Raw genomic sequence first — 144,179 nt, forward strand, 5'->3', positions numbered from 1 at the left:
CATGATTTCTATGTGAAAATGCAGAATTTTAAAGAGTAAACATCTTATAAACATGATTTCTACCCCTTTGGCATGCATTCAGTCCCATCCCCTTTCACTATACCCCAGTAGTTATTACAAAGTTATTTACAAAGCTTATTACAGACCAAGCGAATCAGAAGGAATAATAAAATTACATCAGTGATTACATCTACATCTAATCAGCCTAATCCAGACTCAAAGTCTAATAATATGAGATAAGCCAACTTCCAGGATCGGATTTTCAAAGCCTTTCTCTTATTTGGGATGTGTCAAAGTTCCAAGGAACTTCAAGAATTCCAGGCAATGCTTACACCCCGAATATCATTGCAGAGTTAAGAACATAGTGCAGTGTGGAAGGGCCAGCCCTCAAATGTCCAAGTTCAAAGGGAACTCAAGGTCCCAAGGCAAGGCTCATAGGAGGGGGGCAGAACTTAGAGACTAGGAGTAAGTGTAAGTACAATGAAAGGGAATTAGGGGGAGCCAGGGCAGGCTGGTGGTCATGCCGAGCAACTGTAATGCTGGCACACCCCTGACCAGCCGCTCAGCTTAAAAATTAAAGAGTTAGGACCTTTTGAAGGTCAAGTTCAGCCCTGGACAGCAACTTGGATGCTGCCAGGCTATACCTTAACTCAATACACATAAGGGAATAGGGGTATGGGAAATTGAAGGAGGCTAGGATCCAAAGGACCTAGTTTTAATTCATGACAATAACTTTGTATATTGCTATGTCTTAAACTACAGCCCAAGCACATAAAAGGGGGATGGGGATAGGGATTCATTGCAGCAACAGATAGCAAGACATAAGTATTACTTTAAAGTTGAATCCTACAAAGCAGTAAAGTAGGCATGGGCATAAAAGCTTGTAAATAAACACATTGGAGTTGATGCTAGAATCAAAAGTAGGACATACCAGTTTCAGAAAATAAATGAAAAGCAGAAGCTTTGGTAAGCCAAATTGCAAGCAAGCAATGCAAAAGATCTCAGAAGAGAGTAAATAGTGCAAGAGAGTTTGTGATTCGAAAATCAGTGAATGAGGATTGTTGAAAGTATAGAAGGGAAGGCCCTTTTTATAGTGCAGCAAGTAAGTAAGAAAAGGTAAGGAAATAACCTTGAAAATCAATTTCCCTTCAATTAAGGGATTCTGATTTCCAACGGGTAAAGATAATTAAGGAAAGGGTCAATCAGAATATTTTCCCAAGCAGTACAATAAAGGGTAAATACATAAAAACTATTTAAGGTAAAAGTCTAGTGGTACTTGATTTGTGAAAAACAAGGAAAGGGAATCAGTAAAACAGCCAGTAAAAGAACCAAGTTGAAAGCCTTGTTCGATTGAACCGAGTCAGAAAAGTGGTAAAGGAAAGTTTAATTTAGGGGAAAATCAGTAACAATCAAGTAAGCAACATTAAAGGGATTCAGAATCAATTAACAGTTGGCAAAACCTTTGAAAGAGAAGCTCTCATATATAAAACACATAGACATGTCAAGCAAGAAAGATGTCATGCTAATTACGAAAGACTAGCAAGAAAGTTTCAAAATCACAAACGCAGAAAATGTTCAAATTCAGTTCATAAACTCGGAGTGAGTCTGAGAGTTCAAGGTTTCAAAGTAGAACCCCTGTCCAAACACAAAATCAAACTTGCCAAAGAAACCCCCAAATCTTAGGGTTTTTAAACTCGAATTCGACACAGAGATGAGAAGGCAAGCTATTGAAACAGACTCAGAGACCTCTTTCAGAGTCTCATGAGAAAACATACAAGCACAATAGCAGGTCCAAGGCAAATAGAACATAGAAACTAATTTGAAGTACAGGGAACAAGTTTCAAGAAAAGCTTGGAATTTAAACGAGTTCAGGAGATAAAGGGGTAGTGTAAACTTAAGGAAATAGTCGATGAAACACATCTAGAAAGAACAAAGTCTGGTAAAGGCACACAAAGGACTAAAACTCAGTAGGAAAACACAGTAAAGGAACACATAAGATAGGCATGTGAGAGCATGATATTGAAACCAGTAGGAGACAGAACGGAGAACAACAGAAAAACTTCATAATACAGCAAAAAGAAGAACACACGAAAAAGCATGCGTGTCAGAAAAGAGCAAATAAGAACATTGCAGGGATGGATTCACACCAAGAAAAGAAGAAGAAAAAGAGTCAGAAACATTTTCAAGAACCTTTTCCAGAAACCCTAATCGAAAAGAAGTAACTTTTTGAAAGAAAATCGGAGAAAACATTTAAGAAACTTAAGCAATATTGCAAACATATAACAGATCTAAAAATAATCGGAGAAAACCTCGATAGTTAGGGTTTCAGATGAACCCTAAAATGAGAAAGGCTTTGAAAATGTCCGATCTAAGTCGGATGAGGTCAGAATCAGGCTCAGAAGACCAAGAGCCACCGGAGCAAGGCCGGAGATGGCCGGAATCCTCGAATCGGTGAAGGTCTGAGTGAAGACCCTCGAGGTTTTGCCTCGAACCTTCGAGCAACAGGCATGTAGGAGCCGTAAGAGGTGAGTATAGGCTGTCCATGGCCTGAGAAGCCATGGACTCCGGTAAAAACACGGTGGAACAAGGTAGGGGGAGGCTAGGGTTCCGAAGAACCTTGAGAGAATTTGGGGATTCAAGGGCGGCTGAAGGGTGGAAAATGAATTAGGGTTGGGGGTAGTCGGTGAATTAAAAAAGAAAGGTTTAATTTGAGCCGTTGATCTTTTAGATCAACGACTGTGATTAAAGGGAGGATCTGGTCGGGTATTATGAATTGGGTCAGGGTTGGGTCAATTTTAGGATTTGGGCCGGTAAAATTGAGTTTAAATTGGGGGTTTAATATGGCTATAATCGAAACGCAATGGTCTATGTATTAAATAGCCAATTTCTCCCCTTTTAATTTGATTAAAATAGTTAAAACAATTTTTAAAAATAAATTAAAAGCACTGAATTAATTAATAATATATAAATGTTAATTTAAAAATACTGGGAGTAATTTTACAATTTTAAGATGCTATTAATTGCAATATAGGCTATAATTGCAAATTTATGCAATTTTAGCTTAAAATATCAAATAGATTTATAAAAAAAAAATATGCAAAAAATTACCTTAATTATATTGTGATCTAAATAGGAGGATGGAAATAAATTACTCACAAAAATGATAGTTTTGGGAATAATTATTGGGTTTTGTACTGTTAAAACAAAATAATAAAAATGATTTTTAAAAGCTTTAAAAATTAGAAAAATGTCAAAAATTCTTGGGCATACTTATATATGCATGTACATGCTATTTTGAGAATACTTTGAGTATATAAAAAAAATAGATAGGGGAAAAATTGGGTATCAACACGTACTCCTAATTATAAGAAATACCAATATGTTCATCGCGAAATATATATAGTAAGACAGACCAGATGGACCTCCTAATTCATTCACTGCTTCAACAAAGTGATCATGGAGCTCCACTGTCCACCTAAACCTTGGTTTTCTGTTCAGATCATGACTTGGGACGACAACTTTTTCCGATTTTTCTTCACCCTTTTGCTCCTTGCTGCTTTCCTCCATATTCTCTCGGTTGTGCGTAGATGCAATCGGAGGCAGATATATACCGATTCTACGAATTTGACTGTAACTATTGCTTATGACTCGATTGATCCTATATACATGTACAAAAAATGTTAATAAGTATTATAAGTATACAATAGATTAAAGAAAAATAAGAGATATTTGAGCAATACGAACTGCATGCTAACCCTAATGCAGCTCGTTATATGGAGTGCTACTCCATAAAAATTTCCTAGCTCACCAACCTCATCTCTTTGCTCTAGTTTTTCTATCCAAGCCCTCATTTTATAATGGCTATTCCGAAATCAGATGACTCCCCATATATGGTCCTGCCTCTTTGTATAAGTAGCTCTTCTACTGCTAATATTAATTGTGTTTAACTTCTATATAGTAAATGTTGCGAGTTAAGGTCACCTAATAGATAACTACACTTAAGTCCAAAAAAAAAGAGATTAGTATAAGCCTGAGAAATAAGGCAGTTATTACCAGCTACGACAAGTTGAAATACACTAGTAGTGTAAAGATTCTTTACACTATTGGTGTAGATAAGTCAAACTCATACTTTTTTAGTCGCCTAGTGTCCGAAAACTGCATTAGGGCGAGACTAATCTGGATATACGCCGCGTAAGACTTACTAAAGGGGAAAGCGTTTTCTACCGGAATTCTTTCATTCTCAGAACATGAACCCGAGACTTCTCTTAAAGGTGAAGGGATCCTATACGACTCACCACAACCATGGATTGTAAGTCAAATCATACTCCCTTTATTTCAATTAAGATAACACGTTTTTGCTTATTGAGAGTTAATTTGACTTAACTTTGAAGCTAAATTTTGTTAGTTCAATTTAGTATTTTAGAATTAAAACTTAAATATTTAGAAACTATATTATTTACCCTTAAAATTGGATAACAATTAAACTTATAAGTGGTTTTAAGGATATATAATTTCACCTAGCACCAATTGATAAATATGATGATTAATAGTAGAAATAAACAACAAAGTAAAGCAAACCAGTATTGAAATGCAGTTCAGCACTCGAGCTAGGTCGCCCTCGAACTAAACGAGTGAGAGTATAATTATAAAATAAACTGATGAACAAGAGAGTATGAGAGAAAAAGAGTATTGTATTGCTTTGATATGCGTGAATGTCAGATGATTACAAATGGTTAAGACCCTCTGTATATAGTAGAGGAATCCTATTTACGATATAATCCTAAATACAGAAGGAAATCCATGATTAGCTAAACAACCGCCCTTGATTTGATCTGTTCAGAGGTTTCCGCAATTATCGTCGACCAGTAACGGATATCTCGCCTTTTGGTTATTATGCTATATTCGTTCTTGCTCGATGCCTATCCTGTTTGGCCTCGATCATCATCGGTTTTGACCTCGACAGGTACTTAGAATCCTAAACTCGGTCTCTTATCCTCATACCTTGGTCTGATATACTACGGGGCCGATCCTCGATCAATCCTCCCATTCTCGATCAATTGGTGAAATCGAGTGGGCCCGATTTTAATCGTATACAAATAGTCCCCTCGTTGTTTGGAGTATAATGACAGGAACCGAATTGAGTCCTCGACCATTACCCCATTTTATCATGACGTCATCACCGTGACGTAAGTGACAGAGGTGACCGAAACGTCCAGTCGGTGCAGTTTCCCAGGTCATTAATGTGTGTTAGCTGGTGGTCGGCCACTAGTAACTTCGAACCGCCGCCGTGAAACCCATAAATAGGCCTTTTTCGACTTTTTCAAACTTTACTTTAAATCTTTCCTGTGCTAATCTTCAAAAAGCTTTGCATTCTTCAAGTTCATCTACAAATCTTCAAGTTTCATTGCTAACTACTTTTTTAAAACACCAAATACTATCACCGTCATCCTTCTTTAATCTCAATCAACTGGCGAAAACATCTAAACTGTTCCAAAGAAAGAAAAAGCTTCCTCGTCTAAGCCGGCCGGCGAACAACCAGCGGTGGAGCCACGCCCTGAAGAATTTTTTTCTCCGCCGTGCGTCCTTGACTCCGACTTCAAAGTTGAAAAGACCCCCTTGGTTCCGGGCGGATGTGAGCCAATGTCGAGGTACATTTGCACAATCACCAGTAGACTTTTAAAACAAGCTAAAAAGGATTGCATCTGGGTAGACAAGCACATGGTGGTGCCCTCTCCTGAAGAGTAAATCACCATGCATGTGGAGGGGTTTCTGAGTGTTTACACCTACCCTTTCACCTTGGGTCCTCTAGATCAAATTATCTTGGACTTCTGCAAGAAAAAAGAGGTCACCCTCGGCCAAATACACCCCTCCTTCTGGAGGATAGTGATACTGCTCCGCTTCTTTGTGGGCCAAGTCGACGGGCTTCCCTTTACCCTCAACCATCTTATACGCTTATATAGCCCCCGACTTTATCGAGGGGGGATAATAAAGCTTTAACTTCAGTCCTCCAAGTCGACTTTAGCGAGCATTGATGAGGTTAGGGAACGGGGTTGGATGGGCCAATTTGTACGAGTAATGACCTCGGATCTGATCCCGGCCGAAAGCATGCCATTTCTAGAGAAATGGAACATTAAACGTGAGTATAACTCTATTTTTAACTTCTGTTTTTTATCTTCTCTTTTTCATCCATCCTTACCAGTGTTTTATTTGGTGCAGCCATTGCCTGGATGCCGGGTGCAATTCCCCATCTTGAGAACTGGGTCAGGAGCCTAGTGTCGACATAGAAACACGCTGAGCACGCATGGCGCGAGTAGTCGAAGGGTCGATGGGAGGCTCAAAACCACGGTATGTTTTCGCATGTCTCAACGATTCTGATTGTTATCTGGATTTTCCCTCGACTTTACTTATCTCTCTTTTGCAAGTCTCGGGAAGGATGTGCCGATGAGGCCCCCATCAGGTGATGAAGAAAATCTTCCCCAACCGTTTGTTCCGAAACAGAAGAAAGAGTGGAAAAGGAAAGAGAATTCGAGCTCCAGGACGTTGGACGAGCAAAAGCCCAAAAAGAGGCGGACCCGTAAGGGAATGTCATCCCTTTAACTATGGACTCAGCCCTCGGGCTACGAGAATAGCTCGAAGAGGGTGAGCAAGAAGAAGAAAGTGAAGAGGATTCCGGGCTGATAGTTCGTGCACGAACTAGCACCTGGGCTCGGAAAGCTTTGGAACCAGTAAAGATCGACGCTGATCGGCCTGGGTCAAATGAGGCCGAGGAGGAGACTTCGGCCCAAGTCCCCGAGCCGAGAGAAATCGAAGATGTTTTGCCTCGGATCAAAGAGGCCATTGAATAGGCGATGGATCCCGGCGCAGAAAACGAGCTCAAGGCTCCCCAAGATGGAGGCAGTGCTTCAAAAAACCCTCGGGGGTTACTAGAGATTGGGTATTCTCCTATGTTTCCTTTGTCTCCGATTCTTTGATACGCGATGCTCAAGCCATGGAAACTTGTCATGGGGAAGGAGCCCACAGAGAGGAGGAACTCTTCCGAGGTTTATTTGCCTGGATGGAAGACGTCACTGGTTCGGGTGACCTGGAAGTTCCAAGAAAAAGCTCGGGTGAGGTTTCCTCGAGTTCCAAAATGACCGATCTATTCCCGGCCCCAGTGTCGATCCCGGGCGCAAGCGAACTATCATGGTCACGGTCCTGGAAGATGCTCGTGTTCTTGGTACCCCCGTAGGGATGGCCAACTACCTCCGGGGTTTGGTCACAGAGGCAGATCGAGCCCAGATGGACGTGGTGGGAGCGCCTTGTCTTTTCAACGAAGCCCAATAGGCTTTAAACCGGGTAACCCCTGATTCTTCTATCCATTTTTGTAGTTATGTTTTTCTCCCTTAGTATAATTTTTCTTTTCTATGTTTACAGGCTTCGGTGCTTCATCATGAAGCTTTCCTCCGATTCCAAGGGGAATTGAGCCGTTACAAGGCTGAAATTCAAGGGCTTACTGAGGAGAGAAACGCCCTCAGGCTTCTCGGTGAGCAAAAAGAAAAAGAAATCAAGGGCCTCCGAGTTGAGCTGGCCGCGGTTCGAAAGAACAGGGCGAACTGTCTGAGCAGGTAATAAAAGTCTTAGAAGCTTATGGCATCGATTCGGGAGTGGTGGCTAATGATTCGATCTCACAGGTTCAGCAGAAGCTCGAGATGATTGGGCAACTCCGTGGATAGGTAGATGCGGTGAGGGCGGAAAGTATAGCGTGGAAGCAAAATATGGACCGCCTTGCCTCTGAGAAAGAGGCCGCTCGAGCTCAGCTATCCTCGGCTGAAAACTAACTCCAAAGCATGAAAGAGAAGAACTTGGGACAAGCCAAGAAAATTGAGAAGCTCCAGGCTCGGTTGGTCAGGGAACTTGCAGCGGCAGAATCTAAGGCAGTGATGGCTAAGGCCGATGCTGAGGCAATCGTGGCTGTTTATCAATCTGACGCCAAAGCCGCTCAAGCTCGAGCGAAGGAAGTTGCTGATACTGATCAGACTCGAGCATACTAGGTGGTCGAGCTTGCCAAGTGCCAGTCTCGAAGAGAGACTCTCGAGGAGATCCACGCTCGTGGCTTCGATCTCGCTGCCGAGATCAAAGATGCAAAAGAGCTTTAAGACGAGGCCAAAGCATTGATCTCTTCTGATGATGGTATTTCCGGGAGCATGAGTGGTTCCGAGAGTGAAGAAGACCCCGTCCATGTTGCCTTTGTAAATTACTTTGACATATATAAAGATCTTTGTGAAATTCCATCACTTCTGCCTTATGAAATTTGCGCTTTACTTGTGCTCCATGAAATTATTATTCATGTCCTCAAGTTTTATTCGAATGAGGATGATCTTTCGAACTCGAGAGCAAAAAGTAACCCTTAGGCTTAAAAACAGTCCCCAAGTGAGAATTTGTTCGAACTTGAGTTGAAGTAGCCTTTGGGCTTAATGATCGACTGAGGACATGCTCGAGCTCAGAATTAGGTAGCACTTAGGCTTTCTAGCCAAGTGAGAAGGATTTCTTGAACTTGAAGTGAAAGTAGCCCTTAGGCTTTTTGTAAGTTTTGTATTCGGCCAATCTGGCCTTTGTAAAACGATTGTATATATAAGGATTTTTCTACCCTTTTTGTCTTTTAAAGTTTTCCCTTTGTTTATCATTTGCGTTCACGAAGTTTATAATGCCTTAGCATGAAATAATAAAGTCATGTTCGAGGGTTCGAAAAGTTTTGTACCCGTTGGGGTTTTCGAGGCTCCATACTATCTAAGCCCTTTGTAATTTTGCCGAGGGTAGCCCTTTTAACCGGTTTATGAGTATATTTGAAGGCCTATTTTATTACAGAATTTAGACGTCTCCGAAACGTGTTAATTTGGCCATAGCCTTGAGTTTGGCATTTGCCCCTTGGGTTGGTTTTTCCCATTGCGCTTCGAACTTGTTCGAAGTGTCAGTCCCCGAGTGAGGTGGCCGTGGCCTATAAATATCGAGGGTTGCCTTTATAAGATCTTATAATCTCGAGATTTTACTAATTCGATCTCGGCTATTTTTCGAATGGTAGTCCGCGAGTGGGGGTTAAATGTTTGAACTTTGGTTGCGATCGACGCTTAATCCTGTTTACATAATAGATCAAGTATGAAATTGTAAAGTAGAAAATTTTTCTAAGGCATGAAATATTGGTAAGAAAAAATACTTCTTTCAATAGATGATTATACATGCGTAAATGTTTGATCTTAGGGCTCGAGTAACCTATATGGGCACGGTTCATTCGACCATTCAGCCCTTACAAAATTTACCTATCGAGACCCCACTGTTACGAAGTAATTTCCTTGCAACAAAGTTGACATTCAAGGGTAATGCCCCCCAGAATTCGAGGTTGATTGTAAAGAAGCCTTGGATACTGTTGAATTGTTCTAAGTTACACGATCAATGGTTGCCTCGTTAAAAACCTCGCTGGAAACCCAATTGGGACAAAACTGGTCTAAGGGAAAAATAGTGCAACGCGTGCTTTCACACCTAAAGTTTTCGTGCGAAGGATCCATCACCGTTCCTAACTGACTACCTTCAATTGGTTATCTTAACATATAATCAAAATGGAGAAGGTCGTACCTTAGCAGTAGTATCGCTTTAGGAGTGATACATTCCAATTGTTTGGCAGTTGCTCGCCATTCATAATACCAAGCTTATAGGATCCCTTTCCGATACTATCGAGGACCTGATTTGGTCCCTCCCTGTTTGGACCCAGTTTTCCTTCATTCGGGTTTCGAGTGTTGAGGGTGACTTTTCTTAGCACCGAGTCCCTTATTTTTAAGTGTCGAAGATTGGTTCTTCGGTCGTAGTACCTTTTGATCCGCTATTTATATGCGGCAAATTGAACGAGGGCGGCCTCGCGCCTTTCATCCAACAATTCTAGGCTCCTGTTCATAGCCTCGTTATTTGATTCTTCTGTCACATATCAAAACCTGAGGCTAGGTTCCCCGACCTCGACTGGGATAAGAGCTTCAACACCATAAACCAAAGAAAACGGTGTTGCCCCCGTACTGGATTTCGACGTTGTGTGGTACGCCCAAAGAACCTCGGGAAATATTTCTCTCCATTTTCCCTTAGCGTCGGTCAATCTTTTCTTAAGATTTTTAATGATGTTTTTGTTAGTCGATTCGGTTTGTCTATTCCCATCGGGATGGTATGGCGTTAATAGAATCCTTTTAATCCTGTGATCCTTGAGAAATTTAGTCACTTTACTGCCGATGAATTGCTTTCCATTGTCACACACGATCTCGGCAGGCATCCCGAATCGACATATAATGTGGTCCCAAATGAAGACTATGACTTCTTTTTCTCTTACTTTCTCGAAAGCCTGTGCTTCAACCCGCTTAGAAATATAATCATTAATAAATAAAATAAACTGAGCTTTACCTGGGGCCGATGGTAGAGGGCCGACGATGTCCATTCCCCATTTCATGAATGGCCTTGGGGATAAGACCGAATGGAGCTGCTCCCCGGGCTGGTGAATCATCGGCGTATACCTTTGAAATTTATCGCATTTTCGAACGAACTCTTTCGTATCTTTTTCCATATCAGCCCAGTAGTACCCTGCTCTGACGACTTTGTGAACCAGTGATTCAGCACCGGAGTGGTTCCCACAAGTGCCTTCGTGAATTTCCCGTAGAACTTAGTCGGTTTCTCCTGGTCCCATACATTTCGCCAATGGCTCATCGAACGTCCTCCTGAATAAAGTTCCATCCTCGGCTAAAGTGAACCGTGCTGCCTTTCTACGCAGAGTCCTTGACTCCTTCGGATCTGACGGGAGTTTCCCGTTTTTTAGATATTCAATGTACATGTTTCTCCAATTCCAAGTCAAACTCGTAGAGTTTATTTTGGCATGGCCTTCTTCGATTACTGATCTCGAGAGTTGTATGACAGTCCCCGAGTTAAGCTCTCATCTTCCCTAAGTTTGTAAGGGCATTGGCCTCGCTGTTTTGTTCTCGAGATATGTGTTGTAAGGTCCACTCCTTAAATTGATGTAAAGTTACGTGTAGCTTGTCCAAGTATCTCTGCATTCGATCTTCTCAGACTTCAAAAGTTTTGTTAACTCGGTTTACCACAAGTAGGGAATCACATTTTGCCTCGATGACCTCCGCTCTCAAACTTTTATCCAGCTCGAGACCTGTAATCATGGCCTCATACTTGGCCTTATTGTTAGTTAACTTTGAAGTTTTGATAGACCGTCTAATTGTGTTACCCGTGGGCGGCTTCAAAATGATGCCCAGCCCGGACCCTTTCACGTTCGAAGCACCGTCTGTGAGAAGGGTCTACACCCCCGATGATGCACCCAATTTTAGTAACAGTTCCTTATTGACCTCGGGAACGAGGGCTGGCGTGAAGTCAGCCAAGATTTGAGACTTGATGGCTGTTCAGGGTTGATACTCAAGATCGTACCCGCTGAGTTTTACGGCCCATTTGGCACATCTCCCCGAAAGTTCGGGTTTATGTAAAACATTTCGAAGGGGAAAGGTAGTTACAACACATATTGGGTGACAATGGAAATACAGTTTCAATTTCATAGAGGCGCTTATTAAAGCAAGCGCTAATTTTTCTAAGTGAGGATACCTAGTTTCGACCTCACCTAAGGTCCGACTAACATAGTAAACAGGGAATTGCGTACCTTGTTCTTCTCGGACTAGGGCCCCAATAACTGCTATTTTTGAGACCGCCAAGTATAAATAGAGTTGCTCGTCCCCTTTCAGGGTGTGAAGTAGCGGAGGACTTGACAAGTATCGTTTTAGTTCTTCTAAGGCTTGTTGGCATTCCGGGGTCCATGTAAAATTTCTCTTCTTCTTATGGAGTGAGAAGAACCGGTGACTCCCATTTGAGGACCTCCAGATGAATCGTCCTAGGGTGGCTATGCGCCCGGTCAGCCTTTGCACGGCCTTCACATTATCTACGACTTTGATATCCTCGATAACTTTGATTTTATGAGGGTTGATCTCGATCCCGCGATTGGACACCATGAAGCCGAGAAACTTGCCCGAGCCGACCCCGAATGCACACTTTTCTGAGTTGAGTTTCATGTTGTACCTCCTTAGTATATCGAAAATCTCCTGCAATTGTTTTATATGGTCTTTTGCTCGCAGGGACTTAACTAGCATGTCATCAATATAAACTTCCATAGATTTCCCTATTTGTTCTCCGAACATTCGATTTACTAGGCGTATAAATTGCACAAGCATTTTTTAGTCCGAAGAGCATTACGTTATAACAATAGGTGCCGTATTTAGTGATAAACGAAGTGTTTTCCTGATCCTCCCGGTTCATCTGTATTTGATTGTACCGGAGTAGGCTTCGAGAAAACTGAAAATCTCGTGGCCGGCCGTGGCATCGATCATGCGATCGATGTTTGGCAAAGGAAGAGAATCCTTAGGGCAGGCCTTGTTCAAGTCTTTATAGTCTATGCATATTCTATGTTCATTTCCCCTCTTAGGGACCACCACTGCGTTTGCTAACCATTCGGGATATTTTACTTCCCGAATGGACCCTATTTTGAGAAGTTTGGTTACCTCTTCCTTGATGAATGCATGCTTAACCTCGGACTAGGGCCTTCTCTTTTGCTTTACTGGACGGAATTTTGGGTCCAAGCTTAACCAATGGGTGGTGATCTCTGGTGGGATTCCTGTCATATATATGGGACCAAGCAAAACAATCAAAGTTATCTAAAAGGAATTGAATAAGCTTTTTCCTAAGCTCGGGAGTTAACCCCGTGCCTAGGTATGCCTTTCGTTGAGGCAGATGCTCGATCAGTATGACTTGTTCCAGCTCTTCGACCGTCGACTTTGTTGCGTTAGAATCATCGGGGATTATCAAGGTTCGAGGTATCATGTAATCATCATCCTCAAAAGTTTCCTGCTTCTCCGATCAGGCCGAGGCCGGTGACTGTGGTTGCTATTCGACTTCCTGCTTTCCCTTCGAATCCTATCCCTTTGCTGATGAAAGTGCCGATAATGGTATTACTTTATCGATTGCAAACATTTCTTTGGCGGCAGGCTGTTCACCGTACACCATGTTGACTCCTTCGAATGTTGGGAACTTCAAGACTTGATGAAGCGTCGAGGGCACTACCCTCATGTTATAGATCCAAGGCCTTTCGAGCAGTGCATTGTACCTCATGTCACCCTCAATTACATGGAACTTTGTTTCTTGGATGGTCCCGGCCATATTTACTGGAAAAATAATTTCCCCTTTGGTGGTTTTACTTGCCATGTTGAAGCGATTAAGTACTCGAGATGCGGGCACAATTTGATCTTAGAGGCCGAGTTGCTCTACGCCCTAGATCGAATGATGTTTGCCGAGCTACCTTGATCAATTAACACAGGTTTAACTTGAATTTCATTCATAAGGATAGATATTACCAATGCGTCGTTGTAAGGTTGTTCGATCCCTTCTGCATCCTCGTCGTTGAAAGATAAGGTTTCTTCTGGTATGTGGTCCGAGTTCGTTTTTATCTTGTAATTGTCACCTTGGTGCGTTTGAATACAGGTCCTTGAGGAATATCAAACCCTCCAACAATCATGTGAATCACGTGCTGTAGCTCTTCTTCCTCGTTTTGTCTGTTGGAATCTCTGTTCTTGAAGTGGTTCTTTGCCCGATCACTTATGAATTCTTGAATGTTCCCCTCGTTGAACAATCGTGCTACTTCCTCCCTTAGTTGTCTGCAATCTTCTATTTTATTGCCATGGGTACAGTGATACTTGCATATTTGGTTTAGGTTTCTTTGGGCCGGATCGGTCTGTAGAGGGCGAGGCCACCTGGTATCTTCGATACGCCCAATGGTCGATACTATGGTAGAAGCATCTACGCTGAAGTTATATTCTGACAATCGAGGTGCTTCCTTGGACCCGGCATCTTTATCGAAACCAGTCTTGCTCATGAGCCCTCGGGAGCTCTGTCCCCGATCATTCCTTCTATCGTTCTGAACGGGGTTATGTCCAGACCCACTATTTCTCCGATCTCTCCTGTACGACTGATATCGGTCTCTGTTCGATCATGGTTCCCGATTGATATCCCTTTTAACTCTGTCCACGGGTCTATTGGGATAAATCGAACCAATTGGAGCCCCCAGTTGATCATCTTCGACCCTAATCTTTGACTGATATCGATTATGTACATCGGACCAAGTGACGGCTAGATATTCGATCAAATTCTACTTTAATTGTTGAGAAGCTATGGAACTCCGTTCGTTGAGACCTTGAGTGAAGGCTTGAACTACCCTATCGTCGGTGACCGGTGGCAAATCCATCCGTTCCATTTGAAATCGAGATATAAATTCCCTGAGCATCTCGTTGTATTTTTGCCTTACCTTGAATAGGTCCAACTTTCTAGTTGCAACCTTAATGGCTCCAGCGTGCGCCTTTACAAAGGAATCTGCAAGCATAGCAAATGAATCAATAGAGTTAGGTGGCAAATTATGATACCATATAATAGCACCCTTTGATAAAGTTTCTCCGAATCTCTTCAGCAGCACGGGTCTTCCAAGTCATTTCCCTTAATGGCGCATGTATAAGAGGTGACGTGTTCATTTGGATCTGTCGTTCCATTATACTTCGGGATCTCGGGCATACGGAACTTTTTCGGGATTGACTTTGGAGCCGCACTTGGGGGGAAAGGTTTTTGGACAAACTTTTTGGAATCAAGTCTTTTCAGTACCGGTGGTGCCCCCGGGATTCGGTCGAGTTATAAGTCTCCACCTTCTTATCATTTTGCTCGATCTTCTTTTCCCCTGTCTCGGTCCGCTTTGTCATTTCCTCGAGCATTTTTACGATAGCGGGATTAGTCTCCGATTCTCATCCATTCGATCTCTTTGGCACCGATTCGGCTCTGTGAACAACTTCTGGTGATGGCTCGAGTTCGATCCTGCTTGGTGCACGATTCTGATTTTGGAGTTGTGCTATTTCAGCTTGTTGAGTCTGCAACATCTCGAATATCATTCGAAGGCTAATTCCGCCTTCTTCACCTCTCTACACGTTCTGCTCGGCTGCTCGAGCGTCTTTGCGGATGTTATTTTCAAGGTCGATGCCTAAATTCTCATTAATGGCGATATGGGAGCTGATATCGACTTGGTATATGGTCGGCGGTCCATCGGGGTTGACCGGATGTACTCCATTTCCCGGGGTGGCTACATTTTCTTTCTCGCCATGAAGACCAAGGTCGTTGTCTTTGTGCGTGGGTGCTACTTGAGAGTTCGACATGTTGATCCTAAAATCAAAAGACACTCACGAGAACAAGCGTAAAACAATTTGTGTTATGAGAATTAATACCAGGCAATCACTAATATCCTTAGCCCCATGATGGGCGCCAAAATATTTACCCTTATAATCGGAGAACAATTAAACTTATAAGTGGTTTTAATGATATGTAATTTCACCTAGCACCAATTGATACATATGATGATTAATAGTAGAAATAAACAACAAAGTATTGAAATGCACTTCAGCCCTCGAGCTAGGTTGCCCTCGAACTAAGCGAGTGCGAGTATAATTATGAAATAAACTGATGAACAAGAGAGTATGAGAGAAATAGAGTATTGTATTGCTTTGATATGCATGAATGTCATATGATTACAAATGGTTAAGTCCCTCTTTATATAGTAGAGGAATCCTATTTACGGTACAATTCTAATTACAGAAGGAAATCCCATGATTAGCTAAACAACCGCCCTTGATTTGATCTATTTTGAGATTTCCGCCATTATCCTCTACCAGTAACGGATATCTCGTCTTTTGGTTATTATGGTATCTTCGGTCTTGCTCAATACTAATCCTGTTTGGCCTCGATCATCATCGGTTTCGACCTCGACAGGTACTTCGAATCCCGAATTCGGTGTCTTATCCTCATACCTTGGTCTAATATACTACGGGGTCGATCCTCGATCTATGCTCCTGGTCTTGGTCAATTGGTGAAATCGGGTGGGGCCGGTTTTAACCATATACATACACGAAAAGTACTATAAATTACAATTTTCTCATGTCAATTTGACAACAAAATATATTTTAAGATGTTGATCAAACTTCACACAGTTTAACTCTCGATAAGAGAATGTATCATCTAATTTGAAACGGATGGATGGAGTACTAATTAAGCTTTCCAATTGACAAAACTACTACAAGCAGTGTAGTGAAGTTACTATATTTGGAACGCTAAAGTTCTCAAAATTTCTATCTTATCTTTGTTATAAAAAGATACCGGGACTGCTAGTGCATGCAACCTACAATTGAAAGAGATGGATATTCCCCGTTATTTTTGCTAGGGAAACACAAAACTAAAGAATTACACTACTACAGTATCGATCGATCTAATCAATGTTATTACACCATCCGTTCTCTTTTACTTGACATGTATACTAAAAATAAATTTTCATTTTTACTTGTCACTTTATGCATACCAAGAGAAGATAAATTTTTTTTCCTGTTATACCCAGGGGTGGATCTACTTTGTGATAAGCAGTGTCATCCGACACCGCTTCGCCGCAAAATTTCATAACATATACATATAAATTACATGTAATTATATATAATTTGAATATCTAAAATAACCCCACTGAACAAACACCCTTGCTTAGTTCATTGGCCAAGAGGTTGACGGATCGATACTTAGTTCGGCATAGAATGCATGCTTTTAAGTTTTTAAAGCTCTCTTTCGTGAAAAATATTAATTTTTTAAAACTATTCATCCTCCTCTGTAAAAAATTTTAATATGATATTATAATGATCATTCATTTATTCATTTCTTTAAATATCGACACCGTTTACGAAAAGTTTTGCGTACGCCCCTGGTTATACCCACAATATTTATTACTCATTTTAAATTATTTTCTCAAATACAATAAATTATGCATCAATTAATATGTGTATCATGGTAAATTTTGCACTTCATTTATTATTTTTTAAGGGACGTAAAAAGTCAAAACGTGCCAAGTAAAAGTGAATGGATGGAGTATTTACCCCATCCCCTCCGTTCACTTTTACTTGGCCAGTATTCTAAAAATAGAGTTTAACTTTTACTTGTCACTTTTTGCATATCAAGAGAAGACAATTTTTTTTCCAGTTATTCCCATAATATTAATTACTCATTTCAAATCATTTCATTCTCTCAAAATTATTAAAAATATGCATCAATTACTATGAGTATTGTAACGACCCGGCCGGTCGTTTCGAGAGTTATAGCCCCATTTCCCCATTTTTGCTTCTTTTTGTGTTCTTCATCTATACTACGATATGTTGAATCAGTTGGTTCGGGTCTGGAGTGGATTCGGAGAGGATTTGAGACAATTAGTCTCTTTTAGGAAGGCTTAAGTTTGGAAAGTTGACCGGATGTTGACTTATGTGTAAACAATCTCGGATGCAAATTCTGATGGTTTTGTTAGCTCCGTTAGGTTATTTTGGAATTAGGAGCGCGTCCGGAATGTGATTTTGAGGTCCGTGGTAGAATTAGGCTTGAATTGGCGAAAGCCGGAAATTTTGATTTTGGTTAGCAGTGGAAAAATTGATATCAAGGTCGGAATGGAATTCTGGAAGTTGGAGTAGGTCTGTTGTGTCATTTGTGACGTTTGTGAAAAATTTTAGGTCATTCGGAGGTGATTTGATAGGTTTCGGCGTCGTTTGCGGAAATTGGAAGTTTAGAAGTTCTTAGGCTTGAATCCGAGGGTAATTTGGTATTTTGATATTGTTTTGACTGTTCCGGAGGTTCGACTAAGTTCGTATGTTGATATATGACTTGTTGGTATGTTTGATAGAGGTCTCGAGGGCCTCGAGTTGATTTCGGGTTGGAAATTGAGGAATGATGAAGATTGAACTCAGCTATCATAACCCCACATACGGAGTGGGGACCGCAGGTGCGAGCCCGCAGATGCGGCCAAGGCTGAGGAGGGCAGGAATCGCAGGTGAACTCAGCTGTCATAACCCTACCTGCAGAGTGGGGACCGCAGGTAAGAGCCCGCAGAAGCGGACAAAGGGCCGCAGATGCAGCCAAGGCTGAGGAGGGCAGGAATCGCAGGTGCGATTAGTGGAGCACACCTGCGAGACCTCATGTGCGAGGAGCGGGCTGCAGAAGCGGATTCTGAGACGTATGTGAAAAACGCACCTACGATGGATTTTTCACAGGTGCGGAATCGCAGAAGCAACATGAGGACCGCAGATGCGGAAGTTCTGGGCAGAATGTATAAAAGGTAGAATTTGCGAATTTTAGTTCATTTTCCACCATTTTTAGTCGCCTTTGGAGCTTTTGAGAGCGATTTTAAGGAGGAATTCAAGGGTTTATCAGGAAGGTAAGTGTCTTGAGCCCTAATACTCGTATATGTGATGATTTCCCGTTGATTAAGCATGTAATTAGTGAAGATTAGGGGAGAAAATGAGGGGTTAGGGCTTGGGAATTGGAGAGTTTGATTTGGGGATTTGAGGGACCATTTGATGTCGGATTTTGATGAGTTTGGTATGGATAGACTCGTGAGAGAAAGGGGCTTTCTAGTTTTATGATTTTTGTCGGATTCTGAGACGTGGCCCGGGGGCCGGGTTTGGGTGAATTTCCCAACTTTGGTCTAAATTGATAATTTGAAATTAGTTCCTTGGCCTATATTGATTGCATTGTATTGCTTTTGGTTAGATTCGGGACGTTTGGAGGCCGATTCCAGAGGCAAGGGCGTTGCGGAGTAGGTTTTGGCTTGATTTGAGGTAAGTAACGCTTCCAAACTTGGTTCTGAGGGTTCAAAACCCGAACTATGTGCTATATGATTAGTATTGAGGTGACGTGATCAGTTCTAACCCTATACTACTATAAAATGACAAGAGTGGTCGATGCGGCTTTTACCCGAAAGGTCGGGATCAATATCCACAAGGAGCTAAGATTGGTTGGGAATTGCGTTTCTATCTAATCTAGCTATGTGTGTTGTTCTTGATTGCACTTGTAATCATGCTTTGTTTTTGTTCTATTCTACTTTTAATACTAATGAACGCTTAAAATAATCTAAGTACAATATTTTTGAAAGGGTTTTCTCAATTAATAAAAGGCACTAGGAAAGTGAGTTACACCTAGGTGAGTATCTAACGGGGTCTAAAACTTAGGGCAAACTTGTTATAATTGGGATCATGATATAACCATTGCACATAATTACTCACTTTATACCTCTCGGTAGTTCAAGTGACTTTACCCGAATTGGCTTTCTCAAGCCCAATTGGGTGTCCAAACAATGCAGGCAAAATTGGCTCAAGGCGGGTGTTACTATCTCTAGGTTTAACCCTTTAATTGGGGATATCTATCTCTTGAATGCACCCCAATTCCTTGTTAGTCTGAATTTCCTAGATTTAGTCTCTCTTTCTCAAGAAGAGTCTAAGTCATATAGGCACAAATCAGTGTTTGCAACCACCAATTCGATAATTAAAGCATGAAACAAGCTAAATATCATTAACCCATAAACAATTAAGCCCTAAAATTGAAGACCCATTAAATACCCATACTAGGGTTGGATCACAACCCTAGCTAATGGGTTTAGCTACTCATAATCAAGGAAGAAATCAAAGGAGAAGATGGAATGTAAGCCATAAAAAAGTAATTACAAGAGTAAAATCTAAGATTAATAGTTAACAATGCTCTAAAAGGTAAAAAACGGCTGTTCACGTGTTCCTCAAAACAACAGATACCCTAAAAATCTGAAAAAGAACTATTTATACACAGTTGAAATTTCCGTACAAAAATGCCCCTACGGAGTTTCGCTGACAGCGTAATATTGAGCGCCTCAGCGCTTGGACTTCCGTGGCCGCGCAAAAGCAAGCGCGGACCGCATTTCTTCTCTCCTGAGCTTGGCCTGGACTTGATTCCGCTGGGAGCGAAAAAGCAACCGCCTCAGCGTAGTCTTCAACTGCGTCCGCGATATATGTTCGCGGACCGCGCTCTTCATTTGAGCTCAAATCTCCAGTCCTCTGATTCTAAATTTCGCCCTCAGCGTAATATGGACCGCGGCCGCGTCCGGTAATTTCGCTACCGCGCTATTTCACCATGGGCAGCAGTGTCTGTTGAGCCCAAAAGTGCCTTCTCTGAACCTCAATCTGCTGAGAGCGTGAATATGGTCGCCTCAGCGGTTTAACTTCCGCAACCGCACTATTTCTTTGCTGTCAGCGCTTTTAGCTCAGCTTTGAACTTGTGCAGGTTTCATTCCTTTGTGAGCTGGTTGTGACTTTCTTGCCTCATTTTGACCAAACACTGCAAACAAGCACATTAAGTTAGTTTTCGGGAATACTTCTACACATTTTTTATCCAAAACCTAAGCAAAAAGGAGCATAATATAGGCTAGAATCCTTAGTTATCAACTCCCCAAAACATATGCTTTTGCTTGTCCTCAAGCAAACAAAGTAATTCCCACCTCCTCAAGATAAAAGAAAGGAAAACTTCAGCTGTCCTAAGGTGACTTCATCAAGCATCAATTGGGACTATCAATTACCCTCAACTCAAATGCATTATTAACAACACACAACCTTTTTAGCACCATGGCTTTAGTGCGACACAAAAGCATCAAGAGTTGACTCAACTCATTAAGGAAACTCTTTTTACTACATTGGTCATTGTGGAACCCAAACTCGTACTCCTCGACTCTCCATATGCAAACCTCACTTTAGATTGTAACACTTAGAATAATGATTGAGGAAAATTACACTCATCTCTCTCAAAGGAAGGTCACAAGTCCGGCTCTAAGTACCATAAGCTTGCCCCTCATGTGAATCGCCACTAATGTAAGCTCACTCAACTTAAGATCATATAGGGCTTTTGCGGGAATGTAATGAAGGCTTTTGGTTCAATGTAGGATATATTGGTCTATGAAGGTTTCATCTTTCCTTAAGCACTTCATTTTCTTTATTTCGGCTCATATTTTATTGACTCTTTGAGTCTTTTACTTCTTCCCTAGGGGACTAGAGAGACACACTGTCACTCTTTCTTGTTCATGTCAATCCTTTTTCTCCTTTCTAATCATTCCAAGTCTTTCATCTTTGCTTTTATTGAATCCCTTCATTTTTTCTACATTGTTCAGTTTCATTTTGACTTTTTGACTTTTCTTTCTTTTTCTTTTGCCTTCCCTTTTCTTCATTTTGTACCTTTTATCACTTTTGCATTCCTTGTCTCTCTCCCCAAACTCATACTTTTGCCAATTGTTCTAAGGAAAGATCGGGTGCCAAAAGAGGGTCATTTTAGAACGGATAAAGGCTTGTATCATGGTTATTGAAAGAACAAGTCTATGATCAACGGGGTTGACTAGGGATAGAATATTTGGTGGGCTATGGATGCTTTCAAGTCTCAGTTTGGATCAAGGAGGGCCTATAATTATTTCTCAAGTCGAGCTACACTTAGGATTTCACCTAGACAAACATTCAGGGTAAGTTCTAGACTTATTGGCACGGGTCTTGGACTTGCAAATCAATACCTCATCTCACAAGCTTTTGAATTGCTAAAGAGACAGAGTTGAGAGCCCACAACAACCTTTGCTAAGATTTGAGCAACACAAATGGTCCCAAAAAACCACTCGATGATTGTTTAGTCAACACAAGAGTCTAAAGGTCACAACTATCACCATCCTTTACACATCAATTTGTTTCTAACCATAAGGTCAAAGGTAAATGTGTTAGGCCCAAGTGAACCTTTTCCCGAGACACTTTTTCTCACTTGCTACTATTTATACAAAAACAAAAAGAAAACAGACTCAAACCCTTAAGAAGGTTGTCATGCCATCCATCAGCGGGAAGAGCCACCCGGCTCACACAAACTCCACCTTTGGAAAGAACCGTGGCATTAAGAAAACTAAAGGCTTATTGATCATGAAAACTTGTAGAAGTAAGAAGCTACAAACTGAAAAAGAAGCTACCAAATGAAATAAGAAGTTATGCTATTAAGGAAAATTGAAAAAGAAGTTATAAAGTAAAATACGGAAAGTAAAATAAATATGTACAATAGGGGATTGAGATGAATATACATAAAAGGGAAACGAATATATACATGGAAAAGTAACTTTATATACATACCGAAATTGAAAAATAACGAAAAGTGAAAAATAAATGGTAAAGTTATATACATACCAAAGGTGAAAAATAACGATAAACAAAAATAAGTATCATAATTACATTCCAGTCATCAAATCATCAAAATAGAACCACCCCCCAAATAAGAACAAACATTATCCTCAGTGTTAAAGAAAAAATAAGATCAAAGAGGGGTTAGAGAGTAAGGAAAACTCCCTATGTGGTCTGCATCGGATCTTGCACATCAGTGGGGTCAGCTCCCTCAGGGTCCTGTGGCTGGCCTGAGGCACCTCCCTCAGGGTCCTCTAGCTCAATCTCCAAGTCATCAGGCTGAGGGATCATTCTTCTCCTCATGGGCTCTCTGTCAGCCTCCTGCTCTGGTGCCTGTGCTGCCTGAGCTGCTGGAACTGGCTCTTCCAAGAGTAGATCCAGTGGGATGTCTCCAGCTGATCTGATTGCCTCAACCTCCTTCCTTAGCAGCTTCACTGACTCCTTTGAGGCCCGAGTCTTCTTCATTTTCTTTGCTTGTTTGCCCAAGTCCTTGATTGCTTTTCCTTGAGCCTCAAAAGCATCCATGATAAGTTTCTGGTTGTCCAGGAGCTTCTTCTGGTTGTCCAAAAGCTCCCTAAGAGACTCCTCCACTGAAGCGGGCACTTAAGGCTGAGCTGGAATGGACTGAGCTGCCACTGTGCTAGATATGAGAGACAACTTAGATGAAGCTGCCTGCATCTAGTTGTTGATGCTGGAGAGAGTCTGGTTAACCCTATGTGCAGTCAAAGGGTATGCTGATGAAGAAGGCACTGAAGTAGATGGCCCTGTGGAAGTCTATGGCATGGCAGAGGAGGGCTCAGAAATAGTGGCCACCACTGCTGGCCATTTAGACTGGCCAGCGGAAGTAGTATCTTTGCCCTTGGACTTGGGGTTGTCGGAACCCTGAAGGCTGTAACAGGAGAATGGCCTCTTTGGTCTCACCTTCATATCAATGTCCCTTCTCTCGACTTCCTAATCCTCCAGGTACATGGTGAGGAAGTTCGGGAAAGGGTATGAGCTCTCATTCTTCTTGACCACCCTAGTGATCACCCTGTTCATAATATTTCCGACATTGATCGGGTACCTCGCCATGATGGCACCCACTATAATAGCCTGGGAGACCGGCATATCACTGTCATGGGTAGTGGGGTCTAACCGGTTGCACACAAATATCTCCCAACCCTTCGCCTCAAAGCTTAGAGTGTTCCTGTAGATTGGTACCCCAGGTGTCAGCCAAGCAGGAGTAGTCCCCGGAAGAGCAATCACTGATGCCAACCACGGCCGGACTGAATCATCCATCGCCACCTTCCCCAGATACAAGGACTCATCCTCGTCATTGAACCCAGCATACTCGTTCAGAGTCTTGCCATCAAATCTGATCTTCTTGTTCCGGACTTTGGTCAAAGATGTGCCCTTTTTGATGTGGGCGACATTGGCATAAAACTCCTTTACTAAATGCTCATTGGCCTCCGGCAGCTTGCTTGTGAAGTCAGAAGTGTTTCCACCCCGCTCTTTCATCAAATTACCACTTCACATTAGGGTTGTGGGGAGAAGATCCCTTTTTGTGGATTGCCTCTCAAGTATAAGTGACCTCTGAGGCCACCACTCCCGAAATTTGTGGTAGGCTTTTCCACTTACGAACCTTTGTTGCCATACCTCCGGGTTCCTTGTTCTCTCCAATCCCCCTGTCCGGGTGTCACCACCCCTCCCATTGTCAGGGATCTCAGCATCTACATCAATGGGTTCCTGTCTAGGTGGAGAGGCTGGAGGAGAAGCTGATGCTGAAGACTCACCACTTGCCTCTGAGCCATCAGACGACTTAGAAGAAGCAGGAGAAGCAGGGGGTGTAGGCTCATCTCTCAACTGGAATCTCCATGTGAAGTCCGGCACATGAGTAGGTATAGAATCGCCCTCTGAGGCTTCCCGGGAAGGAACATAATCACTACCCTCGGAGTGGGATGCGACTCTGTCCGCAGCTTTGATATCCTTCTGCATTTTCCCAATGGATTGTCGTACTGCAAGGAGTAACTTGATTTCCCCTCGTCCCCTACCCCGAGAGGACTCTGCTTTCCCTTTTTGTTTCTCGCTTCCACCTCTAGATTTTACCGTTGTCTGCATATACAATCAGTGAAAGATCATTAGTATTGGTGCTAAAAGAATTAGTAAAGAAAAATTGATTAAAAGTTGACAGTGTTTCACAAGCACAGATCCGCTGACAGCGGAAAAAGGAGGGCGGCTGCAGAATGGGTACCACTGACAGCGGAAAATGGACCGCGATTGCGGAGGACTGGGGATCAGACTACCCAGCCTCTGATGTTGATCAACCGCTGAGAGCAGAATTTTGGGCGCAGCTGCGGAAGTTGAACCGCTGTCCGCGGAAAAATAAACACGATCACGGACCCAATGTGACACTTCTCTGAACTTTAATTCCGCTGACCGCGAAAAATGAAGCGTGGCCACGTAAACAGGTCTGCTGACAGCGGACTTTCCACCACTGAGAGCGGAATTTAAACCATTTGTAACACCGGGTTTCACAAGAACGCTAACCGCGAAATTACATCTGCGACCGTGGAATTCAAAAATTAACTGGGCAATCCTAGGGTTTCACTTTTTCAGCCATTAACAAGTATTATGAACATTTCTAATCCCTACTAGGCATGCCCAACAAGTATCATCATGTATTTTAGCAACAACTAATTAGCTACTACTTAACCCTAGTTGAAACTAAAAGAAAAGAGGAAGAAGCTAAACTAAAAGAAAACAAAAACAAAATTATAGAAGCAATGTTATGATTTGCACATACCAGTGATTGAATTAGTGGTGGAAATTAACTTCTAATTAGAGTGATGCAAATGGGCTCAGATGTAGGGCAGATGAACAGTAGAAAAATTCCTTTGAGAGTTCAAATGGCGAAAGGGTAAAAGGCCCCATGACCTTCTATTTATATTAGACGGTACTGGGACCCACATATCTCACCTGGCGCCACTGGGGAATTCCACCGCGATCCGTGCTTTTACCTGTCCTGAATAGATGCCTGTTCAACATTTCTGCTAAGAGCGAAAAATGGGCGCGGGCGCAGAACTGCTCCGCTGACCGCGAAAAAGCCTCCGCGGATGCGGATAAAACTTCAGAAAGGTATCATTTTGGGACTTCTCAAGTCCGTGTCCGCTACCAAATTATGCCCCTGCGAAATGCCTCCGCTGATCGCGGAATTTTGAGCGCGGTCCGCGGTCCAGTTACAAACTTAGCCAAATTTTTCCAGTATTGCCCTGCACTGCATTAAACATTCCTACACACATCTTACAACCAGTAAGTCCAAAACAAATCCTACACTAAGAAGAAAATCAAAAAGAAGAATAACACATGGGTTGCCTCCCAAGAAGCGCCTGATTTAACGTCGCGGCATGACACAGGTTACCATAAATCATTTGAGATGGATCATTACCACCACGTGGCTGTCATCAAACTTTCCAAGATAGTGCTTCACTCTGTGCCCATTAACTCTGAAGATTTCACCATTTTTGTTTTTCAAATCAAGAGCACCAAACGGAGTTACATGCACCACCTCTAAAGGGCCACTCTATTTTGACTTGAGCTTTCCCGAAAACAGTTGTAACCGAGAATTGAATAGAAGAACCAAATCACCTTCCTTGAATTCCTTGCTACGGCCATACTTTTCATGTAAGTACTTCTTCTTGTCCTTATACAAGGACGAGCCGGAATAGGTATGGAACCTAAACTCATCAAGTTCATTGAGTTGCTCTACCCGAAGATTTGCTGCAACATCCCACTCAAGATTTAACTTCTTCAAAGCCCACATGGCCTTGTGCTCTAACTCAATCGGAAGATGGCACGCTTTCCCAAATAGCAACCGACACGGAGACATACCAATTGGAATCTTGTAAGCAGTCTTGTAAGCCCACAAAGCATCATCCAGCTTCTTTGACCAGTCAGTCCTATTTGCATTGACAGTTGTCGACAATATGCTCTTTATCTCCCTGTTGGAGACCTCAAGTTGCCCACTAGCCTGAGGATGGTAAGGGGTTGATACCTTGTGATTGACACCATACTTTGCAAGCAAAGTGTCAAATGCCTTATTGCAGAAATGAGAACCCCCATCACTGATGATTGCTCTAGGAGTGCCAAACCTTGTAAAAATATTTTTCTTCAAGAACGCCACTACACTCCGTGCCTCATTGTTAGGCAAAGACACGGCCTCAACCCACTTGGAAACATAATCAACGCCACCAGAATGTACGTGTTGCCACATGAACTCACAAAAGGCCCCATGAAGTCAATGCCCCACACATCAAATATGTCAACCTCAAGAATAGTGGTGAGAGGCATCTCATCCTTCTTTGAAATTCCACCAGCTCTCTGACACTCATCGCATCTCTTAACAAGCTCACCTGCATCCTTATACAATGTAGGCCAATAAAAACCACAGCTAAGCACCTTTGAAGCAGTCCTCGCCCCACCATGATGACCACCGTAGGGAGAGGAATGACAAGCATCAAGAATACTCATTTGCTCCTTTTCCGGAACACATCTCCGGATCACACCATCATTATAAATCATGAACAAATAAGGCTCGTCCCAGTAGTAGTCCAAGCTATCCCGTTTAAGCTTCTTCCTTTGGTTAGAAGATAGCTCACACGGAACAATGCCGGTCACAAGAAAGTTGGCAACATCAGCGAACCAAGGCATGTTATTCAAAGATACGGAGAGGAATTGCTCATCAGGGAACGAATAATTAATTTCGAGGCCATCACGGGGCCTCCCCTCCTCCTCCAAGCGGGACAAGTGGTCCGCCACTTGGTTTTCACACCCTTTTCGATCAACAATATCAAGGTCAAACTCTTGAAGCAATATAACCCATCTCATCAACCGAGCCTTAGAACCCATCCTTCTTTCACTCTTTGACCCAATATCGCTCCTACCGCAACATCACTTGCATCGCACATGAGCTCAAAAGGTAAGCTCCAATTGGGTGCGGTAATAATGGGAGTGGTTGTCTGTTTGTACTTGAGAAGTTCAAAAGCTTTCATGCATTCATCATTGAACACGAACTTTGCATCCTTTTCCAATAGTTTGTGTCACACCTCCTTTTTTACTACCTCCCGGAAGGGTATAAGGGAGTTTTTCCACTTTAAGTGATAATCGAAACGGGATTATTATTTAAGATTCAGAGTCGCCACTTGGGATAATTCATGGTGTCCCAAGTCACCGGCTTAAAATCCCGAATCGAGGAAGTTGACTCTTATTACGGTCTGCGAACACTGAAATCCGGGTAAAAAATTCTGTTAACTCGGGAGAAGATGTTAGGCATTCCCGAGTTCCGTGGTTCTAGCACGGTCGCTTTGATCATACTTGGCTTATTAAAATTGCTTAATTACTGATTTTAGAACCTATGTGTATTTGCCTCTTACCGCTTTTAATTAAGAAAATTATCTTGAAACGGGTCACGCGTACGTGTACCAATTTTGTTTGGCGCGTCAAAAATCATGTCATGCGAACGTGTCCACAATTAATAATGCGTTATTAAGAAAGAAATTTCGGTTGAAATTGCGCGAACGCATACTCCGATTTTGTTTGTTAGAATCGTAATTATGCCACGCAAACATGTACACAATCACGATAACAAATTAAGTCGCGCCTAAAGCGCTCTAATGATGTTCGGAGATTATTCAACTCCTAAATTCGAGATAGCTGTGAGGTCTATGAGTTAAGGAGCTTATTGGAAGAAATGAACTACAATAACATAAATAACGGGAACTGGAATATGAAACTTGCATAGTTGACATGACTACTCAATTTTTGTGCCAAATGGGGAAGTTCAACAGAATCTCCAACAAATGGACATAACTATTATCTAATCCAAATAAAGGTTTGAAATTGAGAATAAGTAGTACACATATAAAATGTGAACATGATTATCTAAAAAAATGATCGTTTTTTCCAGATCTGTGATTATGTGTGACAGCCCTGTAACACCCAACAATTAAACACTCAAACACTTTATCTTCCAATTAACAGAAGGCAAAAATGATAGCAATATCTAGCAACACAGTAAGAAAAGAGAAATCGGACATTTGTTCTAATCACTTCACAGGCATCTAATCCATCCAATAATGACACCACAAGGCAAAAGGCAAATCAGAGAAAGAAACAAAGCAACTAATTAATACTAACATCTTCTTAATCACAAACATATTCAAACTTGCTGAAACAAAGAGGTATATCCGTCGACTACATTGAACATTCACATGAACTAATTAAATCTAAAAGAGAGAAACCAACGGAACAAAGATGAACCTGAAGTTTATACGAACTGAATGAAGCAACAAGTACAGCCGGACATCGACACGGCTTCAAACAGAATCATCACAAATCGAACCGGAATTTCGGAATTAAACCATCAACGGCAACCTCTACACGGCCCAAACTCAGAAATGATTCCAAACTTCGATTAATTCCATCGCTCAGAAATCAGAAATCAGAAGAAGAAAGCTAAAACTTGAAACGAAACTCGAAAAGATTTGAATCCGGAATCAGAATAGAAAAATCCCGTTCGTTCCCTTCCTCCGCTTCTCTGTTCCTCGCTCTGTTTCCAGATCTGGAGCGGATTTGGTGAGTTCTGTTACGCCCCGCAATATTACGTCAATATTACGTCCCATAATATTATAAATTACGACAATGTTGCACCCTGCAGTATTTTACGTTGAATTTGTCGTAAGGTAATTGACATCAGTCCAAGAAAATGATTATTTGGAGATTATAAGGATTGTAAGTGATGAATAAATTCGTGAGGGTGAGAGGGGAAGCAAGTCGAAGAAAATAAATTTCGTTGAAATTTGGTATTTATGGGATAAAATACGGCTCAAGCTAAAATACTCCGTAATAATAAGGCATATAAGATATGTGAAAAGTGAGTAATATTTCAAGTAAGTGGGAATAATTCTCAATTTTGCGGGTAGTTGATTAATTACCGAGTAACAGGATATTACCCAGTTAACTAATAAGTGGATAAATTAATTAATTATCCCTCCCTACCCCACATGGCAAGAAGCCACACAATTAGAAATGACTATGTAGTCATTTATGCCAGATCGCTTGTATCAATTAAACCAAGGCACGACTAAGTCGGCAAGTAAGACTTAGCTAGGAAAACAATTCATTAGATAAAAATAAAGTGGCACATTTCTGTATTTTTGGGTTTTCAAATCAAGAAAGCTAGAAATGTTCAAAAACCAAGAAAAGCTAGAAATGTTCAAAGACCAAGAAAGCTAGAAACATTCAGAAACCAAGAAAAAACTAGATACATTCAAAAACCAAGGAAGCTAGAAACATTTAAAACCCAAGGAAGCTAGAAACGTTGAAATGAAGTATTTTCACCCAACATTCAAAAATTCATAGCAAAGGTTGGTTCCAATTTAAGAAGCAGAAACGTCCATTTCAAATAATTCAAGTCAAGAATTTCGTTCCAATTACGTCTTATTCTGTCAAAAAGAAATTTCGTCCATATTTCGCAGAAGCAGATTCGTTCGATTAATTCTAGGAACAGGTATGTTAAGGCTATCCCTTCTTTCTTTTGGCATGGTCCATACGATACGAACGAAACGTGCAAATGCACAAATTCCATAAATGACTCTATTCATAGAAGTATTAGACATATCTATGTTCTTGAATTTTCATGTGTCATAACATATTATCTTCTGTTTGTGGGTCTCAGAATAATACTCAGCTGGAAAAGTTTATCAGGAAGGAATATTGGGATTTTTGCGTATTTTTCATGCATTTCATACATGTGCATTGACCCATGACCAGATGGCATTATATACGCGTATATATGTAAATATATATATATGGGATATGGGAAAAGGTTACGGCATTATATACGCACCACCACCTGATCAGCTGGTATATGATAATGATGTTGCCCACAGTGGCTGAAATATGATTCAAACGGCGTTATATATGCATATATATATGTATGTATTCAAATGGCATTATATACGCATATATATGTATGTATTCAAACGGCATTATATACGCGTATATATGTATGTATATATATGTATATGGGATATGGGAAAGGTTATGGCGTTATATACACACCACCACCTGATCAGCTGGTATACGATGATGATTTTGCCCACAGTGGCCGATATGATATGATGGGATGCCTTCAGAGGCTTATGATGTTATGAAACATGTACCTATGCACGACATGATATTCATAGGCATATGCATGATGCTAAAAGTAATTTATGATTTACAAAGTTATTCAGACTTGCAGGTAGAGTCATGTACTCTATATTTCTTCCATGTCTCTTATGTACTTACTTATGTGCCTTACATACTCGGTACCTCATTCGTACAGACGTCCCTTTTACCTGGGGACGCTGCGTTTCTTGCCCGCAGGTCCCGATAGACAGGTCGAGAGCCCTCCACGTAGGCTATCAGCTCAGCGAAAGATGTTGGTGTGCTCCTTTTGCTTCGGAGTTGCTTGTTTGGTTAGTATGATCTAGACGTGTATTGTTTGGTATGGCGGGACTATATCCCAACCTTTATGACATTTATGTACTCTTAGGGGCTTGTAGACATATGTCGTGTATATGAAAGATTGTACGGCCTTGTCGGCCTACGTTTTGAGTTTATAAAGGATCATGTTGGCCTATTAGGCCAGTATGTCACGTGTATATGATGATGTAATAAGAAAGATACGTTACATTGGTACTCGGTCGAGTAAGGTACCGGGTGCCCGTTGCGGCCCATCGGTTTGGGTCGTGACAAGTTCTTCGGTGTCTCACCGGCCAGCTTGCCGGAGGTGGCAGCGGCGGTGGATGTTTTCCTTCCAAGCTGAGAGAGACAATGGGGGTTAGGCGGTGGTGTGCGGCTTTTGGTGAGGGTCTCTGTGTGTGTTAGCTTCAAGAAAATGAGACGAGGGGCCGTTCATTTGTGAAGTTCACGGCTGTTGGGTTCAAGAGAGATCAGGTTTTCTTTTTTAATGGTGAAGAAGCAGGAGCTCAAGAGGGGGGGGGGGTCGTGTGTGTTGTGTTGATTTTAGGGGTGAGGTCGTTGGAAGGTTGAAGAAGAAGCAGAACGGTGGGGGTAGTCCTTGGGTGTCAGGCGCTGCTTCTGTGTGTATAGGTCTTAGGGGTCTATTAGGTTGAAAACGGCGGATTTCATGTAGTCCGTCCAGGTCTTTAACGTTAGGTCTATATATCTAGGTCCTATAGTCTAGGTTTATATTTTGTGTATTTGGTCTTAGGTCCTTAGGGATTTTTTATTTATTTTTTGTTCCAACGAAGAGTCTAGAAGGGTCCCTAGGGTTAGCTTAATGTGCATTGGGTATTGGGCTTAAGGAATGGGCTAGAAACTTGAGCCTTTACGACTAGCTTTGCTTAAAATTAGCTTAATTAATTGAAAATCTATCCATATAGAAATATTATAAAAAATATTAATTAGCCCTACTTAAGTAAGATAATTATTAAAATAAGATTGACCGTTAAAACAAAACCATTTTTGGTATTTTTTCAAGATTAAAAATGACTACAAAACCTTAATGAAACTATTTTTTTGTAATTTTTATTTTCTTGTAATAAAATAAAGTAAAAGAGTCAAAATTAGTTGAAATAGCGATATTAGGCCTAAATTAAATATTTACATGCTAAAATAAAAAATCTTGGGGAGGGTTAAAAATTACATGTCTACAGCTGCCCCTCTTTGACTGGAAACACGAAGAGTTTTCAGACAAAGAACGACTAGATAGGTTTTTTGACCCGACCCTTATTTAAAAAGATCAAAAGCTAAAAGAAAGGAGAATGTGACCGAGCCCTGGTATCTAAGCTGCCTACATATCCTTGGCTATAAAGGAATCAGGCCACGTGTAGTTCAGAAGTGAGTGAGATGATAGAGTATAATGAGGTGGAGAGCCGGTCGAGGTGCCGTTCCGTCGAGGTTCCGGTCCGCGGTCCTGTTATTACATCAAAATAAAAAAAAGGAAAAAGACTAATTAAGCCTGTCAACTATGAGTTACAAGATTCCTATCTATAAGTCTTCTGAAGCTTGATCTTGAGTCTTGAATGGTTCTTCATGCAGACTTTGGATTTGAACCTTGACGCTTGCTAGTTGCAGGTGCTAGTTCATTCTTCTTCAGCTTTTCGGATCAAAATCGGACACACCATGCTTGTGACTTTAGTCACGTCTTGAGCAGCTCACATCTTTCATCAATTTCTGCATTTGGATGCACTTCTTGCTTTTCTTTTTTTTTCTTTTTTTCAATTCTGGATTGTGACTAACTTCCTTTGATCATCTCGGACCGTTGACTAGCATTCTTGCCGCGAGCTTCTTTTGTTGCTGACGACTAGCATTCTTGCCGCGAGCTTCTTTTGTTGCTGACTTGAATTGCATTCTGAAGTGGATTCCCTTATTCTTCAGGTAGGCTCCTGATTGCCAATACTCGAGCTGTCTTCCTTCGAAACTTGGACTGCCTTCCCTTGAAATCTGTGCTATCTTCCTTTGAAACTTGAATTGCTTTTCCTTTGTTCTCCAGGTGGGCGCCTGATTGCTGAACTCCTTTGAACCTTGCTGCTTTCCCTTTGTTCTCCAGGTGGGCGCCTGATTTGCAACAGTTGCACTGCTTTTCCTGATACTTGAACTGCTTCCCTTTGTTCTCCAGGTGGGCTCCTGATTGCTGAACTCCTTTGAACCTTGCTACTTTCCCTTTGTTCTCCAGGTGGGCGCCTGATTTCTAACACTTGCATTGCTTTTCCTTGAAACTTGAACTGCTTCCCTTTGTTCTCCAGGTGGGCTCCTGATTGCTGAACTCCTTTGAACATTGCTGCTTTCCCTTTGTTCTCCAGGTGGGCGCCTTATTTCCAACACTTGCACTACTTTTCCTCAAAAGTTAAACTGCATCCCTTTGTTCTCCAGGTGGGCTCGTGATTGCTGAACTCCTTTGAACCTTGCTGCTTTCCCTTTGTTCTCCAGGTGGGCGCCTGATTTCCAACACATGCACTGCTTTTCCTTGAAACTTGAATTGCTTCCCTGATGTTCTAAACGTCAATACCACACAAGAGGGGGGGTGATTTGTGTGGTACCCAATTTTCGCACTAGAAGAACCTGGTTCTTCTAGGTGTACTAACTACTGCTGTTTGCAGAATAATAAATACAGAAAATAGAGAACACAGAGATTTTTACGTGGAAAACACCTGGCTCAAAAGGTGAAAAAACCACGACCTACTACTCAGTAGGATTTTCCCAAACTTCCACTAAAATCACTGAGCCAAAACTGCATTTACAAAACTCTTTATGAACCTAAGGATTAACTCTAATCCCGTTGTGGCAACCAGCCTCTAACTGCTGCGACAACTTCAAGTTAACTCTAACTTGAATACTCAAAATACCTATTACAATTGCTTCTAGATAAAGCTGAAAGGTACAATGTGAAACACCTACTACAATTGAACTAGAAATAAAGAAAGACACATAAAACTCTTTATGGAGCTGGTTCTTCAATCTGGTTCATGTAGCTTCAGGTTTGCACACTTGAATCACACACGAACTGCTTGCAAAAAGCCTTGCTATTTTGCTCCCAATTCACGTTTAACTTCTGCGTTTTTGTGCAACACTTTAATGTGAGAACATCCTGCAATTTATAGAGTTAGTAGATGAAGAAATAACTAGAGTTCTGATGCAACTCTTCCTTGGTGGAAGAGTTCTAGTTGATTTCAACTTCTAACTCCTTCCCTATCTTGGATAGTGTTCTCTTTGATTAAGGACTCCTTCTCCTTATCAATTATGCAACCTTTTCGATCAGGAGATATTAAATACACCAAGTTAAGCTTACTCCTTCACGTGCATCCCACATGCTCGAATCTGCCCGTTTTTGTGCATCTGAGTGATGGACCTGGTTCATCCTGAGTTTCTTTGTCAGTCTTCAAAACTAACCTTTACTTGGGCCAACAAATTCCCCCTTTTTGATGATGACAAACTCTGTGCTTTTCATACGCTTAGGCCCTGCCAGAACTCAGCTCAACATCAACACAATGTTAGAAACATTTTTCCTTTATATCACTTATCATCAAGGACCAGGTACATTAGGTTATAAACATCACTGTTCAAAGTGTAAACATCACTTGTTTAAAGCACAACCTTTTTCCCCCTTTTGGCATCATCGAAAAGTTGCATAAAAAATGTGAGATAACCAGATTTTAAAGCTTACTCATGGCCACTGGGGCTACTTCAAATGCAATCATGGATTAATCATCATAGATCAAGCTAAGAATTTTAACCATCAAAGAAATATAAACAAACAGTTAGAGCAAAAACAGTGAATTTCATTGATGATTGATAAGATTCTACCACAAAGCATAAGAAGAAATAAAAATACTGAAAACATGAGCAAAAGAAACAAAGTCCCGAATTGGGTCACTGGTTGATCTACACTAGGTTAGGATTTAAGGCTTGGAAGAGGTAGGGGCTGGGTTATTTGCTTGGAGAAGTTTCAGCATGTCTTGAAGAATTCCATCATTCTTCTCCTTTTCCCTTGCAAGTTCAGTTCTGAGAACATCTCTCTCAGATTCTACCTCAACCAATCGTGTCTTCAGTCTTGCTATCTCAATATCCTTTGCGTCACTCTCCTGTACCAAGACTCTGACTTTGCTATTGATAGGTGTCTTTTTAGATGAACCAGGTTCATTTGGAATGATATTGACTTCATAATCGCAAGCAAACAGAGTATTAACCCCACTTCTTCATAGGTACCTTGAAATGTGCAAGCACAGTTGTGAGAATGAAGCCATAGGGAATGGCATGAGTTTTGGTGCCATTGATAACTCTATCAGTAGGTCCGCGAGGGTTTCCTGTTCAGATGGAACAGGTTCATCTATATTTTTCCAAGTTGAACCAACCCCTCAGCAGCTTCGCCAGACCCACTTCCCCCTGTTTTGCTCACACTCTCTTCTATTTCAGTAAATTCCTCTCCCCAAATAACCATTGCACCAGTTTTTATTATACCAACAGGAGTGGGTGAAGAATCAGCCACTCTTGTCCCCTTTCCCCTCACAGTACTCCTAGCGCCCTTGCTCCTTTTTTCTTTTTTACCACCAACTTCTCCAGATTATGTAGTCTCAACACCTGCTATACATCCTACCAGTACAAATCCATTCTCTAAATTTGCAGCAACTTCAGAAATTGTCTCAGGAGAAACTTTAGAATCAAAAAATACCTGTTCAGTTTTGAAAGACCTACTTTCTTCCCCCTTAGTAGCAGACTTAAATGAATCTTCAGATTTCTAGGATTCTTCTTCCCTACCTGCTTTCAATTTCTTGTTTATTTGCTTAGTGATGAAGGATTTTCAGAGGTGTTTGACATATCTAGGCTAGGGTATGAAAAGAAGAGATTAGATTGTGTTTCGAAGATGAAATAAGAATGAGAGTTTTTGACGGCTTGAGAGAGATGAAGTAAGGAATACACCAAAGCTGATCAATATACAGGGAATAATTGATGGGGTAACTACAGCTTTTCAGACTCTTAGAAGTTTAATCAAACTAAAATTCAATTTTGAAGAGACGTTGGAGTGTATCCCTAGAATCTAGGTACTTCCATTTGGTTGGGACTCTTTTAAACGGGACTGGTTCACTTGTAACGGATATGTCCAAAAGGAGTTTGGTATTTGGTAGGACTCTCTGCTCATGATCCAAATATAGTTATTTCAAATTATGCAGAGTGTAGAAAACATACCGTGTTATCTTGATGAACCAGGTTCTTCACTGATAATTCTCTTGTGTGAGTCTAAATTTGCCAAAATAGAGAAAATATCATTAGAGATTAATAAGTCATTTTAACACATGGCACAGGAGTATACTATGGAAAGTATGAGACTGAGCAAGAATTAATCTAATTATACACAATTTATAGACTTTCTAACCAATTTTTTTTTCATTTTTTTTTTTTTTTCGTTTAACCTTGAACTGGTCCTTTTAGGTGATCTTAATCATCCTTAGTTCCAACCTGTTCCTCTCAAAGTGATCTCTACTTAAGGCTTTTGTGAAGATGTCAGCAATTTGCTTGTCAGTAGCACAAAATTCCACAGTGATCAAGCCTTTCTCATAATTGTCCCTCAAAAAAATAGTGCGTAACATCTATGTGCTTAGTTCTATTATGATGAACTGGTTTCTTTGTCATACTAATAGCACTAGTGTTATCACAAAAAATAGGGATGCAACCACATCAATTTCAAAGTTCAATAATTGTTGTTGATCCACAACAATTGAGCACAGCATGAAGTAGCAGCAACATACTCAGCTTCAACAGTAGATAAGGCCATTGAATTTTGCCTTTTTGGTAGCCTTTGACACAAGACATGAACCAAGGAAGTGTGCCATACCTGGGTTGCTCTTCCTATCAACTAGAAAACCTGAAATCGAGCACAAAGACCTACACTGCACACAATGTCAGGTCTGCTAGTAGTGAGATATAAAAGAGGACCAATCATTCCCCTAGTTGATTTCAACTTCTAACTCCTTCCCTATCTTGGATAGTGTTCTCTTTGATTAAGGACTCCTTCTCCTTATCAATTATGCAACCTTTTCGATTAGGAGATATTAAATACACCAAGTTAAGCTTATCTCCTTCACGTGCATCCCACATGCTTGAATCTGCCCGTTTTTGTGAACCTGAGGGATGGACCACTGGATGGACCTGTTCATGTCTGAGTTCCTTTGTCAGTCTTCAAAACTAACCTTTACTTGGGCCAACATTCCCTTTGTTCTCCAGGTGGGCTCCTGATTGCTGAACTCCTTTGAACCTTGCTGCTTTCCCTTTGTTCTCCAGCTGGGCGCCTGATTTCCAACACTTGCACGGCTTTTCCTTGAAACTTGAACTGCTTCCCTTGAAACTTGAGCTGCTATCCCTTGTTCTCCAGGTGGGCGCCTGGTTGCTGAACCTCGAACTGTCTTCCTCTTGAAACTTGAACTGTTTTCCCTTGTTTCTTCAGGTGGGTGCCTCATTTCATCAAAACAGACAAAAGAAATTTTCTGCCCCAGTGTGATGTTGGGAACAACTGTGAGTTTTAATCAATTCTGTTATCAAAATAAATTCTAAATTAAATTCCTTCATCCTGAAAATTTCAAACCAAACCCCATTTCGAAAGTGACAATTAAAATGCCAAATTACATTTCCCAAAAGTAGACCTCTCGTCAGACCTTGTCATTTGCGAGGGCCTCAAACTTACTAAATCATGTTATCCAAGGGGGTATTGGAGCTCACTGCCGAGTCTGTCTGGCACTTGCTTTCCTCACGGAGGGTTTTTCCGAAACAAACGAGATTTTCTGCCCCTGTTTTAATCAAAGAAAAATCTTGTCAGTTTAAAAACGTGGTGGTTAGCTTGTGGCATTCTTGCTGGGGTTGGCCCTTCCGCTGCTGTGCTTTGCTTTGACTGGCTGCCTTGAACTGGCCAAGAATTGTTTGACTTTCTAACCGACTCTCAAACGCAGGACCCTGAATGACCCAAGTGTTCTGCACCCAAACCGTTGTTTTCACATTCCTGACTCTTTTATCTGAACCAAACCATTCAACCAATGGAACTTTCACCGACACCTTATTTTCCACTTTGCATCATGCTATCTCTGGTACATTCTGGCCGCACTTTGCTTCGTGCAATTGGAATGTTGGTAGTAAGCTTTGAAATCCCTTCTTACTTGCTTAGACAAGGCTGACATTGGACAAGCCTTAGAGAAATAAACCCAAAAGAAATGAAATGCAATGACTTTGAGAGTTAGGAATAAAGAAGAAAATCCAAAACTCGGACCAGAGCGTTGCCCCTGATATGAATCACCTCACTTGCTTGACTTGGCATCTCTCGAAGACTGATTGGAAGGTCTTTCTTTGGACCGTAATGTGGGCTTTTGGATAGGGTTAGAAAGAAAGGATATCATAAAGGCTCAAAACATCTTGAATGGGGTTAGAATTACAACTTTTGGAATCAGATCTTTCACAAAACCGCCACTTCTGCCCCAGTTTCTTTGCTTGGGGACTTTTGGATTTTTATGTTGATGAGACCGAACTGTGAGGTTGCCTACGTATCCTTAAAAGGAATCAGGTCGAACGTAGTTCATGGTATAGGAATTGCTTTGTGGTTGTTACTACTCTTTTTCTTTTCTTTTCCCCCTTTTTTCTTTTTCTTTTTCTTTCTTTTCTCTTTTTTTTCTTTCTCTCTTTTTCTTTCTTTTCCTTTTTCTTTTTCTCTCTTTTTTTTTATTCTTTTCCATTCTTTCCTTTTCTTTTCTTTTCTCTTCTCTTTACTTATTTACTTCTTTAGTAAATTTCGCTACTGATCCCAAGAGAGGGGTATGAAAGAAAATCTATAAGGCTCAAAGGGGTAACAAAGGATAAAGTGTTTAGGTAGCAGAACAAAATGCCTTCGTCATTCCAATCTTCAAAACATGCCAAGTACAAACAAACAACAATTTAGCCAAAGAAATCATACATAATATCTTTTGACTGCATCAGCATTGATAGCCATGTCTACACATTTGCCTTCTATATCTGTTAAATACAATGCACCATTGGACAACACTCTTGTTACAGTGAATGGCCCCTGCCAATTTGGGGCGAACTTGCCCTTTGCTTCGGCCTGATGTGGAAGGATGTGTTTTAATACTTGCTGACCCACTTCAAATTTCCGGGGATGCACCTTCTTGTTGTATGCTCTGGCCATTCTCTTTTGATACAACTGGCCATGACATACTGCTGCCAGTCTTTTCTCATCAATCAGACTTAACTGCTCCAATCGGGCTTGACCACTCATATCATCAATTTCTGCTTCATCATCACACTCTGTTGGATTATTATTTCAGAATTAGATTGGCTTTTAAAACTTGGCCGAAGATTCCTCATGCATGTCATGTCGTTGAAACCAGCATAAATAGAACTGTACAAAGAAGAAAAGAAAACAAAAATAAAAACTATCAGGAGTGATGGAAAAGGAAAATGCATTTCATTGAAAATAAAGGATAACAAACGAAAAGTAAAAATCTGTGTCACAACCCTGGAATGACCCAGATAGAAAGGAAAACAAAGCAAACTACCAAAACTCACTCTGAGTAGGGAGAGGAGTAGCCCTCCAATTGTTAAGATTTACTTTCGGCCGGACAAACTACGCATCCGCTTTGCTAGAACCTTCTCCAATTTCCACCATGTTCACATCATCAAACAACCTCTAGAACCTTTCAAATAACTTTTCATCAACGTCAACCCCTGGATTTGGAACTGCTGTCGCCATGACAGATGCGGAGGCTAATTTTGGAGTTGGAATACATTTCCCTTCTGGAACCTTCTCGATCAGCATCGTTTCAGAAACTTGGTATACCCACGGCCCTTCATCGTCTTCGGCCTCAATAAACGGGACAGAGGCATCACTGTGAGCACACAAATTCTCCTCACTATGTACGACAATTTCTTGTCTGTCCCATTCAAACTTGACCATCTGGTGCAATGAGGACGGGACTGCTTCGACGGCATGTATCCAAGGCCGACCCAACAGCAAATTGTAGGAGACGGTCACGTCCAATACTTGGAACTCCATGGTGAATTCCACCGGTCCTATTGTAAACTCAAGCACTATATCACCAACTGAATCTTTCCCTCCACCGTCGAATCCTCGAACGCGTATGTTGTTCTTGTGAATCCTCTCATCATCAACTTTTAACTTGTTCAGAGTAGAGATAGGGCATATGTTTGCACTGGAACCATTGTCAACTAACACCCTGGTGACCACAGAATCTTCACATTTTACTGTAAGATAGAGGGCTTTATTGTGTTCAGTACCTTCCACGGGCAACTCATCATCGGAAAAGGTGATCCTGTTCACCTCAAATATTTTGTTCGCGATCTTCTCCAAATGATTGACTGAGATTTTGTCAGGGACATGAGCTTCGTTTAGAATTTTCATCAGGGCCCGACGATGCTCATCTGAATGGATTAATAATGACAACAAGGAAATCTGAGCAAGAGTCTTTCTCAACTGCTCCACGATGAAGTAATCTTGTGTTTTCATTTTCCTCAGAAACTCCTCCGCTTCTCCTTCAGTGACTGCTTTCTTTACTGGAACTGGATTATCCTTGAGTGCCTTAGCTTTTCTCAACTCTTCCCGGGGCAAAGCATCTCCCCGAACGAGTTAACCCTTGGGCCTCATAGACTTCTTCTTTCACTTCTTTCCCCTTGTAAGTCATTATTGCTCGTTTGTAGTTCCACGGGACATCCTTTGTCTCAATCGCTGGCAATTGAGTCACTGATTTAAAGCAACAGGGGTAATGGGAGACCCTTTCACAACTACAACAGGCTTGCTTGGCATCCCTGGTACCACCAACTTTGGATTTTTCCGACATGCCCCGACACCGTTCGAAGACCCTTTTGCAAACATCACACGTTTTCTAGATACCTCGTCTTGCTCCACAATCTTAGCGGGTTTTTCAATTTCAACGGGAGGCCCGAAATGAGGAGTGCAACAGTATGGATCCGAGGTCTTGAAAGTTGGTTTTGTAGCATAGTATTGGGCATCAGGAACTTTGAACAAGGTTTCACTAGAAGATAGAAGGATGGTGCCATGGGGAGGAGCTGCAAAAACGGGAGTAGTTAATGATGCGCTTGTATTGGCGGGTGGAGTATGAAAAGGCTGGGACAAGGTGCCAGGGTAGTTGTAGCAAGGGGTAAAGCCTGGGGCATGTTGTGGGGAGAGATCAACAGCATTGGGAATCTGGGATTGTGATGGTAGTGGGCCGGAAGCAAGATTTTCAATGTAGTTGGTGGGGAATGAGAGTAGAGGATGCCCACTAATCCAAGACTGGTACATCTCTATTATCTGGCGTTTCAACCTTCGGGCTCTTCTTTCAACTCAAATTCCGATTCTACAACACCTATGTCCGATCCCTTACTAGTCATGGCTGTCTTGCTATTTGACCTGGCGTGTATGGATGACTCGCCCAAATACCACAAGCTAACCACCTTCCTGTGATCAATAACAAGGATAACAAGAAGGAGCAAAACAGAGCCAACATGTTAGCGTTAGGGCATTTATCAGGTAATAATATCACATTGCGTGCAATGCACCTAGCAACAATTAATGGTTCTAGAATGACTTCGAGGATCACAAGGTCATTTGGCATCATCCCAATTTTGTTCATTTCAATCCTCTCCTTTCTTTACTTTTCTAGCACTTCTTGGCCTGCTCACTTTCCTTCCTTTTCTCTTTTTAGTTATCGCCCTTTTCTTTCCTATCATTTCTCACGTCCCACAACTTCAACCTCTTTTGTTTTTCCTTTTCTCTTTTTTTTTTCCTTTTCCTTTCAATAAAAATGATTCGATCGAACCCTATTTAGGTTGCCTACGTATCACGACGCCGCATGAATCAGATCTTTGCGTAGTTCTGGAAGAACGGGAATAAAGTAAACAAACTAACGTTCTCACTTTCTTTTTCTTTTCCTTTCTTTTTTTTCTTTTTACCTTAATGACTACTCTGATGAGAAAAGAGAAATAAAAGTAGCAATTTTTTTTTTTTAATTTTCTAGACTTAATGTTCTATAACCTATTTTAAACTCAAGCTTATAGACCATAAATTATTTCTCCTTTTTTTTTTCCTTTTGAAGCAAATACTCCATGAGAAATTATTAAGGCAAAAACCCTAGAAGAGAAAAATATTTTTGATTCTTTTTTAATTTTTAGGAAGGAAATCTAAAGAATGAACCAATGAAAAATATTTTGATTTTTCGTTTGATATCCTGAACGAAAGAATTCGACCAAAGAAATGAAAAAGATAAAAAATGCTTTTGGATTTCAGTTTTGATTACCTAAGGGAGAAACTCTGAAGATAAACCAAGGATAAAGTATCTTATTTTTTTTTCTTCTATGTACAATGTCCTAAAGTTCTAGTAAAATAAAAGAATTTTTTTTTCATTTTTCGTTAATTTCCCAAAGAGGAACCTCAAAAGAAAATCTTTTTGGATTTTTGGAATTAATATCCTAAAGAAAACTTGTAAAGAGATATCAAAAGAGAAAAATCCCATTTTTTGAGTTTTTTTAGTCCTTGTATCCTAAAGGAAATATAAAAGCAATTTTTTTTTTGAGTTCTAGATATTAATTTCCTAAGGAAAATCACAAAAGATTTTTTTGAACTTCTAGAGTTAGTATTCTAAAGAAAACATCTAACAGAAATATAAAAACGCAAAATCATTTCTGGATTTTTGATTTATTACACATCTTTTTTTTCAATACAAAAATAGAAATACAATAACAAAAGACTCGACATTACTGTACAAAACTAGAAAGTAAAAGATGACATAAAAAGAACAACAGACTCAAAACATAATAACTCAAAAACAAATCTCCTTAAGCAAACTCCTGAATGATCGACCCTGACTGGATGGTCCTAGGGCGTCTGTCATGCTCAAACTCTGGTAAGTAAACCCACACCTGTATAAGAAAATTAAAACCAAATAAGTTAAAGACCTAGAACGCTATGTGAGACAATAATCCTTCCTGTTGCACACATGCAAGACATGATTGTGACTATTTTTCTAAAATTAACCTATGTGGCTAAAAGTGGCTGAAAATGCAAGATTTGGCTAAGACCCCGCGAAGCCAAGAACCTAAAATTCACTAGGAAGACCGGACCTTATGTGGGTTGCCTACGTATCACGCCCCAAAAGACGAGAATCAGGTTCGCGTAGTTCGGGCAAATCGGATACGGGCGAGAATTAAAAATATCTTTTTGTTTTTTTTTTTTTGAAAAATGATGAAACATTTAAACTCTTTTTGGATTTTCTTTTTCTTTTTTTTTTATTTTTTTTTAAAAATGACGGGGGAAGTGCTGACACTTTTTCTGGATTCTTTTTTCATTTTCACTTTTTTTGGTTTTTTGTTTTTTCTTGAAAAAGTGTGAAAGAAAATTATAACTGGGCCCCGTTTGCTTCATTTTTATACTTCAACCTCTTTTCTTTCTCATTTACCCTCAAACCTCATTGGTCCGCCAAATGACCCCTTTTACCCTTGAAGAAATGCAACATGTAGCACATAGGATGCATCGGGATGGTCTTTTATTTTTGGGTACACCTGTCCTAGACGGACCCAACCCCTGTGTTGAGTCCCCTAAGTCAAATGCACGTGATGCAAACAAACGTTCCTGCTAGGGATCCGGCATGAGGCTGTGTTTTTCTAGGTTTAAATCCTGGGTTGTGTTCTAGACTTGGGTTACCGGAGCGGACAACTGGGGCCGAAGAGGGGGCGATGTACTAGGAGCACTGAAGTCTACCCGGCCTTGTCGCTTGCCCAGCCTCGTTCTATTTGGTATAATTTCTACAGAAAAAGCGGGCCACGCGAACGTGTGCACCATTTTCAGAAGACTCAGAGGTTTGGCATAAGAAGACAGTTATAATCAATCAATATTAAAGCGGTAAACAGATAGCATTTAGCACAAAAGGTTCACAGAATATAGTAATATTAACAATAAATGAAGCCAAGTAAAAATCATTAAAAGCTCGAATTCTTGAACCCTGAACCTGAAGTTCTGGGTTCTGATCTCCATCAGAGTCGCCAGAGCTGTCACACCTCTTTTTTTACTACCCCCCAGAAAGGTATAAGGGAGTTTTTCCACTTTAAGTGACAATCGAAACGGGATTATTATTTAAGATTCAGAGTCGCCACTTGGGATAATTTATGGTGTCCCAAGTCACCGGTTTAAAATCCCGAATCGAGGAAGTTGACTCTTGTTACGGTCTACGTACACAGAAATCCGGGTAAGGAACTCTGTTAACTCGGGAGAAGGTCTTAGGCATTCCCGAGTTCCGTGGTTCTAGAACGGTCGCTTTGATCATACTTGGCTTATTAAAATTGCTTAATTACTGATTTTAGAACCTATGTGCATTTGCCTCTTACCGCTTTTAATTAAGAAAATTATCTTGAAACGGGACACGCGTACGTGTACCCATTTTGTTTGGCGCGTCAAAAATCATGTCATGCGAACATGTCCACAATTAATAACGCGTTATTAAGAAAGAAATTTCGGTTGAAGTTGCGTGAACGCATACTCCGGTTTTGTTTTTTAGAATCGTAATTATGTCACGCAAATGTGTACACAATCACGATAACAAATTAAATCGCGCCTAAAGCACTCTAATGATGTTCGGAGATTATTCAACTCCTAAATTCGAGATAGCTGTGAGGTCTATGAGTTAAGGAGCTTATTGGAAGAAATGAACTACAGTAACATAAATAACGGGAACTGGAATATCAAACTTGCATAGCATTGACATGACTACTCAATTTTTGTGCCAAATGGGGAAGTTCAACAGAATCTCCGTCAAAGAAATAAATACATACCAACAAATGGACATAACTATTATCTACTCCAAATAAAGGTTTGAAATTGAGAATAAGTAGTACACATATAAAATGTGAACATGATTATCTAAAAAAATGATCGTTCTTTCCAGATCTGTCATTATGGGTGACAGCCCTTTAACACCCAAACACTTTAACTTCCAATTAACAGAAGGCAAAAATGATAGCAATATCTAGCAACACAGTAAGAAAAGAGAAATCGGACATTTGTTCTAATCACTTCACAGGCATCTAATCCATCCAACAATGACACCACAAGGCAAAAGGCAAATCAGAGAAAGAAACAAAGCAACTAATTAATACTAACATCTTCTTAATCACAAAGAGGTATATCCGTCGACTACATTGAACATTCACATGAACTAATTAAATCTGAAAGAGAGAAACCAACGGAACAAAGATGAACCTGAAGTTTATACGAACTGAATGAAGCAACAAGTACAGCCGAACATCGACGCGGCTTCTAACAGAATCATCACAAATCGAACCGGAATTTCGGACTTAAACCTTCAACGGCAACCTCCACACAGCCCAAACTCAGAAATGGTTCCAAACTTCGATTAATTCCATCGTTCCGAAATCAAAAATCAGAAGAAGAAAGCTAAAACTTGAAACAAAACTTGAAAAGATTTGAATCCGGAATCAGAATAGAAAAATCCCGTTTGTTCCCTTCCTTCGTTTCTCTGTTCCTCGCTCTGTTTCCAGATCTGGAGCGGATTTGGTGAGTTCTTCGGTGTCTCGCCGGCCAGCTTGCCGGAGGTGGCAGCGGCGGTGGATGTTTTCCTTCCAAGCTGAGAGAGACGATGGGGGTTAGGCGGTGGTGTGCAGCTTTTGGTGAGGGTCTGTGTGTGTTAGCTTCAAGAAAATGAGACGAGGGGCCGTTCGTTTGTGAAGTTCACGACTGTTGGGTTCAAGAGAGATCAGGTTTTCTTTTTTAATGGTGAAGAAGCAGGAGTTCAAGGGGGGGGGGGGGGTCGTGTGTGTTGTGTTGATTTTAGGGGTGAAGTCGTTGGAAGGTTGATGAAGAAGCAGAACGGTGGGGGTGGTCCTTGGGTGTCAGGCGCTGCTTCTGTGTGTATAGGTCTTAGGGGTCTATTAGGTTGAAAACGGCGGATTTCATGTAGTCTGTCCAGGTCTTTATCGTTAGGTCTATATATCTAGGTCCTAGAGTCTAGGTTTATATTTTGTGTATTTGCTCTTAGGTCCTTAGGATTTTTTTCATTTATTTTTTGTTCCAAAAAAGAGTCTAGAAGGGTCCCTAGGGTTAGCTTAATGGGTATTGGGTATTGAGCTTAAGGAATGGGCTAGAAACTTGAGCCTTTATGACTAGCTTTGCTTAAAATTAGCTTAATTAACTGAAAATTTATCCATATAGAAATATTATCAAAAATATTAATTAGCCCTACTTAAGTAAAGATAATTATTCAAATAAGATTGACCGTTAAAACAAAATTATTTTTGGTATTTTTTCAAGATTAAAAATGACTGCAAAACCTTAATGAAACTATTTTTTTGTAATTTTCATTTTCTTGTAATAAAATAAAGTAAAAGAGTCAAAATTAGTTGAAATAGCAATATTAGGCCTAAATTAAATATTTACATGCTAAAATAAAAAATCCTGGGGAGGGTCAAAAATCACATGTCTACAGTTTGCACAAGGGATTCACTATCTTTGAAAAGTCCTTGATGAACCTTCGGTAGAAACCCGCATGCCCAAGAAAACTCCTAACCCTCTTGACGGAAGTAGGAGGAGGAAGCTTTGAAATCACTTCAATCTTCGCCTTGTCCACCTCTATACCGTTCTTTGAGATCTTATGGCCGAGGACAATACCCTCCTCGATCATGAAGTGACATTTTTCCCAGTTGAGCACTAGATTTGTCTCTTCACATCGAGCCAAAACCTTGTCAAGATTCTTCAAGCACTCATCAAAGGAGTCACCCACAATACTAAAATCATCCATAAACACTTCTAAGAAGTCCTCCACCATGTCCGTAAAGATAGCATTCATACACCGCTGGAATGTAGCCGGTGCATTACACAAATCGAATGGCATCCGTGAAAATGCAAAGGTCCCGTACGGGCATGTGAAGGTGGTTTTCTCTTGATCCTCCGGTGCAATCAAAATCTGGTTGTAACCTGAGTACCCATCCAAAAAGCAATAGTAGGCACGCCTGGCAAGTCTATCCAACATTTGGTCCAGAAAGGGCAATGGAAAATGATCCTTGCGGGTCACTTTATGCAGCTTCCGGTAGTCCATGCACACCCTCCATCCGGTGACAGTCCTGGTGGGAATCAACTCATTTTGCTCATTGGTGACCACAGTCATACCACCTTTCTTCGGCACACATTGTACCGGTGAATTCCACGAACTATCCGAGATGGGCTACACCACCCCTGAATCTAGCCACTTGATCACCTCCTTTTTGACAACCTCTTGCATAGCCTTGTTCAACCTCCTTTGATGTTCCACGGAAGGTTTGGCATCATCTTCAAGAATAATCTTGTGCATGCAAAAGGCGGGGCTTATTCCCCGAATATCAGCTAGAGTCCACCCAATTGCTTTCTTCCTTCTTTGGATCACCTCCAGGGTGGCATCTATCTGCGCGTTAGTAAGACACGAAGAAAGAATAACAGATAAAGTTGAACTAGGGCCCAAGAATTCATACCTGAGGTGCGAAGGCAAAGGCTTCAACTCCAATATGGGAGGTTCCTCAATTGAGGGCTTTGTTGGCGGAGTTTTTCTGTTCTCAAGATCCAAGGAGAGTTTACGGGGCTCATAAGAGTAAGAACCCATTCTGTGCAAAGCATTGACACACTCCACCAAACCTTAATCCTCGGTTGCATCATGGTTCAACAATACAGCTTCCAAAGGATCCTCCACATTGATCATGGCACTAGTGTCATCAACTATCACCTCCGTTACAAGAACCACAAAAGAGCAAACTTCAGTACTATTCGGCTGCCTCATTGATTTGCACACATGAAAGACAACTTTTTCGTTACCCACCCTGAAGGTGAGCTCCCCTGCTTCCACATCAACCAATGCCTTCCCAGTTGCTAGGAAAGGCCTTCCCAATATTATAGGCACCTCATAGTCGACTTCGCAGTCGAGAATCACAAAATCAGCAGGCAAAATAAACTTGTCAACACGGACAAGAACATCATCAATAATACCAAGCGGCCTCTTCATTGTTCTATCCGCCATTTGCAATCTCATTGAAGTAGCTCTCGGTTGACCAATACCCAAAGTTTCGAACACAGAGTAAGGCATCAAATTTATACTTGCTCCCAAATCACACAATGCCTTTGCAAAATTCGCATTCCCAATGGTACATGGAATGGTGAATGCTCCGGGATCTTCAAGCTTTGGAGCCATCGAGTGCACAATTGCACTCACTTGATGAGTCATTTTTATGGTCTCACAATCCATAGATCTCTTCTTAGTCACCAAGTCTTTCATAAACTTGGCATATCCCGGGATTTGCTCAAGAGCTTCCACCAAAGGAACATTGATCGACAAGCTTTTCATCATCTCAATAAACTTCTTGAATTGGTTTTCATTCTTTTGCTTCGCAAGTATCTGAGGGTAAGGTGGAGGAGGCCTTGGCAAGGCAGCCTTAGCCTTGGGCACTACCATTTCCGGCGTGTCTATCACGTGTTCCCTAGACGGGTTCACATCATTTTGAGTCTCCACCTCATTATCTTGAATATCAATTCTCACTTCCGCATTTAAATTCTCTTCACTCACTTGTTCATCAACTATTGGAACATTATCATCTAGCACTTCAACCTCATCATGCACAACTTCCTTTTGCTTGGAGGTATTTGCTTTACCACCTCCACTGCTCCTTGTGATCACCGCCATTGCATGCACGGTATTGTTCCCACCCTTCGGGTTTACTACCGTATCACTAGGTAGAGCCCCCTTAGGGCGAGTGTTCAAAGATTGCGAAATCTGGCCAAGTTGAACCTCCAAGTTTCTGCCAACTGGGCATCGGAGTCGGCGTTCTTTTTCATCATTTGCTCAAACATCATCTCAATCCTTCCGATCTCATTATTTGACGAGCTAGGACCTTGGGACGGAAATGGAGGCGGGTTGTTTTGTTGTTGATACATCGGAGGCCTCTGAAAGCCCGGCCCCCGATTCCCTTGGTTACTATTATTCCAACCCCCTTGGTTGTTGTTTCCTCCCCAATTGCTATTATTGCCACCCCAGTTGCCCTGGTTGTTCTGGTTGCCCCAATTTTGATTGTTGTTCCCCAGTTGTTATTTCCCTGTTGGTTTTGATTCCCCCAATTTCCTTGGTAATTGTTCACATACCGGACTTCTTCACTTTGATCGTCATACCCATCAACTTTGTTGAAACCACTACTACCCTGCTCATATTGATCCGGATTTCCTTGACTTTGTTGGCCTCTTTGACGCCTCTTGTTGACCAACATGTTTACCCCTTCCATAGCATTTACTTGTCTTGGCGCTTGAACTTGCTGCAATTGAGCTTTCGCCAACTGGTTCGTTGTTGTAGTCAACTCCGCTATTGCTTGGCCGTGGTCATGGAGCTCTTTCTGCAGGTGAATGACTGTGGGATCACCTTGTGGCACATTAGCTTAGCTTTGCCACACCGAGGAAGTATCTGCCATCTCATCCAATATCTCACACGCCTCAGCATAAGGTGTGTTCATAAAGTTTCCCCTGCTAGATGGTTCACTACACACTGATTGGTCATGTTAACGCCACGATAGAATGTTTGCTGGATTATTGCTTCAGTCATGTCATCGTTCGGACATTCTTTCACCATCGTCCAATAGTTTTCCCAGATTTCATGTAATGGTTCATTAGGTTCCTGTTTTTAGGCCAGGATCTCATCTCTCAATGTCGCCATATGCCCCGTCGAGAAAAACTTAGCTATAAACTTGTCGGCCAACTCATCCCATGTAGTGATGGAATGGTTGGGAAGTCTTTCGAGCCAGTCCAAAGCTTTCCCTCTAAGTGAAAAAGGGAAGAATCTCAATCTCAATGCATCCTCTGACACATTAGTCTGTTTGCTTCCCCAGCAGGTATCCATAAAACCCTTGAGATGTTTATATGCATTCTGATGCGGAGCACCTGTGAAGTACCCTTGTTGCTCCAATAAAGTCAACATAACATTTGTAATCTGGAAATTGCCTGCCCGGATTCGGGGTGGGACAATTGCACTTGCGTAGCCTTCATTTGGAAGCACCTGAGGAGCCACTCGCGGAGGAACTGGGGGAGGGTCTGGAATATTGTCATTGGCCTGGCAGCCCCTACTTTGAGCTTGAGGTACTAGAGGGACCTCATCTTCAGCATTATCATCTACCTCCTCCCCCGGAACATTTCCAATAGGATCATTTTTTGCCATGTTGTACCTGAATCGATTAACTCATACAACTTAGTAAAACAGAAGGAAAGAAAAATAAGACACAAAACTAGTCAGATAGATAGCCAAAACCGTTTAGCTCCCCGGCAACGGCGCCAAAAAGTAATCGGTTCCAACGCTTTACCACTATAAAATGGCAAGAGTGGTCGATGCAGCTTTTACCCGAAAGGTCGGGATCGATATCCACAAGGAGCTAAGATTGGTTGGGAATTGGGTTTCTATCTAATCTAGTTGTGTGTGTTGTTCTTGATTGCACTTCTAATCATGCTTTGTTTTGTTTCTATTCTACTTTTAATACTAATGAATGCTTAAAATAATCTAAGTACAATATTTTTGTAAGGGTTTTCTCAATTAATAAAAGGCACTAGGGAAGTGACTTACACCTAGGTGAGTATCTAACGGAGTCTAAAACTTAGGGCAAACTTGTTATAATTGGGATCATGATATAACCGTTGCACATAATTACTCACTCTATACCTCTTGGTAGTTCGAGTGACTTTACCTGAATTGGCTTTCTCAAGCCACATTGGGTGTCCAAACAATGCAAGCAAAATTGGCTCAAGTCGGGTATTACTATCTCTAGGTTTAACCCTTTAATTGGGGCTATCAATCTCTTGAATGCACCCCAATTCCTTGTTAGCCTGAATTTCCTTGACTTAATCTCTCTTTCTCAAGAAGAGTCTAAGTCATATAGGCACAAATCAGTGTTTGCAACCACCAATTCGATAATTAAAGCATGAAACAAGATAAATATCATTAACCCATAAATAATTAAGCCCTAAAATTGAAGACCCATTAAATACCCACACTAGGGTTAGGTCACAACCCTAGCTAATGGGTTTAGCTACTCATAATCAAGGAAGAAATCAAAGGAGAAGATGGAATATAAGCCATAAAAAAGTAATTACAAGAGTAAAATCTAAGATTAATAGTTAACAATGCTCTAAAATTACTCTAAAAGGTATAAAGCGGCTGTTCACGTGTTCCTCAAAACAACAGATACCCTAAAAATCTGAAAAAGAACTATTTATACATAACTAAAATTTCTGGACAAAAATGCCCCTACGGAGGTTCCGCTGACAGCATATTATTGAGCGCCTCAGCGCTTGGACTTCCGCGACCGCACAAAAGCAAGTGCGGACCGCGTTTCTACTCTCCTGAGCTTGGTCTGGACTTGATTTTGCTGGGAGAGGAAAAGCAACTGCCTCAGCGTAGTCTTCAACCGCGGCCGCGAAATATGTTCGCGGACCGCGCTTTTCATTTGAGCTGAAATCTCCAGTCCTCTGATTCTAAATTTCGCCCTCAGTATAATATAGACCGCGGCCGCGTCAGGTAATTATGCCGCCGCACTATTTTACCGCGGGCAGCGGTGTCTGTTGAGCCAAAAAGTGCCTTCTCTGAACCTCAATCCGCTGAGAGCGTGAATATGGTCTCCTCAGCGGTTCAACTTTCGCAGCCGCACTGTTTCTTTGCTGTCAGCGCTTTTAGCCCAACTTTGAACTTGTGCAGGTTTCACTCCTTTATGAGTTGGTTATGACTTTCTTGCCTCATTTTGACCAAACACTGCAAACAAGCACAATAAGTTAGTTTTCGGGAATACTTCTACACATTTTTTATCCAAAACCTAAGCAAAAAGGAGCATAAGATAGGCTAGAATCCCTAGTTATCATGACGCACATGCCAAGTGACGGGCGTGTGGGCGTGCACCGTGAGAATTGCGGCCTAGTTCATTCCATGGCACCGCTTAGTGTCTCGTTCTTGCTGATATCCGTGTTTTTATTATGTGATTAAGTAAATGAGCTGTAAATCATGCCAAACATCATGTTAGGGCTTCACGCCGATACTGTTGAGACCCGAGTGGTCGTTTCTTGCTGTCATCTCATTAGTTTCATTGATATTCCGTACTCAGTCTTATTCATGCATATCATATCATGTCTCAGTCTCAGTTGTTATTATTTTGGCACATCATATCATTGTTTCAGGCTAGTGATGGCATTGTGAGCCCGTGTGTGTGAGACTGGAGAGTGATGACTGAGTGAGGCCGAGAGCCTGATTATGAGTGAAAGTTTGTGACGACCCGAATTTTCCACCGTCGGGACCGTGATGGCGCCTAACATAGCACTCGCTAGGCAAGCCAACATTAGAGATATAATCACCTTTTTCCTTCATATTTTTCATAATTAAGATTAACAAAAGCTAATCCAACAGAAATAAAAGCGGAAGTACATATTTAACTAATTAGCCTTATACTATTAACCAATCTGAAACAGTTACCACCCAAAAACTGGTGTCACAACTCACGAACGTTCTATGAATAACTACAAATATGGGTTTGAAAGAAAAATACATCTTCCTCGAAGAAAGTAAAACAGAAATGAAGTAAACATAAGAGGGGATGCCAGGGCCTACGGACGCCTGCAGGACTACCTTTGGGTCTCCTGAATGCAGTATCAGCAACCAACTCTCGATCAGCCACTACCAGCTCCGAAATCTACACAGAAAGTGTAGAGTGCAGTATTAGTACAACCGACGTCATGTACTGGTAAGTGCCGAGCCTAACCTCGACGAAGTAGTGACGAGGCTACGGCGGGGCATAACAATATATATCCTGCAACAGTGTATACTAAGACAGAAAGGAAATCCAGAATGAAATATAACAGTAACTTGCCTTAAATAAATACTGAACCCAGTCGTTCTACCAATACTCAGCCATAACCAATCCTTAAGGGAGTTTCAACACCACAATAATGAACCTCAGCAGAAGAAGAATACATAAACAACAAATGATGCGGCGCGCATCCCGATCCCACCATATAGTCAATAACAGAACGAGCATTCACCCTTATTACTCCTTGTTGCGCCGTGCAACCCGATCCCACCAGTCCACCCTTATTGCTCCTCAATATATCACCCTTATTCCTCCTGTTGTGGCGTGCAACCCGATCCCACCTATCCACCCTTATTACTCCTTATTGCGGTGCACAACCTGATCCCACCAGAAAATCTCATTTAACCCTTATTCCTCTTGTTGCGGTGTGCAACCCGATCCCACCATATCAGTACCAATCACAAAATAAGAACAAGTAGTTCACAAGTTAACTCAAATCCTCCACAACATTTATACCTCAAACCAAGACAACGGAAGATCACTACAATTATGAAATTTCATTAGTTAATACTACACAGCGAGACCAACCAAAGTGTACCATGAAGCACCAATAAACCAACGTAAACCAACAGTGTGATATAATGAAATTACGGAACAATTAATACCGTCAATAGAGAAACAACACTTAACAAGAAGCAATTAGACATGGAAGCATCAATAAGCAAGTAGCAATTAAGACAGGAAAGCAATATATTTTAGGAAACGGGGAAGGGAACAGGCTAAACAGGTAATTTGGCGACGCATATGTGCTCGTCAGCGCACCTATACGCCACGCACATGGTATTTCACATGGCAAGTATGTCGGGGATCCCTAGATCCTCGGGTCAAGGTTAGACCAAACACTTACCTCAAGCCAACGGGTATTTCAAAGCTCAAAGACCGCTTTACCTCTCGATTCAACCTCCAATCCACTCGTATTTAATCATAATTAACTTAATAACATAAATTAACGCTAAAGAAACCAATTCCAATGCATAATTATAGATTTCCCATAATATTCCCCAAAAAGTCAAAAATTGACTCCGGGCCCGCTTGGTCAAAACCCGAAATTCGGACCGAAACCCGATTACCCATTCACCCCCGAGCCCGGATATACAATTGGTTTTGGAATCCGACCTCAAATTTAGGTCCGAACCCCCAAATTTTGAAATTCCTAAGTTCTACCCAAAAACACTCAATTGCACCATGAATAACTCTAGATTCTAGGATGAAATTTTGAAAAAAGATGAAATAGATTGAAAGAAATGAGTTAAGAATCATTTACCTATGATTTGGGGAAGAACTTGCCCTAGGAAAATATCCTCTTGAAGTTTAGGTTTTGAAAAATGGGAGAATGAATGAAAAATCCCGTCTAAGACCCTTTTACTCAGCTGCAGATGTCGTAATTGCGACCTGAGCTTCGCAATTGCGAAGCTCGCAAATGCGAGAAAAGTTTAGCAAATGCGAACTCTTCGCATCTCTGCTGCCTTCGCAAATGCGAAGGTAATGATCGCAATTGCGAACAGGGACCTCCGCAAATGCGACAAGAAGATCGCAATTACGATCACTGCTCCTCCCCCCTTGCTTCGCAATTACGAAGAAATCTTCGCAAATGCGATCATTGCTGGCCCAGCCTTCCTTCACAAATGCGATGGAGACCTCGCAATTGCCATGCCTACTTGGTTCGCATTTGCGAAGCCTGATCTCGCAATTGCGAGATCAGAGGCCTGCAACACAGCTGAAGCATACCAGCTGTTTTTCTAAGTTCCAATTCACTTCGTAGCCTATCAAAAACTCACCGAGCCATCGGGGCTCCAAACCAAGCACGAACACAAGTCTTAAAACATCATACGAACTTGCTGATGCGATCAAATTGCCAAAATAACATCTAGAACTATGAATTCAACACCAAAACACATGAAATTTTCAAGATAGTTTCAAAACTTCTATTTTCTCAACCAAAGGTCCGAATCACGTCAAATCAATTCTGTTTTTCACCAAATTTCACAGATATGGTTTAAATATCATAACGGACTTGTACCGAGCTCCGAAACAAAAATACGGGCCCGATACCAACAAGATCAAATCTTTTAAATTATTACATTTTCAGTCTTATCAATTTTCTTCAAAAATTCATTTCTCAGGCTAGGGACCTCGGAATTTGATTCCGGGCATACACCCAAGTCCCATATTTTACTACGGACCCTCCAGGACCGTCAGAATACGAGTCCGGGTCCGTTTACCCAAAACGTTGACCGAAGTCAACAAATATCATCTTTTTAAGTCAAAAATCATCATTTCATAAATTTTTTCACATAAGGGCTATCCGGTTACACGCCTAGACTGCGCACGCAAATCGAGGAGAGATAAAAATGAGGTTTTCAAGGCCTCGGAACACGGAATCGGATCCTAAAACAGAAGATGACCTACTGGGTCATCACATTCTCCACCTCTAAAACAACCGTTCGTCCTCAAACGGACATAGAAAAGTACCTGAGTTGGTGAAAAGATGGGGATATCTGCTCTGCATATCAGGCTCAAACTCCTAGGTAGCTGCCTCAATGCTGACCTCTCCACTGCACACGAACCGAAGGGTAACTCTTCGATCTCAATTGTTGAACATGTGGGTCTAGAATAGATACCGGCCCCTCCTCGTAGGTCAAATCCTTGTCCAACTAGACAGTGCTGAAGTCCAACACGTGGGATGGATCATCGTGATACTTCCGAAGCATGGACACATGGAACACTGTATGCACAGATGATAAACCTGGCGGCAACGCAAGTCTGTAAGCCACCTCTCCCACTCGATCGAGGATCTCAAAAGGCCCGATGAACCTAGGGCTTAGCTTGCCCTTCTTCCCATATCTCATCACGCCCTTCATGGGCAACACTCGAAGCAACACTCGCTCTCCCACCATGAATGCCACATCACGAACCTTACGGTCGGCATAACTTTTTTGCCTGGACTGAGCTGTACGAAGTGTATCCTGAATGATCTTAACCTTATCCAAGGTATCCTGCACTAAATCTGTACCCAACAACCGAGCCTCCCTCTGCTCAAACCACCCAACCAGCGACTGACATCGTCTACTATATAATGCCTCATAGGGAGCCATCTGGATGCTCGAATGATAACTGTTGTAGTAGGCAAACTCTGCTAACGGCAAGAACTGATCCGAAGAACCTCCAAAGTCAATGACACAAGCGCGGAGCATATCCTCCAAAATCTGAATAGTACGATCGTAATGTCCGTCCGTCTGAGGATGAAATGCTATGCTCAACTCGACCCGCGTACCCAACTCACGATGTACTACCCTCAAGAAATGCGAGGTAAATTGCGTACCTCGGTCAGAAATGACATACACAGGCACACCATGAAGACGAACAATCTCACGAATATAGATCTCTGCCAACCGCTCCAAAGAACAAAAAACTGCACAGGAATGAAATGCGCTGACTTAGTCAGCCTATCCACAATAACCCATACTGCATCGAACTTCCTCTGAGTCTGTGGGAGTCCAACAACGAAGTCCATAGTGATACGCTCCCACTTCCACTCAGGAATCTCAATCTTCTGAAGCAAATCACCAGGTCTCTGATGCTCGTACTTTACCTGCTAACAATTCATACACCGGGCTACATATGCAACGATATCCTTCTTCATCCTTTTCCACCAATAATATTGCCAAAAGTCCTGATACATCTTGGCGGCGCCCGGATGAATAGAATATCGGGAACTATGGGCCTGATCTAGAATCAACTCACGAAGTCCATCCACATTAGGCACACAACTTGACCCTGCATCCTTAAAACTCCGTCATCTCCAACTGTAACCTGCTTGGTATCTCCGTGCTGCACTGCATCCCTAAGGATAAGCAAATGAGGATCATTATACTGCCAATCTCTGATACGCTCAAATAATGAAGACCGAGCGACTGTACAAGATAGAACACGGCTGGGCTCAGAAACATCAAACCTCACGAACTGATTGGCCAAAGCCTGAACATCCAAAGCAAGCGGTCTCTCACAGAATGGAATATACGCAAGGCTACCCATACTAGCCTACTTCCTACTCAAGCATTGGCCACCACATTGGCCCTCTCGGGATGATACAAGATGGTGATATCATAGTCTTTCAATAGCTCCAACCACCTCCTCTGCCTCAAATTAAGCTCCTTCTGCTTGAACAAATACTGCAAACTCTTATGATCCATGAACACCTCACACGACACGCTATATAAATAATGCCTCCAAATCTTCAATGCATGACCAATGGTTGCTAGCTACAAGTCATGAACTGGATAATTCTTCTCGTGAATCTTCAACTGCCGCGAAGCATATGCAATAACCTTGCCATTCTGCATCAACACCGCACCAAGTCCAATACGAGATGCGTCACAATATACTACATATAGCCTTAACCTGTGGGTAACACCAACACCGGCGCTATAGTCAAAGCTATCTTGAGCCTCTGAAAGCTCGCCTCACACTCGTTCGACCACTTGAACGGGGCACCCTTCTGGGTCAACCTGGTCATCAGGGTTGCTATGGATGAAAACCCTTCCACAAACCGACGGTAATAACCCGCCAAACCCAAGAAACTCCAGATCTCTATAGCTGATGTGGGTCTAGGCCAGTCCTTGATAGCCTAAATCTTCTTAGGATCCACCTAAATACCCTTTGCCGATATAACGTGACCCAATAAAGCAACTGAACTCAACCAAAACTCACATTTCGAAAACTTAGCATATAACTAGTTGTCTCTCAGAGTCTGAAGAATGATCCGAAGATGTTGTTTATGCTCCTTTCGGCTGCGAGAGTAGATCAAGATATCATCAATGAAAACAATCACAAAGGAATCCGGATAGGGCTTGAACAACAGGTTCATTAGATCCATAAATGTTGTTGGGGCATTTGTCAACCCAAATGACATCACTAGAAACACATAATGCCCGTACCGAGTGCAAAAAGCTGTCTTAGGGACATCGAATGCCCTAATCCTCAACCGATGGTAGCCAAATCTCAAATCAATCTTCAATAACACCTTGGCACCCTGAAGCTGGTCAAATAAGTCATCAATCCTCGGCAATGGATACTTGTTCTTGATGGTGACTTTGTTCAACTGCCGATAATCTATGCACATCCTCATCGATCCATCCTTCTTCTTAAAAAACAATACCGGTGCACCCCAGGGCGAGACACTAGGCCTAATAAAGCCTTTATCAAGCAAATCTTGCAACTGCTCCTTAAATTCTTTCAACTCTGGCGGGGCCATACGGTACGGCAAAATAGAAACGGGCTCAGTGCCCGGAGCCAAATCAATGCAAAAGTCAATATCCCTGTCGGGTGGCATCACCGGCAGGTCTGCAGGAAATGCCTCTGGAAACTCCCAAACAACTGGCACATAATCCATAGAAGGAACCTCAACACTAGAATCACGAACATAAGCCATATAAGCCAAACACCCCTTCTCGACCATACGTTGAGCCTTCAAATAAGAGATAACCCTGCTGGTAGAATGACCAGGAGTCCCTCTCCACTCTAATCGAGGCAACCCGGGCAATGCTAAGATCACGGTCTTGGCGTGACAGTCCAAAATAGGATGATAAGGTGACAGCCAATCCATCCCCAAAATGACATCGAAATCAACCATGTCGAGAAGTAGGAGATCTATACTAGTCTCAAGGCCCCAATAACAACCACACACGAGCGATAAACACGATCCACAACAGTAGAATCCCATACCGGTGTGGACACATACACGGGAGCACTCAAAGAATCACGAGCCACAACCAAATATGAAGCAAAATAAGATGACACATAGGAGTATGTAGACCGTGGATCAAATAGAACTGAAGCATCTCTACTACAAACCAAAACAGTACATGTGATAACTGCATCGGAGGACTCAGGCCTGGCTGGGAAAGCATAACATCGGGGCTGGGCTCCACCACCCTGAACCATATCCTTGGGACGACCTCCTGTTGGCTGGCCTCCACCTCTAGCGGCCTGGCCTCCACCTCTAATGGCCTGACCTCCACCTCTAGCGGGCTTACCCCTACCTCTGGCTCCCTGACCCCTACCCTTAGCTGGCTGGGCAGGCGGTGCCGGAATGATGGCATGGGAACTCTGCTGCTGTGACTGAACACCCACTAATGTCGGACAGGTCCTCCAAACATGCCCATACTCACCACACTCAAAACATCCATCTGAATACTGTGGCTGGGGAAACTGAGACTGACCCTGATAGGCCGGCTGACCGTGATAGTAACTCTGAAGAGGAGGTGCTCTAATAGGAGCTGGCGGTGCACTGTAAGCTGGCTGCCCTGAAGGAGGTACATAGGGACCACGGCCCCCTGAAGTTCCATGGGATTCCTGAAGCGCTGAATGAAATATCCTGGGATAATAGCCTCTACCAAAAGTACCTCGACCTCCAGATGAGGCCCTACTGAATCCATTGGAGTGACAAGGCCTCTTGTCAGACCCCGGGCCACTCCCCTGAGCTAAAACCATCTCAACTCATCTGGCCACATTGGCTGCATCCTGGAATGAAATCTCACTCCCTGTCTCCTTAGCCATCTGCAATCTGATAGGCTGAGTAAGACCCTCAATAAGCCTCCTCACCCTCCCTCTCTTGGTGGGAAGTATAAGAAGAGCATGACGGGCCAAATCAACCAATCTGGTCTCATACTGAGTGACGGTTATAGAACCCTGCTGAAGGCGCTCGAACTGCCTCCGCTAGTAATCTCTCTGAGTAATAGAAAGATACTTCTCCAAGAACATCTGGGAGAACTGGTCCCAAGTGAGAGCTGGTGATCCAGCTGGTCTGGCCAAACAATAATCCCTCCACCATTTCTTAGCGGAACCTGACAGACGAAAAGCAACAAAGTCGACCCCATTGGTCTCTACAATCCTTATGTTTCGCAAAACCTCGTGGCAACTGTCCAAATAGCCCTGGGGATCCTCTGAAGATGTACCGCCATAGGTAGTAGTGAAAAGCTTGGTAAACCTATCCAATCTCCACAAGACATCACACAACATAGCAGATCCATCGTCGGTCTATGCTACAACACCCGGCGGGACTACCCCAACTGGCTGAGCTGCTGGAGTCTAAAACTGGGGAGCCATCTGCTCCGGAGTGTGAGTAACGGGAGTCTGTGATCCTCCCCGAGCCCCAAAGACAGCTGGTGCTACAGGAAGTATGCCGGCCTGAGTAACACTCTCCATAAGGCCCACTAGACGGACCAAAGCATCCTGAAGTATCGGGGTAGCGATGAACCCCTCTAGAACCTGAGCTGGACTTGCTGGAACGGTCTGGCCCGGAGCCTCCTCATCGAACTCTACCTAAGGCTCCGCCGCGGGTGCTGCTGCTCGAGCTCTAGGCTGAGCCCTGGCCCTACCTCGGCCTCTAGCACGGCCTCGGCCTTATCCTCTGCCCCTCGTAGGAGCTGCCACTGGGGGCTCGGGCTGCAGGTCAGCTGATGAAGCGGTACGTGTTCTCGCCATCTGCGAAAGAACAGAGTAGAGAGTTCAATAAGCATTGAGAGATCAAATTGCACGATAGAGACGAATAGAAGTGAAATTGTTCCTAACTCTGTACCCACTGGGGATAAGCACAGACGTCTCCGTACCGATCCCTCAGACTCTACCAAGCTTGTCCGTGAATTGTGAGACCTAGGAAACCTAGTGCTCTGATACCAACTTGTGACGACCCGAATTTTCCACCGTCGGGACCGTGATGGCGCTTAACATCGCACTCGCTAGGCAAACCAACGTTAGAGATATAATCACCTTTTTCCTTTATATTTTTCATAATTAAGATTAACAAAAGCTAATCCAGCAGAAATAAAAGTGGAAGTACATATTTAACTAATTAGCCTTATACTATTAACTAATCCAAAACAGTTACCACCCAGAAACTGGTGTCACAACTTACGAACGTTCTATGAATAACTACAAACATGGGTTTGAAAGAAAAATACATCTATCTCAAAGAAAGTAAAACAGAAATGAAGTAAACATAGGAGGGGACGCCAGGGCCTACGGACACCTGCAGGACTACCTTGTGTCTCCTGAATGCAGTATCAACAACCGACCTCTCGATCAGCCACTACCAGATCCGAAATCTGCATAGAAAGTGCAGAGTGCAGTATCAGCACAACCGACCCCATGTACTGGTAAGTGCCGAGCCTAACCTCGACGAAGTAGTGATGAGGCTACGGCGGGGCATAACAATATATATCCTGCAACAGTGTATACTAAGACAAAGGAAATCCAGAATGAAATATAATTATAACTTGCATTAAATAAATACTGAACCCAGTCGTTCTACCAATACTCAGCTATAACCAATCCTTAAGGGAATTTCAACACCACAATAATGAACCTCAGCAGAAGAAGAATAAATAAACAACAAATGATGCGGCGCGCATCCCGATCCCATCATATAGTCAATAACTGTTGCGGCCAAACGCACACGCAAGTATACGCGGTCGTCAAGTAATAAAGTGACTAAAAGTCGGATGTCGATCCCACGAGGACTTGTGATTAACTATAAACTAAATTAGACTATCCTGATTATCTAAACAAGAATTAAACCTAGAAGTAATTTATTCTAAACTAATTAAAATAAATAAAAACAAATAACGAACTTTGGACAGAGAAAGAGCAGATTTTTATGATATCAATGTAATGAAAACGATCTAGGGTTATGGGCTATCTAACATTCCTATTGTATTCTTCAATTTAATTGACTAACTAATTTATCTAGTTTATTGGTTGACAGGGTTAATATTGCTCATAAGAATATGTCGAGTTCTTACTCGCCTATTCAAGCTAACCTAACGCCTATATGTCTATGGAGTTAGAATCAACAAGAATGCATTTATAATTCCTGTAAATTAACCAAGCAAGGCAATTAGGTATATGTGTATCCTAACCGCGAATTCGTTCCCCGAGGCCCAGGTTCAAGAACTTGCTCTACTCAATCCTATATGCAATCTAGATTTCCCACTTTCGAGTTCAACTCTAGATTGTAGATAGTATTCAATTGGTGATCAAGCAATCAAATAATTAAGTGCAGGATTGAATAAATAAAATAATATGATAAACTAAGAAATCAAAATCAATATCCGAATAACAATAGTCATGAAAGAACCACAACCCTAGAACGTGAAGTTTAGCTCCACATGGTAGCAAAACAACAAATCATACAAAGAAACATAAAAAGACTAAGTTGGTGGAAGAAAAGATGAAACCCGGCCTCCACGGCGGCTCTATGCTTGTGTTTTCCTCTCAAAAACGTCCTCCTCCACTCAAAATACCGTTTTTCCATGTATATATACCAAGTAGGGTTGGGCCCAAAGTCTGACCCCTGGGTACCATAGACTGCTGGGTACCATAGACTGCTGTCCCAAAGTCTGACCTTGATGGCCTGAATACCTACTAGAAGAACACTGAATGGCTGGTAGGCAGTATAAACTCTCTGGCATGGCACTGAAAAAGGGTCGCGTTGTAGCACCCCGAGGAGATGGTGGTGGTGCTGGATATGTGGGCCTGCTAGGCTGACTCTCCCAAACTGACCTCTGCCCCTAGCCGGGGCACCTCTAAACTCTCCGGAGAATTGGGTCCTCTTGTCCTGTTGCATCTGCTCTCTACCCCTCTGGCGATAGCCCTCAATTCTCCGAGCAATATCCACCACTAGCTAATAATCAGTACCCTTCTCAACCTCTCAAGTCATGCTAGCCCGAATGCTGGGGTGCAACCCTGCAACAAATCTCCGCACTCTCTCTACGTTTGTAGGAGGTATCATAAGTGCATGGCGAGACAACTCAGAAAATATCGCCTCATAATCTGTCACAGACATCTGACCCTGCTCGAGCTACTCAAACTGACACCGCAACTCTTCCCTCTGAGAGGCTGGAATATACCTGTCCGATAGAAGTCGTGTAAACTGGTCCCAAGTCATAGGAGGAGAACCCACTGGCCTGCCGAGATGATAAGAATGCCACCATCTGCGGGCCCTGCCCTCCAACTGGAAAGTAGTGAAATCTACCCCATACGACTCTAATATCCTCATGTTGTGTAGTATGTCCCCGCACCTATCAATGAAGTCCTAGGGGTCCTCATGTCGCTCACCTCCGAAGACAGGAGGGTGTAGCCTAATCCATCTGTCTAAGAGCTTCTGCGGCTCGCCGGCCGCAGCTGGTCTAGGCACAGGTACAACCGCTGCAACTGGCTGGGCTCCGTTCGCGGGTAGTGTACTCGGTGTCTGATACACTGCAGCTGCATGCCTAGGAGCCTGAGCGGTAGGGGTCTGTGCTCCCCCTCCCGCCTGGGATGTGGCTGGGTCTGCTGGAAAAAAACCACCCTGAGTCATAGAATCCATGAACCATAGCATACGGCCCATGACCTCCTGAAAGCCTAGTGCCGTCATGAAATCTATTGGGGCTGGCTATGGAACAGGCACCACGCCTTGCTTCTCCATGACGGGATCCTCCACTGGATCCACAGGTGGTGCTACTGGGGCAGCTCTGGGACGCCCTCGTTCCCTACCTCAGGCTGGTGCCCTCCCCTGGCCTCAGCCTCGGCCTCTAGCAACGGGAGGAACAGCTCCTCCCGGGTCTGGAATGTCCGCCATACCCGTCCTCACCATCTGTGAGAGAATAGAAGAAGGAAATTTAGTATACCATCAACTGCACGATAGGAGATGAATAAAGAGTAGTTTCCTAACACCTTATAGCCTCTCGAAGATAAGTATAGACATCTCTGTACCGATCCGCAAGACTCTACCAGTCCTGCCCATAACTTGTGAGACCTACGTGAACCTAGTGCTCTGATACCATGTTGTCACGACCTAATTCCATTATAGGCCGTGATGGCACCCAACACCGTTGTTAGGCAAGCCAACACTAATCAACAAGTGATTTCCATTTTAGATAAATTTTTAAACAATGGCTTTTTCCTTATTTTAAAAACAAGATTTAAGAGTTTGCAACTATAACATGAATAAATGGAAGCAATCAGTATGAATCAAAATCATGTGAACAAACCAAAACCATAAGTCTACTAATGTGTGTGCCAAGACCTGATGTCACAAATGTGTGGGAACTCTAGTAGAATATACAAAATAAATGTTAGCCTACTGTCTGAAAGGAAATAGATAGAAAATAAAGCATAAGAGAGACTCCAGCTGCTGCATGACGGCTCAAAAGGACAGCTCACCGGGAAGTCTCAAGCTGGGGAATCAATCTACGCGCCAGACTGGTGGCCAGAAACACCTGCCTCAAATCCTGTACAATCAAGTACAGAAGTGTAGCATGAATACATAAAAATATGTACCCAGTAAGTATCTCGTCTAACCTCGAAGAAGTAGTAATGAGGGGTCGACTCCGACACTTACTAGGGCCAACAATATAGTAATATAAAGTTCCAAATTTAAATTATAATGTATGTAGCTATCAACAAGCTCAGAACAAGAACACTAACTGGAAAATCTTTTCGTTATATTTAAGAATTCAACGCACTTTCTTCATTTAAAACAAGTGGCCTTTCAAGCAGCAAATTATACAAACTATAAAGAGCTCCAGTTCTATTATCACACACGAATACCACCAAGGACACTCGGCCCGATCCAACAAAAATGTAAACTGTGCACTGCCGAGGGTCGAACGGCGCGAACCATAGATGCATCTATTCACCCCGCTCGCTAATCATACATGTGACGTGGTCAAACATAAATTTAAGGAAATACCCCGCTCGCAGATCATGCTTGCAACGCGGTCAAGTATAATTTTATCATTGAAATCAGACTCCTTTCTTGATTCTTTTTAAAAATGAAGACAATTCAACTTGAAGCCTTTAAATCATTAGAAATCCTCAACTTAATTCCTTTTGTTACAATTAGCATGTATAATCAAATAATAGTGTCCATAGAGCATGGTGTAAACTTAAAACTACCCGGACATAACAGAAATAGTAGCTACGTACGGACTCTCATCACTTCATGCGTACGTAACCCCCACAAATAATCACATATTAATTAAGTTCACCTATGGGCAAGTTTCCCTCTTACAAGGTTAGAAAAGAGACTTACCTCGCCTCAAAGCCTACTTCCAAACTCAAGAATGCGCTCAAACCTCAAATCGGAGCCAAACAATCCAAAACAATTCAAGTAGTATAAAAACCAATCGTTATAAGTTCAAAAGTTCATATTCTAACTATTAAAGTGATTACCCAACCCCGAAGGCAAGATTCCTAAAGTTCATCCCCGGGCCCACGTGTCCTGATTCCGGAAATTTTCGAAGGAAATTATTACCCATAACCTTAGGAACATAAATATATGATTTTCACTATGTTCTATAACTTTTTTCGTGGTAAAACTCCATTTATATCAAAACCCTAGGTTTTTCCTCTAAACCCATGATCTTCACTAATTTTTACATGTTAATCTACCCATAAAAAAAGTATTTAACTCACATATGGTATAAATTACTTACCTCCAAAATCTAGATGAAAATCCCTCTCAAGAAGCTCCAAAAATTGCCCAACAATGGAGTGAAAATGTGTCAAACTTCCTAATTCCCGTATTAAATAAAGTGCACTGCCTCCAGCTTTTCCGCACCTGCGGTCAGTGGGTCGCATCTGTGCCCTCGCTTCTGCGGACAAGTGTCCGCTTCTGCGGAAATGGGCTGGGTTGGCTGGCGTCGCACCTGCGGTTGGAGGGCCGCATCTGCGGTCTCGCTTTTGCGGAAGGAGGGTTGCACCTGCGAAGCCTAGCCTGCCCCTCCTGGACCGCTTCTGCGCACCTTGGCTCGCACTTGCGAGCTCGCACCTACGGCTGACCAAACGCAGGTGCGGTTATGACAGATCTGGTGCACTCAGCTGTGGTTCCAAATTCTCAATTTTGTCCGAGCCTCGTCCGATTGGCACTCGGAGACCCCGGGTCCCCGCCCGAACATACCAATAAGTTTGAAATCGTAAAACGGACTTGCTCGAACTCCGCCCGAAACAACATTAGAACTAAGAATCATACCCTAAAACCAATTGAATCAAACTTAAGAACTTCAAGTTCTTCAACTCACTTCCAATGCGTAGAAACATACTTATACTACTCGGAATGACACTAAATTTTGCGTGCAAGTCTTAAATGACATTACATAACTATTCCCGATCTTGGAATTCCATTTGGACCTCCATATTACCAAAACCCGCTGCAAACCAAATTTAAAGAACTTCTAAAAACCTTGAAGAACCAACTTTCACTATTAGGCGTCAAAACGCTCCCGGGTCATCCAAAACCCGATTGAACATACGCCCAAGTCCGAAATATTCATACGAACCCGTTGGAACCTTCAAATCCCGATTCCGAGGTCGTTTACTCAAAATGTTTACCGAAGTCAAACTTGGCCTTTTAAGACAACCTTAAGGAACCAAGTGTTCCGGTTTCAATCCAAACTCTTCATCAATCATATAGCATGTAATTTGGGGTTTCATACCCTCAGCACTAAGTTTAGAAGAGTTACTTATCTTGAACAAGCCAATTCTAACACCGAGCAAGCCAAGCGATGCTCCAAAAATACCATCACGCGAGTAGCGACCTCCGAACGACTCACAACTAGCCAAAAGAAACTCAACTACATCAGATAAAGACCAAGAAGACAATTGCAAATGATAACGATCGAATCCTACATCAAATCCCAAAACCGGCTAAAAAAGAAAACCGGGCCGCACCTCGAAAACTGACTAAACTCATAAAAGCAGACAACCCATTCAATTACGAGTCCAACCATACTAGTTTCACTCAATTCTGACTCCGAATCGTGTTCAAAACTTAAAAATTTACTTTATGAAACTTTAGGCAAAAACCTCAAATTTTACTTTGAAATCATCAATGAAATGCCAAAAACAAAGATGGATTCATAAAATATAACCAATACCGAGTAGAGAACACTTACCCCACTCCATATGGTGAAAATTGCCTCAAAAATCGCCCAAATCCGAGCTTCCCAACTAAAAATATGACCAAATGAACAAACCCTTATTTTATATATTTTTCTGCCAGCTATTCTGCCTTGTTTCTTGTGCCAAACGACCCCAAAACTCGCTTTTGATGCATCCAATGGATTCGCTGTGAAATTTTAGTCAAGTTAGGCTTTTGAATCACTCCATTTGACCTTATAATGAAGGAGATATGTTGGTTTTAATATTTGCAAATAGTGCATATTTTTAAATACGAATTCAGTGGCAATTTTGTAATTATTCTGAAAAATCTTGCAACCCAATTCTTAGTAAAATGGCCATAAATTCCTCATACGATGTCCAAATTCGACGATTCTTTTTGCTATGGCTCAGTAATTACGATACGGATCTAATGCCACAATCAAAACAAAAAACGGAACTAATTTGTTTAATGTGGTACCATTTATGCTTGAAGAAACGACGCCGAAACATAAGAAAAACGAGCGTAACGCAGCCCAAATCTATCCGAAACTCCCCCGAGCCCCTCGGGACCCTGTAATAACATACCAACAAGTCCCATAACATAACGCAGACCAACTCGAGGCCTCAAATCATGCATAACAACATTGAAACGACGAAACGCGCCTCAAATCAAACTTAATGAACTTTCGAGCTTTCGACTTCCAAAAACTCGCGCCGAAACATATCAAATCAACTCGGAATGAACTCAAATTTGCACACAAGTCCTAATACATCATACGGAGCTACTCGTGCCCCTAAACTACTGAGCGAAGTGCAAATGCTCAACACGACCGATCGGGTTGTTACATTCACGCACCAAATCCATGAGAGAATCCTTTAAAGCCAATCCAGAGACCAATAGAGATTGAAGGAATCGCTAACTTCTTCTTTGGAATAAGTGTGATAAACGTAGAATTTCCCGATTTGAGTTGATAGTGTAATAAATCGTTACTTCATCGGAGTACTTAAATCTATTATTTGCTTTATTAAGGACAATATTATAATTTTTTTAAAAAAATTACAGTTCCTCAACATGCAATTTAACTTAGTAGTGTAAATAATGATATAAAATCATTGCACAAAATGAATACTCTTTATTTTTTTCGTAAAAATGGCAAGGTAGCCACTCTAAAGGATTGCTATTTAGGAATTAGCCAGTAGGTCCTGAATTTTAGTTTTTCAGTTTAATTTTTCGGGACAAAAGTATCCTGAATTATCTTGAAGTTAAGATTTTTAATTTAAAATTTCAGAATAAAATAAATATTGACTAATCTCTAAATAGCATCCCTGAAAATGATTATACGTGCACTTGCCCTTTTATCTTCTTGCATATTCGTTATCTTCTTGGCCTTGTCATTCTTTGAAATTAAGTGCTTGCATTTGTAGGTCTATTTTAGGGATATTCGTTGTTTCTTCAACGCAAAATCTTTTCTTTTTCTCCTTTATAGCTAACTTCAATGCTTCCTAAAATAGGCACTTCCTCTATATATGTACACATTTTTATTTGAGCAGCTTATTTTCCTATGTCATAAATCAAACCATCCAATATGGTTGTGTGCTCAAATCTGACCGTCTAATTTTGTAGTGAATATGTTGACAAGAATGTACTGCTACTTAATTGGTTCTTTATCCTTCTTCCCTTAGGGAATCTGATGCAGACACAAATACGAACCAATAAACTAGCACTACGTGACATCTGCTTTTTTTTTTCTTAGGATGAGATGAGATTCTTACAAAATATCTCCCAAGAAACAAAATATCTGCTCTCTTTAATCCAGAAATCTTCTACTATACTAAGTATTACTCACATATAATAGCGTTACAATTGTTCAGTTTTGAAAAGAAAGACGTAGAAACTAGAAAATATCTAAGAATATCTAAACTATCACGTATAGAGCAAATAAAGGCAAGATATTTGTCTACTCTTATTATATTCACTGTTCTCTCTCTAAAAAGAGACTGTTACGGTCACGACCCGGAATCCCCACCATCGGGATCGTGGTGGCGCCTAACATTACATGTCACGACCCGAAATTCCCACCATCGGGACCGTGATGACGCCTAACATTTGACTTGCTAGGCAAGCCAACGTTAGAACAATCTACTCCTTTTAACAGTTTAAATCAAATATTAAAGAGAAACTGAGATACTTGAATAAATTTAAAGTAACATGCGGAAGCTGAACTAGCCAAATATCTATTACAATTCCCTGAACCTGGTGTCACGAGTGTACAAACTACTAGAGTAATACACATAAGGGTCTGAAATAAATAACAAGTTGTTCGAATGAAAGTACACAGCTAGATAGATAGAGGATGGAGACTCCAGGAGCTGCAGGGGCTGAACAGTCGTACCTCAAGTCTCCGCGAATGTCCGATCCGAGCTCGCTAATAACCATCGTGGGGACTGTCTCCGAAATCTGGACAGTGTGCACAGTGCAGTATCAGTACAACCGACCTCATGTACTGGTAAGTGCCGAGCCTTACCTCGACGAAGTAGTGACGAGGCTAAGGCGGGTCACCTGCGCTGAAACCTGTACGCAGTCTATAATAATGATAGAATAATTGAAACACAGTACAAAATTAAACAGGCAATAGGAAATGATAACCACGGCCTCGAAAATAAACCAGTGCCGTCCAAAATTACCAATCTCTACCAGCTCAAATAAAAATACCGAAAAACAACGCAGCTCAAGAAATAAAAACATATAGGTTGTTGGGCAACCCGATCCCACCAGACAACACATAATCCTGCCTTATTCCAGCATAACAATATCAATAACAGTAAATAATATATATATTTATTACGGCGCGCAACCCAATCCCACCATATATGAATATCAATATTATAATTCACCTTTATTTCAACATATAAATCCACCCTTATTCCACATGTTGCGCCGTGTGATGGGTTTCCAATGTCTTAGCTTTATGTTTTGATAATCTAACAAATTTACTGTCAAAGAACCAAATAGGGATCCTGAAATAATTGGTACACATTGCTAATCAACAACTCCAGCTAATGTGAACTACTACAACTTCAGAAGATAGAGAACCAACACAGGGACCTGATCCCTTGTGTTTCCTTGACAGCAGTACGAAGTCAACTGTGTACAGCTGGAAAGTGACTGCCTGCACTGTACACAGAATAGTGCAGCACAGTTCTGCAGTCACTTGTCCTTTGACCAACCAGGTGATTACATCATTCAAGTGATGTCATCCAAGTTGTATTAACAAGAGTATTACAACAAAACATCACTTGAACACTTGAGAATTCACTTCAAGCATTCAAGCCATCTGATATTCGAGCATTCAATTCTTAAGTGCATCAAGAAAAAAGTTTAACACTACTACGGACCAGTTCCTAAATCTAGTATCTTATTGTCCTTAGTTGAGTTGTAACTTTGTAATTGTTATTTATTGTAATTCCTAATTTGCTTATCTAGAAGCTTTGCTTAGGAACCCCCTTGTAAAATCATAAACCCTTAGTGTTTGTGTCGTGACTAGAGGTAGTCATGAGTTGAAGTCTTTGTAATAGGTGTATTGCAAAGTAGCTTGTAATAGGTGTATTATAAGTTAGTGAGGGATTAAGAGTTTAACTCCTAGATTGCATAGGTTGTAATCTAAAAGTTGCTCATAGTGAAGTTGAAATCCTACCAGTGTCATGATTTTTTTATCCCCTTGAGCAGGGATTTTTCCACGTAAAACTCCCTGTCTTACTTACTTACTGTTTCATTAACGTTCTCAGTGGAAACTCATAGAGGACCTGGTCTCTCTATAGTTTGGTGGACTCATATAAACTATCAATTGGTATTAGAGTGGGTTCTTTCTATAAGGTTAACACCTAGGAAGGATCCTTATGGGTGCTCCACCAAATTTTGAAGAAGGTCAGTCTACGTATAGACCACCCAGGTTCAATGGGCAATATTATGGGTGGTGGAAAACGAGAATGCATGATTTCATCATGGCAGAAGACTTTGAGTTGTGGGATGTTATGTGTGATGGTCCTTATGTCCCAACAAAGAAGGTCGGAGACCCTCCAGTGACGACGCCAAAAACTAGAAAAGAGTACAACGATGCAGATAGGAAAGCTGTGGAGAAGAATTTTCATGCCAAGAAAATTTTGGTGTGTGGCATAGGACTTGATGAATACAATGGGATCTCAACTTGTCAATCCGCCAAGGATATATGGGAAGCTCTGCAAATAGCACATGAGGGAACCACTCAAGTAAAGCAATCTAAGATTGATATGCTTACCACTGAGTATGAGCTCTTTAAGATGAAAGATAATGAATCTATTCAAGACATGCATACAAGATTCACTTCTATCATAAATGAGTTACACTCACTTGGTGAAGTAATACCCAGGAACAAGCTTGTGAGGAAAATTCTCAGTATCCTGCCTAGCTCTTGGGAGAGTAAAGAGAATGTTATTACTGAAGTAAAGGACTTGCAGGAGCTGACCATAGATGAGCTAGATAGAAATCTGAAAACCTACGAAATGAAGAGGAAGATAGACAGTGAAAGAAGAGAACCAAAGAAGGAAAAGAACCTGGTACTCAAAGCTGAAAGCAATGACTCAAGTGAGGAAGACACTGAAAGGCTAACTTAACCAAAAGGTTTCAGAAGATGGTCAGGAGAAATGGAGGAATACTAAAAAGGGGCAACTCCAGCAGCCCAAAGAATTATGACCTCTGTCATAAATGTGGTAAGCCAGGGCATTTCATCAAAGATTTCCCTCTTTTGAAGCAAGAACACTTCAAATACAACCCTGATAAAGCAACAAAGAGGAACCTGGTTCCTGACAAACATTTCAAAAGGAAGAGATCTGCTGACAATGTCGTGAAGCAAGCTCTTGCAGCATGGGGAGATTCCTCCAGTGAGTCTGAAGAAGAAACTGATGCAAGTGATAGTTCCAAGATGGCAGTTGAAAGTGAAGGAAATGAATATGATTCAATATTTGCTTTGATGGCTCAATCAGGATGATGAAGATGATGACAATGATGAGGTAAACTTCAGGGATGTTAAGAGAAATCTGAAATCCTACTCCCCTAAGAAACTCATGTCATTAGCAAGTGTATTAATTAATGCCTATTATAGTCTTGTAGAGGATAAAGATGCCTTGACCTTAGAACTAGGATAAGCTGAACAAACCAGAGATGATTTGGTGGTGTGTGTAGTTGATATGAAGGAAACCATAAGCAATTTGGAGAATGAAAAAATGGTTTTAACTGAAAAGTTGCTAGTGTAGAGAATGAAAGAGATGATTTGGTGGTTGTAGCCGTTGACTTAAAAGAAACCATTGAGAATTTAAGTAAAGATAAGGATGCTTTAGTAGAGAGAGTGACTGAAATAGAGGAGGAAATAGATGACCTCTTAATAGTGATTGCAAACCTAAGGGAAACTATAGAGGGGCTAGGAACTGAGTCTAGGCTTAGAAATTCTGAGAAAGGAAAAGAGGTAGCTAGTGAGGCACACACTAAGCTTGAAAACGAGTTGAAAGCTGTGAAAACTAGCCTGTTTTTTGAACTTGAGAAAAATAAGCATCTCCAAACTGAACTGGAAAGAGTACAAAATGATCTTGAAAAGTCCCTTAAGTGGACCTGGTCCTCTGAAGCTATTACTGCCATGTATGTCAATAATGGTGGAAACAGGCAAGGAATAGGGTTTCAAAGGGAGAGAACTCCTGACACCCCCCATAGCAAGTATGTTGCTGTACTAGATAACTGGCTGTGTACCCACTGTAGGAACAATGGGCATTTCAAGGAAAATTGCCACGCCAGGGTTCAGTCTATTCAGAAAAACAAAGTGTTTGCTGAAAAGATAACTACTAAAATGGGACCAGGTGCCACCCATAAAAAACGCATGTTACCCGCATGGACCAAGAGAGTTCTTATTCATCCTCTTGCTTACTACAAGGGACCCAAACTTGTTTGGGTTCCTAAAACTAACTCTTGATTTCCTTGTGCAGGGAACAATGAAAGGAAGCAGTCAACAATGGTTCATGGATAGTGGATGTTCAAAGCACATGACCGGGAACACTATGGACTTTCTTTCACTAAAAGCCCTGCAAGGAGGGAGTGTATCCTTTGGCAATGGGAAAAAGGGGTACATTCTCGGAGTTGGAAAAGTCGGGAAATCACTCACTCACTCAATTGAGAATGTGTACTATGTCAATGGTCTCAAGTACAGTATCCTGAGTGTTTCTCAGATTTGTGATAAAGGAAACAAGGTGGAGTTCTTGTCCAAGATACGCACAGTTACAAATCTGGTAACTGGTGAAGTGGTACTTCTGGCCAAAAGATACAAGAACATCTATGTTGCTGATTTTGAGTCTCTACAAAGTGGTGATCTGAGTTGCTTGAAAGCTGTTGATAATGATGATGAACTATGGCACAGAAGACTGGGGCATGCAAGCTTCTCTCTTTTGAATAAACTGATTGGAAAGGACCTGGTCCATGGTCTGCCCATGTCAAAGTTCAAAGAACAGAAAGTATGTGATGCATGTGCTAGAGGGAAGCATGTGAAGTCCTCATTCAAGTCAAAGAAAGATGTCAGCACCTCAAAACCACTTGATCTCCTTCATATGGATCTGTGTGGCCCTATGAGAGTGAAGCAGGGGAGGAAAAAGATACATCTTTGTAATAGTGGATGACTACTCCAGATTCACTTGGACTCTGTTTCTTAGAACAAAAGATGAAACCTTTGAAGTATTCGTAGACTTTTGAAGAAAATCCATGTGAAGATGGAATCAAGAGTAGCATGCATTAGATCAGATCATGGAACAGAGTTTGACAATGCCAAATTTGATGAATTCTATAACGAGAATGGCATTACTCACAACTTCCCAGCCCCAAGAACTCCCCAGTAAAATGGAGTTGTGGAAAGGAAGAATAGAACTCTTGAGGAAATGGCAAGAGCAATGCCGATCGACATTGGGATTGTAAAGAATTTTTGAGCTGAAGCTGTCCGCACTGCCTGCTACTTGGTGAACAGGTGAATGATCAGATCTCTCTTGAACAAAACCCCCTATGAGTTGTTAATGGAAGGAAGCCCAAGCTGACTCACCTAAGAACATTTGGGTGCAAATGTTATATTCTCAATAATGGAAAGGATCAGCTTGGAAAATTTGATGCCAAGAGTGATGAAGGAATCTTTTTGGGGTACTCTTCTCAAAGCAAATATTATAAGATATTCAACAAGCGGACTCAGTGTGTTGCGGAAAGTGTTCACGTAATCTTTGACGAGTCCTATCCCTCATGTGAGAAAGTCAGCAAGGTTGATCAAGATGGGGAGCTGGTTCCAGGTGAAGTCATTGACATGACAAACGGGAAGGCAGACATGATGAGTCAAGTGAAGGACCCAAGTGGAGACAATGCAGCTTCTTCCTCAAGGGAACCAGGTAACACAATTACAATCACTGAAGCTGAAGAAAGAGTGGTTGATGCAGTGCAAGGTACTCTACAAGTAGCTGAGAGAAGAATACAAGGGAACCAGTTAGATCTACCCAGCTCCTCTTCAAATGATCCTCAAATGCCCAACTGGAAACAAAAAAGCTCTCATCCTCTTGACAACATAATTACCCCTCTAGATTTCGGAGTGAAAACCAGATCAAAAGACAGAAATTCACTTGCCTTCTCAGCCTTTCTTTCCCAAATAGAACCCAAAAACATCAAGGAAGCCTTAAAGAATGCAAACTGGATTACAACCATGGAAGATGAGTTGCATCAGTTCGAAAGGAACAATGTATGGCACCTGGTACCTAGACCCTCAGATCGAACCATCATAGGAACCAGGTGGGTATTCAGGAATAAGCTTGATGAACATGGAAATACTACAAGGAACAAGGCTAGACTAGTGGTTCAAAGTTACAATCAGGAGGAAGGGATCGATTATGATGAGACGTTTGCTCCGGTTGCTTGCATGGAAGCTATTAGAATCCTAATCGCCTTTGCATCACATATGGAATTCACTCTGTTCCAAATGGATGTCAAAAGTGCATTTCTGAATGGATTTCTCAAGGAAGAAGTCTATGTGAAGCAACCTCCAGGGTTTGAATGTCATGAACACCCAGAATATGTGTTTAAACTGGACAAGGCATTGTATGGGTTGAGGCAGGCTCCTCGAACTTGGTATGAAAGGCTGTTGAAATTTCTCTTAGAAAATGGTTTTACAAGAGGAAAAATTGACAACACCCTATTCATGAAGAAACGGGGAGGAACCTGCTCATCATTCAGGTATATGTTGATGATATCATTTTTGGGGCAACAGCTGATTCACTGTGTGAGGAATTTGCAAAACTCATGGGAAGTGAGTTTGAAATGAGTATGATGGGTGAGTTGAATTTCTTCTTGGGTCTTCAAGTGAAGCAGTCCACAAAGGATACATTCATCTACCAGCAGAAATACATTAAGGAGCTCCTGAAGAGGTTTGATATGGAAGCATCAAAAGTGATAAACACTCTCATTGCCACTGCTACTCGACTAGACATGGATGAATCTGGATCTCCTGTAAATCAAACCATGTATAGAGACATTAGTGGGTCTCTTCTCTACCTCACTGCCAGCAGACCTGATATTGTCTTTAGTGTGGGGCTATGTGCAAGGTTTCAATCAAATCCCAAGGAGTCTCATCTGAAGGCTGCCAAAAGAATTTTAAGATATCTTAAGGGCACACAGGACCTGGTCCTGTACTACCCCTCAGGTGACAATTTTAATCTTATTGGGTATGCTGATGCTGACTATGCTGGTTATCTTGTGGATAGGAAAAGTACTTCTAGAATGGCTCACTTTCTAGGATCTTGTCTCATCTCATGGGGCACAAGAAAACAAAACTCAGTGGCTCTTTCAACAACTAAAGTAGAATATGTAGTTGCAGCTTCTTGCTGTGCTCAACTCCTACAGATCAAACAACAATTGGAAGATTTTGGCGTGTACACTGACTGTGTGCCTCTTCTATGTGATAACACTAGTGCACTCAACATGGCCAAGAATCCAGTTCAATACAAAAGAACCAAGCACATTGATGTGAGACATCATTTCTAGAGAGACAATGTGGAAAAGGGGCTTATCTGTATGAAGTTTTGCAGTACAGAAGACCAAATTGCAGATATCTTCACCAAAGCATTGAGTAGCGAACATTTTGAAAGAAATAGGCTAGAGCTGGGGCTATTAAAGCCTAATTGAGAATCTGATTCCCATCAGTTGGCTATGAAAGTCACCTTCAGGTAACATTAGCTAAAGTATTTTCCGTCCAAGTCTAACTCTCCTCAATACCGTTGCAGGTAGACACGCATGATAATTATAGAAGCTGTAGATGCACTGCATGGGTGGTAAAAGAGGATTGAAATTTTCAAAGACAGGTCAAGAACTTGGTTCTTGTACCAAAGGTTAGTAGTCCTGTGCATTTTTTTCATACATATCTTAAAAAGGTGCAAAAATCAAGTGCCATGTCATCCACTTTTTCAGACTCTGCTGTCACGACTTTTCATTTCCAATCCTTTCTATCTCCCTCTGAAACGTTGCAACTTCCCACACACTACCGCTATTTCAGAACCGGTTTCTCTCTCTCTCTCTCCCTCATAATTATCTTCTCTCATTAAAACCCTCTCTTCTTCTTGACCGATCATACTCCTCTCATCAGACTTTCTCCAAAAATTCTCAACTGTATCTCTGCAATGGCTGACAATCACCCGATAATCCCCTTCTTTAGTAGAAATCACCCCAGAGAAAACCCTTGAGCCTTCCTGCCCTGATGAACCCTCTGTCACCATTCCAGTCTCAACCACTGAAAACACCTCCAAACCAGATTTCCCTACACTCTCTAGTTCTAATGCGACTATCTCAGACCTCTCTCTCACTCCAAATGATGAGAACTCAGAAACCCCAAAATTCGATAATCCTTCATCTCTATCGACTGAGATTCTCACCGACCAAAGCAAGGATGGAGAACAGGGTAAAGTTCCAAAGATTGTAGAGGTCTCAGGGGTTAGTGTTGATCAATCTTCAACCGTTCTTGCTTCTGAGTTTGTGGTAACCATGGAGTCTCTAGAGAAGGAAACCGTCGCAAATATACTTTTCATATCTATAGATGGAATAGTACATGAGGTAATCTCTGGTGTGCCCAAGTCTCAGAGGAATGAGACACAGGGGTTAGTGGAAGAAGGAGCTATGGTGCTTTTTGAAAGCACTGCACCAGCAGAAACTACTGGGACTTCTCGTGAAGGACCTGACCCCTCTCCAGAGGAAACTAGTCAAGGATCCTCTTCCCAGGCCAGTTTTGCTCCTACTCCCTCTCCATACTTTGCTGTTGAGCTCTTGGAGATTCTGGTTCCTGAGATGAGGTCTAGTGATGAGGAAGATCAAGATAACATTGCTTTAGATGCTTTTATTGTCAAGCGAAGGGCAGTAATCACTCATGAGTCTTCTACTAAGGGACCTACTACTAGGTTGCAAGCAAAAGAGGCTTATGAGTCTGCCCTACAAAAGAGCAAAAGGAGCAGTAAGAAGAAAAAGAAGAGGTTGGTGAAAAATGAAGAAGTAGTTTGTGACAAGGACGTTCCTGTGGTGGAAGTTGATGAGGAAGCAACAGAGGAACCTAATTCCTTGGTTAAAAGGTCCCAGAAGAAGAAGCAATCTGCTTCAGTGGAAGATGTTACAACCCCCAGTTCAAAGTTGAAAGCTGGTATTAAAGGTGAAAAATTGAAAGATGTTGTGAGTGAACAATCATTTTCTGATGAGGAAGGCTTGGACAAGTCTAGTGGACAAGAAAAATCAAGTGTGAAGTCTGGAAAGCGAAAGTTGGAACCTGTGAAGGAACCTGATTTTTCAAAGAGAGTGTAAAGTGAGACTAGGTCTGCTACAGAACGATTGAGGCACCAAAAGGTCTTGTGGGGTCGCACTTTTGACCCAAAAATTTCTGAAATGGCTGGCATGAGGCAGATAATTGAGATGGTTGAGTTTCAATGGTGGGGGCATTTATTCCAAATGGATGCGCCCAAGGTGTATGAGGATGAGGTCCAAAGCTTCTATGCCGACCTCTTTCCTGTTGACATTGACCATATTTGTGGTTTAGTTAATGGGGTGGATATTGTGTTTGATGTTGCTCTGCTTGGGGATATTCTTAAAGTCCCTACTGTTGGTATGTCTTCTATGAAGGATGTGTGTAGGTCAAACTTCAGAAATGCTATTGTAAAGAAAGGTGCAAACCAGAAGGGGGAACGGGTTCACAAGAAAGCCTTGTTGCCCGTTTATCAGTTATTATTCGAGCTGGTGAACAAGGTTCTTCTACCCCGTGCTGAGAGGAGGTCCATTGCTTCAAAATCTGACTTGTATCTAATGAAGGCACTGGATAGATTTACAGCTGTGAACCTGCTTGCTATCATGATTGAGCATATGCAGAAGGTGACAACTTTCAAGGATGGAAATCATGGTCTTCCATATGGGTTTCTTCTTACGCACGTGTTTAAGTTCTTCAAAGTGCCCCTGGGACAGTGCAAAGTAGGGACCAAGAAGCAGACCTTTTCTCAAACAACTTTGGAGGAATGTGAGTGTATCGAAAAGAATGGAGGGGTAGGCAGTACATCGACAATCTCTCAGCTCATCAATGCTCAAAATGGTGCAACTGAGGAGATTCGAAAGTTGACGGCGTGGAACGCTTTTTTATCCTGGAAGGTCAGCAGGCCTAAGGGGCCCCAGGGCCAAATAAGAAGATAGCTCGTTTGACCAAAGAAAATGCTGACTGTCGCGCCCCCTTTTTCTCGCGAAATCGGGTTTATGACATTTGGGATGACAACTCATTCCTTTTGGAAATTGGGTTTGAATTAAAGAGTCGCCACCTAATGATTAGAGTGCATTAGGACACATGGAGGTTTGATTTGAATAACCAGAGATTGAGTAAGGGCTTGAAATTATTTTAAGGGGAAGGTGTTAGGCACCCCTCAGAATCCACTAGTGTGGTTCCCGGCTAGACTATTATTGTGAATTTGGGTACAATTAGCATATAGACAAATAAGGCTCAAATAAGAGGGGATTTTATCACATAAAGGTTTGAAAGTAAGCAAGGTTTGAAAGAACAATTAGAAAAGCTGATTTTTTAAAAATAAAGAGTAAAAATGCTGAAAAGAAACAAATAAAGAATAAAGGGAGGGGGGTCCTAGGTTTATTAATAATATGGATCACCCCACACAATGCCCGGTAATCACTCCTCAATGAGGGGCTACACGTGACATTATCGCATGGTCATCATATCCATATCTACCCTTCCCACCCCGTTAAGGTATTAAAGCGCGGAATGGTCTCGCTTACCTATTGCATGCTACTACCCGTCCCAATCCTATCAGTCCAGAGGATATTTAGGACTACTAATCCTAAGGAGGTAGGGATGTTAGGGTTTAATTGTGGTTTTAAAGGCAAAAATTCTAAGGCGACATACAAAACATGTATAGCAAATTGGGGGAAAGCACATAACAAACAAAGGCTCAGATATACCCCCTTTAAACAGAAGAAGCACATAATTAGCATGACTTACACATACTAGTTAAGGTCTGATTAAATATTAAACGTGCGAGAACTTAAAGGTTGAGGCAGACTGATTTATTATATAATTCAGATAAGAAGCCCGAATCAGGCCTGCCTGCTGGTTGTAGTTAGTAAAACAGATTCAGATTCAATTATTAGCCTAAGGCTTGCCTAAGTGTTAAGGCAGGGTCCTATAGGCATGATATCTACTGAATTTAGAAATAGTAAAACTTGAAATAAACTGTTTGAATGCATACTCGCTAAACTTGCTAAGTGTGGGAATCAGATTATTAAAAGAGAGGCCAGGTTTAAAACAAACTGATTATTAGCTCTGCAACTGACAATATCCTCATTACTGGTTTTATATCAATACGTGAATGGAACGGCTCAGATTTGATTAGGAATTCTTATTGGCATGCTTTCTAAATGTAGTTGATACTTGTTTTAAAACTTATGCACATGATATCTAGCTGCTGAATTATTTGGAAACCTACGAACATGGTATCTAAATGCAGAAATTGTTTGAAACCTATAGGCATGATTTCTAAATGCAAAATTTATTTTAAGAACCTATAGGCATGATTTCTATATGCAGAAATTGTTTGAAACCTATGAACATGATATCTAAATGTAGAAATGATTTGAAACCTATGAACATGATATCTAAATACATAATTTATTTTAAGAAACTATAGGCATGATTTCTATATGCAGAAATTGTTTGAAACCTATGAACATGATATCTAAATGCAGAAATTGTTTGAAACCTATGAGCATGATATCTAAATGCAGAAATTGTATTAAGAACCTATAGGCATGATTTCCATATGCAGAAATTGTTTGAAACCTATGATCATGATATCTTAATGAAGAAATTGTTTGAAACCTATAGGCATGATTTCTACCTTTTTTGCATACATAGTTATCCACCCTTTTTACTAGCCATCCCCAAGAGTTTATTACAAATTATTACAGTCCCGATTAAAGTAGTTAAAAATACATCAGAAAAATATAAATAACAGTACAACCAAGGAGAGCCTGATTCAGACTTCATGTCTGAAATATGAGGTAAACCAACTCCATGAGATCATGATCCAAAGCCTTTCTCCCACTTGAGTGTGTCAAAGTTACCTAAGAGCCTCAAAGGGACCCCGGGCAATACTCACACCCAAATGTATTATCAGATTGGGACAAGTGCGGTGTGGAAGGGCCAGCCCTCAAGTGTCCAAGTTCAGAGGGATCTCAAGGGGTCCCAAGGCAAGGCTCACAAGAGGGGGGCAGAACATAAAGACTAAGATAGTGTGCAAGTCCAGAATAGAGTGCTAAGAGGGAAAAGGAAGAGGGAATCAACTACAGATAAACACACATAAGGGGATTCAGGGGAATAGGGGATTGTAAAGAGCCTGTCGCTTAGGAAAAGGCAAACATTGGGCATGACCAGTAATGGGGAATGCTGGCACACCTATAAGCCTGCCGGAACACATACTGTTAGAGGCTAGGATCCCCAGGGGATCAAGTTCAGTTCATGGACAATAACTTGCATATTGCCATGCCTCACACCATAGCTTAAACACATAGGGGGGCAAGGGTTTGGGATTCATAATAGAACAGGCAGAAAGAAATCAATAAGCTGATATGCGTGTTGAACTATACATAAGCAGTAGACAGGGATACCAAAAGCAGTAAATAAACACATTGGTGTGGTGCTGAAACTTAAATCAGGACATACCAGTTTCAAAGAAACAAATAGAGAGAAAGCAAGCAACAGGTCTTGTAATCGGCCACAGTGTAAGCAAACAAAAGAGAATACTTTTTGAGTATAAGTGTAAGTTCAGAAAGACTGTATGTGATTTGTGTCTGTGTTTGTTTCGATGAAAGGGTCGTGTATTTATAGTGTGAAGAACAGACAGAGATAAGGTAAGAAAACAATTAAGGAACTGAATATCAATTAAAAAATCAATCAATACAAGACTTCCTTAAAATAAGGAATTCAGATTCAAACGGTAAAACTATTTAAGGAAAGAAATCAACTAAACATCTTGTGCAAAGTAGGCAATTAGGGGTAAATACATAGGGGTTTTAATTAAGGGTAGAATTTTGAAATACACGGTTTAAAACAAATAAGGTAAGGATCCATCAGTATTCAGTAAATCAAGGGGGTTAGAGATTTTGTAAGCATTGGTCCAAGAATGAACCAAGTCAGAAAAACTAAGGAAAACTTTTGACCCAAATCGAGTAACAGGGAAGTCAGCAAACATGGAAAGAAAATCAATCAAACTTATACAAAGAAAGTCTGAAACCAATCACAATTGAAAGCCATTTAGAAGGGAAGTTCAGCACATATAAAGAGTACACATGTATCATGTATGCGTGGCTGAATTTAGGACAAAGTGAAAGTGTCATGCAATTCCAAAATAAGTAAGTGGTAGACTATAGGAATATGGCAATTCAGCGATAGCATGCGAAAAAGGGTTCAACTAAAGGTCTTATAGAGTTTAGCAAAAGTCAGAATCATATGAAGAAACAAAATTGAAGCAATGATTTTGAAACTTAATGAAACAGTAGATGAAACAACTCTAGGAACTCAAACAGGTCCAAAAGATTAGGGTTTTGAAATCAAGCAAGTTCAGAGATGAAGCACAAGCAAGTCACATAGCCAATGATCTCGATACTAGGATGAATCCCCAAATTTAGGGTTCTTGCCATTAACCGAGTGTAGAGACGAAAGGGCAAGTGATTAATGGGAAAGATACTAATTGAAACAGGTTTTGAGGTGTCATAAAGGAACTGAGACCTTTGGCATGCTCTTTTAGTAGTAGGAATTCATGGTAAGCATAGTAAAAGAACAACATGCGAACTCAGTAGAAGAACTAGTAGAAGAAACAAATAAGAACATGGTGAACAAATTAACAAGAACACCGTAGGAGAAAACAAGGTAGACGAAACACACAAATAACACAGTAGAAGCAACTGATAAGAACATGGTAGAAGAACTTAACAAGAACACAGTGGGAGAAACATAGTAGAAGAAACACATAAGAGAAAAGAAAATAAGAGAAACACACAAAAGAAAAAGAAAATCAGAGAAACATATCTCAAAAACCCTAGATCGGAAAAATAAAGGTTTTGAAAGCAATGGTTTTAAAAGAAATATCAAAAAATTGTTTTAAAAGTTTAGGGAAAACCTGGATCTAGAACAGATCTAAAGAAATTAGAAGAACCACAAAAGTTAGGGTTTCAGAGAAACCCAAATGGTGAGAAAGACTTGGATCGTTGTTATCTAACCAGGAGGAGTCGAGGCCAGGCTCGAAACAGGCATGGCTTGTCGGAGCAAGGCCAGAGATGGCCATAAAACTTGAATCGAACTAGGTCTGGATGAAGCTTCTTCGTATTCAGACCATGAAACCTCAGCGAACAAGTGTGTAGGAACCTTAGAGGGCCGGTGGGTGGTGAGACCGCCATAGATTCAGGCGAGGAGGTGGCCGGAAAAGGTGAGTGAGACTCATCGGCATATTCCGCTGACGGATCCTGAACTACTTATGGCCTGATTCCTGTAAGACCAGGGATATATAGGCAGCTCAGAAGCCAGAGCACGGCCAAACCTTCTTCAAACCGTTTCGTTCGGTCAAAATTGGCCATCATATCTATACCCGACAACTCTTTCATCCTTCCCGGGTAAAGAGGGGCAGCTGTTGATACCCAATTTTTTCCTGTATATTTTTTATGCAAAATATCTTTAAATAGAATATATATATGCATATATAAGTATGTTCAAGCATTTTACTATTTTTTCCATAATTTTTTTAAGGTTTTTAAACTGATTTATTTCCCTTTTTCATCCATAAAAACCCAATAATTATTTCCAAAATTATTATTTGGGAATTTCCAAGAACAGACGCAATATTCAGGTTGGGATAAATGGTTAAGGTCTAATAGGGCTGCTGGAACTAGAGAGGGATTGCTCCTGCTGAGATAGTCGTTGCTCGCCGGTTTATCTGCAAATAAGCAATACGAGCATATATTGTGCGCAAATTTAAACGTGATGCAAGTTCCCGTTGGACCATGAATGTTATCTTTGGACGGTTAGGATGACGTCCTCAGACCATGATGTCCTGGGCTATGATGCGTAAAATAAAGGATTCGCAGTCCATGAAATGATGCTCTCGGGCTATGAGAATGATACCTCCGAACCATGATGCCTTTGAATAATGATATGCAAGAGATTAAAGGGATCTTCAGGCCATGACATGGTGTTCTCGGGCTATGTAAATGGTGCCTCCGAACGATGACGCCCTTAGACAATTTGGCGATCTTTCAGCCCATGAAATGTAATAGGTGACGATCTTTCCGCCATGCGAGCAACTAAAGTGGCGATATTTCAGCCATGCAAGTGTAAATAAAGTGGCGATATTTCAGCCATGCAGAATGTAATATGAGGTGGCGATCTTTCAGCCGTGCAAGCGTAAGTAAAGTGGCGATATTTCAGCCATGCAAGTGTAAATGAAGTGGCGATATTTCAGCCGTGCAAACATGAATAAAGTGGCTATCTTTCAGCCGTGCAAGTGTAAATAAAGTGGCGATCTTTCAGCCATGCAAGTGTAAATAAGTGGAGATCTTTCAGCCATGCAGAATGTAATATGAGGTGGCGATCTCTCAGCCGTGCAAATGTAAATAAAGTTGCGAACTTTCAGCCATGCAAGTGTAAATGAAGTGGCGATATTTTAGCCGTGCAAGTGTAAATAAAGTGGCGATCATTCAGCCATGCAAGTGTAAATAAAGTGGCGATCTTTCAGCCATGCAGAATGTAATATGAGGTGGCGATCTCTCAGCCTTGCAAATGTAAATAAAGTGGCGATCTTTCAGCCATGCAAGTGTAAATGAAGTGGCGATATTTCAGCCGTGCAAGTGTAAATAAAGTGGCGATCTTTCAGTGCAAGTATAAATAAAGTGGCGATATTTCAGCCATGCAAACGTAAATAAAGTGGCGATCTTTCAGCCATGCAGATGTAGATGGAGACAATGTTTAGTCTCGCAAGGCAGAATGGTAGCCTTATGCAATACAGAAAAATGCAGATGGAGACAGTGTTTAGTCTCGGAAGGCAGAATGGTGGCCTGATGCAATGTAGAAAAATGCAGATGGAGACAGTGTTTAGTCTCGGAAGGCCGAATGGTAGCCTTATGCAATGCAGAAATGCAGATGGAAACAGTGTTTAGTCTCGGAAGGCAGAATGGTAGCCTTATGCAGTGTAGGAATAAAATAAAATGGCAAATGGTAATAGAGTTTCTTAGCTGATAGCAGGTTGTGACATTGGGACTGCTGGGGACATTGCGATATAGGGAATATCGCCAACGTGCGTGGATAGCAAATGCTGGTAGATGCAACAATTCTGAGAGTTGTATTCCTGAACAAAGTTTGTCTCGTGAGTGTATAGTATGTCAGATGCTTTCGCAACCCAAGTGTCTGCATCCAAAGAAAAATCGTGAGTTTCGTAGAGGGGAGGTTAGTTCGTATCCCTGCTGTCCTTGCCTGGCCTGTCCGGCTTTGATCTGGTGATATGGTATATATCGTTGGGGCTAGCGTCGCTGAACAAGGCGATTTCGATAATAAATATATATTTAAGAAACAACTTTTAGATGAACTGACGACTATGACGTGGCTCAAGACATTGCAACCTCTCTTGTTTCGGAATTTTGAGGGTCCTCCTCAAAATTCTGCCCCAGTTTAATAGGTTGATGCTTCTGACGGCTGCTTGCGATGATTGGCTGAAATTATTTCGGAATTTTGAGGGTCCTCCTCAAAATTCTGCCCCAGTTTCCAATTGCGGGGGAAATGAAAATTTTATTGAATTGTGACCGAACCCATAAGGCTGCCTACGTATCCCCTCTTAAACGGGAATCAGGTCAGACGTAGTTCAATTACATCATGTAGGAAAGCATAAGATTACACATAGTAGCGCTTGACTGCATCTGAATTGATCGGTTTCGCCCATACTTCTCCGTCCATTTCTGCAAGTACAAGGGCTCCTCCTGTCAGAACCCGGTGAACCATGTATGGACCTCGCCAGTTGGGAGAGAATTTCCCTTTGGCTTCATCTTGATGCGGGAAGATTTTCTTTAATACCAGCTGCCCTGGTGTGAACCGTCTCGGCTTGACTCTTTTGTTGAAGGCTCTGGACATCCTGTTCTGGTAAAGCTGACCGTGGCAAACTGCATTCATTCTTTTTCCATCTATGAGAGCTAATTGCTCGTAACGACTCTTCACCCATTCTGCATCGTCGAGCTCAGCTTCCTGTATGATTCTTAAGGAAGGAATTTCTACTTCGGCTGGAATGACGGCTTATGTACCATAAACCAGCATATAGGGGGTTGCCCCAGTTGATGTGCGGACTGTCGTGCGATACCCTAGTAAAGCAAATGATAGCTTCTCATGCCACTACTTATGCTTCTCTACCTTTTTCCTCAGTATCTTCTTAATGTTCTTGTTGGCGGCTTCTACAGCACCGTTCATTTGAGGCCTGTAGGCTGTAGAATTCTTGTGTCTGATCTTGAAAGTTTCACACATAGCTTTCATCAAGTCACTGTTGAGGTTGGAGCCATTATCAGTAATGATTGACTCTGGAATCCCGAACCGACAAACAATGCGGTCGCGGACAAAGTCTGCCATAACTTTGTTAGTTACTGCTCTGTAAGATGCTCCTTCGACCCATTTGGTGAAACAGTTGATTGCTACCAGGATAAATCTGTGCCCGTTGGAAGCGGCAGGCTCGATTGGTCCAATCACATCCATTCCCCAAGCGGCGAAAGGCCATGGTGAGCTTGTTGCATTAAGCTCATTGGGATGCACCTTTATCATGTCTGCATGTAATTGAAAGCGGTGGCATTTCCGAATATACTGGATGCAGTCTGTTTCCATAGTCATCCAAAAGTAACTAGCCCGGAGTATCTTCTTGGCTAAAACAAAGCCGTTCATATGTGGACCACAGGTCCCAGCATGGATTTCTTCTAGCAGCTTGGATGCTTCCTTTGCGTCGACACACCTGAGTAGTCCCAAATCAGGAGTCCTCCTATACAGGATTCCTCCACTATGAAAGAAATTGTTGGATAGCCTCCGGAGTGTGCGTTTCTGAGTAGGATTCGCACGTTCTGGGTATTCTCCTTTTGTCAAATATTCCTTGATATCCTGAAACCAAGGTTTTCCGTCTGCTTCTTCCTTAACATGGGCACAGTAACCGGCTGATCGTGGATCTTCACTAGAATGGGATCAATGAAGTTCTTGTCTGGATGCTGTATCATGGATGACAAGGTAGCCAATGCATCGGCGAACTCATTCTAAATTCTGGGAACATGCCGGAATTCTGTCTTTGTGAACCTTTTCCTCAACTCCTGCACGTGATGTAGATATGGGAGTATCTTAGAGTTCTTGGTTGCCCATTCTCCTTGTACCTGATGTATAAGCAAGTCTGAATCTCCAATTACTAACAACTCCTGAATGTTCATATCAATGGCCATCTTGAGCCCTAGGATGCAGGCTTCATACTCGACCATATTGTTGGTGCAGGGGAACCTGAGTTTGGCGGACACCGGATAATGCTGGCCAGTTTCTGATACTAGGACCGCTCCTATGCCAACTCCTTTAAAATTTGCTGCTCCGTCAAAAAACATTCTCCAGGCGTCATAGGATTCTGCAATGTCTTCTCCTATGAATGATACCTCTTCGTCAGGAAAATACGTCTTTAGGGGTTCGTATTCTCCATCCACGGGGTTTTCGGCAAGATGATCTGCTAGTGCCTGTCCCTTGATTGCTTTTTGAGTTACGTAGACAATGTCAAATTCACTCAACAGGATTTGTCACTTGGCTAGCTTGCCGATGGGCATGGGCTTCTGAAAGATGTACTTTAGAGGATCCATCCTTGATATGAGGTATGTAGTGTAGGCATAGAAGTAGTGCCTCAGCTTCTGGGCCACCCAAGTCAGAGCACAGCAGGTGCGTTCCAAGAGAGAATACCGGGCCTCATATGGAGTGAACTTCTTGCTGAGATAGTAAATGGCCTGTTCCTTCCTCCCTGTTTCATCATGCTGCCCCAGGACGCAACCGAAGGCACCATCTAGCACTACGATGTAGAGTAGTAGAGGTCTACCCGGCTCGGGTGGGACTATAACCGGTGGTGTTGATAGGTATTCCTTGATTCTGTCGAAAGCTTTCTGGCAATCATCCGTCCATTTGGTAGCGGCATCCTTCTTTAGCATCTTGAAGATCGGCTCACAGATGACCGTAGATTGTGCTATGAACCGGCTGATATTTTTGAGTCTTCCTAAGAAACTCATCACGTCCTTTTTGTTCTTTGGTGGTGGCAATTCCTGAATGGCCTTGACCTTTGATGGATTCAGTTCTATTACCCGGCGGCTCACAATAAACCCAAGTAATTTTCCAGTGGGAACCCCAAATGAACACTTTGCGGGATTCAGCTTTAGGTTGTATCTCCGCAATCTGTTGAAGAACTTTCTCAAATCTTCCATGTGATCAGTGGCCTTTTAGGACTTGATGATAACGTTATCTACGTACACCTCGATCTCCTTGTGTATCATATCATGAAAAATGGTGGTCATGGCCCTCATGTAGGTGGCCCCTGCATTCTTTAACCCAAACGGCATCATTTTGTAGAAGTACATTCCCCGCGGCATAATGAAAGCCGTTTTCTCAGCATCTTCCTCGTCCATCCAGATCTGATGATAACCAGCGAAATAATCCACAAATGACTGCAGCTCATGCTTGGCGCAGTTGTCGATCAGGATGTGTATGTTTGGTAAGGGGAAATCGTCTTTTGGACTGGCCCAGTTGAGATCCCGGTAGTTGACATAGACTCTAACCTTTCCGTCCTTCTTTGGCACTGGCATAATGTTAGCTAACCATGTTGGGTATTCCACTACCCTGAGGACTTTGGCTTTGACCTGCTTGGTGACTTCTTCCTTGATTTTCAGACTCATATATGGCTTGAACTTTCTGAGCTTCTGTTTTACCAACGGACATGTCGGATCAATTGGCAGTTTGTGTGCCACAATAGATGTACTCAGACCAGTCATGTCATCATACGACCAGGCGAATATGTCCTCATATTCTCTTAGAAATTCTGTGTACTTTTCCTTTTCTGACAGTGATAAGTGAACGCTGATTCGTGTTTCTTTGACATTCTCTTTGTCTCTGAGGTTAACAATTTCAGTCTCGTCCAGGTTGGACTTTGGCCTGTTTTCAAAATTCTCAACTTCCTTAACAATCTCCTCTGGTATGTCATCTTCCTCTGAATCTATATCCGTTTGTTGCATTGTCTCATTGCATGTCACAGTCATCGGTTCATCAAGAAAAGTAATAGTAATGCTGTATAAGTAAAGTAATGAGAGAAAATAATAAGAGTATTGATTTATAAGAAAAAATCGAAGTGCTTTGATAAATTCCAAAACTGTTTTGAACATTGAAGATCTTATTGCGAAATTTAAAATGCGAAAGGAAAGTCAACTAGTAAAAATAAAAGATAGTGCATGATGCTTGTTCAGCCTTGCTACCCCTAGGCTCGCCGGGCTCTGGTGGTTCTGATGGTCCAGTTATCGAGGCATGCTCCTCTGCTCACAGCCTGTATGGAAGGGCCTTCCTCCCCCTCCTCCTCGAGAATGACACAACAATCCATATCATCGTCTTCCAGGAACAAATTCCTCATCGCTGCCAGTTCTTCATCTGCTCCTGACCCATAGATAACTTTGGCCGATTGGAAAGTCTGTTCCAAGCGTGGTATTGGCTGTTCCAATGAATAGTAAGGACCGCGCCATGGTGGCGACCAGTTGTTGAATTCTTCCCAGGTATACTCGTAACCTAGACCAAAGGTAGTGCCATGTTTCTTGAGTTTGATAGGCTTAGCGATTCCTTGGAGGTTCTTGCCAAGTCCCTCGCCAGTTTCGTATCCGCTCCAGTTCAAGATGCTTTCAATTTTGTTGTCCCACCATTTGTCTTTACCAACGGCGTTGACCCACTCGATGTGGTGATAAGTCTCCCCACCTATCTTTCTTCTGCCTCCGATTGCCGGGATGGTTTGGCGACTGTATATGGGATTACTACCGTCGCCGTGGATGATTACCTCCTGGTGATTCCACTCAAACTTCACCGCCTGATGTAGTGTTGATGCTACGGCCCCAGCAGCATGAATCCAGGGTCGTCCTAACAGCAGATTGTAAGATGTCGGCACGTCTATCACTTGAAAGTCAACATCAAACCAAGTAGGCCCCATTTGTAAACACAGGCTAATTTCCCCAATAATGGGCCTTTTGGAACCGTCGAAAGCTTTGACGTTGACGACCCCGTCCTAGATCTCGTGCAGTCCCTTACCCAACATCCTGAGTGTTACCAACGGACAAATGTTGAGGTTGGATCCCCCATCAATCAGGACTCTGGTGACAAAATAATCTTCGCATTGCATGGTGATGTGCAACGCCTTGTTGTGACTCAACCCCTCTGGTGGCAGCTCATCTTCATGGAAAGTGATCTTGTGACTTTCCAATACCTGGCCTACCATGTTAGCCATCTCCCTACCGGTGATGTTGCTTGGTACATACGCCTCACTCAGTACCCTTAACAGGGCATTTTTGTGTGCATCGGAGTTCTGTAGCAAAGCAAGGATGGAAATTTGTGTCGGTGTTTTGTTCAGCTGATCAATGGACTGAGTATTCCTTGGCCTGTATCTTTCTCCAGAGATCGTCGGGCCCGGTCTCGGTGATGGTTGGCCGGCTGGAAAACTGCTTGCTCGACTTAGCCAGAGTTTCCGGGGTATAAACTCTACCAGTTCTCGTCATACCCTGTGCCGCAATAGCTTCCCCGAACATAACCTTGCCTTTCCTTCTTGCCTCGGCTGTGTAGTCTCATGGTATAGCCTTTATATGGAACGGTGTTATAGCTGACATTGCCACTGGAATTGGCGTGGCTATCTTTACTCCGAATGGAGCCTGCACCTTGGGCGGTAAAACTGCAACTTCGAATGGTGTAGGTGCCTTTGCTGGAGACACAAATTCGACCTCAAATGGTGCTGGCGTCTTTGCAGATGATGATGCATCAAACTCAAATGGCATGGACATATTTATCTCAGCGTCCCTAGAGGGGTTAATCTGGACTACAATCGGATTAAGGGTGATTGGCTTCTTTGGATTGTCACCTTCTGTGATCAAACCGATCGATCCCTTGGGGTCCCAATCATCCTCTATTTCAATCATGTGAACGCCTCCACCCTTGTAGTCTGGCAGAGGGTTATTGCGGACATTTGGAGCAGGTTCCTTTGCCACAATAATCTTGTTGTCAATTAGACTCTGGATATTATCCTTCAGAGAATGGCATTCGTCAATGGTGTGTCCTTTCATGCCCGAATGGTATGCACAGGATTTATTCAGATTAATCCACTGAGAGGGGTTCTCAGGAGCAGCAGGGATAGGGGTGACGTAACCAGCAGTTTTGAGTCTTTCATACAATTGGTCGATATGTTCAGTAATAGTCGTATACTATTTTGGGGGTCTCCGGTCAAAGTTTGGTCGGGGTCTAGGGAGTTTTGGCGTGGAGAAAGAGACTGGTAGTGGGATGGTTGAGTGTTGTTGGCTTTGTAAACATGTGCCGGTTGGGAATATTTGGGTGAAGCGGGCTGATATGTGGGAGGTGATTGATAGGTGAGTGGTGGGGTTTGGTAAGAGGGTGAGGGTGCTTGGTAGTTTGGAGTAGGTTGATATGTGAGTGGAGGCATTGGGTAGGTTTGGTATTTGACGGGAGATTTGGTTCTCTGTGCCACCATTACGGTTCCTACGTCCTTTTTCTTTGACACACCGCCTGATTGTAAGGCCTTGTTTGTAGTTTGTAAAGCCTCGAAATTAGTAACCATACCGCTTTTGATGCCCTCTTCGATCCTTTCCCCTAGCTTGATAATGTCAGAAAATGTGTGGCCCTCGATTATCATCAGCCTCTCATAATATTGTGGGTCTTGGGCCCTAACGAAGAATTTGTTCATTTGTTCTTCTTCTAAGGCAGGTCTAACCTTAGCTGCTTCGGACCTCCAACGAGTAGCATACTCGCGGAAGGTTTCTGTGAGCTTCTTCTTTAGATTTTGAATGTAGAATACATCCGGCGCATTCTCCGTGTTGAACCTGAACCTGTCCATAAAGTCGGACGCCATGCTTACCCCGTTCGGCCACTTCTTTGGATCTTGGCTAATGTACCAAGATAAAGCATCTCCTTTCAGGCTCCTCATGAAAAGCTTCATGCGGATTTTCTCGTCTTTTCCCACTCCGACCAGCTTGTCACAGTATGTTCTCAAGTGGACCCTCGGATCCCCTGTACCATCAAACATCTCGAACTTGGGAGGTTTGTACCCCTCGGGCAGTTCGACATCGGGCTGTATGCTAAGATCTTCGTAGTTTAGCCCCTCGATTCCCTTACTACCTTTAACGCCCTGAATTCTGCTAGTCAACTTCTTAAGTTCTTCAGCCAGGTTCTTGATAAGCAAATCTATATCATCAGACTCGGGCGTGTTTGAGGTGGGTGGGGTGGAGTGCGGCACAGTCTCCACATAGATGGGGGTGTTACGGTGGGTGTATCAGTGATCATTTGTGGAGTTTTGTGGTTCTGGGATGAGCAGCAGGGTATTGTTGGAAGTATGGTAGGTGTTGCAATGGTGGTGAGGAGCGGTGTGGTTCTGTTGCTTTGGGAGACTCTGTGGAGGTGTGGGGTTCTGAGCATTTAGGAAGTTGATATCTGGAGTAGTGAGGGAAAATGACAGATTCGCCAAATTCTTGGACTTGATCAAGTTCTTCCTGAAATTTCAGCAGCTTTTGCTCTAGTTGGGAGGCATTCTCCTTGGGAACCAAAGTACCATGACCGCGAGTGACCTCTACCCGCTCAGTTGAGTTTTCCTTTCTGGCATTGTTCAAATCTTCCATTTTTCCTCTGTTCTTGTTTTTGACGGGACTGAGAGAAGGAGTGGGTGGAGGGCCCTTGGATCTTGTGTAATAGGATGATGTTGCCAGAGTGCTCAAACTAACCTTTGGGAGGGGAATAATCAAAACAAAAATAAAACAAAAAGGTAACCAAGTTAGTGAGGTTCATGGAAAATCGATGCAATATTTAAACACATAATGCGAGAATGTAAATCGCGTCCTAATTTGGGGACCTCTTTGTGCCCGAGGTAGGCCTAGCGACAAGTTGATTTGGAGAACTTGGAATGCTAAATGCCTCATTTTATTGATAGAAAATAAGACGAATCCCAAATCGACACTAAATAAGAGGAAAAATAAAGTCACTAATGGCCATTGGCCTTATTACATTTTAAATAGCGAAAAGATAAAGTCCTATCTACTTGGTCCCTGAAGGACCCTCCCCAGACTCGGCATCCTTGGCTCCGTCGAACAACTTCCCCAGCTCACGAAGTCCCAGCAACAGGTAGGCTCTGGCTAGATGTCCGCCTTCGTTACCCTTAACATTCTAACAGTCTTCGACCCTTTTAAGAAACCTTCTTTCCAGCTCCACTATGCCTCGCTCCAGGTATCCTAGTCTCTTGTTGGCATTGACGGCCATGTCCTTCCATTCCTCAATTGACTTTTGATTGGCTTCTTGTATCTCACGGTGCTCACTTTCGCATTCCCGGATTCTCTTGCGTAGCTGATTGTACTTAACCTGTGCCTCGGCCTTTTCATCTATGATCTTGTGGCCTCGAACGAACCCAAGTTGACCTAGACTATCATGATTATCCTCCAACCAGCCGGAATAGTAAGGAGTACAACCGGCGTGGTATCGATCTAGTTCGATGGTATCCCTTCCCATGACGATCTTGCAGTGCCACATATGCTGAGCTTGGCACTTGTAAGGACTATCGTCACCCTGGAAGTCAGCCCGGAAATGACTCATCTTGTCGACCCTGGGTACAACCTGCTTCGTACCAGCTTGCCTTATAACTCGGACAGGGACGTAAGGGTACGTTCCTCTCAGACCGATTAATATCAGAAAAGGTGCGTCTCGGGATCGAGCGATGAACTCTTCAGTTGGAAACCATTCGAACATCCATTGTACTTGCTCCTCGGTTAGATTATCAAATAGCTTGAACCATCCTTTGGCATCCTCTGGCTGAGCAAACATATCAAGGATATAATTCATTCGCTTTGGGTGATGGAAAGCGATATGATCGTCCCATTCCCTCCGTTGAATCTCTTGTCAGTATTCACCCTTTTGTAGATGCTCCATGAGCCACAGCTGAAGTAGTAAATTGCAACCCTCGAAGTGACTAGCTCCCCGTTGACATTTCTCTAGGGCTCGATATATTTCTGCGACGATCATGGGCACAATGCTGAATGGTTGCCCTCCAATTCCTTCCATTATGTTTTTAGTAACCATGGCTAGTCGGGTGTGGATTCTTGCCTTCTTCATTGGAAACACAATCAACCCCAGAAAACAGAACATGAATACAAAGACCCTCCGATGGATATGACCCAATGAGGTAATGGTAAACTCATCAGGATAGGTACGGTAGGATTTGCTGTGACCGTACCTCTCGTACAAATAGTCAAAGGGGATATAGGATTCTTTGAGGCATGTCAGTTCTGGATTCTTCTTCAGACCCATCATCTTGAGGAAACCCCTGCGCTTGCGGTTCTCAGGCATCAATAAACCTGGAGTCTCCCATACTAAGCCGGCTAATCCTCCTATTTCTTCTAGCAAAGGCGTCTCCCCGAAGCGGAAGACGGACCTCTCATAATCCCAAAAGAGAGTACCGGCTTCAATGATCTTATTGTTGGGTTGGATTTCCAAGAGGGATGGTAGATTCCCTAGATATTTTCGGACAAGAGTCTGGTCACTGGAATGAAGATCTTTCCACCAGCTTAGCAGTCTCGGGTGGATGTTGGTAACCATGCCGAATTTGGGGATTTCTTGCCTCATCATCTGCAAGAAAATAAGGTTAGGCCCTTTCCCCTACCGGACTCGACTATTTAACATCAATAATTGGCATAAAAGCATTTAGTTCTCCAAATAAATGCATAGAACGTGATAGTGTCCGTTTGGGCTGCAGGGGAACCCAGTGGACTTTGGACAAGGCTATCTTAAAGAGTCATTATGCAGACAACATAATTGACTCGGCTAGGTTTGACAATGATGCATTCACAGTTTAAGTAGAGTGAGGTCTCTATGGGGTTTTAGACTAGTACCCTTGAGCAGACAACTCAAGGGGGAAAGGCACGGAACCGTCGACTACATCGTTGATCGACTGGTTTTACCGCAAATATGCCGTTTCCGGATTTAGGGGGTGATAATATAGGAAGAGCGCAATAACTCATTATAAGCGTTGTTATGGTATTTGTTTGGCATGAGTGGAATATGATGTCGAGCATGATTATGCAACAATTAAAGGCATGTTGTCACGTATTTGCACGTTAAAGAAAGCAGTAAATACAACAGTTTTCATGATTTAAGGCAGTAGTAAAGGAAAGCCGTAAAAAAAAGGAAAAAAAAGGAGACAAGTCAGTTTTGCTATCGAAAAGAAAATTGAATGCTTAACAGAAATAAACAAATGATTGTGCGTGAAGAAGCATAAATTCACAATAAGGTCTGAAATGGTAAAAGCCTTAAAAGACCCCCAGCAGAGTCGCTATACTGTCGCGCCCCCTTTTTCTCGCGAAATCGGGTTTATGACATTTGGAAGGACAACTCATTCCTTTGGGGAATTGGGTTTGATTTAAAGAGTCGCCACCTAATGATTACAGTTCATTAGGACACAAGGAGGTTTGATTTGAATAACCAGAGATTGGGTAAGGGCTTGAAAATATTCTAAGGGGAAGGTGTTAGGCACCCCTCAGAATCCACTAGTGTGGTTCCCGGCCAGACTATTATTGTGAATTTGGGTACAATTAGCATATAGACAAATAAGGCTCAAATAAGAGGGGATTTTATCACATAAAGGTTTGAAAGTAAGCAAGGTTTGAAAGAACAATTAGAAAAGCTGATTTTTTTAAAAATAAAGAGTTAAAATGCTGAAAAGAAAGAAATAAAGAATAATGGGAGGGGGGGTCCTAGGTTTATTAATAATATGGATCACCCCACACAATGCCCGGTAATCACTCCTCAATGAGGGGCTACATGTGACATTATCGCGTGGTCATCATATCCATATCTACCCTTCCTACCCCGTTAAGGTATTAAAGCGCGGAATGGTCTCGCTTACCTATTGCATGCTACTACCCGTCCCAATCCTATCATTCCCGGGGGTATTTATGACTACTAATCCTAAAGAGGTAGGGATGTTAGTCTTATTTGTGGTTTTAAAGGCGAAAATTCTAAGGCGACATACAAAACATGTGTAGCAAATTGGGGGAAAGCACATAACAAACAAAGGCTCAGATATACTCCCTTTAAACAGAAGAAGCACATAATTAGCATGACTTACACATACTAGTTAAGGTCTGATTAAATATTAAACATGCGAGAACTTAAAGGTTGAGGCAGACTGATTTATTACATAATTCAGATAAGAAGCCCGAATCAAGCCTGCCTGCTGGTTGTAGTAAATAGAATAGATTCAGATTCAATTATTAGCCTAAGGCTTGCCTAAGTGTTAAGATGAGGTCCTATAGGCATGATATCTACTGAATTCAGAAATAGTAAAACTTGAAATAAACTGTTTGAATGCATACTCGCTAAACTTGCTAAGTGTGGGAATCATATTATTAAAAGAAAGGCCAGGTTTAAGACAAACTGATTATTAGCTCTGTAACTGACAGTATCCTCATTACTGGTTTTATATCCATACGTGAATGGAACGGCTCAGATTTGATTAGGAATTCCTATAGGCATGCTTTCTAAATGTAGTTGATTTTAAACGGTGTGTAGAATGCAGAAGACTTATTTTAAAACTTATGCACATGATATCTAGGTGCTAAATTATTTGAAAACCTATGAACATGGTATCTAAATGCAGAAATTGTTTGAAACCTATAGGCATGATTTCTAAATGCAGAATTTATTTTAAGAACTTATAGGCATGATTTCTATATGCAGAAATTGTTTGAAACCTATGAACATGATATCTAAATGCAAAAAGGTTTGGAACCTATAAACATGATATCTAAATGCATAATTTATTTAAGAAAGTATAGGCATGATTTCTATATGCAGAAATTATTTGAAACCTATGAACATGATATCTAAATGCAGAAATTGTTTGAAACCTATGAGCATGATATCTAAATGCAGAAATTGTATTAAGAACCTATAGGCATGATTTCCATATGCAGAAATTGTTTGAAACCTATGATCATGATATCTTAATGCAGAAATTGTTTGAAACCTATAGGCATGATTTCTACCTTTTTTGCATACATAGTTATCCACCCTTTTTACTAGCCATCCCCAAGAGTTTATTACAAATTATTACAGTCCCGATTAAAGTAGTTAAAAATACATCAGAAAAATATAAATAACAGTACAACCAAGGAGAGCCTGATTCAGACTTCATGTCTGAAATATGAGGTAAACCAACTCCATGAGATCATGATCCAAAGCCTTTCTCCCACTTGAGTGTGTCAAAGTTACCTAAGAGCCTCAAAGGGACCCCGGGCAATACTCACACCCAAATGTATTATCAGATTGGGACAAGTGCAGTGTGGAAGGGCCAGCCCTCAAGTGTCCAAGTTCAGAGGGATCTCAAGGGGTCCCAAGGCAAGGCTCACAAGAGGGGGGCAGAACTTAAAGACTAAGATAGTGTGCAAGTCCAGAATAGAGTTCTAAGAGGGAAAAGGAAGAGGGAATCAACTACAGATAAACACACATAAGGGGATTCAGGGGAATAGGGGATTGTAAAGAGCCTGTCGCTTAGGAAAAGGCAAACATTGGGCATGACCAGTAATGGGGAATGTTGGCACACCTATAAGCCTGCCGGAACACATACTGTTAGAGGCTAGGATCCCCAGGGGATCAAGTTCAGTTCATGGACAATAACTTGCATATTGCCATGCCTCAAACCATAGCTTAAACACATAGGGGGGCAAGGGTTTGGGATTCATAATAGAACAGGCAGAAAGAAATCAATAAGCTGATATGCGTGTTGAACTATACATAAGCAGTAGACAGGGATACCAAAAGAAGTAAATAAACACATTGGTGTGGTGCTGAAACTTAAATCAGGACATACCAGTTTCAAAGAAACAAATAGAGAGAAAGCAAGCAACAGGTCTTGTAATCGGCCACAGTGTAAGCAAACAAAAGAGAATACTTTTTGAGTATAAGTGTAAGTTCAGAAAGACTGCATGTGATTTGTGTCTGTGTTTGTTTCGATGAAAGGGTCGTGTATTTATAGTGTGAAGAACAGACAGAGATAAGGTAAGAAAACAATTAAGGAACTGAATATCAATTAAAAAATCAATCAATACAAGACTTCCTTAAAATAAGGAATTCAGATTCAAACGGTAAAACTATTTAAGGAAAGAAATCAACTAAACATCTTATGCAAAGTAGGCAATTAGGGGTAAATACATAGGGGTTTTAATTAAGGGTAGAATTTTGAAATACACGGTTTAAAACAAATAAGGTAAGGATCCATCAGTATTCAGTAAATCAAGGGGGTTAGAGATTTTGTAAGCATTGGTCCAAGAATGAACCAAGTCAGAAAAACTAAGGAAAACTTTTGACCCAAATCGAGTAACAGGGAAGTCTGCAAACATGGAAAGAAAACCAATCAAACTTATACAAAGAAAAGCTGAAACCAATCACAATTGAAAGCCATTTAGAAGGGAAGTTCAGCACATATAAAGAGTACATAAGTATCAGGCATGCGATGCTGAATTTAGGACAAAGTAAAAGTGTCATGCAATTGCAAAATAAGTAAGTGGTAGACTATAGGAATATGGCAATTCGGCGATAGCATGCGAAAAGGGGGTCAAATAAAGGTCATATAGAGTTTAGCAAAAGTTAGAATCATATGAAGAAACAAAACTGAAGCAATGATTTTGAAACTTAATGAAGCAGTAGATGAAACAACTCTATGAACTCAAACAGGTCCAAAAGATTAGGGTTTTGAAATCAAGCAAGTTCAGAGATGAAGCACAAGCAAGTCACATAGCCAATGATCTCGAAACTCGGATGTACCCCCAAATTTAGGGTTCTTGCCACTAACCGAGTGTAGAGACGAAAGGGCAAGTGATTAATGGAAAATATACTAATTGAAACAGGTTTAGAGGTCTCAGAAAGGAACTGAGACCTTTAGCATGCTCTTTTAGTAGTAGGAATTCATGATAAGCATAAAAGAACAACATGCGAACCCAGTAGAAGAACTAGTAGAAGAAACAAATAAGAACATGGTGAACAACTTAACAAGAACACGGTAGCAGAAAACAAGATAGACGAAACACACAAATAACACAGTAGAAGCAACTGATAAGAACATGGTAGAAGAACTTAACAAGAACACAGTAGGAGAAACATAGTAGAAGAAACACATAAGAGAAAAGAAAATCAGAGAAACACACAAGAGAAAAAGAAAGTGAGAGAAACATAACTCAAAAACCCTAGATCGGAAAAATAAAGGTTTTGATAGCAATGGTTTTAAAAGAAATATCAAAAAATCATTTTAAAAGTTTAGGGAAAACCTGGATCTAGAATAGATCTAAAGAAATTAGAAGAACCACAAAAGTTATGGTTTCAGAGAAACCCAAATGGTGAGAAAGACTTGGATCATTGTTGATCTAACCAGGAGGAGTCGAGGCCAGGCTCGAAACAGGCATGGCTTGCCGGAGTAAGGCTGGAGATGGCCACAAAACTTGAATCAAACTAGGTCTGGATGAAGCTTCTTCGTATTCAGACTATGAAACCTCAACGAACAAGTGTGTAGGAACCTTAGAGGGCCGGTGGTGTAACGACCCGACCGGTCGTTTTGAGCCCCAGCGCTCCGTTCAGCAGTCGGAGGTCATGAACTGCTTCATTGCAGGTATTGCGACTTGTACGCGCGGTCGGAATTGAGTTTCGAGAAATCCGGAGTTGATTTGGGAAGAAAATTCTTATTTCAGGAGCCAGAAGTTGAAAGAATGAACTAGGATGGGAATTTTGAGCAAATGACCTCGGAATCAGGATTCGAAGGTTCCAGCAGGTTCGTATGATGATTTCAAACTTGGGCGTATGCCCGGTTCGAGTTTTGGATAACCCGGGAGTGTTTTGGCGCCTATTGTGGAAGTTAGCATTTTAGAAGAAATTTCATCGGTTTGGCTTGAAGTGCATTTCAGTGTTATCGAGGTCCGTTTGGGATTCCGAGACTGTGAATAGCTCCTTACGGTGATTCTGGAGTTGGGGGCGCGATCGGAAGTGAATTCGGAGGTCCGTAGGTCATTTTGAAGCCATTTGGCTTAAGATAGAAATTTGAAGGTTTTTGAGAAGTTTGACCGGAAGTGGACTTTTTGGTATCGGGGTCGGAATCCAATTCCGGAAGTTGGAGTAGGTTCGTAATGTCAAATATGACTTGTGTGAAAAACTTGAGGCCAATCGGACATGATTTGATAGGTCTCAACATCAAAAGTAGAACTTGGAAAGTTCAAAGATCATAAAGCTTGAATCGGGGTGAAATTCATGGTATTAGCGTTGTTTGCTAGGATTTGACGCCTCGAGCAAGTCCGTAACGTGTTTTGGGATTGGTTGGTGGGTTTGGTTGAGGTCCCGGGGGCCTCGGGTGGATTCCGGGTGGTTAACGGATCAAATTTGGAGTTGAAGAAAAGCTGAGGCAGCTGATATCTGGTATTTCCGCACCTGCGAAGATTTGGCCGCAGGTACGGAGCCGCAGAAGCGGCCAGGAAGACCGCAGATGCGGATTTTGGTAAGGGGAGCTGGGAACGCAGATGCGGTCAGGGAGCCGCAGATGCAGGACCGCACCTGTGAAAAGGAAGCGCAGAAGCGGAAGCTGGGCGGCTGGGAAGGAGCCGCAGAAGCGGCATTTTGACCGCATAAGCGGAACCGCATAAGCGGAAATAATTCCGCAGAAGCGGAAATGACTGGAGCAGTGAGGTCTTTAAAATTCGGGGTTGAGTTCATTTCAACCCCATTTTCTTCCATTTGAGTCGATGGGGAGCAGCTTTAAGGCGCCATTTTCGTCACTTGTCATGAGGTAAGTAATTTATGCTAGCTTTGAGTTAAATACAAGGTTTATACATGGATTTGGGCATGAAAATTGTAGTGTTCTTGAATTTTGATCACAATTTTGAGTATGGAAGTAAGAGAAAATCATATATTTGAGTTCGTGAGTTCATGGGTAAACTTTATCTTCGAGAAATTTCGGATTTCCGGGCACGTGGAACCAAGGGCAATTTTGTCAACTTTTCATTCGGGGTTAGGAATTGTTACAAATTGGGTTCCAAGCTTAATTGAGCATATATTAATGGATTTGTATAATCATTGGCTAGTTTTGGAGCATTGTGCGTTGGTGCAAGTCTTCGGAGGAATGTAAAATGCCGGTTATGAGTCTTCGGAGCGAGGTGAGTCTCCTTTCTAACCTTGTAAGAGGGAATTGTCCCCATAGGTGAGTTAATTGGTTATGTGCTCCTATTTGTGGGGGCTACGTACGCACGAGGTGACGAGAGTCCGTGCGTAGCTACTATTATGCTATTGTCCGGGTAGTTAGGACCCAAAAGCATGTTATACTTGGATTATTTGTAAGCCCTATGGTAGCTTGAATTGCTTAAATCACATGGAATTTGTAAATGAATTTCTAAAGGGATTAAACTTTACTTCTTAAAATTTGTTAAAGGAGAATTTGATATATTTTGATAAATATTCCCTGAAAAGTTCTTACTTGATTGATTGAGCATGTATCTCTCTGTGTACCTGCGTCGCATGTATGATTCGCGAGCAGGGTATGTGTTTATTTTATGTTGACCGCATCGCAGATTATTTCGCGAGCGGGGTAATAGATGTATCTATAGGCATGCCGTCGACCCTCGGCAAGTGCACATTTCTTTTCTGTTGGACCGGGCCGTCACCTCGGCATGATTTGCGCATGATATTTTTATATATATTGATGCACGTGAAATTTTAAATGATGATATTGCCCTTCATGGCTTGATGTAAATTGATAAGATAAAGAAAGGTAAACCTTAAAAAATCCTTTATTACTTGTTGAAGGTGTATTGCTTGTTTCCTAGCTTTGTGAGTTAGTACTGCCTTATAAAATCCTTGATTTTCTCACATATTTAGTATATTATTATTGGACCACTAGTGAGTGTCAAAGTTGACCATCTCGTCTCTACTTCTTCGAGATTAGACGGGATACTTGCTGAGTACACGTTGATTACGTACTCATGCTACACTTCTGTGCATTTTTGTTGCACAGGTATAAGTAACTTTAGTGGCTTACTGGGCGTAGCGGCGCAGTTGACTCTGCGCCTAGGTGAGCTACATTGTTCGAGGCGACCCGCAGCTAGTGTAGTTCCTTTCAGCATTTTTATATTTATTCCCTGTCCACTATTTTTCGGACAGATGTTGTAAATTATTTTCCTTATTAATAGATGCTGATGCACTTGTGACACCGGGTTCTGGGATGGTTTTTAAATATTTTTGTATTGATTGCTAGTATTTAACTCTAATTGAAGCAGTTATCTTTTTACTTATGAAATTTAAAGGAGAATCTTGGTTTCCAAAATTGCTAAAATTGGAGTTTAATTAAGTAGTTGGTTGGCTTGCCTGACAGCGGTGTCCGGCGCCATCACGACCCTTAATGGATTTTGGGTCGTGACAACATGGTATCAGAGCACTAGGTTCCTAGGGTCTCACGAGTCATGAGCAAGTCTAGTAGAGTCTCGCAGATCGGTACGGAGACGTCTGTACTTATCCTCGGGAGGCTGCAGGACTGTTAGGAGTACTTCCCTTCTTGATTCCTTATCGTGCGATTTGATCAGGCGTATGCCTTTAATTCATTCCTACTCAATCTTACGCGACGCAGAGCGCTTGTTATAAATCGATAATTGAAGAGTCATGATGGTACTACAGTTGTGATACAAGATATTTCTCCTGGTTTAGCGGATCAGATTATTATCGTCGCTTTATGGAAGAATATTTTATTGCTTCAGCTCAGTAACGGTACTTCTGAGGGCTTTGGGGCTAGGCACAAGTTGCCATGATGCTTATGAGTGACTGTTCCGCAGTAGTGATATGATGGTAAGATGTTGCCCACGTGTCGGGGCAGTGAATGACTTGAAGGGAGGCTTACTCAGTGCTTAATCAAGAGATTCGGTACTTTATTCCCAGCAGGGGGAAAGGCAAACGGACTAAGGATGGTCAGGTGTGGGCTGGTGGAAGTAATGAGACTTGGTATTCGCAAGCGTGGTGGAGTTTTCTTCTATGAAGGGGTGTTGTTGTCCTAATTGAACGTACTAAGTTCGCTGGTGTTATGACCTTCTACAATTCGCCTTTGGGGCAAGCTATTGTGAAACAGCATTGAAAATGCGGCTGTCAGATATCGCAGGGTGCGGTAGTTCAGGGTTGAATGAGTGTTTCGAATGTCAATGGTATGAGAAGGATGATCTTCCGAAAGGTGTAAAGTTAGCAGCAATTGTGGGTTCAAATGCCACGAAGATAGATTTTATTTAAGGTAGCAACTGAGCAGCAAAGGATGAGGAAATATGTGTGGGAAGTGTCAGGCGGTGGCTAAAATTCCTAGAAGGCCGAGTATAAGAGGCCAAGGGTCGAGTAGTCGATTAAGGGGATGAGTTCCGCCAAAGTGGGAGAGTGGCGGAGTTGAATATGGGCTTTGCAGTGGGATGACCACGTACCTTAAGGAGAGTTGGAGTGATTTGAGAATATTAGTGATTGGCGATTGGGGTCTACGGATTTAATTTGAAGTATGGGCTATTATGCAGCAGGAGATTTGATGTAACGGAAAGGAGCCGTTTAAATGAATAAGGGTGCAGCATAAACTTAAATCGGAATGATGTTGCCGCACATTTAAATGATGTCCACAAGGGGTAAATGGACCTGTGCAGCTGAAGAGTGAGCTCAGACTCGGGAAGGGTCATTGATGTCGTAGTGATTGCACCCCATGCGGCAGTGTTGGAAGATGCCAGGGAGAGCCTTCCATAGGTGGGTTACCCAAGTGGGCAGGTTAGCTGTCGCGTGGTTGGCGAGGCTTCCGCGAAGAATTTTATCGGTTATATAGCAAGGAGATCGGTTGTGCGAATGTAGCGGGTGAATCAGAGTATGAAAGAATGGGGTTTTGCGGAGAGAATCCGAGAATTTATGCGGTTGATCGTGCAAGGTTATGTCGATGAAAGCTAGGGAATCTTGGTGAATTCCAGAGTTTGAAATAATGGCTTCAAGCTAAGTGGGAGAGTCCCACCGCCTATGATGGGGTATTCATGTGCTAGATGATTTATGAATTGATTAAATTCGGGACCAAGTCAGAACGGGTGGCTCTCAGTAACGGTTCTATAGATTTCGAAAAGAGGTAAAGTATGGTGCCTAATGACTTCGAGCCTATAAGTACGGTTTAGAATGGAGCTTGATAGCAGCCTATGAGAAGAGGCACAGAGTGTTCTATGATGTTTTGACTTGCAGTGTAGAACTTGAGAGGAAAATGAGAAGAGATTTCGGATTCGTAATAGGATTAGCATGATGATCATGTCAGTTGAGGGTGCGAATATGCACGCAAGGAAGGTATGAATTGGTTCGTGGGATTGAGACAGCATGGTCTCGTGGTTCAGGGTCACTCAGGATGTGTGAAAATGGAGTATGATATGTGACGGATGGAGTTAGTATTATCTCTAAGGCAATCAAGGATAAATTGGGAGAATTAGATCGATTGGCCATAGTTGAATTGGCATATTGATGTTAGCGATCAGTTTCCTCAGCGTGATTAAGTTGTGCAAGTGATCTGTGGCGGTGCATATGAGGCTTGTCAGCCGCCGTAATTGATATTACTCTGAAGCATTCTACTGTTATGGCTTGTTATGTGGAAGCAGATTCCGGAAGGGCTATAGTGGCTTAGACCACTACTTAGATGTTTGTATATTCTACGGTTATGAGTATTCACCTGTGTGTTGCTATGGTTCTCCAGAAAATGAGTTCAGTGAAAAGCTTTGATGTGATGAAGTATTAATCTATTAGCAATTCTGGAATTATGATGAAGAATCGTGTCCTACTGTTCATGGGCATGTCAGGAGCAGCGAGTAAAATGAAATTTGAAATGAGAATCAAAGTTGCAGTTCGGTATGGACAGAGATGTCACAAGCTCGGACGAGCAGGAAAGGAGTTTCGATGTTTAAGGTAAGTTGGTATTGTCTTCAGCGTCACCTGAGATGGGTGTTTGTAAAGAGGGCTTGTATCGTGGTTAATGATTCTTAATCGCTTATCAGCGTTAGTGCGGCCGATTGGTTGGAGGTGAGACCCAGTTATTTGTTATGGCCGGTTGTTATCGATTAGAGATTTAAACCAAGTATGAAGATTTGTGATGATATCGTTAAATTGAGAATATATGTCTGGAGGGCACTCTGTCTATTAAGTTGTGGACCGTGGAGGATTTCTCCGGCTATGGTGGTTGTCCTTGTGTGTTGTGAGAAGAGGGAAATTTGTATGAACCTTTGAAAGGTTATTGGCATAGTTTGATATGATCAGGATCGACTTGAGGTCGGTGGAGGAATTTAAATGTGAATTTGGGATCTATGCCAGGCCAGTTGTGTTCATTTTTGTAATGCGCTCCTTATGGAGGGGTTGTCAAGGTGTTATTTCGTTGGCAGATATTTCATGTAGTGATGCATTGCATTGTGCGAGTGGTGAGACGGCTTGAGAAATTGCTTATGTGTTGAGGATCCGTGTAGAAATGATGTGTTCGGGGCAAGATGGCTCTTGAGATTCAGATTGTATATCGCACCTCAGTTGTGCTTGAGTGTTGTAACCTATGGCGCTATATGTTCCCTCAGGGGTGGTATTAGGCACTTAGCATGCTTATGACCGATATTCGGTATTATGGTTGTAATGAGCAAATTTCGCTCGGTGTGCAATCTCCTTATGCAAGGTCTATGATATTTGAATCGGGTGGTACACCGCAATAATGTGATGTTGAGCACAGTTACCTATATCAGTTTTATGTGCTTCGTTTCCTATTTTCTGAGGAAATCTCGTATTAGCCATGGGCCCGCGTCACATGTATGATTCGCGAGCGGGGTGTCGGTGTAGTATGTTGCCCGCGTCGCATGTATGATTCGCGAGCGGGGTAATTGGATTTCCTTTCCAGAGTTCGTTTTCATTGTATCGTGTTCGAATTGGTAGCCTATTGGCACATTGCGGCATCATATGTGACTTGATTATGTCCAGGGTGGCTTATTGCCGGAGCAGTTCGTACTGGGTGAGATGAGATCATTGGATTCAGGATCAGTGTAATCTGACTGTATGGAATATATTAAGGAGTAAATATCATTATTTGGGTCGGAATATGGTAATGTTTGTTGTCTGAAGCATAGACTCAATGATTGGTTGACTCGGCAGTTGATTATGAAATTCTGTACATCTTTTCCGTTGTGGCGGTATTGTAAGAGTTAGAGTAAGACCTGTGTATGTCGTGGGGTGCAATGGGAGCATCAGATTCGTGGAATTTCGACTAAGTTGATCAGAAAATGTTATTGTGGTTCGGTGAGTAAAATGATGCAAGGTGTGAATTCAGCAAAGTTATGCAGTCATGTTTGGGTACAGCGTGTGGTGATTGATACGGTGTTCGTATGTTGGAAACAGGCCTGACGGAGAATTTCGGATGTTGGAATTGGACTTTAAGGCCTATCTGCTTGAATAAAAGGAAGTATCTTCAGAATTGATCGAGCGAATGTGCTCAACCGAGTTGTGGTACCACGGGGAGGTGCATAAAATGTTAAACAGCGATTTCAGACTACCCCAGTGTAGTTCTCTGCACGTTCGAGGACGAACGTATGTTTAAGTGGGAGAGAATGTAACTACCCGACCGGTCGTTTTGAGCCCCAACACTCCGTTCAGCAGTCGGAGGCCATGAACATCTTCATTTCAGGTATTGCGACTTGTACGCACGGTCGGAATTGAGTTTCGGGAAATTCGGAGTTGATTTGGGAAGAGAATTCTTATTTCAGGAGCCTGAAGTTGAAAGAATGAACTAGGATGGGAATTTTGAGCAAACGACCTCGGAATCAGGATTCGAATGTTCCAGCAGGTTCGTATGATGATTTCAGACTTAGACGTATGCCCGGTTCGGGTTTTGGATAACCCGGGAGTGTTTTAGCGCCTATTGTGGAAGTTAGTATTTTAGAAGAAATTTCATCAGTTTGGCTTGAAGTGCATTTCAGTGTTATCGAGGTCCGCTTGGGATTCCGAGACTGTGAATAGCTCCGTACGGTGATTCTGGAGTTGAGGGCGCGATCGGAAGTGAATTCGGAGGTCCGTAGGTTATTTTGAAGTCATTTGGCTTAATATAGAAATTTGAAGGTTTTTGAGAAGATTGATCGGAAGTGGACTTTTTGGTATCGGGGTCGGAATCCGATTCCGGAAGTTGGAGTAGGTTCGTAATGTCAAATATGACTTGTGTGCAAAATTTGAGGCCAATCGGACATGATTTGATAGGTCTAAACATCGGAAGTAGAAGTTGGAAAGTTCAAAGTTCATAGAGCTTGAATCGGGGTGAAATTCGTGGTTTTAGCGTTGTTTGCTAGGATTTGAGGCCTCGAGCAAGTCCGTAACGTGTTTTGGGATTGATTGGTGGGTTTGGTTGAGGTCCCGAGGGCCTCGGGTGGATTCCGGGTGGTTAACGGATCAAATTTGGAGTTGAAGAAAAGCTGAGGCAGCTGATATCTAGTATTTCCGCACCTGCGAAGATTTGGCCACCGGTGCGGAGCCGCAGAAGCGGCCAGGAAGACCGCAGATGCGGATTTTGGTAAGGGGAGCTGGGATCGCAGATGCGGTCAGGGATCCGCAGATGCGGGACCGCACCTGCGGAAAAGGAAGCGCAGAAGAAGAAGCTGGGCGGCTGGGAAGGAGCCGCAGAAGCAACGTTTTAAATGCATAAGCGGAAATAATTCCGCAGAAGCGAAAATGACTGGAGCAGTGAGGTCTTTAAAATTCGGGGTTGAGTTCATTTCAACCCCATTTTTCTTCCATTTGAGTCGATGGGGAGCAGCTTTGAGGCGCCATTTTCGTCATTTGTCATGAGGTAAGTAATTTATGCTAGCTTTGAGTTAAATACAAGGTTTATACATGGATTTGGGCATGAAAATTGTAGAAAAACTTGGTGTTTGAGGGAAGACCTAGAAATTTAGTGTTCTTGAATTTTGATCACGATTTTGAGTATGGAAGTAAGAGAAAATCATATATTTGAGTTCGTGAGTTCATGGGTAAACTTTATCTTCGAGAAATTTCGGATTTCCGGGCACGTGGACCCAAGGGCATTTTTGTCAACTTTTCGTTCGGGGTTAGGAATTGTTACAAATTGGGTTGCAAGCTTAATTGAGCATATATGAATGGATTTGTATAATCATTGGCTAGTTTTGGAGCATTGTGCGTTGGTGCAAGTCTTCGGAGGAATGTAGAATGTCGGTTATGAGTTTTCGGAGCGAGGTGAGTCTCCTTTCTAACCTTGTAAGAGGGAATTATCCCCATAGGTGAGTTAATTGGTTATGTGCTCCCATTTGTGGGGGCTACGTACGCACGAGGTGACGAGAGTCCGTGCATAGCTACTATTATGCTATTGTCCGGGTAGTTAGGACCCAAAAGCATGTTATACTTGGATTATTTGTAAGCCCTATGGTAGCTTGAATTGCTTAAATCACATGGAATTTGTAAATGAATTTCTAAAGGGATTAAACTTTACTTCTTAAAATTTGTTAAAGGAGAATTTGATATATTTTGATAAATATTCCCTGAAAAGTTCTTACTTGATTGATTGAGCATGTATCTCTCTGTGTACCTGCGTCGCATGTATGATTCGCGAGCAGGGTATGTGTTTATTTTATGTTGACCGCGTCGCAGATTATTTCGCGAGCGGGGTAATAGATGCATCTATAGGCGCGCCGTCGACCCTCGGCAAGTGCACATTTCTTTTCTGTTGGACCGGGCCGTCGCCTCGGCATGATTTGCGCATGATATTTTTATATATATTGATGCACGTAAAATTTTAAATGATGATATTGCCCTTCATGGCTTGATGTAAATTGATAAGATAAAGATAGATAAACCTTAAAAAATCCTTTATTATTTGTTGAAGGTGTATTGCTTGTTTCCTAGATTTGTGAGTTAGTACTGCCTTATAAAATCCTTGATTTTCTCACACATTTAGTATATTATTATTGGACCACTAGTGAGTGTCAAAGTTGACCATCTCGTATCTACTTCTTCGAGATTAGACGGGATACTTGCTGAGTACACGTTGATTACGTACTCATACTACACTTCTGTGCATTTTTGTTGCACAGGTATAAGTAACTTTAGTGGCTTACTGGGCGTAGCCGCGCGGTTGACTCTGGGACTAGGTGAGCAGCATTGTTCGAGGCGACCCGCAGCTAGTGTAGTTCCTTTCAGCATTTTATATTTATTCCCTGTCCACTATATTTCGGATAGATGTTGTATTTTATTTTCCTTATTAATAGATGCTCATGCACTTGTGACACCGGGTTCTGGGATGCTTTTTAAATATTTTTGTATTGATTGCTAGTATTTAACTTGAATTGAAGCAGTTATCTTTTTACTTATGAAATTTAAAGGAGAATCTTGGTTTCCAAAATTGTTAAAATTGGAGTTTAATTAAGTAGTTGGTTGGCTTGCCTGATAGCGGTGTCCGGCGCCATCACGACCCTTAATGGATTTTGGGTCATGACAGGTGGGTAGTGAGACCACCATAGATTCAGGCCAGGAGGTGGCCAGAAAAGGTGAGTGAGACTCATCGGAGCTGAAGGGGAGGAGGAAGGTTCTAGAGAGAACCAGAGATAGAGAGATAGAGGAGAGGGTCGGTTGAGTGAGGAATGAGAGGGGATTGGGGTGGTCGTTTGGGCTTAATTAGGTAAGAACGAATCTGGACCATTGATCAAAATTGATCAACGGCCAAGATTTAATCAGACTGGGTCGGGTATATTTAAGAATTGGGCTTGGGTCTTGGGTTGGTTTAATTGGGCATCTTAAAGTTGAGTATGNAAATTAGGAAGCCAAAATCTGGCTTTCCCCATTTAATTCATAAAAAAATAGTAACTAAATTTTTGAAAACTAATTGAAAGCACTAAAATGATTTATAATATATAGTTAACAAATTAAAAATACAGGACTTAATTTTATGAATATAAAACACAATTGAATCTTAAAAGGGCTAATATTGCAATTATATGTGATTTAGCTTAAAAATACTAAATAAATTTGTAAAAATATGCAAACATTACCTTAGCTATATCTTAGCATAAATATGAAATTCCAATAAATGAATTACCAAAATAATAATTTTGGAAATAATTATTGGGTTTTTATGGATGAAAAAGGGAGATAAATCAGTTTAAAAACCTTAAAAAATTATGGAAAAAATAGTAAAATGCTTGGGCATACTTATATATTCATATATATGCTATTTAAAGATATTTTGCATAAAAAATATATAGGGAAGAATTGGGTATCAACACTGATCTCAGGGCACAATTGGAGAACCTGAAGGAAAACTGCTCACCGAGCAAATGTCGGTGAATGCCCAAATAGATCTAGTTCTCAACACCCTTGGTGCAGCTTCCAAGCCCTCTTCTCCTAGTGTCCCCTAGGCAGCCCCTTTCAGTGACCAGTTTTTAGATTTTATATTCTTGTTTTGATGACTTGGCAATTGTTTTTGTTTCTTTTTTTGTGATGTGGATGGGATGCACCTGTACTGCTCCCGCTGAAGACAGTCCAATCTTTGTCTTTGCTGTATAGCAAAGGCATATGTTTTCTATATAAAAGCTATCCTCTTTTGCTATCTAATGCTTATGTTTCTCTGTTTCCCTTTTCTATCATGTTGTGTGCACATATGTGGCATGAGTTAGCTAGGCTAGACTTCTTTATGCTGATTTCCTGCTTGTGTATTTTTAATGATGCCAAAAGAGGGACGTATAATTGAAACAGGGATCTGATTAAGGGGGAAGGATAAAGTCAGGGGGAACTTGTGAAGTTCCAGTTGTTTCATCTGGTTAATTCTGTTTTAAACATGTGTTATCAATGTCTAAGTTTGTCATCATCAAAAAGGGGGAAATTGATGGGTTTCAAATGTCATAGCTTTATGTTTTGATGATCTAACAAATTTACTATCAAAGAACCAGATAGGGAATCTGACACACTTAGTACACATTGCTAATCAACGGACTCCAGGTAATGTGAACTGCTACAACTTCAGAAGATAGAGAACCAACACAGGGACGCGATCCCTTGTGTTTCCCTGACAGCAGTACGAAGTCAACTGTGTACAGCTGGAAAGTGACTGCCTGCACTGTACACAGAAACAGTGCAGCACAGTTTTGCAGTCACTTGTCCTTTGACCAACCAAGTGATTACATCATTCAAGTGATGTCATCTAAGTTGTATTAACAAGAGTATTACAACAAAACATCACTTGAACACTTGAGAATTCACTTCAAGCATTCAAGCCATCTGATATTCGAGCATTCAATTCTCAAGTGCATCAAGAACAAAGTTTAACACTACTACGGACCAGTTCCTAAATCTTGTATCTTATTGTCCTTCGTTGAGTTGTAACTTTGTAATTGTTCTTGATTGTAATTCCTAATTTTCTTAGTTAGAAGCGTTGCTTAGGATCCCCCTTGTAAAACCATAAACCCTTAGTGTTTGTGTTGTGACTAGAGGTAGTCATGAGTTGAAGTCTCTGTAATAGGTGTATTACAAGTTAGTGAGGGATTAAGAGTTCAATTCCTAGATTGCATAGGTTGTAATCTAAAAGTTGCTCATAGTGAAGTTGAAATCCTACTAGTGTAGGTCGTGGTTTTTTTATCCCCCTGAGCAGGGATTTTTCCACGTAAAACTCCCTGTCTTACTTACTTACTGTTTCATTAGCGTTCTCAGTGGAAACTCATAGAGGACCTGGTCTCTCTATAGTTTTGTGGACTCATATAAACTATCAGCGTGCAACCCGATCCCACCGTATATACATATTCACCCTTATTCCACCACATCAATCCTCCCTTATTACACCTGCTGTGGCGTGCAGCCCGATCCCACCATATCAGTACCAACAGTAAATGTACACAGTCAAATCAACAGGCTAAATCGCAAGGCCTTTACGATAAGTAAATACCAAAATGAACCAAGAAAAGGAACCTTGTTCGATATAGAAATAATATTACACAGCGAGACCAAACCAGCAATTTACAGTTAAAAGATACAAACAAGTCAAATAAGCAAATAACATGGATTAGGGAAAACTATGAAAAGAGCTAACATGATTAACAAAAGAAAACATTGATTAACACGTAGCATTAAGCATGAAAAGTATTAAGAGCATGTAACAACTAAGATAGGAGGAAAAACAATTAAGGAAAAATGATAAATCAGGGAAAACAGATAATTCGGCGGCGTATAATCACTCTTCACCTTGCATATGCACCGCTCACAAGGAATTCACATAACACAAAGTCCGAGGGTTCCTAATTCCCTCAAGTCAAGGTTAGACACAACACTTACCTCGCTCCAAAGGCCACTCAAAGCTCAATCACAGCTTTGCCTTTCAAACACACCTCCGAACCAACAATATCTAGCAAATTACCAACCAAACGTTTCAAAATAAGCCTTAGGAATCACCCACGATTGATAAGAATTCAATCTAGGCCGTTATTGAACAGATCAACACCCGGGCCCGCTTGGTCCAAACCCGAAATTCGGACCAAAACCCAATTACCCATTCTCCCCCGGGCCCGGATATGTAATTGGTTTTGGAATCTGACCTCAATTTGAGGTCTAAATCTCAAATTTATCAAATCCCTAGTTTCTACCCAAAACTCCCCAATTCCACCATTAAAAAAAACCTTAGATTTTAGGTTGAAATCTTGTAAAATGAAGTGAAAAGTTAAAAGAAACTAGTTAAGAACACTTACCTATGATTTGGGGAAGGAATGGTCTTTGGAAAATTGCCTAGAGGGTTTCTTGTTTTGAAAATTTTGAGAAATGAGCAAAACTCCCGTCTAAGTTAGGTTTTACACAGATGCAAATGTCGCAAATGCGATCAGAGGTTCGCAATTGCGAACCCCGTAATTGCGAGAAATCCTTCGCAAATGCGAAGTGTTCCCTAGCCCTGCTGTCTTCGCAAATGCGAACATTTGTTCGCAAATGCAGCCTGAGATGATCACAAATGCGACCAATAATTCGCAAATGCGAAGTCCACCCCCCAGCCCAACTGCTCGCAAATGCGATGGGTTCTTCGCAATTGCGAGGCTCGCATTTGCAAGCCAGACCTTGCAATTGCGAAGTCTGCAGACCTGTAGCACACCAGCAAGAATTCCTAAGTTCAATTCACTCCGTAGCCTATCCGGAACTCACCCGAGCCATCAGGGCTCCAAACCGAACATGCACACAAATCTTGAAACATCATACAAACTTTCCCGCGCGATCAAATCGCCAAAATAACACCTAGAACTACGAATTTAGCACCAAATCAAATTAAATTCTCAAGAACACTTTGAAATTTCTATTTTCTCAACCGGACGTCCGGATCACGTCAAACCAATTCCGTTTTTTTATCAAATTTCACAGACAAGTCTTAAATATTACATTGAACTTGTACCGGGCTGAGGAACCAAAATACGGACCCGATACCAACAAGATCAAACATCAATACTTTTCTTAGAAACCAAATAATTTTTCAGATTTCAATTTTTAACAAAAATTTATATCTCGGGCTAGGGATTTCCGAATTTTATTCGGGGCATACGCCCAGGTCCCATATTTCAATACGGACCCACCGGAACTGTCATAATACGAATCCGGGTTCGTTTACCAAAAATATTGACCGAAGTCAACTCAAATGAAGTTTTTAATCAAAAATCCCTATTTTTATCAACTTTCAACACAAAAGATTTCCCGAAACACGCCCAGATTGCGCATGCAAATCGAGGAGGGATAAAATGAGGTTTTAAAGGCCTCGGAACACAATTTTTGGTTTTAAATCATAAGATAACCTATCGGGTCATCACATTCTCCACCTCTAAAATAACTGTTCGTCCTCGAACGGACATAAAAAAGTACCTGAGCTGGGAAAAAGGTGGTGATATTTACTCCACATATCAGACTCGGACTCGCAGGTAGTTGCCTCTACAGTTTGACCTCTCCACTGCATTCAAACTAAAGGATAACTCTTCGATCTTAACTGACAAACCTGCCGATCTAGAATAGCTACCGGCTCCTCCTCGTAGGTCAAATCCTTGTCCAACTGGACAATGCTGAAGTCTAACACATGAGATGGATCTTCATGATACTTCCGAAGCATGGACACATGGAATACTGGATGGATCGCTGATAAACCAGGTGGCAACGCAAGTCTGTAAGCCACCTTTCCCAGTCGATCAAGAATCTCAAAAGGCCCGATGTATCTAGGGCTAAACTTGCCCTTCTTTCCAAACCTCATTACACCCTTCATGGGAGACACACGGAGCAACACTCTCTCTCCGACCATGAATGCAACATCACGGACCTTACGGTTGGCATAACTCTTCTGCCTGGACCGAGCTGCGCGAAGTCTATCCTGAATGATCTTAACCTTATCCAAGGCATCCTGTACCAAATCTGTACCCAATAACCGAGCCTCCCCCAGCTCAAACCATCCAACAGGCGATCGACACCGTCTACCATATAATGCCTCATAGGGGGCCATCTGAATGCTCGATTGTTAGCTTTTGTTGTAGGCAAACTCTGCAAGTGGCAAGAACTGATCCCAAGAGCATCTGAAGTCAATAACACAGGCGCGGAGCATATGCTCCAATATCTGAATAGTGCGCTTAGATTGTCCGTCCGTTTGAGGATGAAATGTTGTGCTCAACTCAACCTGCGTGCCTAACTCATGATGTATTACCCTCCAGAAATGCGAGGTAAACTGAGTATCCAACAACGAAATCCATAGTGATACGCTCCCACTTCCACTCAGGAATCTCTATCTTCTGAAGCAAACCACCAGGTCTCTGATGCTAGTACTTTACTTGCTGACAATTTAGACACCGAGCCACATATGCAGCTATATCTTTCTTCATTCTCCTCCACCAATAATGCTGTCGCAAGTCCTGATACATCTTGGCGGTGCCCAGATAAATTGAATACCGAGAACTGTGGGCCTCCACTAGCATCAACTCACGAAGTCCATCCATATTAGGCCTACAAACACGACTCTGCATCCTCAAAACCCCATCATCTCCAACCGTGACCTGCTTGGCATCCCCGTGCCGCACTGTGTCCCTAAGGACAAGCAAATGAGGGTCATCATAATGCCCCTCCATGATGCGCTCAAACAATAAAAACCGAGCGACTGTACAAACTAGAACATGAATGGGCCCAGAAACATCCAACCTCACGAACTGATTGGCCAAAGCCTATCTAATGCAAGCAGTCTCTCACCAACTGGAATGTACGCAAGGCTGCCCATACTAGCTGGCTTCCTACTCAAAGCATCGGCCACCAAATTAGCCTTCCCGGGGTGATACAAGATGGTGATATCACAGTCTTTCAATAGCTCTAACCACCTTCCCTGCCTCAAATTGAGCTCCTTTTGCTTGAACAAATACTGCAAACTCTGATGATCCGTGAACACCTCACACGACACGCCATAAAGATAGTGCCTCCAAATCATCAGCGCATGAACAATGGCTGCCAACTCTAAGTCGTGAACAGGGTAATTCTTCTCGTAAACCTTTCGTTACCGAGAATCATATGCAATAACCCTGCCACCCTGCATCAATACTGTACCAAGTCCAATACGAGATGCATCACAATATACTGTATAAGGCCCTGATCCTATGGGCAACACCAACACTGGAGTCGTAGTCAATGCAGTCTTGAGATTCTGAAAGCTCGCCTCACACTCGTTCGACCATCTGAACGGAGCACCTTTCTGGGTCAACCTGGTCAACGGGGCTGCTATAGATGAGAACCCCTTCACAAACCGACGGTAATAGCCCGCTAATCCCAAGAAACTCCGGATCTCCATAGTTGATGTGGGTCTAGGCCAGTTCTTAAATGCCTCAATCTTCTTAGGATCCACCTGAATACCCTCTACTGATCCAACGTGACCCAAGAAAGCAATTGAACTCAACCAAAACTCGCATTTTGAAAACTTAACATATAAGTGGTTGTCTCTCAGAGTCTAAAAACCAATTCGAAGATGCTGCTTATGCTCCTCTCAACTGCGGGAGTAGATCAAGATATCATCAATAAAGACAATCACAAAGGAATCCAGATATGGCTTGAACACCCGATTCATCAAATCCATAAATGCTGCGGGGGCATTTGTTAGCCCATATGACATCACTAGAAACTCATAATGCCCATACCGAGTCCGAAAAGTTGTCTTAGGGACATCGGATTCCCTAATCCTCAACTGATGGTAGCCAGACCTCAAACCAATTTTCGAAAAACACTTTGGCACCCCGAAGCTGATCAAATAAGTCATCAATTCTTGGAAATGGATATTTGTTCTTGATGGTGACTTTGTTCAACTGCCGATAATCTATGCACATCCTCATCGATCCATCTTTCTTCTTTACAAACAGCACGGGCGCACCCCAGGGCGAGATACTAGGTCTAATGAAGCCCTTATCAAGCAAGTCTTGCAACTGCTCTTTCAACTCTTTCAACTCTAGCGGGGCCATGCGATATGGCGGAATAGAAATGAGCTGAGTGCCCAGAGCCAAATCAATACAGAAGTCAATATCACTGTCGGGTGGCATCCCCGGCAGGTCTGCAGGAAACGCCTCTGGAAACTCACGAACAACGGGCACAGAATCCATAGGAGGAACCTCCGCACTAGAATCACGGACATAAGCCAAATAAGCTTGAAACCCCTTCTCGACCATGTGTCGAGCCTTCATATAAGAGATAATCTTGCCAGTAGAATCGCCAGGGGTCCCCCTCCACTCTAATCGAGGAAACCTCGGCAAGGCTAAGGTCACCGTCTTGGCGTAACAATCCAATATAGCATGATAAGGTGACAACTAATCCATACCCAAAATGACATCGAAATCAATCATATCGAGAAGCAGAAGATCTACACTAGTCTCAAGACCTCCAATAGTAACCTCACACGGACGATAGACACGATCTACAATAATAGAATCTCCCATAGGGGTGTACACATATACAGGAGCACTCAAAGAATCACGAGGCACAACCAAATATGAAGCAAAATAGGATGACACGTATGAATATGTAGAACCCGGATCAAATAGAACTGAGGAATCTCTACTGCAAACTGAAATCGTACCTGTGATAATAGCGTTAGATGACTCAGCCTCTGGCCTGGCTGGAAAAGCATAGCATCGGGGCTGAGCCCGACCACTCTGAACCATATCTTTAGGACAACCTCCTACTGGCTAGCCTCCACCTCTAGCAGCCTGGCCTCCACCTCTAACTGCCTGACCTCCACCTCTAGTGGCCTGACCTCCACCTTTAGCGGACTGACCTCTACCTCTGGCTCCCTGACCCCTACCTCTGGCTGGCTGAGCGGGCGGTGATGCAACCGGTGCCGGAATCATGGCACGAGAACTCCACTGTGGCGTGCCGCCCGATAATCTCGAACAAGTCCTCCTAATATGCCCATAACCACCACACTCAAAACATCCATCCTGGTGTTGTGGCTGCTGAAACTGAGACTAACCCAAATGGGCTGGCTGACCACGATAATAACTCTTAATAGGAGGTGCATTGATAGGAGTTGGCGGTGCACTGTAGGCTGGCTGCCCAGAATCTGGCACATAATGACCACGACTCCCTGAAGCACTGTGGGATGTCTGAAGCGCTGAATGATATGGCCTGGGAGGATGGCCCCTACCAAAAGTACCCCTGCCTCAAGACGAGGAACCACTAAAACCACTTGAATGACGAGGTCTCTTGTCAGATCCCTGACCACTCCCTTGAGCTAGTACCATCTCAACTCGCCTGGCAACATTGGCTGCCGCCTGAAAAGAAATCTTAGTCCCAGTCTCCTTAGCTATCTGCAATCTGATAGGCCGAGCAACTCCCTTAATAAACCTCCTCACCCTCTCTCTCTCGGTAGGAAGTAGAAGAATAGCATGACGGGCCATATCTTCAAATCGAGTCTCATACTGAGTGAATTTCATAGAACCCTGTTGAAGACGCTCGAACTACCTCCGATAGTCCTCTCTCTGAGTGATAGGAAGGAACTTCTCAAGAAATAACCGAGAGACCTAGTCCCAAGTAATAGCAGGCGACCTAGCTGGTCTGGTCAACATATAATCCCTCCACCATTTCTTGGCGGAAACCGACAAATGAAATGCAGTAAAGTCGACCCCATTGGTCTCCACTATCCCTATGTTCCGTAACACCTCATGACAGCTGTCCAAATAGTCCTGGGGATCCTCCGAAGATGCACCACTGAAGTGAACTGGGAAAAGCTTAGTAAACCTATCCAACCTCCATAAAGCCTCAGAAAACATAGCTGATCCATCACCGGTCTATGCTGTAACACCTGGCGGAACTACCCCCACTGGCTGGGCTGCTGGAGTCTGAAACTGGGGAGCCATCTGCTGCGGAGTGTGAGTAGCGGGAGTCTGGACTCCTCCCCCAGCCCGAGAGACGTCTGGTGCCACAGGAAATGTGCCGGTCTGAGAAACACTCTCCATAAAGCCCACTAGACGGACCAAAGCATCCTGAAGCACTGGGGTGGCGATAAACCCCTCCAGGACCTGAGCTGGTCCGACAGGCACGGTCTGGGCTGGAACCTCCTCATCAAACTCAACCTGAGGCTCCACCACTGGTGCTGCTGCTCGAGCTCGGGGCTAAGCTCTGCCCCTGCCTTGGCCTCTGGCACGACCTCGGCCTTGACCCCTGCCCCTCGTAGGAGCTGCTGTTGGGGGCTCTGGCTGCTGCTCAGCTAAAGATGCGGTATGCGTCCTCGCCATCTGCGACAGAACTATATAGAAGAGTTCAATCAGCAGTGATAGAATAAAATCGCATGACGGAGAAAAATAGATGTGACACTATTCCTAACTCCATAGCCTCAAGAAGATAAGTACAGACGTCTCCATACTGATCCGCTAGACTCTACTAAGTTTGCTCGTGACTCGTGAGACCTATGTAACCTAGTGCATTGATACCAACTTGTCACGATCCGGAATTCCCACCATCGGGACCGTGACGGCGTGTAACATTTCACTTACTAAGCAAGCCAACGTTAGAACAATCTACTCCTTTTAACAGTTTAAATCAGATATCAAAGAGAAACTGAGATAGCTGAATAAATTTAAAGTAACAATGCGGAAGCTGAACAAGCCAAATATCTATTACAATTTCCTGAACCTGGTGTCACGAGTGCACGAACTACTAGAGTACACATAAGGGTCTGAAATAAATAACAAGCTGTTCGAATGAAAGTACACAGCTAAATAGACAGAGGATGGGGACTCCGGGAGCTGCGAGCGCTGAACAATCGTACCTCAAGTCTCCGCGAATGTCCGATCCGAGCTCGCTAATAATCGCCATTAGGGCCGTCTCCAAAATCTGCACAGTATGAAGAGTGCAGTATCGATACAACCGACTCCATGTATTGGTAAGTGCCGAGCCTAACCTCGACGAAGTAGTGACGAGGCTAAGGCGGGTCACCTACGGTAAAACATGTACGCAGTCTATAATAATGACAAAATATTTGAAATATAGTACATAATTAAACAGCCAACAGGAAATGATAACCACAGCCTCGAAAATAAACCAGTGTCGTCCAAATTTACCAATCTCTACCAGCTCAAATTAAAATACCGCAAAACAACGCAGCTCAAGAAATAGAAACATAAAGGTTGTTGCGGCGCGCAACCCGATCCCACCAGACAACACATAATCCTTCCTTATTCCACCATAACAATATCAATAACAGTAAATAATATATATATTTGTTGCGGCCTGCAACCCGATCCCACCATATATCAATATCATAATTCACTCTTATTTCAACATATAAATCCACCCTTATTCCACATGTTGCGGCGTGCAACACGATCCCACTGTATATACATATTTACCCTTATTCCACCATATCAATCTTCCCTTATTACACATGCTGCGACGTGCAGCCCGATCACACCATATCAATACCAACAGTCAATGTACACAGTCAAATCAACAGGCTAAATCACAAGGCCTTTACGATGAGTAAATACCAAGCTGAACCAAGAAAAGGAACCTTGTTCAATATAGAATCAACACAAATAATACTACACTGCGAGACCAAACCAGCAATTTACAGTTAAAAGATACAAACAAGTCAAATTAAGCAAAATAACAGGGATTAGGGGAAACTATGAAAAGAGCTAACATGATTGACAAAAGAAAACATTGATTAACACGTAGCAATTAAGCATGGAAAGCATTTAGAGCATGTAACAATTAAGAAAAGAGGAAAAACAATTAAGGAAAAATGATAAATCAGGGAAAACAGATAATTCGGCGGCGTATAAGCACTCGTCACCTTGCATATACACCACTCACATGGAATTCACATAACACAAAGTCCGAGGGTTCTTAGTTCCCTCAAGTCAAGGTTAGACACAACACTTACTTCGCTCCAAAGGCCACTCAAAACTCAATCATAGCTTTGCCTTTCAAACACGCCTCCGAACCAACAATATCTAGCAAATTACCAACCAAACGTTTCAAAATAAGCCTTGGGAATCACCCACGATCGATAAGAATTCAATTTAGGCCATTATTGAAAAAGTCAACACCCCGACTCGCTTGGTTCAAACCCAAAATTCGGATAAAACCCCGATTATCCATTCACCCCCCGAGCCCGGATATGTAATTGGTTTTGGAATCCGACCTTAATTTGAGGTCTAAATCCCCAATTTATCAAATCCCTAGTTTCTACCCAAAACTCCCCAATTCCACCATGAAAAGAAGAAAAAAACCTTAGATTCTAGGTTGAAATCTTGTAAAATAAAGTGAAAATTAGATAGAAACTAGTTAAGAATCACTTACCTATTATTTGGGGAAGGAATGGTCTTTGGAAAATCGCCTAGAGGGTTTCTTGTTTTGAGAATTTTGAGAAATAAGCAAAAATCCCGTCTAAGTTAGGTTTTACACAGCTGCAGATGTCGCAAATGCGACCAGGAGTTCGCAATTGCGAACCCCGCAATTGCGAGAAATCCTTCGCAAATGCGAAGTGTTCCCCAGCCCTGCTGTCTTCGCAAATGCGAACACTTGTTCGCAAATGCGGCCTGAGATGATTGCAAATGCGACCAATACTTTGCAAATGCGAAGTCCACCCCCCAGCCCAGCTGCTCGCATATGCGATGGGTTCTTCGCAATTGCGAGGCTCGCATTTGCGAGCCAGACCTCGAAATTGCGTAGCCTGCAGACCTGTGGCACACCAGCAAGAACTCCTATGTTCAATTCACTCTGTAGCCTATCCAGAACTCACCCGAGCCCTCGGGGCTCCAAACCAAACATGCACACAAGTCTTAAGACATCATACGAACTTGCTCGCGCGATCAAATCACCAAAATAATACCTAGAACTATGAATTTAGCACCAAATCAAATGAAACACTCAAGAACACGTTGAAATTTCAATTTTCTCAACTAGACGTCCGAATCACGTCAAACCAATTCTGTTTTTCATCAAATTTCACTGACAAGTCTTAAATATTATATTGATCCTGTACTGTGATCTGGAACAAAAATGCGGACCCGATTCCAACAAGATCAAACATCAATACTTTTCTTAGAAACCAATAATTTTTAAGATTTCAATTTATAACAAAATTCATATCTCGGGCTAGGGACCTCCGAATCCGATTCCGGGCATATGCCCAGGTCCCATATTTCGATACGGACCCACCAGGACTGTCAAAACACGAATCCGGGTACGGTTACCAAAGATGTTGACCAAAGTTAACTCAAATGAAGTTTTTTATAAAAAAATACCTATTTTTATCAACTTTCAACACAAAAGCTTTCCGGAAATACGCTTGGACTGTGCACGCAAATCGAGGAAGGATGAATTGAGGTTTTAAAGGCTTCGTAACACAAAAGTTGGTTTTAAATCATAAGATGACCTATCGGGTCATCACATTACACTTGCTAGGCAAGCCAATGTTAGAGATTTATTAGCCAATCCTTTTACGTTTCAGTGATTAACAAAAACAAGCTATAAGAAGTCAAAATGAACGCGAAAGTAAATAAATAACAACTCGATTATATACTATTACTACCCAGAATCCGGAGTCACAATTCACGAACATTCTATGATTTTTACTACAAGTACTTGTCCGAAAGAAAATACAATTGTTTGCGAAATAAAGAAAACAATAAAGTATGGGGTACAGAAGGGGACGCCAGGCCTGCGAACGCCGACAGGTCTACCTTGGGTCTCTTGTGGAATGAGGTCAGCAGCTCGTCTTAAGATCAGCTCGGACGGACACCAAAATCTGCACAGAAAGTGCAGAGTGCAGTATCAGTACAACCGACCCCATGTACTGGTAAATGTCGAGCCTAACCTCAGCAAAGTAGTGATGAGGCTAAGACAAGATACCAACAACCTGTGCAGTATAATAATATATACACCAATATCAGCAGTAAAGGAAGAACAAGACAAGCAATATTGGGAGGGGGACATGCTGAGGGGGTCACAAGGTAGAGAAACAAGGCAGTGATAAAGACTTGATCAATCAATATGCCTTAAACAGATAAAAACAAGTAAAAATGGTAAAGAAAACTGCACGGCATCATCTTTCGTGCTTTTACTCTCAATCTCACCATATGAAACAATAGAAATGACACGACATCACCCTTCGTGCATTAACTCTCTCATAACATGGCACGACATCACTCTTCATGCATTAACACTCACAATATGGCACGACATCACCTTCGTGCATTATCACTCACAAAACATGGCACGACATCACCTTTCGTGCTTTTACACTCTCCCTCACCAAAACAAGTAACAATAATATAAGGGAGATAGAAATGACAATAACAAATCTTATTTCAACATTTGATTCCACAATATCAACCTCATCTTTGAGTCAATACTCGATCAATGCCAAAGTCCATAAACATGATAGGAGTGCTCAACATAACAAGTAGCTAGTCTAAACAAGGATAATATGATCAATGAAAGCAATAATCACAAGAATACGACCCACTCGCATGTTATAACTTGACAACAATGCATAGGTACTCGTCACCTCACCTATACATTGTACCTAACATTCAAACGTGTAGCAAATAGACAAATAAGACCTAATCCCTCAAGCGAAGGTTAACAACGACACTTACCTCGCTCCAACGGCCAACTCAAAGCTCAACCGCCGCTTTTCCCTTCACACAAGCCTCTGGACCAATTGAATCTAGCAAATTACCAACCAAATGATTCAATTTAAGCCTTAGGAACTACCCACGATAGCAAATGATTCAATTTAGGCCATTTTTGAAAAAGACAACAAAAGTCAATACCCGGGCCCGCTTGGTCCAAACCCGAAATTCGGACCAAAACTCGATTACCCATTCACCCCCGAGCCAGGATATATAATTGATTTTGGAACCGACCTCAAATTGAGGTCTATATCTCCAAATTTTGAAATCCCTAGTTTCTACCCAAAAATCCCCAATTCCACCACGAAAATCTTAGATTCTAGGTTGAAATCTTGTAAAATGATGTGAAAGATTGAAAGAAACTAGTTTAGAATCACTTACCTATGATTTGGGGAAGAAAGGTTCTCTAGAAAAGCGCCTCTTGTGTTTAGGTTTTGAAAATTTGAAGAATGGGAGAAAATCCCATCCAAATGTCATTTTGATCAGTTGCAGGTGTCGTATTTGCGACCTGGGGTTCGCAAATGCGAAGAACCATTCGCAAATGCGATGGTCTCTCCATTCCTGCTTGCACCGCAAATGCGAGGAAATCTTGCAAACGTGAGCCTGACCCTTTCCGCAAATGCGACCATATGATCACAAATGCGATCACTCCTTCCCCCGTCCCAGTTCGCAAATGCGAAGCATTGTTCGCAAATGTGAATGCTGGCCTTCCCAGCCACTCTTAGCAAGTGCGATGAGTGGATCGCAAATGTGAACCCAACAGTGGTCGCAAATGCGATGCTTGACCTCGCATTTGCGAGGTCTGAGGCCTGCAACAAAAATCTGATGCACCAGTAGTGTTGCAAGTCCTATTTTCATTCTGTAGCCTATCTGAAACTCACCCGAGCCCACGGGGCTCCAAACCAAACATGCACACAAGTCTTAAAATATCATACGAACTTGCTCACGCGATCAAATCTCAAAAATAACACCTAGAACTACGAATTTAGCACCAAATGAAATGCAATTTTTCAAGGAAACTTTGAAACTCCTAATTTCTCAACCGGACGTCCGAATCATGTCAAACCAACTCTGTTTCTCACCAAATTTCACAGGCAAGTTATATATATTATATTGGACCTGTACCAGGCTTCGGAACAAAAATACGGACCCGGTATCAACAAGGCAAAACATCAATCAATTCTTTAAAACCATTAGATTTTCAGATTTTTAATTTTCAACAAAAATTCATAACTCGAGCTAGGGACCTCGGTATTCGATTCCGGGCATACGTCCAGGTCTCATATTTTAATATGGACCCACCGCTACCGTCAAAATACGGGTACGGGTTCGTTTACTCAAAACATTGACCGAAGTCAACTAAAATAAACTTTTAAGGCAAAAATTCTTATTTTTATCAAACACATAAAAGCTTCCCGAAAATACGCTCAGACTGCGCATGCAAATCAAGGAGGGTAAAAAAATGAGATTTTAAGGCTTAAGAGCGCAGAATCGAGTTCTAAAATTTAAGATGACCTTTTGGGTCATCACAGTTACTAAGTACTAGTAGCAGATAAGGATTATATGATTATATCCAAGTCCTCTCAGTTTTGTCATGTGCTACATCTATCTAATTATCCAAAAAATTTAAGATTTTAATTAACTAAAGGGTCGTTTGGTAAGAGAACAAGTTATCCTGAGATTATAATATAGGAATTAAATAATGATGGAATTATTTAGTGAATATATTTTTATTGAAAGATGTTTGGTTCATTGGACTAAAATGGGAATATAGAGGTATAAAACATATGCTTAGTATAAGTTAGAATAAACTTTTATTTCTACTTTTAACCTTGAATCGTTTAAAAGACTTTGGGAAATAGTCTTGGAGAAGAACAATTAATCCCGGGATTATTAGTTCACCATCAATGTGAGATAGAATAATACCCGATTGTGAGATTAATTAATCCCAGAATTGCTAATTTCGGATTCAAAAATTCAATCAAATACGGGATAAAATAATCATGAATCTAATTCCGGGAATTATTGCCTTTTATCCCCCGTACCAAACGACCCCTAAGTCTTTGGGTTCTGCTATTTGAGCAGGTTAATTCCTACATAAAACTTCGCTAAGGTAGCAAGACTTTCGCAAAGAAACTAACTCCCACCTAGTGTTTACACCAATATAATCAAATGAATAGATGACACATATCGTCGCGTATGCTTTTCTCACTAAACTGTTCTTAACTAATACGCATTTGACTCACCTAAACTTATAATTTAACCATATTAAATTAGTATAACCTAGTATAAACACTGGATGCGAATAAGTTTTTACTCTTTTGAAACTGAAAAGGGAAGTTGTCACTGCTAACTAAGTTAAACAAGCAAGTTTAAGCTAACTCTCATAGCATCAGATTCTCCATGGATCTCTGATCTAGCAGGGGTTTTCGATAGTGTTTAGCTCTGATAGTGTTTAAAAATGAGATTAAAGCAAGAATAGATGAATCAAGTAAAGACAAGATATAATGAACAAATTAGAAAGCAATAAAGTGTTTTATTCAATAGTGCATTCCCGAGATTGAAGGATTACAAAGATGCGGCCCTGCTACAATTGGCTTGTCCGAACTGCACTCTGTATTAGAAAATTGGTGGATCTGGCGCAAGTCAAATTGTGGCCACTGCATTAATAAGCAATACGAATCTGATGTTTTGTTGGAGCAAAGTTCAGAGATAGCCGTTTTTAGAACTCCTATTTACAAAATTGTCAAAATTTACAAAGCTTTTTAACTTTTAGTCGTCTGATAATTAACTTCACACATGTATGTTTGAAGTTTCGAATTTTAGACTTAGGAGTTTGAAGTTGGGATCTGCCAATGACAAACTTTATGCTAAGGTTTAAAGTACCATTTAACTTTGTGGGGGTCCTATAACCCTCTTGTCTTTATTTTTAGTGTAATGATTACCTCCTTTTGAGCTTACGTGGCACTTGTTGCATAGTGCACTGGATGCTTGCGCGTCAAGAGCTCCAAAATGGCTTTTTTTTTTTCTTTTCGTTTTTCTCTCTCTCGTTTTCTTTTTCAATTACTCTATACCCTTTTAACCACCTCCATACCTCTCTGCAACTTGCACCAAACTCTATCCCTTTTTTTCCTTTACCTTTCCAGATTAGATTGGGTCTAAATCTGTGGGGCCAAGGTGTAGAACATATTCCCCACATTTCTATTTCATTTTTCCTTCTTGCTTTTCTTTTCCCCATATATATAGTACTTACTCCCTTGAGTCTCCTTGTTCATTGTCACTTTCCACCTAATCCTCCCTTTCTTATTTTAAAATCCCAAAAATATCTACTAAATTTTGCAAAACCAAGATTATCTGAAATCCTAAAACCCCTCATGTTTGTCCAAACAAGGATCAAAAGTGAATCAGATTGAAGCATTTAGATTAATTAAACTATTTCTAAAGTTGAATTGGAAACTTGACTGTATCCAATCCCACCTGAATTCAAAAATTATGCAACATACCTTTACAAATATATATATATATATATATATACCGAGGTTTACTGAGTTAATTTGTTTAAGTGAGTGTATTTGTCCTATCTTTTTCTTCTTTTGTACAAGGACTAAAAGTATATGGTGTTAATGTACAAAATTGAAGATATTTATAACATGGTGATGGTTGTTTATACTAAGAGCCCGTTTGGACATAAGAAATTTTCACTATTTTTCATAAAAAATTCACTTTTCTTCGAAATCATCGTTTGGTTATTAAATTTTCAATTTTCACTCGAAGATGCATTTTGGAGTTTCGAGAATTTAGAAAACTCCAAAAAACTGTTTTTCAAAATTTTCACTCTGATCACTCACAAAACTTCAAAAACAACCCAAAATTATATTCATGTTCAAACACAACTCTAATTTTCAAATACCATTTCACTTAAAATATATCACTTTTTTTTGGAATTTTACAATTTTTATGTCCAAACGCCCCCTAAGTAGAGAGGATGAAATGAACGCGCAAGCAAATATAGTAGTAATAATCTGAAGGGAGAGTCGGAAATTTGCTTGGATTAAAAGCTGTAAAATTAAAACCGAATGATATTTTTGAAACCGTTTCTTCAATTTGAAATTGTGTCCACAAATAAGAGGGACAGTGGAGGGGCCAACCACAGAGCTCCTTGGCACACTTCCAGTGTACGCACTAGTTACTACTATGTAATTCGAGCTCAGTGTATGAAGTTATTTTGTTACCGAATATTTTATTTCCACTATTATCTTCTTGGTGCGACTTCGAATTTAATCGGCTCCATATGAATATGGAATATTGGATAAGAAACCAAAGAAAATATTAGCTACTGTGTGGAGTTTTAACTTTTTTATGTACACTATTAAAATCGGATTTATAATGCGCACGACTAACTGAAGCCAGTGCATACTCATTCAAAGGTTTGCTGATGGCAAGATCGGCATACCTTAGTTGACTTTAAGCGTTTCTGAACTATTCACAGTCATTTATTTACGAGATTGCACTCAATAGTTAATCAACAGTACAATACGAGTAAGCTCCGTCCGCGTCAATGATACATCGATACAAAAAAATAAAAGTCTTGTCCAGTGAGTAATGACACCAGCACGTAGCAACAAGGTCTTGCTTGATATAACATAATATAAGCGGATGAGTGTGAATTGGATTTTGCAGTGCACAATATAATTAAAGAAATGATATTTGATGAAGGATTGATAATGTAACAACTTGGTATAATGACGCTTACTACTTTGTGAAGTTCAAGAATGGCATATGTGGAAAACGAAATTCCTTCCTAGAAGCGGTACAAACTAAAATATAATTAAGCCGGTGTTGAAATATTTGTAAGATTATATTACTTATTAGTATATAAATACAGGAAAAAAGAACTGGATAAACATTGACAACCTAACAAAAATAATAACTAATATGATATCACAAGATATGATGAGATGCGAGGCAGCGTTAAGGAGAGGCCGGAGGTTTGGATACAGACCCTTGAGTCTAAGATTTCAAGTTGAGTAGGACTAAGACAAAATATCTAGAGTACAAGTTCAACGATGTGTCGGGGAAAGTGGACATGGACGTGAGGCTTGACTCACAAGTCATCCCCAAGTGAGGAAGTGTTAAGTATCTTAGGTCAATTATCTAGGGGGATGGGGAGATAAAGGAGGATGTCATGCACCGTATAGGAGTGGGAGGATGAAATGGAGATTAGCATTTGGAGTCCTGTGTGACAAGAAAGTGCCACCGAAACTTAAAGGCAAGTTCTATAGACCGGTGGATAGACCGCCCATGTTTTATGGGGCTGAGTGTTGAGCAGCCAAGAATTCTCATATCCAGAAGATGAAAGTAACAGAAATGAGGATGTTGAAATGGATGTGCGGGCACACTAGGATGGATAAGATTAGGAATGAAGATATTCATGACAAGTTGCACTACTAGAAATTCGGTCAAAATCGACCGCGGCCAACCGACCGACTTCGGTCGGTCAAAAATCCAATCGAAATACCGACCTAAGTCGATCGGTTTTTCAAAAAAAAAAATTTAAATTTTTTTTTTACAAAACCGACCGACTTCGATTGATTTTTTTGGCGCAAAAATACGGGAAGCTATTTTAGCATCCCGCGAAATTTATTTTCATATAAAATAAATTAAAATTAATATTCAAAAAGTCAACCGAAATCGGTTGGTTATTTCTGCCAGTCATTTTAAAAAATCGACCGACTTTGATTGGAAATTTTATATTTTTAATAAATTCAATCGATTATTTTCGCGCGAAAATGCAATTAAAGAGTACAAATAAATTAAAAGAAAGTCTTAAACCAAAATGTACCAATAGTCTAGTGGTACAATAGTATCCTGCCACAGTACAGACCCTGGTTCGAGTCCCAGACAGTGCATTTTTTAATTGCATAATTAAATACCGACCGAATTTGGTCGGTTTTTTGGGCAGATTTTTCTTTTTGGGTCGTTTGTGAAAATTAATTTACCGACCAAATCGGTCGAAAATCGCGACCGACTTCAGTAGCTATTTTTTACCGACCAACTTAATTTCGACGGATTAAAGTCGGTCGAAAATCGGTCGGTTGTTCCAGTTTTCGACCGATTTCGATCGGTATTTTTAGACGGTTTTAGGCAGTTTCTAGTACTGGTGGGCGTGGCTTGCATGGATGACAAGATGCGAGAAGCGAGGTTTAGATGGTTCGGGTAAGTGTGGAGGAGAAGCCTAGATGCCTCGCTTAGGAGTTGTGAGCGGTTGGCATTGATAGGTTTGAGAAGAGGTAGAGGGCGGCCTAAAAAGTATGAAGTGAGCTGATCAGGCAAGATAGTGAGTGACTTCAGATTTTCGAGGACATGGCTCTTGATAGGAAGGTGTGGAGGTCGAGCATTAGGGTTGTAGGTTAGGAGGGAGTCGAGCATTTTTCTACTTTGTAACGGGGGCAGAGCTGGCTGATAGTGTTCCGCCTTGGGATGTTAGTAGTTTATGTAGTTTCTACACTATTTCCCCCTTTTTTAATAATTATATGACATTATTACTGGTTATTGTTATTGCTTTTCCATCTATTTTCTGTCTCTTACGTTGCTGATATTATTTTTCTGGCTTCTGTTCCTGTCACTGATTTATTGTTTATTTTCGTCTTTTTGAGCTGAGGGTCTTTCGGAAATAGCGTCTCTAGTCCTCCGGGGTAGGAATAAGGTATGCGTACACTCTATCCTCCCCAGACCTTACTTGTGGGATTTTATTGGATTGTTGTTGTATGATATCACAAGTTAAAATACAATAATATACGGATTTTATATTAGAAGAGTATATAATTTAAATCTAATAGAATATTGTAAAGCACGGTTTTCTTTCCAGGGAAATTCACTAGTATTTAATTATACTTTCTTAGAATTTGATCTTGGAAAATTCTTAAGCCAGTGATGCTCTCTTCACGCTCATTTGACCAAATTTGCGTTACACATTTAAGAGTCCAGTTAGAATAAACACAGGAGTCAGTCAACATATATATATTAATCTGCAATGAAAGTTCTTCGAGAAGATGACAGCATATTTAAATCCAAAGTGATAGGAAGACCAAAGACCCGAGGCTTTTCAACTGCAAAAGTAGTTGACAGTTGTTAGAGGTGGACCCAGGATTTGAACGCCGCGGGAATGCCATTATGTTTAACATAAATATGAAAATAATACTAGTTGCAATAAAGTTTAGCGTGCAACTCTTTAAAAACTTATTGAGTACAAGTTCGTGGCTGAAAGAATGTTCAAAAACATAAAAAACTTAAACAAAATCATGACTAATAAAAGTCTGTAAACAGTCCAAAAAGTCTCAAGCGAAGTCCCAACGAATACTTGCTACTTTGCCAAAGTAAACATTGAAGGGAGAAGTTGTCTTTTCTTTTTCTAAATGAAATAATAATAAAAATTGGTTAGAGAAAAAGATTATTGACTAATGAAATATTCTATTCCCCTTTCCTACTGTCTTTAATCATTATTTTTATGTCTCTTTATTAACTTCTCAAAGTCTAGAAAAATGTATCTCCAATAGAATTTTTGAGTATTTCGTGTAGAAGATACAAAGAACTACTCGTGAAGAGAAATTGAGTTTTGGAGCTTAGATGGAGATTTTAAAAGAATAAAATTAAACGTGACTTTCATGTATTAGTACTAAATTAATGTTCTTTTTTTTATTTCTCACCCGGTATTCGGTACCCACATTGGGGCCTACTAATCCGGATTCGCGCCGGAAAATTCTATATTGGGGGTAAAGCGCTCCCTAACAAAGGCAACTTCATACTCAAGGAATCGAACTCGAGACCTCTGGTAAAAAAAAAACTAAATTAATATTTGAATTTAAAAAAAAAAATAAACGAAGTTGAATACTAAATATGGAGTACTAAGCTGTCGTTCAATTAAAAAAGAAAAAAAAGAAAGAAATGGTGAAATAATGCTGGTGTTGGGTCTGGCAGTGAGGGAATGGAACTAAACAGCCCGCAGAACCAGTGCAACCAAGGGGCATTTTGTTCTTTTGGGGGCACAATTAAATTATTATAGGGATGCAGCATGGATTCAACGATCACTACCATAATTTTTGAAACACCATCACATTTTGTCAACGTCTTTTTGCAAAGGGATCAAGTAGGAGATACTCGCCTCAGGAGGACAACAGGGACAAAGCACATACAATGGGACAAACAACAACAAATACCAGCTCACTATAGTGAACACGCACTGAAAGCAGTACTAGTTATAGAGGCGACAATTACTGTATTGATGAAATACTTTTAAACTCTAACATAGATGCAATAGCATCACCCCCTCTGTAGCAACTTTATATTTAATGCAATTATCTTTCCAACGAAAAAAAAATTATTATATGGGTCCTCGACGCATACACAGTAATATATACATGGTTTTTCCCAAGCATATAGGGTGCCTGTGACCCCTCACCTCTCTACGTGGGTCCGCCCTAGACCGTCGCAACAGCAACAACAACAATAATAATAATAATTATTATAATAATATATAGAAAGAAACACCATAATCTAAATTTTATGGTATAAAAAAGAGCTAGGTAAGTAGATAGCGGATACTCGATAGTGTATGGGTCAAAAATTATCTTTGATATGATTAAAGCGTGACAACATTAAGAATGGCTTTATGGGCTACCACATGTCACCAGTGCGACTTAGATAAAGACCTGCCCAAGGTCGAAGTGGTCTCTTAAGACGTGAAGGGCGGGGTCGGCGAGTCGTTGAAGATCAAGGTCGAGGAGTCACTACAGATCAAGGTCGAGGTCGAGCATTCGCCTTAGACAGGATAATAACGGCTAGTTGTTTTGATAAGACATTAAAGAAAATATTCTAGTGGATATTCTCTGGACTTATACTATTAGTATTTTTAGGTATGTTCCTTATAAATAGAGGGTCATTGAATATTGTTAGTGTTGTCAATATTTATTGCTATTCGGAAAATCTACATATCATCTTATTACAACATCAGTTAACGTATCTCTTGGACATTAATATTGGCTAAGATTGACTCTATTTTATTAAATCCAATTGGTTAAGCCAGACCTAAATTTTGGGTCAAACAGTTTGGCGTCGTCTGTGGGGACTTCTTAGCTAATCTTTTAGTTTCCATTAGGTCTATAACTCACGTGATATGCTAACCTAACAAACCACAAGGTTTTTCTCCTTCTATGCACGTACAGAAATTTACATGGCAGGTAACCAAGGAGACAGAACTAAGGTGACAGGTAACATCCCCGGCAACCTCATGAACGCTATAAATGAGAGTTATGAAATGTTGGGCGATGACGTGACATCCACTGCCTCCCCAAGACGCGAGAGGTCCCCCCCCCCCCCCCATTGTAGCACAACAAAACCAGATGGAAAAGGGGAATCCATGACCACAGGGGAAGGGACGCCACCGGCCATGAAAAAACTCCTCGAAGCGTGATTGACCGATGCATTAGTAAGCGTGCTCAATAAACAAGCTCCATGCACGACTATAGAGACTACAAGATCGCATACGGTATAGCAAGGAGACGAACAGGGCGATCAACTTGAACCTCCAACGCCACGTATAACTCACAATGTTACTAACAATGCAGGTGACGACATCCTCGCCGCTGTTCTGAAGAGAATGGAGAAAATGGAGAATGAGAACAAAACGCTCAGAGACTAAATGAAAGAACACCAAGAACGAGTCGACAAGATACCGGGAGCCCCTAAGCTACTGCCGAAGAAGGACGGCAGCAGGTTCGTAAAGCAACCGTATAGCGAGGAGCAGCCCTACAAGCCATACCAAAGACCTTCAAAATGCCACCGTATCTCGGGATATATGACGGAACAACCGACCCTGAAGATCACGTGACTCATTACATCACCGCCGTGAAGGGAAATGATCTCACCAAGGAATAGGTGTCCTCTATTTTGCTGATGAAATTTGGCGAAACCCTCACTGGGGGGGTATTAACATAGTATTCGCTATTGCCAGCCCGCTCCATAGAAACCTTCAAAGAAATGGCCGATAAGTTCGTGACAGTGCATGCCGGGGCCAAGAAAGCCGAAACAAGAGTAAACGGCATCTTCGCCATCAAGCAATCCCTCGGAGAAGGACTAAGGGACTTACTCACCCGATTCAACATGGTAAGGATGACCTTACCAAATGTTTCCGAAGGGATGGCAGTCACAGCTTTTCAGAACGGGTTGAGTAGAGAGGATTCAAGAGCGGCCAGAAAGATGCTGAGTCGGTTGATGAAGTACCCTCCAACCACTTGGGACGAAATCCATAATGCTTATTATGGCAAAGTCCGGGCAGATGATGATGACCTCAACGGGCCAATCCGACGGCTCATCTCGGTACGAGCCGAACCAGGAGAGAACGAAGAGATAACATAAGGAGGGATCACCCAATCTCACGGCCGAACGGAGAACGACATCAACCTTACGTCAGGGCCCCCGTCCCTCATTCCTCCCACTATGATGGGGGTCCATCTTGGCCAAGAACGGGGAGTCACATGAACGAGAGAGGTATGGCCCCTATTATATGCTCACAACTTTTGTGTTTCACCTACAGAAATAGTCTACGCCCTGGAAAACTTGGAACAAAGGTGAAGTGGCTGCCAAACATGAGGTCCGGCCCAAGTACCAGAAAATCCGACGCCCTCTGTGAATTCTACCAGGAATGTGGGCACATGATAGAGGATTGCATCGACCTAAGGCAAGAGGTTATGAACATGTTGCAGCAAGGACACCTCAAAGAGCTGTTGAGTGACAAAGGAACGAAACCTTCGCCAGGGGTCGAGAACATCAAGGCCCGCCGAAGCCGCCCTTACCGGCCTGCACCATCAATATGATTATTGGCGGAAACGACGATGCCTACATCAATGGTATCAAGTTCACCGCCACTCATAAGCTCAAAATATCGATCACCCATGAACAGTATAACGGAATCGAAGAATGTATCATCTTCGACGAGTCAGATGCCGACGGTTTGACTTTCCCTCAAAATGATGTTCTTGTCATTACTTCCCGAATTTCAGATACTGATGTTAAGAATATCATGGTGGATGATAGGAGTGGAGCGTACATTATCCATCCCCGAGTCCTCGCCTAGATGAGACTCGAGGACAAGATAGTGACACGCTGGATCATACTAACCAGTTTTAACAATGCAGTTGAACGGACCTCGGGAGAAATTACACTACTCGTCCTTGCCGGCATCATAACTCTGGAGACAACATTGGCCACATCAAGAACCAGTCCACCGCATACAATGCTATAGTAGGATGACCATGGATACATCCCATGAGAGCCATCCCCTCCAGCTTATACCAAGTAATCAAGTTCCTAATACCTTTGGAAATATATAGCATATGTGGGGAATAGTGTATGTCCCGAGAATTCTACCGCATCACCATGGATAGCTCGACGACCCAACAAAATAAAGATAAGGAAAAAGAAGCATAGCAATCAACATGGTTGAGGTCGACACAAGAAGAGACCAGGGACGTCATCACAGACTCTAAAATGGTCGAAGCAGCAGACTCGATTATAGAGGACCTCGACCCCGTGCAATTAGATCCCAGCGACCCCGGCAAAAAGGCCTACATCAGTTGCAAACTCTGAGAACCAAGTAAATTTAGTCAATTTTTAATAACTAACACAAATTTGTTTGCCTTCATCCATGCAGATATGCCGGGCATCCCCAAGGAGATCCCCACACACAGGTTGAACGTCAACCCATTCTACCCCCTTGTAAGGCAGATCAGATGAAAGTTCAACCCCACCATCAATTATGTCATCCACGATGAGGTAAAAAAGCTATTAGAAAATTGCTTCATCAGGGAGTCAAAATACCCCAAGTGGATAGCCAACGTGGTGATAGTCAAAAAGAAAAATGGGAAATAGATGATTTGTGTAGACTTCACAGACATAAATAAAGCATGCCCAAAAGATTCATTCCCGTTGCCACGTATCGACCAACTCATCGAAGCAACAACCGAGCATGAGCTGCTGAGTTTCTTGGACGCATACTCGGGCTATAACCAAATACTCATGGAAGAAGAGGACCAGGAGAAAACCACGTTCATCACCCACAGAGGAACATATTGTTATAGGGTCATGCCGTTGGGGTTGAAGAACGCAGAAGCCACCTATCAGAGATTAGTCACAAGAATGTTCAAAGATCAACTCTGCAAAATCATGGAGGTATATATCGACGATATTCTGGTCAAATCCGTAAGGGCAGAAGACCATATCGACCGTTTAAGGGACGCTTTCAACATACTAAGACGGTACGTGATGAAACTAAACCTAGAGAAATACGCATTTAGCGTTACCTAGGGAAAGTTTTTGGGTTTCTTAGTAACACAACGAGGAATCAAAGTCAACCAGGACCAAATCAAGGTTATCGACGAGATACCCACAAAATTGACTAAAATGAAGTAGGTCCAAATGTTGACTGGTCAAATCGTTGCCCTGTCGAGATTTATCTCGCGGTCGTCCGACAGATGTCACAGATTTTTCGACGTACTCACAAAGGGTAACGGCCTCGAGTGGACGCCCGATTGCATACAAGCTCTGCGAGAACTTAAGGCGTATCTGACATCACCGTCTCTGCTCTCAAAGCCTGAACCCGAGGAATACCTTCTCGTCTACCTCGCCGTCTTCGAAGTAGCAGTAAGTGCGGTCCTAGTGCGAAAAGATAAAGGTACGCAATCTCCTATTTATTACATAGTAAAACACTTACCGATGTCGAGACGAGGTACCCACACCTCAAAAAACTGGTCCTGGCACTAGTTGTAGTTTCAAGGAAGCTTAGACCCTATTTCTAGTGCTACCCTATCTCGATCATTACCACCTTTCCTTTAACGGGGAGGCTGGCCAAGTAGGCCATCGAGCTAAGCGAGCACGACATAATATATCAGCCACGAATAGTGATAAAGTCGCAAGTGCTCGCCGACTTCGTCGCGGACTTCAGCGCAAAGATAATGCTTGAGGTCGAGAAGGAAGTCGTTCAATCTTCTCTTCAAACACAAGACCTCCGGGTCCTGTACACCAACAGTGCATCCAATGCTTCTGGATCCGGACTGGGACTAGTACTCGAGGTCCCTACCAGCGAAGTAATTTGCTAGTCGATAAGATGCCAGGATATGACTAACAATGAGGCTGAGTATGAGACTGTAATTGCAGGGTTGAGACTAGCACTCAAATATGGGGCGAGGCGGCTGAAACTCCGTTGTGATTCAAAGCTCATAGTCAACCAAGTAACAAGAACTTTTCAAATCAAATAACAAAGGTTGCAAAAATATCAAACTGAGTTCTGTAAGTTGTTTCTCAATTTCAATGAATGCCAGCTTGACCAGATTTTGCGTGCCCGGAATGTCAAAGCGGACGGCCTCGCGAAATTGGCCGCAGCCACCAAAAGTATCACCACTGGGAATGAAAATGTAGTCCACCTCCTCAACTCGTCATTAGACCAAATCGAGGTAAGATCTGTAAGTTTAACTTGGGACTGGCGTAATTGTATTATCACCTACTTGCAGGACAACACACTCCCAAACGACAAAAAGGAAGCCAAAAAACTGAGAATGCAAGCGGCCAGATATAGCCTCCTTCAGAACGATTTGTACAAGAGAACATATGGCGGCCCTATGGCAAAGTGTTTGGGTCCAAACCAAACCCAACGCTTTCTCAAAGAAGTCCATGAAGGCCAATACGACGGTCATTCTGGTAATCGAGCACTCATTAGGTGCCTCATATGGGCAGGATACTACTAGCCCACCATGAAAAAAGACGCCTCAGAATTTGTAAGGAAGTACGAACAATGTCAAAAATACGCCCCAATAATTCACCAAACAGGTGAACATCTTCACTCAGTCACCTCCCTATGGTCGTTTATCAAATAGGGAATGAACATCATGGGCTCCCTCCCGGCAGGGCGAGGTAATGTGCGATTTTTTTTTTAGTTTTAACTAACTATTTCTCTAAATGGTGGAAGCATGAGCGTTCGCCCAAATATGCGAACAAGAGGTAATCTCGTTCATATGGAAAAATATCATCTGCCGATTCGGCCTACCCAAGGAGATTAGATGCGATAACGGTTGTTCATGAGAAAGAAAGCTGCCGAACTCCTCGAGGAATGGCACATTAAGAGGATACTTTCAACCCCTTATCACCCAGCAGGCAATATGTAGGCAGAATCCTTCAACAAATCCATATTAAACATCATAAAGAAAAAACTCGAAGAAGCAAAGGGACTATGGACGGAAATACTCCCAGAAGTATTATAGGCGTATAGAACCACCCCGAAGACAAGCACACCTTATTCTCTGGTCCACGAAACTAAAGCAGTTATACTAGTCGAGGTTAGAGAGCCCAGCCTAAGGTACTCCCATGAAAGCGGCACTAGCAATGACAAGAGTAGAAGGCAAGAGCTCGATGAGATCTTCGAACGAAACGACATGGCGTACATAAGAATGGTCGCCCAAAAGCAGCAAGCGAAACGTTACTACAACAAAAATGCAAAGGTCTGGCCGCTCAAAGTCAGGGACTACGTACTCAAAGCCAAAAACTAAGCAAGCAGAGATCCTCGAGAAGGCAAATTGGGACGGTCCGTACAAAATTATAGCCAAAGCAAACAAGGGTTCATTCTAACTAGAGACAATGAAAGGAAAACAATTACCAAACAATTGGAATATCAGCCACCTTAAGTACTTCAACTTCTAAATGGAAGAAGCTCCCTCCCAAGTCGTACTCTTTTTCCCTCACTTGAGTTTTGTCCCATTAGGGTTTTCTCAAGGAGATTTTTAATGAGGCTACGGAAGGGATGCTTCGAGTCAAAGTATGCAAAGAACGGACTGATTTTTCTTTCATTGCCCGACTCCTCAAGACTCTCCAAGTCGAACAATGAAGGGACTGGATAGACTCGGGACTGGGATTGGAATGCCAGCCAATGCCCAAAGTTTGTAACTTTCTCCAATTATGTAACCGGAGCAACAACTTCAAAGTAATAGAAACTTACGTTTATCAAAATCGTCTTAACAAAAGGTTAAGTTCAACAAAGTTCGAACAACATCTACCAGCCCTCGACTGCGATTTAACAAAAGATTAAGTTCGAACCAGTTCGAACAACACCTACCGGCCCTCGGTCGCGATTTAACAAAAGGTTAAGTTCGATCAAGTTCGAACAACACCTACCGGCCCTCGGCCGCGATTTAACAAAAGGTTAAGTTTGACTCAGTTCGAAGAACACCTACCAGCCCTCGGCCTCGATGTAACAAAAGGTTAAGTTTGACCCAATTCGAACAAAAGGTCAAGTTCGACCCAGTTCGAACAACACCTACCGGCCCTCGGCCGCAATTTAACAAAAGGTTAAGTTCGACCCAGTTAGAACAACACCTACCGACCTCGGCCGCGATTTAATAAGAGGTTAAGTTCGACCAAGTTCGACCAAGTGCGAACAACACCTAGCGACCCTCGGCCGCGATTTGACAAAAGGTCAAGTTCGACTAAGCTCGAACAAATACCTATCGGCCATCGCCCACAATATAAGGAATGGTTATGCTCGACCTAGCTCGAACAAATACCTACCGACTCTCGGCCACAACTTGACAAAAGGTCAAATTCGACCACGCTAGAACAACACTTGCCAGCCCTCGGCCATAACATAACAAAAAGACAAAGTTTGAGTAAGCTTGAATAAACGTCTATCGTCCCTCGGCCACGTCTAAATAAAAGGTTAATATCAACCAAGTTCGAACAACACCTATCGATCCTGGACCATATCTCAACGAATGAGACATAATCGATCTATATAGACAAAGGGATGATTCGGCCTATGGCTATTCGGCCCAACGACTATGGTCAGCTAGAGAACGACACCAAAAAATATAAAGGAGCAATACATGCAAGTACAGAAACAAATCACGGCAAATAAGAAAGGCACAAGTGAAAGAAAAAACCAACTTTGATATTCATAGATAAGAGTTTATTACAAAGGCTCTTGGAGATGCCAAACAAAAACATATAAAAAAGGTAAAAAACAACTACCGACCATCGCCATCACGACCCTTAAAATCCCCATCAGCCCGTCCTTCAACAACATCACCACCCTAACCATCGACACCATCACTGTCCCAGCCTCCAGCATCCTCTCCATCCTCGCCCTTAGGGTAAATAGAATCATACTAGAAGTCCTCCTCAAGACGATCTATGGCATCCTCCTCATCTTCATCCTCATCCTCCTCGCGAGGACGAGGTGTAGTAGGGTCGTAGCCACAAGCAAGTCGAGCCTCGCGAGCCTTGACCCTAGCATCCTCAAAGGCCGCCCAAAAAATGGAGCCCGTCACATGCAATTCACGAAACACATCTAATCGGGCCTCGGCATGAATCCACTCTTCATACAGCTCACATGGGACGTTAGGAAGCTAGAAGAATTAGACAAAGAAGGACGCGCAAGCAGTTGGGCCTTCTCGGCCTCCAAAGCAGCAACTCGATCATAATGGTCGAAGGTTTCTTTTTCCAACTCCCCGATCCTCTCCTCAAGTCGATCCTCCTTAGCCCTCTCTATTGACAGGTCATTCTCCCACTCGGAACGGACGGTTCAGTTCGCCAACTGCCTTGTAGTTGGGCTACTTGAGCTTGAAGATCACTACATTGGGCCTCCACGCCTTTGTTGAGTTCCAACTCCTCCTCCTTGGCCCTTAACGTCCCCTCAAGAACGCTGAAATGCTCCACAACCGCCATCAACTCTTCGTCTTTTTTCTTCAAATTCTCTCTCAAAGCCAGTGCGTCCCGTCCTTTGTGAAATGGATCCTAGAGCTCTTAGTGCTTTCCATGGTACGTTGTATACTTATCTTTCAGCTTCACATAAATTTCTTTATGCCTCTTCTCCCGTCGAGCACTCTCAATCTCTAGGATAACCGTCTCCAAAACAAAGAAAAGATGTTAGAACCTGCAAGGAAACTAAGGCATATGGAAAAGAACGGACGACAGTCATACTTACCCTGAGATCGAGATAGGCAATGTTATTCGACAAGGTACCGCCGTTTATCTTCTGGAATGTCACACCCTCAACTTCAGAACAGAGAGGACCGAGGGCAAGGATTACCTCCTCGATATTTACAAGAAGATTACGATCCATTTGGGATCGTAATAGTCCTAGAGGACTCTTCGTCCTCACCTCAAGTTGAGTGTGCCCATCAATCACTGTCAACTTGTCCAAATCCATGTCGAAATCAGATCCGGCGTCCTCCTCAGCAACTATCTTTCTTCTTTCATCGGCAGACGAAGAGACATCAACTGCAGCCCTAGAGGACAAAGCCTCATCTTGCCTCGAAATTTCGAGACCGTCGTCGAGTGCCTTATCTTTGACCATTTCCCCCTCGGGACGCACCGATGCATTCACATTCATCTCTTCTAGTTGTGGGGCCTCCTAATCCACCACAGTACTTTCTCTAACATGTATTGCCGCCGTCTCTCGAAGAACGAAGTCGTCCTCCTCTAAGTCGATGTCCATTAGCATTTCTCCCCCTGCGTCTATGGCTCTCCTCTTACGAGGACTTAGACCCCCGTCATCAGAGGAGATACCGTTGTCCTCGTCAGCCAGCGACAAGAGTTGAGAAGCAAAAATAGCATACAGGACGGAGACAGACTCTTAGAGACGCAGGTAACCAAGGTAGGGGCAAGTGCGAAAGTGACAGTAGTTGCAACAGGTGCAGAATCTCAAGGCGCAACAGCTTTCCTTCGAAAAGAAGACACAGGCGCACGGCTCCTTCGAGAAGACACCCTGCATGGGAAAGAAACAAATGTAGAAGTTAGTAGAACGAATCGACATATAACAAAAGTGAAACGACCATGGATAAGGAAAAGAAGTTACTGTCGAAGGAAGAGTTGGCTTGAACTTCTTAAAAAAGGTCGGCCAGTCACGGATCCCTATGACATGAGGGAGAACTTGCTGACCCAATCGGAAATGCGTGTGACTAAAAGGGGAGGTAGGTTGTTGGCTGCAAGAAAAGGAAAATCATTTAATTGAATCAAAGCAAGTAAAGGAACAAAGAGAGAACCAGGAAACTTACGTGTGTACGTAGTTCAGAGCCACGGGAAAGCCATCGACGTTAGCCACAACTTCCTCAGTTCTGATGTAGAAGAAGTTAAACCAGAACTGATGACTAGCCTTGTCGCCCGTGTTTACCACCAAGCATTTGCCTCCACGGTGGCGAAGGTTCAGCATCGTTCCCCTATAAAATCTAGGAGCGAATAGATGCACGAAATGCCGCAGCGTCAGTTCAACCCTGGCCAGCTCGGCAAATTTAGTCAGCATTCTGATAATTTTGTAGACGTACAGTGCAAGCTGAGCAGGGCAAACGCTATAGTGGCGACGAAATTCTTGTACCAACGGAATAAGAGGGAAGGAATAACCGATGAGGACAGGGTAGGCGTACAAACCACAGTACCCAGGACGATGAACCTGCACCAGTTCCCCTTCGGCCGGGACCAGTTCGACGTGGTTGGAAAGACCAAACTTGGCTTTGAATTCCGCCAACTCTTTGGATGCCATCATTGATGGAAAATTCTCGGGTGTCGCGTCCGGTGATCGGGTGAGATCAGACATGGCGTCGGGGTTGCGGGGTAGTATCTCCTCCACCGACTGGAAAGCTTCATTCTCAGCAATGGCAGAAATATTCTCCCCATGGGTGGGAAACACAACCGCCAAGGGAGCAACGTGACTCCCTTCACCAGCATCTAAGGGTAACTTTGACATGCTTCAAGATAACGAAGAAGAATACAAGAAGGAGAGATTGGAGTATGGTGTTGGGCAACGAAACAGAGAAAGAAGATTCAGAGAAGAAGGCTGATATCTCAAAAATTTTAGAAGAGCAAAATTTCGAATTCATGTTCATCAACCCCTATTTATAGAAATCATGGCACCAAACCCGAAACGGCTCATCATAATTGGCACCAGAATCGAAATGGCAGATCCAATCAAAGGTCACATGTAAATCGAAGCAACGCGTCGGGAACAAGCATCATCATAACACGTGATGTCATGACGTCACCCCATCCCTTGGGCCAGACGGCTCTAACAAATTACCCGGGAAACCTGAGAAATTTAAAAAATGCGGCCCACAAAGGGCCACATTGCCCGCTCGCCATGATGACTACGACTCATATGGTCTACTCGATAAGTTCGACCACGAACGACATTATCCGCTCATTGAATTCACCTGCGAGGACGACCTCAATAAGCAGAGGGACAAACTGTATGGGTCAAAAATTATCTTTGATATGATTAAAGCGTGACAGCATTAAGAAGGCCTTCATGGGCTGCCACATGTCCCAGTGCGACTTAGATAAAGACCTTCTCAAGGTCGAAGTGGTCTCTTAAGAGGTGAAGGGCGGGGCCGTCGAGTTGTTGAAGATCAAGGTCCAGGCCGAGCATTCGCCTTATACAGGATAATAACGGCTAGTTTTTATGATAAGACATTAAAGAGAATATTCTAGTGGATACTCTCTGGACTTGTACTATTAGAGTTTTTAGGTATATGTTCCCTACAAATAGAAATAGACAGAATTATAGAGGACATAAGATATTCACTTGTAAGAAAAGACATTGACTTTCGATATTGAATCTGGCTTTATTGCAAACATACAACAAATACCTTTTTCGTAAGATTCTTGTTTAACTTTTTCACCCGATCCAAGAACAATCTGAACATTCGAAGGCTCATCAATCATTCATCATTGCCAGAAGGAATATCCATAGATTTTACCCCTTTTCGGGTGACTCACACGTTGTTATTTACTTAAATGCCATCCATTGATATTTATTGTTATTTAATGTTATCCCCCTTGTTTTTGGGTCATTGAATATTGTTAGTGTTGTAATATTTATTGCTATTCGGATAATCTACATATCATCTTATTACAACATCAGTTAACGTATCTTTTGGACATTAATATTTATTAAGATTGACTCTATTTTATTAAATGTAATTGATTAAGCGCATATCTAAATTGTGGGTCAAACAGATAGTCCAAGAAAATACGAGAAATTGTACATTGTATCTCATATGTTAAATCATAATTGTGTGAGATTTTAGGAGCATCCATAATAAAGCGGGGTCTCTCCTGTAGCTTTGGCTTTTTTTCACGTACTAAGGTGTTATTTTGACAAGTACATTCTCTTTAGTCCAATCTTCTTCGAAGGAGTTGTAAATAGTCTCTACAAATCGTATCAGATTTATCGATGGTCTTACTTTGAATAATAATAAAAAAAATTCTATTCTGTAATTTTTTGAGAAATAACGTGCACGCGGCTTTGTACCTAGCTGATAGATTACACACTTTGCGTAGTATGTTCTTTTTGTTATTTAAGAATTTAACTTATATATACAAAACCAACAATAACAACAACAATAACAAAACGAATACATTCTCGTAGTGTGGGGTCCGAGGAGAATAATGTGTACGGAAATCTTACCTCGGCTTAAGAAAAAAATAAATATAAAAAACCAACATCATAAATATATTTTCCTCAATTGGTGTAATTTAATTGGTTCAAGGATTAAATAAACTGATGAGTCCTTTAAGTTAAAATATTACCTATTTAAAGTCATTACAAGCCTAAACTATCTAGTCTATCCTTGAAACTACAGACAAACTTCCATACATTTTCTTGTAACTTACCTTTCAAGAACTTGAAACAGCTTGAATCATTTAGGGTTTGTTTGGAAAGCCATCAGGTAATTGGAATTGGTGTAATTACTAGGGTAGTAATTATACAACCTAGTAATTACACAGTTGTGTAATTACAACGACCTATTTGTTTGTCATAGTATCATTACAGTGTAATTACAAGTTTACTGTTTTGGTTGCACAAGTATAATTACACAGTTAGATTAAGTTTTAAATAAAGTAGTTATCAAACTTAAAAGTTAATATAATAAATATATGCCTATAAATTTTTATAAGTATAAATGATATTATATTTGGTATTTAAGATGTATATTTTTTCGTGAATATACATTAATAAGTAATCATATATTTAATTATAAAAATAATTTATATATATATATATATATATATATTTTAAATTAATAAAATTTAGTTTAGATACTCACAAAAACTAAAAATATACGTTTTGTAAGAACATCATGGAATTCATGTTTGATAAAATAAATTAACATTTATAAATATTGTCATAACATTATTCAAATGTTTGACAAAACTAATATATCAATTCTAACTAAAAAATGAACAACATGCAATGTGAGTCAATCTACCAAAACAAGTAAATTGGAACCATGAATATAACACAATTTCAAAATTCAAAAAAGAAATAGTTTAACATATGTAAAATTCTAACATAATAATAGTAAGTTCCACTACAATATAAGATTAGAAAACATAATAAGTTTATAATAACATTCAACAACGAAATTCCACTTTAATTGCATCACTCATTATATGACAGGTTTGTTAATGACTCATTATTTCTAATATTAGGAGGTGTAGTTTCAAAAATAGCATAATAAAATCAATAAAAAATAAAATATAAGCAATTACATGGAATCACAAGAAGTAAAGGTAGAGAAATAAAAGATAAATAATGTACAAAGAAA

The sequence above is a fragment of the Nicotiana attenuata genome, chromosome 7 (genome assembly GCF_001879085.1).
Source record: "Nicotiana attenuata strain UT chromosome 7, NIATTr2, whole genome shotgun sequence".
NCBI lineage: Eukaryota > Viridiplantae > Streptophyta > Magnoliopsida > Solanales > Solanaceae > Nicotiana > Nicotiana attenuata.